Source organism: Equus caballus, chromosome 7 (genome assembly GCF_041296265.1).
Source record: "Equus caballus isolate H_3958 breed thoroughbred chromosome 7, TB-T2T, whole genome shotgun sequence".
NCBI lineage: Eukaryota > Metazoa > Chordata > Mammalia > Perissodactyla > Equidae > Equus > Equus caballus.
In genome coordinates, this window is record NC_091690.1 from 2,818,199 (window position 1) to 2,954,684 (window position 136,486).

Consider the following 136,486-nt stretch of genomic DNA (forward strand, 5'->3'; position numbering starts at 1 on the left):
GCGTCTGAACCCAGGACCGCTGACTCATCTTGCAGGTGGCGTGTGACTTAGTCCAGGCCTAAAATTAGGGCCCAGGCGTAAAGCCGGGAGGGCCTCCGGTGGCCTCCCCACGGCGCCCCCTGAGGACGATGTCCACTAGACGATGCCCTCCTGAGTGAGGGGACCAGGTGCAGGGGCTGCTGATCCGCTGCCGGCCCCATGGAGCATTCTAGAAAGCCAGTGACATCCTCCACCGGGAATCAGGGCCCCTTGCCCGCCGGTCCCTAACACATCTGCCTCCCGCGGCCCTGGCATTCTCTCTGGCCCCGAGTGCACCCCCTGAGGGGTCCCGTGGGGCCTGCGGTGTCCCCCCCTGGGCTGTGAGTCTTTCTCGAGTTTGGCCATCCCCACTACCCCACGCGGGACTCCCGCCCTCTCTAATAGGGTGATCAGGATGCGACAAAACCCCAGTCGCTGACCCCACGGACCCCAGGTCAGCAGCCCAGCCACGGGCAGCATCTCTGTCCCCGTCCAGCCCGGGCGACCGCTCCCAGGCCTGTCTACGTGACCCTGCTCAGGCTGAAGTCCGCCGGGCTTTCTGCTGGGCCACCCAGATACCGGACGCCCCCTCCCTCCTCTGCCTCAGCCCGGGTCCCCGCGCCTCCTGGCCCTCCTCTCTGCTGGCCAAGGGGCTTTCTGCCCACGCGGGGAACTTTCTGGCTGGGTCTCACCCCGAAGGCGGGAACCCGATGGCCAGGTTCCACCGGGGGAGCAAGACAGGGGCTCTGTCGGGGCCTGGGGAGGGGACACTGTCAACCTGGAAACCACAGCAGGGACACTTCCTGGCCTGAGGGAGCCGAGGCTGGAAACAGCCAGGTGCAAGGACTCTAGAAACGGCCAAAAGGGCCAGTCGGGAGACATCAGGCTCAGCACCCGGGCGCGAGCAGCCACGATGGCTTCACTCCCACCTCGGAGCCCCGTATTTGTGCCCTGTGGCTGCCGTGACAAATGACCACAAACTCAGCGGCTTAAAATAACAGAAATCTATTCTTGCATGGTTTGGAGTTCAGCAGTTGAAATCCAGGTATCGCGCTCCCTCTGCAGGCTCCAGGGGAGGGTCCTTCCTGCCTCTCCCAGGTCCTGGGGGCTCCAGCAATCCTTGGGGTTCATCGGCTTATAGACGCGTCACTCCAGGCTCGGCCTCTGTCATCACATGTTCATCTGCTCCCCATGTCTGTGTCTTCACGTGCGTTCTCTCTAAATTTTTTTATTTTTTATTTTTTTTTTTTGGTGAGGAAGATTGGCCCTGAGCTAACATCTGTGCCCGTCTTCCTCTATTGTGTATGTGGGACGCCACTGGAGCATGACTTGATTGATGAGCCGTGTGTAGGTCCGCGCCCAGGATCTGAACCCACGAACCCCAGGCCACCAAAGCAGATTTCGCAAACTTAACCACTATGCCACGGGGCCAGCTCCATTCATGTGCCTTCTTATAAGGACACCTGCCAGTGGATTGGGGCCCACCCTAGTCCGATCTGACCTCATCTTAACTAATGACAGCTGCAATGTGCCCATTTCCCAGTAAGGTCACAGACTTCAACATCTCTTTCTGGGGACACACTTCAACCCACAGTGGCCACCTGGTACGTGACCCCAATTTATCCTTCTGCCAACTGGACCCAGGGTCACACTCTTGCTGACTTGGAATGTAAAGGACAACTTTCTCGTTCTCTCCTCTCATGGCCCGTCCGACCCCGAGGTGTGGGGTTTCCGTCCCATTCAGCAATTGTGACGCTGTCTACGCGCAGTGAGCAGGCAGACCCCACAGGTCCAGGGCCCGGCCCCGCAGGACGGCCCCTGCTTCAGACGCCAGCCCCAAGTCCCGGCCTCTTGTGCTTCTGACCGGCCGGCTATAAACCAGGGTCACCAAGACCCCCTCCTCGGGTCCGAGAATTTGCTAGAACAGCTTGTAGAACTTGGGAAAGCTCTTTCCTATCACCCGTTTGTTGACTATAACTCAGGGACAGCCAGGTGGGAGAGATACTCAGAGTGAGGTATGAGGAAGGGGCGTCCACACCCGACCGGGGCCCCCGCCCCCTGCCCCTCCACATGTCCACCCCCCGGAAGTTCTCTGGACCCCTTCATCCAGGGTCTCCGAGAGGACCCAGTACACAGGCACGACTAAATCACTGGCCGTTGGTGATTAACTCAGTCCCCAGCCCCTCGGGGGAGGCTGAGAGCTCTGTCCCTCTGGTCACGTGGTTGGTCTCTTGGCCACCAGTCCCCGTCACTCCACTGGCATAAAGTTAGATGTGGTTGAAAGGGGCTTGTCACGAATAACAAAGGATGCCGTGTTTCCTAACACCCGCCTTTCGTGTGTGTGGGGAAATAAACATAGCGTAAAATTCACCATCTTCATCAATTTTAAGGGCCCAGCTCAGCTGCAAGAAGCACATTCACACGGTTGTGCCACCGTCCCCTCCATCCGTCTCCAGAACTTTCCATCTCCCCAAACTGAAGCTCTGTCCCCAGGAAACACTGACTCCCACCCCTCCCCCAGCCCCTGGCCCCCCATTCACTTTCTGTCTCTGTGGATGTGGCTCCTCTGGGGACCTCCTGTGAGTGGACCACACAGTGTGTGTCCTTCTGTGTCTGGCTCACGTCACTGAGCATCACGTCCTCCAGGTCCCTCCACGTGGGAGCAGGTGTCAGGATCTCCTTCCTTTTCACGGCTGCGTAATATTCCAGGGTGTGGATGGACACACTGTGTTTCTCCATCATCCGTCCACGGACACTGGTGTTTCTTCCATGTTTTGGCTGCTGTGACCGGCCCTGTTTTAAGCACTTTACGTATCTTAATCCATTTCATCTTCAAAACCAACCCATGAGGATGATTCCGTTGTTCCCACTCTACAGAGGGGACAGCTTGCCCTGAGTCGCAGGACCACTATGTCACAGAGCTGGGATTCCAGAGCTGGGTGGCGTGGCTCCAGAGTCACGATCGTGACCACGTGCCTGCTCCCCAACCCCCACCCCTCCCTGCCCCGGGTGTCTGCTAACGTACGTGTGCAGAATGGGCCCCGCCTGAGCACCCCAGCCTCCCGGTCTCGTCCAGCTCAGAGACTCCGATTGGATGAGCTTTACCACTGATGGGAACGTAGCAGCATACGACTGCAGCAGCCTCTACGGCTCCCGCTTAATCCTCACAGCTTCTCTGATGGGGGAAGGGACCATTGAGGCCGGGAGGGGGTAACCTGCCCGAGGTCACTCTGCCATTTAGGGGCAGGGCCGCCCTCACTCGCCACCTTGCACACGAGCCTTGCTTCGTAGACAAACCTAAGCTTTAAACCCCTTCCTTCCTACGAGCCTCGTGCACATGGCCCTGCAGCCAAACCCTGAGCCAACCCGCGGGCAGGTCTGGCCTGACTCCCGCCAGCTGGAGGAGTGGAATTCATGGCCCCCAGTCCCTGTCTCCAGCCCACCTTCAGAAGCAGAGAAGACGACATTCCCATTTTGCAAAAAGCAAAACTAGATGGCAGGGAGCCCCCACTGTGCAGCCTCGCCGAATGGCCCCGTCTGTATCAGCCAGCTACTGCCACGTAACAACGCCCCACAGACTGAGTAGCTTGAGAAAACATACGCACGTTCTCTCGCAGCGTCTGTGGGTCGGGAGTCTGTGCGTGGCTTACCTGGGGCCTCTGTGCAGGGTCCCTCCGGAGGCTGCGAGCCCACTGCAACCCAAGGCAGGGCTGGGTTTTATCTGAAGGCCCGACTGGGGAAGGACTCGCTTCTGAGGCCACTCCTGTGGCTGGCGGGTGTCATTCCTCGCTGGCTGGTCCCCACATGGACCTCTCCACTGTGGCAGCTTGCTTCAAAGCCAGCCCAGGAGAGAGCGTGCCAGCAAGACAGAAGTCATGACCTTATGGAGTCTAATCACAGACGTGACCTCATCAGCTTTATGCTGTCCAATTGGTTAGAACCCGCCAGCAGGCCAGCCCTCTCTCACGGGAGTGAAGAGCAGGAGGTGGGGAAGCTCGGGGGCCATCTTGGGGTCTGCCTGCCGCAGTCGGGGTGAGCAACAGCGTATCAGTCCGTGGGCTCTGCCAAGGGGCAGTACCATTTGCCACGTGCTTGCGTGGGCTGGACACCCTCGTAAGGTGCTTTACGACCCCAACGGGGTTCCCTGGGACCCGAACTGACAGACTGAGAAAACTGAGGCTGCACTGAGCCAAGCCACCCAGGAGAGCCCAGCTCGCGAGGGTGGGGCAGAGACCGTCCCCAGAGCAAGGACGCCTGCCCAGCACCCTCTGCACAAATGTGGGGAGCTTGGCCCCGCAACGTGGAGGCGCTCTGGACACTGAGAAGGTAGGCGCTAGTCCAAAGCAAGTTTCGGTTTCTACCCAGTTTTAACCAGAAAGGCTGGAAAGGTGAGGGCCCCTGTCTCTCCCCCAGGAGACAGACGCCGTCTCGCCCTCCCACTGCTGTCTCCCAGCGCCCGACACACGGCTCAGTGTGGCAGGACCAGATGAACTCTGGCCGGCCGAAGGCTGTCTCCTGGCCCCCTGGGGACTCCAGGGAGCCTGCAGCCGCCCCCCGCCCCCCGAATCTGGAGACCCTCGGGCCCTGCACGGAAGGCCCTCCTTTTCCACGGGAGACAGAGGGCACCGCAGACTACAGTCTATTGAAGTCACGTGACTTATGCCCCTCGGGGCGCCCCTGTCCCATCCCGGCTGGCTGTGTTTCCCAACGTGAAGGCTGGGAATTCGCTGCCCAGAGTCGCATCTGTAAGCCCCAAGGGACCCAACCATCAGACGCCACCTACAGGCCGGACCGGGTCCCAAAAGGACAGTCACAGACCGACCGGGGAACCCTGAGTAGGTCTGACCGTCTGATGAGCTGAACTTTGTTGAAATTTTAAGAGTGGAAGTTGTTGGCCAGAAAAAGAAGGCAAAAAAGGGATGAATTTGACGATGAGTCTTATCTCGATTTTTTTCAAAATTAAAGTAAAAGAACAAACAAGGGGGAAGGCGCCCCTCGGTGTGAACAAGCTAACAGGAGGATGACGGGGCTGCCGAAGGCTCAGGACGCGGCTCCTGGGAAGGAGGGCAGAAGGGCCTCTGGGGGCCACATTCCAGACCGCGGGGCTGCAAGGTCAGCAAGGTCGCGCCCCGCCCCCCCCAGGCGGCCCGAGGTAGGGCGGGGCCACGTGTGACCCAACGGCTCAAAGGGACGGGAAACCCCTCTGGGACTGTTCTGGCTGCTGGAAGCTTCCATCTCACTGCAACCACAAGAACCAGAGGCCAGCTGAGCCCGTCACGGCAGCCACACCCCGGGTGTCCCCTTCCTGCCAAGGAGCACAGGGACAGGCAGCGGACGGAGAGGGAGACAGAGCCTGGCGAGGCCACAGCGCCGGGTGACCAGCAAGGCTGGACCCTGCCTGGCTGAGTAAGGTACAGCTGCAGGTGACGGCCGTGGGGCCATGTCCTGGGACTTCGGGCAGGCATGTGCTGGCAGAGGCGTGTACATGGGACACAGCACAGCTTGCAGAGGGAAGACCCCTCCGCTGGACCCCAGAGCCAGGTCCCAAGGCCCTGCCTCGGCCCGGCAGCATCCTGGTGGCCCCAGCTAGGGGCCACAGCTGGAACGCCAGCCCACCCGCCCGGCTCCCCCTGCCCTCGGCCTGGCTGGCCTCTGTCCTGAGAGTCGCTCGGGCTCGGGGCTGCACAGGTGGCCCTCGGTTAACATGACCTGCAGCAGAGAAGTCAGCCCAGAGCGGCCACCAGCTGGGCCCCCCGACTCCCGGTTCACTGAAGCCGGGACCTGGGCACCTTCTCTGGGGCCCGAGGCCCTGCTCCAGGGCGGCACCTAGCGGCGCCCAGTGGCACTGCTGCCACCACGGCCCCTTCACTCCCTAGTCCAACGCCAGGTCCCCAAGGCATCCACCTGTTGGAGGTTCCGGCTAGATGTACCCAGGGAAACACCAGCACAGGCCAGGACGGAGCTCAGCTCTCTGCCGAGGGGAGCGCTGGGCCCACGGGCCTTTGCATGGCATCCTGGCTGTGCCTACTCCATGCAGCCCAGCCCAAGGGGTGCTGGCCTGGGACCCTAATGATTCAAAAGGCAGCACTGGGGAAGGGAGCGAAGGAGGGGTGGGACCCCTGCTGGCGGCTGAGGCACGTCAGGGGCTGTGTCCCCAGAGCCTGGACCCGGCACTGTTAGGGAGCCGGAGAGAAGGGCGCTGCTCCACAGCACGCCCGCTGGGAGGGTCACCAGGCAGAAATGGCTCATGACTCCTCACCCCCTCGTCAGCGGGACCCCCCACCCCCACCTCAGGAAGGGAGGAGACAGTTTCCACAGGTGTCACCTTTACTGCATCTGAGCACCGGGCCCGGCCACACACTCCCCTATGCACCTCCAGACCCACACGTCCTCGGGAGCTGGGTCAGCTAGTCAGCTCTGGCCCCGTGCCCACTGCCAGACCTGTGACGGGGGCGCTGGGAGAGCCGGGCGCACAGCCACCTCCACCGCTGACGCCGAGGGAGCCGCCTCCCGTTTCCAGAAGAGGAGGGGCCGGGGGTCCAGCAGGGGCCCCTGCAGTTCTGAGCCTGAGGCGAGCCCGGGGCACTCGCAGCCCCCTCCCCGAGGCTCCGTGTACTTGGACTCTCCCCTGACCCAGGTCCTAGACACAAAGGCGGCCGCCCGGCCAGGCAGAAGGCACCTGTGTCCACCGTGGCTGGTTCCGTCCTGGCGGGACCAACCCCTTGCAGAGATGACCGAGTCCCGAGGCGATGCTGCCCCGGAAGCCCCCCGAGTCCGCGATGCTGCAGGAGAGGGCCGAGCAGGGGGCGGTGGGCCGTGCGGAGAAGGCCGCCTGGGCCGCCCCGTCTTCCGGGGGCCGAGCCCCTCCCCTCGGCCGTGAACCCCAGGGCCCCGTGGGGGCAGCCCAGCCCAGCCCGGCGCACTCATCACCGCGCCCGCCGGGGCCCGCGCCGCGGCCCTAGCGGAGGCTGCACTCCCCGCCCTGCAGCTTCTCCTGCTCCATGGCGCGCACCAGCTCCTGCACGAAGCGCATCTCGGAGGCCACCTGCTTGGCCAGGGCCTCGTAGCGGTTCTCCAGGCGGCTGAAGCGGCGCTTGAGCCCGCTGGCCCCCAGCAGCGCGCCCTTGGCCTCCTCCTGGGCCTGCCGCTGCAGCGCCTCGGTCTTGTGCAGCTCCTGCCGCAGCCGCCGCAGGTCCTGGCCGATGCTCTCGTTCTCCTCCCGGTACCAGGCCTCCTTCTCCTCGTAGATGGCCGTCAGCGCCTCGATGTCCTCGTGGAACAGGCGCCGGCTGTGCTCGAGCCCGCGCAGGCCCTCCTCGGCGGCCGCCACCTCCTCCAGCACCTTGGAGAAGCGCTCGAAGTTGACGTAGGTGTTGTTGGGGGGCATGCTGGAGTGCGACTTGATGGTGTACTCCTTGAGGCGGGACGTCTTCAGGCGCCGCCGCTCCGGCTTCCTGCCGCTGTCCTCTCGCCGCACGTTCCGGCGCCGGATCGCCTGCAGGCGGAGGAGGGGGCACATGGCGCGAGGGCCAGGAAGCAGAGGCCCGCTGAGGGCCATGTCCGGCCCTCCGCTTGCTTTTGTAAATAAAGTTTTATTGGCACACGGCCATGCCCATTCGAATACCTATGGCTCACGGAGCTTTCTGCTACGATGGCCCAGCTGAGCAGTTACACCCGAGGCCGCAGAGCCAAAAACACTGGCCCTCTGGCCCTTTCCAGAAGGCTGTCCATCCTGACCTTGACCTAGAGATGACCCCTTTCTGGGAAGTTTCACAGAGGGGCCCTGGATTCCAGCCCCCCACCGTCCAGGCCCACTCCCCTGTCACACCCGCCCTCCTCCAGTGGGAGCAGCCCCCCTTACCTTGATCCAGGAATGCTCCAGGCTCTGGGCGATGGTCATTCTCCTCCTAGAAGAGGCCCCCGCCCTGGTTACCCACACGTGTGCCATCTTCCCCCAAGGCTGGCAGGAAGAGCCGGGCAGAGAGCCGGGAAGGTGTTCCAGGCTCTGCCCACCACAGCTCTGCCCTCAGGCCCCTCCCAGGGCCGACCCACAGACCCCTGCCCCTGGGGACCCCCAAACCTCTAAGTCACCCTCCAGCCCAGGGGCAAGTCCCTGAAATGACTCTGAATCTACATGCAGAGAGCATCCGCTCTGCCGGGCCCACCACGAGGAGCCCATGAGGGGCCTGTGGGGTCTCCGTGTTTTCTGAGGGTTTTTATAAACAGGGTCGAGACCTAATGTTGGCGTCTCGCAAAGTCAGGCACCCACAGGAGGGGCTGGGCAGGTGAGAGGAATGGGTGGCACTCAACAGGGAGGATTGCGGCCCATGGGAGCGCCTCCCCGTGAATGAGGGCTCTGCCAGGAGTTTTAGGTTTTTTCTAGAAGAAAACAGCCACCTAGACTTTTACGTGAAACTTATTTTAAACATTGGCAACACATGAAAAGCTTCTTAAGACATGGATGGGGTGGCCCAACCGGCGTCATCCATCGCAGTCTCCTGCCCAAGCGGGAGCCGCGTCTGATTCCCAGGTACAGGGAGGGGCCGGCTCGGAAAGACGAGCTCTGGGCCCCCCGCCCGTTCTGGGGCCCCAGTCCGCCTCCCTGCCAGGCGGCCCCCGCCCCCCGGGGCCCAGGGCGCATACTTGGGGTCTTTGACGAGCAGCCGGCGGATGAAGTCCTTGGCCAGCTCGCTGGTGTTGCTGAAGTACTCCTCGTCGAAGTCATAGTTCACGGCCGAGATGTTGGTCAGCGTCTCCTGCTTGGTCTCGCCCAGGAACGGGGACGCGCCGCTCAGGCTGGGAGACGGACGCAGGGCTCAGGTCCCCTGCACGCGCTCGCTCCACGACCAGGCCGCGGCCGGGGGAGCCGCGGCACTCTGCCAGGCCCACCAGGGGCCAGATGCCAAGGATGGCGGCGGGGGCCCCGGACACCCCTCGCACCCGCATTCTCTCCCCCAGCCACGCCCTGGCCACCAACGGGAAGGCAGCAGAGTCACCGCCAGCCACCGACACGTGCTAAAGCGACAGCCACAGTCTCCGTGGAACCTCAAAGCATCTCCCCCAAAACGTTTAGTGACTCCAGGGGGCCAACCAGTAACTTCCCGGAGGGCCTCCTGGCCGATACCATCACGGCACACGGGCGGGGCGCCCACCAACGGTGACAGCGTCGGGTGCCTCCCTATGCTGCACTGAGGTGGCCACAGCATGCCCCTGGGACTCACGGGAACAAGTATGTACTGGTCCCCGTCCCTGTCCTCAGGCTCACAGCTGCCCAAACCCTTCAACTTCCTGAGCGATAAGAGCTAAGACGGTGGGAGCATCTAGAATATTCGGCGTCCTGGATTCTGAAATAGCTCCAGGGTGACAAAGATGCAGGAGCATCTTCTGTTATTCCTAACAAGCCCCCTTCAGCCGCACCCGAGCTTATGCTAATGAGGTGACTTCTGGAAAGCCCTAAGGATGGGGCTGGCGGCCAGGGGACCAGCCACGGGATTAGAGGGATGGCACTCTCATCGTCACCCCGACCTCTGACCTCCGACCTCTGGGGAGGGGAGCGGCTGGGCACTGAGCTAATCACCCACGGCCAAGGGTTAATGAACCCTGCCTAGGTGACGGAGAGCGGGGTTCCGGGTTGAACACGTCCACACCTGGAGGGTGGCGCGCCTCAGCTCCACGGGGACAGAAGCTCCGGTGCGTGGGCCCTGTCAGCTGTCACCTTCCATCTGTGCCTCCTCCTCTGGCTGTTCATCTGAATCCCTTATCTCAGCCTCTGATCAGCTGGTCCTGGGAAGTCAACTGTCTCCCCAGGTTCTGCGAGCTGCTCAAGCAAACTATCCCCCGAGGACGGGTCACGGGGCCCTGATCCACAGTCAGTCAGTCAGAAGCCTGAGACGGGAACCACACCTTTCTCTCCTGCACAGGGTCCTTCACTCGCTCACCCAGCCCCCACCCACAGCTCGCTCAGCCCCGTGGCGACCCGAGCCCCTCCTCCTGAGTCTGCGGGCCCGGCGGGGCGGCAGGCAAGCCACCAGGCACTTACAGGATGTAGGTGATGACGCCGATGCTCCTGCAGAGAACACACGGGAGAGACGAGGGTCAGCTCGGCCATGGGGCGCAGCACCCCGACTCCCAGGGCCTCTAGACGGCGGGGGGTCCAGCGCCCAAGGCTCGGGGGCCAGGCGGGAAGCAGGGGTCTGCGCGACCCAGGCCAAGTCCCTTCCCCTCTCCCGCTCCAGGGGTCTCGGTGGGGACACTTCAGCATGTCTGGCTGCGCCTGCCTGTCAAGGCTCCACCGGCTGGGGTGGGGGAGGTCAGCGCATTGCAGCCACAGACCACGCAGGCGTGGGACCCTCCCCGGGGCCTGCTGTGCTCGAAGGCAGAGTTGGCAAACTTTTTCTACAGAGGAGCGAATATTTCAGGCTTTGTGGGCCACCAACGGTCTGTCACACACTCACCTGTTTCATTTTTAACTAACCCTTTAAAAAGGAGAGAGCCACTCCTGGCTCGTGGGCCTGCTCTGGCCCGTGGGCCGTAACCTGCCGACCCCCGTTTTAAGGCAGCAGGCTGGCCCGCCCACACCCCATGACACCAGGACCACAAGGATGGGCTGTGTCCCCGCCTGCAGCTGTGGCCGGGAGCTCCTGGGACGGGCAGGGGACACGCGGGGGAGCAGAGATGCTGCATCCCGGGGTGTGTGTTGGGCCCCCGCTGCCCCCACTCACCACATGTCCGCCTCCAGGCCCAGGGGCTCGTAGTTGACAATCTCGGGCGCTGCGGGCACAGGGAGAGAGAAGGCGCAGGCTCAGGTGCTGGAGGTGTGAGGCGGCCCTGGGGACGCGGCCTCGGGGAGCAGCACAGCCCCACTGGCAGGTGACCATCTGGTCCCCAAAGAAATGAAGGCACAGGCGGGCAGGGCCAGCTCTCAGGCAGGAAGGCCTGGACGGTGACAGCCACCAAGCTGAGGCCTTGAGCTCCCATGTACCCGACACTGGGGCTGGGAGGGGAAACCCCAGGGCAATGGGCCAGGCACCCAGGAGCCAGCCACAAGTCCTCAGGGACCCCCCCCCCCGAAGCCGCGAGCCGCGACATCCCCGCAGGGCCTCACCCACAAACTCCGGGGTGCCAAAGATGTTCTTGAACTCATTCCCCGCCTCGATCTTGTGGGCGATGCCGAAGTCGATGAGCTTGATCCGCGGGTTGGGCACGTTCTTGTCCAGGAGCATGATGTTTTCTGGCTGGGGGGGAGCATGGCGGTGTGAGGGGGCCTCTGCGGCTTCTGCCAGCCCCGAGTCCCGGGAACAGCGCCCCGATTTCCCTGGCACCCCCTCACTGGCCCAGGCCTGAGCCGGTCCGTCTCCTGGCCCCTGGCGGCAATGGGTCTGGGGTGTGCGTTCTGGGCCCTGACAGCCAGCCCCTGCCGCTCTGTCCCGAGGGCCCCACGGGGCTCACCTTGAGGTCGAAGTGGGCGATGCGCTTGGAGTGCAGGTAGTGGACGCCGTCCAGGATCTGCTTGAGGAACTGGGTGGCCTCGTCCTCCGTCAGCGACTCCTTCTCGGCCAGGAAGTCGAAGAGCTCGCCGCCCGAGACCAGCTCCAGGATGAGCACGACGTCGGTCTTGTTCTCGAAGATGTCGTGGAGCGTGATGATGTTGGGGTGCCGGATCTCCCGCAGGATGTTCACCTCCCGCTCGATCTCCTCCCGGCTCACCCCCCGCCGGCTGGACGACAGGCGGCGCTTCTTGATGAACTTGGCCGCGTACTCCTTGCCCGTGCCCTTCTGCCGGCACTTGCGCACGATCGCAAACTGGCCGCTGCGGGAGGAGGGCCGGGGAGGGGAGAGGAGGGGAGGGGAGGGGAGGGGAGAGGAGAGGAGGAGAGGTGAGCGTGCGCCGAGAGGAACCGGGCTGCCACGGCCTCCTCGGGCAACACTGTCCCAACTCCTGATGCCAGGCACTGTCCCCACAGCCTCTGAGAATTTTCGTGGAAGGTGTTGCTATGTGAGCGCAAAGCGGCGTGTAACACGATGGCCACCTGACACTCCTGCCACAGTGAGAGGGACAGAAACAGCTCGACGCTGATCAGAAGGGCGCTGGAACCCATCACGGTGGGTCCGGCGGAATCTTATGCAGTCATGAAGAAGAACGGGGTGACTCTCCGTGAGCTGACAAGGACAGCGTCCCCGAGGACCTGCTCAGGGGCAAAAGCTGCAGAACGACACACAGAAAGAGCTCTTTCTGTTTCAAAGGCGTACAGGCTGTACCCATTGGCACAGATGGATTTACATGCGTCCACGTGGGAAAAAAGGTCTGGAGGACACAGGCTGACCTGTTACCAACAGACACTCTGGGGAGTGGTACTGAGGGAACGGGGCCAGTGAAGAGGGGTTTTTACTTTTTATTTGATATCATTCTATTCTGATTCAACTTTTCACAGCGTATTTCATCGTTTTGAAAAATCTAACAAAAAAGAAAGAAAAGTCACTGACTTCAAAAGCGCTTCTTGGGGCTGGCGCAGTGGGCAGTGGTTAAGTTCGCACGCTCCAGTTCGGCAGCCTGGGGTTCACAGGTTTGGATCCCCACTGCTCATGAAGCCACGCTGTGGCGGCGTCCCACATACAGAACAGGGGAACACAGGCACAGATGTCAGCTCAGGGACAATTGTTCTCACCACAAAAAAAAATTATAAAAAAAAAAGCTTCTTGTTCACTAGGCAGGCTGAAGGAGGCGCACCCAGTTTCAAAAGAAGAGAGCAGAGCGAGGACGTGGAGAACCCAGCACCCTCAGGGATGGCGGGTGGGAATGCAAAACGGGGCAGCCGCTGTGCGGGACAGAGTGCCGGGTCCTCAGAAGGTTAAACCAGAAGTTTCTGTGTGACCCACAATTCCACCCCTGGGTGTCCACTCAAGAGAAATGAAAACACGTGTCCACACAGAGACTTGTATATAGACGTTCACAGCAGCATTACTCCCAACAGCCCAAAGGGGGAACAAGCCAAGTGCGTGCCCATCAGTGCAAGAATGGATACACAGTGGGTCCATTCACGCCCCGGAATACGACGCAGCTGTGAAGAGGAGTGAGGCCCTGACACAGCCGCACGTGGACGGACCTGAACACACGACGCTCAGGGAGAGAAGCAGACACAGAAGGACACATGGCCTGTGACCCCATTGATGGGAAATGTCCTGAACAGGCAGATCCACAGACAGAGAGCAGGCACGTAGGGGCCAGGGGCTGGGGTGCGGTTGATTGCTGACAGGGACAGAATTTTGGGGGTGATGGAATGTTCTGGAATCACTTAGTGGTGATGGTTGCACAACTCTGTGAATGTACCAAAGATCACTAAACCGTACACTTGGAATGAGTGACCCATATGGTATGTGAATTACATCTCCTGACAGCTGTTATTTAAGAGAGAGACAGAAAGTCTGTTGACCGCATGCCAGGGAGCCGTCCAATGTCCAAACTCCTTTGCTGTCTAGGAACTCGGTCATAGTAACTTGCTTTAACTCGACAGTTGACTGAAAAAGGCCAGACTGTAAATACTTCAAGCTCCACGGGCCGCGTGGTCTCTGCCACAATTCCTGTATGTTTTCACAACCCTTAAAAACAAGTCTGAGCGGGCTGGCCCCACGGCCGAGTCGTTAGGTTCGCATACTCTGCCTTGCTGGCCCAGGGTTTCGCTGGTTCGGATCCTGGACACAGACATGGCGCCGCTCGTCAGGCCATGCTGAGGTGGCGTCCCACATGCCACAACTAGAAGGACCCACAACTAAAAATACACAACTATGTACCAGGGGGCTTTGGGGAGAAAAAAAGGAAAAATAAAATCTTTAAAAAAAAGCCAGAGCCCATTCCAGGCGCGTGGGTGGGCCAGACGACACTGACTAGGGTGGGAGTTAGTGCACAGGCCATGGTTGCTGACCCCAGCATCAAGAGGTCACAGTAACACAACATGTCAGTGGACAGACCGATTCCCAGACCGAGAGCACACAGGCCAGGCCAGAAATTGCAACAAGGCACACCAGGGGGCAAGAGGAAAGAGACCACGCGACATCTTGGGGAAATAGGCAACAGCATGTAGAGGAGGAACGGCAGAGACGGGCCCTGGGGACAGGAGGGATCCCTGAAGTTGGTGGCGGCAGAGGGAGGACAGGCCAGGCAGGAGACACAGACACATGAGTGAGGGGTACCTCTGCCAGGCCAGCGGGGCCCTCAGAAAAGCCAAGGGACCCGACTGGATGTGTCCCAGTCTGCGGGTCCTCCTGTGGTGCCCAGGACACCTGCAACTGGCGGGCACCTAGGCCGCTGCCCTCGCCAGCACTGAGGGGCGACAGCGCCCATGGCGGGCTCACAGGTACGCTCCGCACACGCAGGTGCGTGAAGTTCATGGCGGGCACATGGGAGGTGCGAAACCATCTGTGACCACGGTAGCCGAAATCACAACCACGTCCACAGCCCGGGACCCGTGGACGTGGCACCTCACACGGCAGAGGGGACTTTGCAGACGAATTAAGTTAAGGCCCCTGGGATGGGGACGACCCTGGATTCCCGGGGCCCAGGGTCACCCCAGGGTCCTGATCAGAGGGAGGCAGGAGGGTCACAGGCAGAGATGGAGACGCTGCGCTTTTGGCCGTGCGGACGGAGGAAGGGGCCCCGAGCCCAGGACGCGGCGCCTCTGGAAGCTGGAGGAGGCGGGACGCGCTCCTCCCCTGGGGCCTCCGGGAGGGCCCACCCAGCAGACCCATTTTAGAAGCCTGACTCCCAGACCTTTGTGATAATCAATGCGTGTTCTTCTCAGCCACCAAACTACGGTAACCTGTTCTGGCACCAACAGGAAACGCCACCACTAACATAAAAGCCAGGGGCCCAGGTCAGCCCAGTGTTCCTGCTCAGGTCCTGCCCGCCGAACCCAACAGCCCCTGGCCCGTGATGTTCCGGACCCTCTGAGTCTTGGCTAACACTCCCCCCACCTGACATGCCTTCCCCTCCACCCCTGTCTATATCAAGCAAGCGAATTCTTCCAGCTCCCATCCCACGATGACTCCCTGACGACAAGGGCACCAAATGCCGAGCGGCCACCACGTGCCGGGACCGCCGGGATGAGCGCTGGACGTGTGGCCTGAATTTCCAACACAAGGATTCTTTTCTGCTAGCTTTACTCTAAGCTGAACTAACACACAAAGAGAAGTCAGAGCGGACTCACGAGAACAGGTAAAAAGATGCTGTTACGGGCTGAACCGGGTCCCCCAAAAGTCCCTAAGTTGAAGCCCCAACCCCCAGGACCTCAGAATGTGACTATCTGGAGATGGGGCCTTTAAAGAGGTGATTAAGGGGGCCGGCCCAGAGGCACAGCGGTTAAGTGCGCACATTCCGCTTTGGCGGGCCAAAGTTCGCTGGTTCAGATCCCGGGCGCGGACACGGCACCGCTTGGCAAGCCATGCTGTGGTAGGCATCCCACATAGAAAGTAGAGGAAGATGGGCATGGATGTGAGCTCAGGGCCAGTCTTCCTCAGCAAAAAGAGGAGGATTGGCAGATGTTAGCTCAGGGCTAATCTTCCTTAAAAAAAAAGAAAAAGCAGCGATTAAGTTAAAATGAGGCCACTGGGGTGGGTCCTGATCCAATAGGACTGGTGTCCTTATAAGAAGAGATGGGGACACAGACACGCACAGAGGGACGACCACGTGAGGACCCAGGGAGGAGCCGCCGTCCACAGCCACGGAGAGAGGCCTCTGAGGAACCAGCCCTGTCGACACGGTGATCGCAGCCTCCAGCCCCCAGGCCCGGGATAGGATGAGTGTCCGCTGTGTAAGCCGCCCCGAAAGTGGCACTTTGCTCAGGCAGCCGGAGCTGACCGATACAGACGCACACCCCACGCAGGACGTGGGAGCCCGCAGACGCATCAACCACAGGTTTATTTTCTCCTGAGACGGTCGATGCGAAGTTGAATTGGGAAGAAAGACCGCCCCCCCCCCACACACACACACACACTCCCAGTTCGCTGAGCCCCGTGACCCCCGGGACAAGAAAAGGTGGCCCAGCTTGACCCTCAGGCCTTGTAATCATGGTGACCTCCGGCAGCTAATTCTCCAAAGACGGTCGAGAATTAGACCCGCGAAAGACACGGTTCTGCTGGAAACCGAATTCCAGCTCATTCCTGCCTCTGAAATCCGGAGTTTACCAAGGGGGCCCACTTCAGAGCGGCAAAGTGCACACCCGAAAGAGGATGGTGTTCTGGGCGTGAGCACGCACTCCCTCCCCAACTGGTGGAGCTCATCTTCGTTTGCACATCTATTGGGCCCAAGCCCAGGATCCGGGGGGCACGGAGCTGGCTGAGCCAGGTGCCCAGCTCTGGCTCCACACAGGGGGGGCCTTGTCTCAAGGTCTGGATCCTGCTTTGCCACTTCCGGTCTGCATGCCCTTTGAGCAAGTCACTTCCCTTCTCTCATCCTCAGTTTATCTAGAAAATTCCAATAACTTTCCTATGTGGCTCTTTTTACTGGCTGCATATTATTCCACCCACGGATGTGGTGTTGCTGTGTCGGCCACTGAAGAGGCTTCCCATCTTTTGCTCACAGAACATCCCCATAGCAACTATTCCATCCTAGGTCACTGGGTCCGTGTAGTACATATTTCCCCTGAATTCACTCCTGGGAGTGGAATCGGTGGGCTAAAGAGAACACACATGTGACATTTTGCAGACTGTTGCCAAGCGACCGTCAGGAAGAGGTCCTAACACATTTTCAACAACAAAGCATGAGATTTCTTCAGAGGCAAGGAGGCTGTATTTGCTACCACTCTAACAGAGAAAATTTCTTTTTTTTTTTCTTTTTGAGGAAGATTAGCCCTGAGCTAACATCTGCTGCCAATCCTCCTCTTTTTGCTGAGGAAGGCTGGCCCTGAGCTCACATCTGTGCCCATCCTCCTCTACTTTATATGTGGGACACCTGCCACAGCATGGCTTGCCAAGCGGTGCCGTGTCTGCACCCGGGATCCGAACCGGCGAACCCCGGGCCGCTGAGAAGCGGAACATGTGCACTTAACCACTGCGCCACCAGGCCGGGCCCCTAACACAGTAAATTTCTAAAGGAAGCCCTTCAGGACCCCAAATGAGCCGCAAACACTCTCTCAGCAGAGGCCTGATACAGGGCTCAGTTATTTACATTCCTTTCTGGTGACATCACGGGGCCGGCCAAGGCGGCTGGGCTGGGGAAGGCCGGCCAGCAGCAAACTCACCAAATAAGGTTTGAGACTCTGCCAAAAAAAAAAAAAAAAAAAAAGGATGGTGCCTGGCTGGTCCGAGGTGGGGGGGGGGGGGGGTAGTTCCCAGGGGGCTGCGAGGCCCGGCCAGGCAGGAAGTCAGCTGCCTGGCTGGAACGGGAAACCTTCTCTTTTTCCCACAAGAATGCTCAACAGTTGGCAGGGGTGGGGGAGACTTAAATGCCTCCCACACGAGAGGATTAAAGAGACAGACAGAGCTTCACCAGCAAAAAACTGCTAACCTCCACGGCGCTCACACCGCAGTTAGTGTCTCCCCAGAGGAAACGCACAGAGGACCTCAGAGCAGGAATTCACGGCTGGGGCTGTCTGGCCCCAAAGCCCAAACTGGTTCCCCCAACACAGAAGCCTGACTCATTCTCTCTTGGAGAACAGAACAAAGAACAGGAGGAGAGATGCGTCCAGAAAAGCCCCGCCGCGCCTCTCCCACCCCGCCGAGCCCCGCCAGAGGGGGCTGCTCACCTGCCCAGCTCCTCCCCCATCTCATAGTGGTCTTCCACATCTTCCTGCCTGAACGTGGACATGGTGGCCGGGCTGCCTTCCAGCACCTTCCGCTCCAGCAAAAGCCCAGTCACTGCAGCCTGGGGCCGGGACCTCGGGGAGCCCCCCTAGCCGTGAGCCTGGAGGAGACAGAGAAACAAGAAAGAAGGACTGAGATGCCATTACTCCTAGGTAAACGGGGCCACCTGCTCGCCAGAAATAGCTTTCACATCACTCCACGCTCAAGTCCCACGGTCCTCGGAGGGCGTGTGTGGTTTGGCGAGCCGGCCAGCTTCCAGTGGCATCTCATTTAGACACCACGCCACCCACAAGGTCGGTGAAAGCCCCACCGTGCCACCTTCGCCCCCATAACTCCCAGCAGGCACATACCTCCAGCTTCCCACACACCACCCCGGCCTTTCTCTGCCTTCCTCCAACCCGCTCATCGGAGACCCCAGACATTCCTGCAAGATCCCCCACACGCTTCATGCCTCAAACCCCGGCACGCCCTGACTCCCTGCCCCACGTCCTAACTAGTCCCAGGGCCACACAGTCCCATCTCCCTGCCCATCGGGGCCTCCGCCCCTCCTGGTCCTGATGCTGTCGCCCCACGGGCGCCCCGACCTCGGCAGGCCTCTTAAGACCCTCCTCAGCGCTGTGCTCCACCCCATCCTGAATCCCCAAGGACTAGACAACAGCTTCCAGGCTCCTGCAAGCCCCCTCCCCCCACTCCTGCGTCCCCCGGGCCACCCACTCCCGGAAGGCACCCCTCCAGGTATCAGAGCCCCCCACCCCCCCATTCTCCCGCAAACAAAGGGCCCTCGCAAAGGGCCACATCTGAGTCCCCTCCATGGCCTTTCGCCCGCAACCCTCGCACAAGCTCCAAGGAAGACCCCGATGACCCCTCCAGGGACCCTCCAAGGTCTTCCCCAATCCCTAATATCCCCGCTCAAGCGTCCCCGAGGCCGCCACGCCCCTCAAGGCCCCAGCCCAGCCCCTTCTCCGGCCCGGTCACGCCAAGGGTCCCCAAACGTGCCCCCGCATCCCCCAAGGGCCCCCCGCCCGCCGGCCCCGGGCCGAGTCCGCTCCGCACCCTCCGAGGACCGGTCCCTCCGCCGCGCTGGCCTGCGCCGCCTCCCCTGGTCCCGCCGCCGCGGCCCCTGCGACGGGCTGACCTGCTATGACGTCACCGCGCCCGCCAGTGCCCGCCCCCGGGAGGCGGATCCCACCGCCCATTGGTCAGCGAGCCCGTCGCTCGTGACGCCCCGCCCTCCGCCGCCTTCCCACCCAGGCCCGCAGGCGTCCGGCCCTCCGCACCCGGATGCCGCCTCGCCATTGGCCAACAGACTCCCCTTCCAGCACATGATTGGCTAGATTGGACGCCGGTCAAACTTACGTAGGCCGCAAGACCGACTTCCGGCCCCTGGGCAGCCCCGCCCGCTCTCCTCTGACCGGGGTCCTGAAGCTGGGAGGTGCGATGCTGAAGTCCTGCCTCCCTCTTCCTGCCTCTCTCGGGCGCTAAGGACGTGAATCCAAAGCCCAGCCAGGGACCCCCGGACCGCCTTAGTCCCTCAGTGGCAGTTTCCTCCTCTGTAAAATGTTACCCATATTCCAAATATGTAAATAAAAATGCAAATGAGGTCAGTCAGGTGTTGCCATTCATTGTTGAGCATCCGACTGTGACTCCTGTTGTCTCAAGACACATGATAATAACAGTTAGCATTTACTGAGCCTTAGTATGTATCAATCAAGAACCTTAGAAGCTAAGACATATTAATATTTCCCCCATTCTATAGATGGGGAAGTTGAGACCCAGAGAGGTTAAGCAGCCCACCCAATGTCACACAGCTGGTAAATGGCAGAGCTGAATCGTTCCCAGATACACCTGATCCTAAGCTAATGCTGAACCACCTCACAGGCCATCGGACACTAGACCTCGTCTTTTGGCCTCTGCCGATGGCCCTACCATCATGATGGTCTCCGCCTTGCTCACTGCAGTCCGCACCCATTTGTGATCCTTCTGGCCTCAGACATCTCATTTCTACCCCAGATCTTGGCATGAGCTATTCCTTCTGCCCGGAGACCGCCTTCCTCTGCTCTGGTCTACCTCCTGCGCGCACTGCATGCAGTTCACAGCGAAAGCAGCACCTTCTCCACACCCGGTTCCCCTGTGATTGCCTCTTACACTAGCATGGTGCATTTGTCACAACGAACAAACTGACAGTCACACGGTATTCTTAACCGAGTCTGTCCTTGACTCAGATTCCGGGTTTTTCCTATTGTCATGTTTCTGTCCCAGGATCCCACTCAGGATCCCACATGACATTTAGTCCTTTCTGCCTTTCCTGTTTTTGATGACCTCCACAGTTTTGAAGACTGGCTGTTTTGTAGAATGTCCCTCAATCGGGATGCATCTGATGGTTCTCTCATGGTTAGACTGGGGTGATGGGTTTTAAGGACGAGGACCCCAGAGGTAAAGCGGCCTTTTCACCCTTTCACGAGAGTCCATTCAATCCATGTCACATCACTGTTGACATTGACCTTGGTCACCTGGCTCCAGGCAGTGTTTGTCAGGTTTTCCCACTGGAAAGTTACTTTTTTTCCCCTCCCCTTTCCATACTGTCTTCTTTGGAAGAAAGTTATGTATGCACAGCCCACACTTCATGAGTGAGGGGTTGGGACACCATTTTTACTCGAAAAGACACCTGACAAACTGTAGCAATTCAGACTTGGGTATTTGGCAGACATTTTCTCAGAAATGAACAAATTGAGCCCGTCAATCACTTCGAGGGAAACAATTGACAATACTTGTCGCTGATAGTCACATTGGAGCTTTCAAGCAAAATATTAAAATTTTTGAAACCTGACAGCTTCCTGACACTTCAACACTGTCCTGATGAAATTGCTATTAACAAATGTGATTTCTGTGTTGTTTAATGAAGTGTGGCAACATGTGCAAGGGCTGCAAACTTGGTTTACTGCTAATATTTCCAGATAACAAATGCACGATGTTACAAAATTGAGTAGGGGGGGAAACCCATTCAAAGTGCAAGATAGACAAATGGATTTTAATGTAACAGTCATGAAAAGCTCATTGATATGGTTTCAGATACCACATTGTAATTAATCTTCAGTAAGCTAACACTTGTTGAGTTTTGGTGTTGTTTCAAAGAATGTCCACAATTATCTGAAAAAAAGTATGAAAATGCTTTCTCTTTTCCGAGTATAGGAATGAGTCAGGCTGGCTTCTCTCCAGACAGTTGAACCAAAACGATACAGCCTTTCAGATTTAATACAGAAATGGATATGACAATCCACTGTCTATTAACCCAGAGATTTCAAAGATTTGCAAAAATGCAGAACAATGCCACTCTTCTGTTTTCTGTTTTGTTTTGGAAAAGTTTTTCTTCCATAAAAATGTTACTTATGTTAAATGAGATGGGTTTATCATTTAAAAACAGTTTTTAAAATTTCTCAATTTTAATTTCTAAATATGGTAAATACCAGTCGATGTAACCCATTTAAACAAAAGCTATTTGTTTAAACAAAAGCTCGGTAATGTTTAAGAGTGTCTAGGGGTCCTGACACCAAAAAGATGAGAACTGCTGGCCTAGAACGGTCACAAAAATAATACAATTAAATCAATAAATGAAATGAACCAAATCTAGGTCGAGAGCAAAACACACACACATTTGTAACATGCCAATGCTCGGGTGTAATTACACAAGAAGCCACGGTGAAGTCATCAGATGTCAGCCCCCATAAATGGCATTGCTGGACGTGGCAGCTGTAAATGCACATTGACCCGGGGGGGCCAAATTAACAAGCCAAGGACCGCAAGCGGCACTGAGAAATTCTTGCAGTTCAACCAAACACAGTTCAGTCTTGTCTCGATTTATAGTCTCATCCCCAGCAAAATTACTTAGTATTAAGAACGCGCTGGGGCGGGCCCCGTGGCCGAGTGGTTAAGTTTGCAGACTCCGCTTCGGTGGCCCAGGGTTTTGCCGGTTCGAATCCTGGGTGTGGACATGGCACCACTCATCAGGCCATGCTGAGGCGGCGTCCCACATGCCACATCTAGAAGGACCCACAACTAAAAATACACAACTATGTACCGGGGGACTTTGGGGAGAAAAAGGAGAAATCTTTATTTAAAAAAAAATAAAATCTTTATTAAAAAAGAATGCGCAAAACTGGGTGCAATGTATCTGTCCTGCCTCGAATGCGGAAACGGAGCAAAGACCATGAGTGGAAACAGGTAACGCCAGCATGAACTCTCAGGCAGCTAAGAGCAAGCTACCGACCTACTTCTCTGTTTTGACAGATGCACAGTACCCATGCAGGATGTTAACATCTCTCCACCGTCTTTGCAACTTTCCTGTAAATATAAACTTAAAAAACTTACGTGTTTTATAAAAACTGCAAAAAACACTTGGTATATGTCAAGCAACACTCGGCCGTAAGTTGAGATCATTGCAAAGGCAGCTTTCCATCGCCGCCCACAACATCCTGCTGTCTTCCAGGTACTCGGCAGGACCTGAAGGCGAGTGTGCAGCGAGCCCCGGCTTCAGCAATCCTGTATCCGCGTGCCGTGGGGAATCTCCTCGTGCATGCACTTAGGGACAAGGGACTAGGGCCTGGGCTCCAGTGCGGGCTCCCCCACCATCACCACCTCGGGCAGCTGGGTTCTAAGTCTGCTCACATGGCAAGCGGGTTCATGATGACCCAAGGTCGTCAGTTGGACTAGAGATGGTGCCAACGATGGGCCAACAGCGATGGGCCAGCGGCCATCGGCGGACCCTCAGCATCCACCGGCCGGCTGTGCCCAAGGGAAGAGGTGGGTCTTCAGAGCTTTCCGAGGATGAATGTAGGGGACACGAGGATGGCAACTGTCACCTGGATCTGGGTCAGACTCTGATATTAACATAACAACATTCCTCCTGTTACTTTATATTGGGCGTTTTCTCTCCTCATAAACACCCCTCTTCTAGAACTTTCTACGTGACTGGATATGCAGGCAGTTCAACTTCTGTGATCTTTCTTTACTATGAAAAATTGACTCCATTTCCCCTCGCTTTGGCTGGCAGGACGCAGCGCCAGCTACAGCCTTGATTCAGCAACTACAGTGAAACGCCGTGGATACAACAGAGCAAGGGCACCCCGGACAGTCTGGGTGCGCATGGGCCACCCACCTCGCCAGGAGCCCCACCGCTACGGCCTGTCCCCGTCTTCCTGAGGACAGACAGGAACACGCGGAGTGATGAGCTCAAGCCTCAGGTAAGGTCTGCAGCTGCTCACACGCCCACCACACTTCCCGGGGGCCGCCTTCCAAAGGAGCGCCCGCTGCGCTGGTCTGGACCGCGGTGACGGGAGGGAGGCGCTCGGGGTGAGACAGGTTCAGCCACGTGGGGCCGTCCACACCTGCACGGACCGACGGCAGCCCCACAGACTACGGACACGCACTCGCAAGGCAAAGATGCAAACTCCAGCCCTCCACACGGCAAAGGGGACAGAACTGCCGTCACAAGTCCCACTGGAGGGGCCCGGCCTGGATCGCAAGTCTCCTGGATCTCGCCTCTGGGCGCGGGTCTGACGTCTGGACTGACGCCTCAAGGTCCCAGTGAACCCTCTGTATCGCGGCGTCCCTGGTGGCCACGCATGCGGGAACGGGGATGGAGAAAGAAGTCACGTGGACGTGCACGGTCACCACCATATCAAATTTATTACTCCAATGGCACTAACACAGCTGGAGGGGCTCACGGTGACCCCGCTCAGGGTCTCCCGCCTTCTAGCTTCTGTCCAAATGGAAAGTCTACCCGCTTCTTCCTTCCCCCCGTTTCTGGGGGAAAATCCACTACGGGCCATTTCCCCAATAAACCTCTTAATGCGTTTATTTTAAATTTCTTTTTTTAAGGACATGTGAGTCTTCCTCTGAAATGGGGAAAAAAAAAAAGTGTTGGGTGTCCCAACCCGCCTCCCCCACCCCCACCAGCCGAACCAGTCCCCGCTGGGAGGGCCTCTCTGCTGCGTCTGAAATCCCGAAATAAATTATCGAAGGGCCGACGTCGCGTGGGCACTGACGGTGGCACGGAGCGGCCCGCCGGGACAGTCTCGAGGTCGGTGGAGGACGGGAGGGCCGGGCGCGGGGGCTGAGGGCCGCCCGGCAGCGGGCAGGGCCGCCTACAGCTTGTCCAGGAAGTTGTCCAGGGCTGGGATGCCCTCCTTCAGGCCCTTGCGCCTGCGTGTCTCGGCCACCACCTGGCTGGGGCGGCTGGTGCTGTCGAAGGGGTCCCCGGGCAGGATCTGCCAGTGGTCAAACACGCACTGCGGGAAGGCCTGGCCGCCCGTGTTGGAGCGCAGGTCGGCGGTGAAGCCTGCGGGAGGGGCAGGCTCGGGTCACCGGGCGGCTCCCTGGTCGGGCTCCGGAGGCGGGACGTCCCCCGACTGTGCCCCTCCCAGGCTCGCTCAGAAGCCACCAAGCTCGTGCCCGGCCTCCGTCTGCCCATTCTCAGAAGCTGCAGCCACAGCATGGCGGCCCTGGTCGCTGAGCGACACACCCACCAAGGGCCTTCCGGTCAGTGACTCCAGGGTCTACATGGACCCGGGGCCGCCGCCTCCTCCTCAACTATGGTGCCCGCCGCTTCCAGGCGGGGAAGGGCAGCAGCGGGCACACAATACCCACGGCTCCCGCCCCCATCAGGCCTGCCCCGCACCTCCCACAGGGGCCAAGCGCCGGGTCCGTCCCCCAGACCAGGCAGGAGCAGGAGGCTCTCCCGGACGCCAGCACACCACCCAGGGCCCTGAGGGCCGCAGCCGGCTGGCACCTACCGAAGGACTCGTTCACAGGCAGGTAGGCCTTCACGACAAACATGGGGGTGCCGGCCACCTGGGACTCCTCGAAGACGTGGCCCCGCTTCCTGTTCAGGACGCCGTAGATGCCACCAACCACCTGCTCCGGACACTGCGGGGCAGAGAAAGGCGGTGAGCAGTGGCTGCGGGGCGGGCGGGGGCTGCGGGGCGGGGCGGGGCGGCCTGCCCACCTGGATCTCCACCAGGTAGATGGGCTCCATGAGCCGGGGCTGCGCCGTCAGCACGCTGGCGTACAGGCAGCGCCGCGCCGTGGGGATGATCTGGCCGCCCCCGCGGTGGATGGCGTCCGCGTGCAGTGTCACATCGTGGACGTCGAAGCGCACGCCGCGCATGTTCTCCTCGCACAGCGCCCCCTGCAGAGAACAAGGCAGCGTCAGGCTCAGCCTCAGTGTCACCATCCCTCCCGCAACAGTCACCTGTGCCACCTCCTGCTCTTGGCCCACCGGGCCCTGGGTGTCTCGACCAACTCACCCTCCCTCGGGTCCCCTTCCCAGGAGGCAGGAGTCCCAGCCCCACTTCAGCAGAGCAACGGGGCCAGGAGGGCCATCCCCGCTCACCTCCTTGGTGGCCCACTGGAAGCCGGCCACCACGCTGTCCTTGATCTCGTTGAGGTACTGCACGCCCTTGGTGATGTCGGTGAGTATGTTGGGGCCGGTGCCGTCGGGCCCGAAGCACCAGATCTTGCGGGCCTCGGCCACGTCCCACTCGTACTTCTCGGCCAGGTAGCGGGCGCGCTGCTTGAGCTCCTGGCGGGAGGACACCTCGCCCTTGTCGATGTCCTCGGCCAAGCCGTCGGGGAAAGGTCGCGCCTTCATGTACAGCCGGTTGTGCTTGTTCGGCGACTTGGACAAGCAGAGCACGTTCGACTCCTCGCTCACCGTCTCGCGGTACGAGACCACCGGGTCGGATTTCTGCAACGGGGGGCGCGAGGTCAGGCCTGCCCCGGGGAGAGCAGGTAACGAGGGCCTCTCCCCCTAAGGAGGCTCAGGCGACAGCCAGGCCGGGGGCACAGAAGGCTGTACTGGCTCGGCCGGGCACAGCCATCCCCGGGCAGCGCTCCCGCCTCCCACGGGACCGGTCAAACGGCCACCCGTCCTGCGACAGCCGACACGGTACTGACCAGAGAAAAGCAAGATGCGAAAGCAAGCACAGCCTGACTCCACGTCACCACAAAAAAGCTTTGTTATATAAAAAACACCGAATAGTTGTTAAACAGTTCAGTGAGGGGACAGCCCGGTGGCGGGTGGCACAGCAGTTAAGTGTGCACGTTCCGCTTTAGTGGCCTGGGGTTTGCCGGTTGGGATCCCAGGTGCGGACATAGCACCACTTGGTGAGCCATGCTGTGGTGGGCGTCCCACATATAAAGTAGAGGAAAGATGGGCACGGACATGAGCTGGGGGCCACTCTTCCTCAGCAAAAAGAGAAGGATTGGCAGCAGGTGTTAGACAACGGCTAATCTTCCTCAAAAAAAACAACAGTTGAGGGAAAAAAAATCTGAGGCAGTGCATAACTGCTGGTTTTCCAACAGCACCTGTGCTTATCTGGCAGGACCGGGTCGAGGGGGGTGAAGAGCTGAAGCCACTAACCGAGCGGCTCCTCGGAGCGCCCAGCCCGGCGCCTCCCTTGCCCTCTGTCCCGTGTGAGGCCCTGTGCGCGCCCGCGGCTCACCTTGATGGGAATGCAGGCGTGGTCCTCCTCCAGGTCCTTCAGACAGATCTCCAGGTGCAGCTCGCCGGCGCCCGCGATGATGTGCTCGCCCGACTCCTCAATGATGCACTGCAAGGGAGCCACGTGTCACCGCGGACGCTCCAGGAACCCGGGGGACGCCAGGGCACGGCCGGAGCACCGGCTCCCAGCTTCCCTCCGGCTGGGGAGGGGCCCTGCCCAAACAGGGTTTTCAGGGAAGGCATCAGGAGGCAGGGACAGGCCCCACATGCCGTTACTGCTGGTTCCCAGCACTAACGCCCTACAGAGGCCCAGCACAGTCAACAGAGCTGCAGAGATCCAAGCAGCCTGCGCGCGAGCGCTGGTGGCGGTGCGCCCCCTGGATGGGCGACAGCTGTGCCCGGGCAGGTGCACTGTAAGAAGCCGCCCCATCTCCCCAGCTCAGCCACTCGGGACGTAAGCCACAGACAAAAGCCATCGCCTCCTGCCGGGGCGCCCACCCACCTGCACCATGGGGTCCGACTTGGCCAGCCGCTTCAGCCCCTCCACCAGCTTGGGCAGGTCGGCGGGGTTCTTGGCCTCCACGGCGACCCTGACGACGGGGCTGACGCTGAACTTCATCACACGCATGTTGTGGGCGTGCTCGAAGGTGGTGATGGTGCCCGTCTTCACCAGGAACTGGTCCACGCCCACCAGGCCCACGATGTTCCCGCAAGGCACGTCCTCAATGGGCTCCACGTAGCGACCCATCATGAGAATTGTCCTGGAAGAGACGCAACAGCTGTCAATACGCCAGCCCCAGAGGGCCAGATACTCACATGGCCGCAAGACAGGCCCCCTCCCTCTAAGCCTGTGGCCGTCCCTCCCGCCTGGTGGCGCTGCCAGCCCCGCCGGCCGCTCACCTCTGGATGGGCTTCAAGTACAGGTCCTCCTTCTTGCCGGGTGTGTAGTTGGGCCCCATGATCCTGACCTTCAGGCCAGTGGACACCAGCCCCGAGAAGACCCGGCCGAAGGCGTAGAACCGGCCTTTGTCGGAGGTCGGCACCATTTTGGAAATGTACATCATAAGGGGGCCTTTGGGGTCACAGCTTTTAATACCTGAGGAACAAGAGACAAAGCCCCAAGGGGGAAAGCGTGAGTGCCCGCAGCTCAACCTGCGGGAACGCTGCGCGCCGAGGCTGGGTGATGCATCACCCTCGTACAGCAGCCCAGGCCGCCCTGGGGCTCCCGCCCGGCGCCCCACGCACCCATGGCCGCCTCGTCGTCGGGGGGCCCCTCGTAGAGCAGCTCGCAGCGGTACTTCTGGGCCGTCACGGGCGACGGCAGGTGGATGGTGATCATCTGCAGCAGAGCGTCCCCGGCGGGCAGCCAGCGGCGCATCACAGCCTGCGGGGCAGACGGGGGGCTCAGGGTCACACGTCTGTCTAAGGGACGCCACCACGCAGGACCCCTTCCAGAAGGACAGAGCAAGCAGACACTGAGGTCTCCCACCCCCTGGGGGACGGGCCTGTGGCAGGTGACGCTGCCAAGAGGGCCGGGGCCCGCTAGAAGGGCCGATGGAGCCCGGAGCCCCGAGGGCAGCCGTCCCACCACCCGAGGGCAGCGGGCGGGCGGGCGGCACCCACCTTCAGAAGCGGCTTTCCCTCCTTGTCCTTGTCCTCACTGTCTAACTTGATGTCCAGCTTCTCGATCAGCTTTGCCGTCTCCTCTTTCTTGAAGTTCATGATCGCGTCAAACACCTACCGACCCAAGGAGAGCACAGAGTGGCTTTGTGAGCACCCTGGGACCGCCACGGGCAGCTCTGCTGAAAGGGGGCCCCGCAGGAAGCAGGGCTGCAAAGACCCTCAGCCCCACCCCACCACTGCCACCCAGCTCAGGCCCGGTAGCCTCCCCACAGTGCTCAGGGAGAAAAGCCCATGCGGAGCAGACGACCCCGCTCCGAACCTAGGGACTCGACATCGGGCAAGGCGTGGGTCACCCCTCCCATCGTATCCTGCCCACCCGCCCCAGCCAGGGAGGCCAGCTGCCCCACTGTGTGGCCCAGAGATCTGGACACAAGCTTGTCAGGGTCCAGCGCCCGCGGCTGGCGGCATGCAGCTCTCCCCTCTTGGCAGCCACCTGGCAGGCACGCTCCATGCAGCCCCACTGCAGCGTGCCCGCCAGCAGGTCCTGGGGAGGCGCTGGGCCCAAAGGCAGCCCGGGGCCACCCGCTCCACCCACACGCAGTGGCCCACCTTGAAGATGGGGTCCAGGATGAGCTGGCAGAACGTCCGGGGCAGCTTCTTCCCGTCAGGGCTGTTGGCAGACTTGCTGAACTTGCCGTTGGCTGGATCAAAGTACCTGGCAGAGCAGGCCCGAGACGGGTTAGGGGGATCCGGAGGAACAAGGCTGGCCAGGAGCACCCAGGCACCCGGCGGTTCTGAGCAGGGCCCCCCACCCCGCGGGCACGCTGGAGAGCCCCGGCCGCCCCGCCGCACTCACCGGTCCCCCCAAAGCTTCTTCATCATGTCCTCCACCTTCTTGGCTCGCTCCGCAGGCCCCAGCTGGCCCTCGCCCTTGGCAGCAAACTTGGCCACGTACATCTCCGCGAACTGCTTCAGGGTGAAGGCCCAGCCGTGGAGGCCGGACCCGAAGCCCACAGTGCCGAGGACGGGGTCGATCTGAGGGGACACGAGGGCTGTGAGAGGGGGCAGCAGGACAGCCCACAGCTCCACTGGCCCCAGGCGCCGCAGACCTCAGACAATGGGATTCTTCAACAGACATCAGGTCAAAGTGAAGAAATTTCAGTCATCACATAAACGGCGCCCAACCTGCCTCCCCCCTGGGAGAGAAGGGGGTGCGAAAACTGATGGCCCGGCCACAGCACCATCCAGGCAGGGGACCATCCAGCCCTGCGCTCCCCTAAGAGCTCAAGCGCTGGACCAAATCATCTTCAAACATTTCAGCCCCCTTGTCACACCAGCACTCCTAGCAAAGCCACTTCCAGATCCTAAGTCCGGGGGGCTGGGGCCCCCGCATGGCAGGCGGGCAGCCGACCTACCATGATGTTGCCCATGGGGCCGCTCTCGCCCTCGCCGTAGGTGGAGATGATGACGTTGACGTTCTCCACGATGCGCTGGAAGGTCTGGTAGAGCTCCTCGGGCTCCAGCTGCAGCTCGAGCAGTGCGCGGTCCATCTTGTTCATCATAAGCACGGGCTTGATGCGCTCGGCGATGGCCTGCCGCAGCACCGTCTCCGTCTGCACGCACACGCCTGGGCGCAGGACAGGGCGCCGCCGTCAGCCCCGGGGAGGACGGCCCCAGGCTGCAGGGGCACGAGGGGACCCGCTGCTTACCCGACACGCAGTCTACTACCACCAAGGCCCCGTCGGTGACGCGGAGGGCGGCGGTCACCTCCGAGGAGAAGTCCACGTGGCCGGGGGAGTCGATGAGGTTGATGAGGAAGCCGGAGCCGTCCTTGCTCTGCTTGATGAAGTTCAGGTCGTTCTCAGAGAGCTCGTAGAAGAGGGAGATGGCCCTGGGTGGGGGAGCGACAGGTCGGCTGCTGGAAGCCACCCCCAGCCTGGCCCTACACTGGCCTCCCCATGCCCCCAGGGTTGGCCCGGGCTCTGCCCAAGGGGAGCCAGGACTAAGACCTTCAGCCCCTCAGGAAGGCGGAGACGCAGCAAGAAGCCAGGTGCGCAGCCGGAGCAGCCACTGCCCGCCGTCCCCTCCCCCTGCATTACTCATCCCTGGAGAAACTTCAGACTTCCCACTCGAGCCATCCCACCCAGGGGACTCTGCCTCTGCAGCGCCCTCTGCCAGGGACGCCCCCTCCCTGGGACCAGACAGAAAGCCCACGGGTCCAGCCCCCACCTGTCCCTCCCAGGCTCACACATCTGATTTCTAACAACACCACCATAACCAGGTGAGACCCACCAACCCCAGGGACCACCTTTCACTGTTCCCTCCCCACTTTCCCCTCTCTCCAGCCCTAGCTTGAGTGACTCTGAGCAGAGGACCCAGAAAATCCCACAACTCGCCCATCGAGGGCAACTGACATTCAGTCACTTGGTTTCAGGCTCTGAACCCTCCTAACACCTGGGGCATCCTGAGCAGGGCGGATGTCCAGTACCTTTAAAGGTCAGTGGCCCCTCCCAGACTTCTCCAGACCTCGTCACCAATCCCTTGGCCCCAGGAAGAGGGAACCACCTGGCAGAACCTCCAAGGCCCCGCCCCCAAGACCTGTCACCGTGCCCCCACCAGTCACAGCTTCCCACTCCCCTCGGGCTGAACTCCATCCTCCTGAGAGGCTTCAACACCAACCCCGAGGCGTGTGACTCAGCGCAAGAGGCTGCCTAGGAAAGGATGTCACCTGCCTCTCCCCACACCCAGGGCCGCTCCAGCCTCCCGCAGGCGCCCCCCCCCCACCCCCATCCCCAGGACGCGGGGGCTCGCTCACGTCGACTTGATGGTGATGCAACGCTCCTGCTCGTCCTTCCGGGTGTCCGTGAAGCGGGTCTCGCCGGCCCGAGCGGAGGCGATGATGCCAGCCTTGCACACAAGGGAGTCCGTCAGCGTGGACTTGCCGTGGTCCACGTGGGCGATGACGGACATGTTCCGGATGTTGGCCTTCTTGTCCATGATAGCCCGGATCTGGTCGACCGTGAAGTTCACCTGCGCCGGGAGGGGGAGGGAGGAGGAGGCTCAGGCTGGGCCTGGGCGCCAGGCACCAGGCTTGGCAGGGACACCCCGATCGATGAAGGGTGCCGGGCCCACGGTTGGGAGCGGGCAGGTCCTGGGGCTGCCCCAACTCCCACCTCCAGTCCCCTCGCAGACAGCCCTTTAAAGACACCACCCACCCCATCTCTGAGACCCAGATTCCAGCCGTCACTCAGAAATGACAACCCGCAACAGCAGCTGCGGAATCTCGGTCCCCTTAGGTGGGGCACACGTATGGGGGGTCGCAGCGGCCAGTTAAACAACACGGGATGGATGAAGCCCCCCAAAGCCCCCTCCGTGTGGCCCCCAGGTTTCCCCAGACCCAAGGGCCTCCCTTAAAGTCCAAGGTCACCTCTCTGGCTAGGAGAGGAATCAGATAAGGCCACCCACCCCATGAGATCACTAAAGACACCAGCCGGGTGCGGGGGAGCCTGCGCAGCCCCAACACGCCTGAGCCACCCCCGCTCCGTGGCTCCGGGGTCAGCTGTTCACGATCAGGGGCACAGAGTGACCAAGGAGCCAGTCCAAGGTTACACAGCGCTCGGAGGAGACAGGAGGCTTCGTAAGCCAGGCGCCCCTCGTTTTGCCCCTTCCCCGGCGCCCCCGGCCCTCGACACAACACGGGTCTCGAACTCCCAGCCCGCGGGTTACATAAGGCGGCCCCCAGGCTCCCCGCTCCCTCCGCGGCGCCGCCATTACGGCGTCTGCCACATCATCACCGCCTACCCTCCCCGCCTGCGCCACCGCTCCAGCCGGGCCCGGGGTCCCGCGAGGCGGCGGCGCCCCCAGAAGCGGACAAGAGGCTCGGCAGGCAGCGCGACGCGCAGACATGGCGGCGGCCACCGCTTCCCCAGCCCCGGGCCCGCCGGCCCCCGCCGCCGCCGCCATGTCTCCTCCCAAGCCCGGCGGCCCCCCAGCGTTCCGAGCCTGGCAGCGCCGACGCCCGGGGAGGCCCCGCCGCCGCTCCAGGCCGCCAGCCGGACGGCGTCGCTCACCATGGTGGCGGATGGCGGTGGATTCTCCCAGACAGATCCGAGCGAAAACGAGCCGCGCCGAGGATGGCGGCGACGACGGCGGAAGAGACCGCTGACGTCAACACCCCGCCTTTTATAGGCCGACGCCGGTTGGGCGGATCCTCTGACTGCGCTGCGGGGGGCGGGGCGAAGCGACGCCGCGCGCAGGCGCAGAGACGCGCTCCTCCGGTTAACCCCTTAGGCGCCGGCGCGGCTGCTCTAGGATCGGCTTTCCCCGGCTGGGTTTGCCCCGGGCGGTGGTCCGCCCGCCCCGAGCTGATCACACACCTCGGGGGCACAAAGCGACGAGCGCCGTTTTAACTGAGCATATTCATCATAGCAACTAGATTACCTTTCCATTTGCCCAGCACTTCTATTAGAAGCACATTACTATGTCAATAAGGTTTGTGGGTTATCCCAATTACCTGGTTTTTTGACATTGTCATGGAAGATGATGCTTCACCACTTTACGTGTCTTCACACTAGTTGCTCAGAGTTGTCTGCCTCAGTTTCCTTGTCTGCACAAGGGGGGTAAATCAGGGCCACCTCATTCTTTGGGGGGGGGGGAGAGTGAAATTAACTAAATACACGTAAAGAGATTTGCGCCGCGCCTGACACGGTTCTCAATACACGTCAGCTATTTTAATTAGTTATCACTGCTGTTAATTTATTTCCTTTATTCATTTATTTCATCTATTTATAAATGAATTTATTCATTTATTTCAGGGGCTGCTTTGCCGGGTCTCAGGCACGGGGCTGAGCGCTTCTTTCCGTGCGCAATCTCTTTATTCATTTCCTCTCCAGGGGGAGGCGCAGGAGGCCTATTTTGCATTTGTGTCCTAATCTGACCCTAAGAAACAGTTGTACTTCCGATCTTTGGCTCGAGGGAACGAATTGGCATTCAATTCAATAACCTTTTTCTTTAGAAAGAGCCCAGCTACCATGCCTGGTCCAGAAGTATTTCTTGCATCCATGAGATTCTCATGAGCGCAAATCAACGCCCTTCGGTAAATCTTTCCTCTAAACTCACTCTTGTCAAAAGGAAAGAGTTTGCAGGGCTCTTCCTGCGCCGGGAGCAGCGGAAATGCGCCTCTGCAGAAAGCGATGCAAATTTGCGTCTGGACTCTAAAATCAGCGTGTGCGCTCCTCCCTCCCGCAAATGCTTTCGCATTTTGCTTTCTAAGGCGCTGTCCCAGCCCTGATCTCATTTGATCAGAGATTGCTATCACCATCCCGCGTTTAACCCAGGGGGAAACTGAGGCAGATAGGCGCTGCCCAATAAGCATCTACGAGATGATCGAGGCTCAGAATGGCAGAGGGAGTGGCAGGCATCAGATGTCGATTCCCCGGGGCTCCATCAGGCGTCTTTAAACACCTACACCTGTATTCGTGACAAGTTTTATGTTAATCCAGCTCGTTGGAGGACGCGTTTTCAGCCGATGGGTATCCCGTTTCCCATTTTTAACAATGTTTTCAATCAAAAAAAAAAACTCTCTTGAAATCTTTACATGCGCTGAGCACCCACTGTGTGCTGGGCTGCGTGGGAGGCACTCCGCAGCACTTTGCAAACGGGGCATCTCAGAGAAGAAAAGCAAAGGGAGGTTGAATTCGCTCTCAAGTGAACAGAGTGCTTATTGAAAAAAATTTAGTGTAAGTTGAAGAAGGAGGGGAGAGTTTAAGGGGAATTAGAGAGATCGAAGTCTTTTTTCCCCCATCGTTACCCTGCGTGGGGAGGTGTTTCGGCCCCAGGGCTGTAGAGATGGGGCCATATATTGGCAAGGGACCTCTCCCCACCGCGATCCCCAGCCTCATGTTGAGCAGCAGCTTGGGGAGTGGGGAGCCGGGGCTCAGCAGAGACCTACAGCAGCCACAGCCAGCTCCAAGGTCTGCAGCAATAAATACAGGCGGGGCAGAGCGCGGGGAGGAGCCCGGAGAAAGGAGCCACCTCTGCAGGGAGGCTCCGCTGCGCATGCGCCCCTCGCGGCGCGAGCCGGGCGTGGAACCCGCGGCAGCGGCCCCTGCTGGCCAGCGCCCGCCACTGCACGCCCGTTGCATGTGCCTTTGGATGCTTGTTAGCTACCAGCCACCGCCCTTTAATCAATGAATGCCCTTAATCCTCCCGCCGCCCTGGGCTTTGGGTGAGCTCGTTTAAGCTGGAGGAAATTGAGGCTCAGAGATGTTAAGATTTGCCCAAGGTCACACAGCTCATTAGAGTGCACTCGAAAAGGCATGGTTTAGCGGTAGGACAACGGAATATTATGCAGCCCTGAAAAGGAAGGAGATCCTGATGCCTGCTCCAACGTGGATGGACCTGGAGGACGTGATGCTCAGTGACATGAGCCAGACACAGAAGGACACACACTGTGTGTTCCACTCACAGGAGGTCCCCAGAGGAGCCACATCCACAGAGACAGAAAGTGGATGGGGGGCCAGGGGCTGGGGGAGGGGTGAGGAGTCAGTGTTTCATGGGGACAGAGCTTCAGTTTGGGGAGATGGAAAGTTCTGGAGACGGATGGTGGGGATGGTTGCATAACAGTGTGAATGTGCTTCATGCTGCTGAGCTGTGCACCTAAAAATGGTTAAAATGGTAAGTTTTATGTTATGTCTGTTTTACCGCAATGTTTTAAAAGGCATGGTTTAATCAGGGCGCAACTCTGCCACACTAGTATTTCCTAGATGTTTCTCAGATTTGGTTAACCAAAGCCAGACATCCTGGGTTTAAATTCTGCTTCTGCCCCCACTGGCTGTATGGCCTTGGGCATATTACTTAACCTCTCTGTGCCTGAGATTCTGCTTGTAAAATACTGAATAAGAACAGAATCTATTTTATTTTGGGGCTCTTGTTTTTTGTTTTTTGGGTTTTTTTGAGGAAGATTAACCCTGAGCTAACATCTGCTGCCAATCCTCCTCTTTTTTTTGCTGAGGAAGACTGGCCCTGAGCTCACATCCGTGCCCATCTTCCTGTACTTTATATGTGGGATGCCTATCACAGCATGGCTTGCCAAGCGGTACCATGTCCACAACCGGGATCCGAACCGGCGAACCCCCGGCCGCCGAAGAGGAACGTGCTCACTTAACCGCTGCACCACCGGGCCGGCCCCTACAGGGCTCTTGTGAGACAAAGAAATTAATACCTGGCATACAGTTGACCCTCTTTAAGAGTCTGCTCCTGTTATGGGCTGAACTATGTCCCCCCCAAAATTCATGTATTGAAGTCCCCGGACCCCCAGGACCTCAGAATGTGACTCTCTTTGGACGTAGGGCTTTTAAAGAGACAGTTAGGTTAAAATGAGGTCATTAGGGTGGGTCCTGATCCATCGTGGCCCCAGTTGGTGAGATTAGGACACAGACGCACCCAGAACAAAGATCCCGTGAGGACCCAGGGAGGAGATGACCATCCACTGGCCTAGAGAGAGGCCTCAGAGAACGCGGCCCCGCTGCCACCTCGAGCCCAGTCTTCCGGCCTCCAGAACCACGAGACAATAAACGTCTGTGGTTGAAGCCACCGAGGTCGTGGCATTTCGCGGTGGCGGTCCTGGCCGGCTAAAACAGCCCCCACGGTGGGATGTAAATGTTAGATCGCATTGCCACCCTTCCTTCTACGCTCATTTATTAGCGCCTGCGACATCCTGGGTCGGGGTGAGGTATCCAGAGGCCTCCAAAAAACCCTCAGTCAGCATGATAATAATATTTAAATACCTTTTTTTTTCAATCCAAAAGAAAGCCAGAAAAGTCCACGAGGAACAAAACCCCCAGAGTTGAAATAAATAAAGACACGACCAGGATTGCTGATTTTTCCCTGGCTTCTGGGCCAGCATGACTGCAGAGGGCTCTTTGTGGGCAGCGTGGCGTTGAAATCTCCGCCAAACGCCCCAAGGAAGGGGCGCCACTGTCCCCTCAGGGATGTTGAGCAAAGCAGGGTTCAGGCAGGTCTGGCGAGGCTGCCTCGTAAGAACAGGGGATCCAAGGAAAGCCTGGTGAGGCTCGAGTGCCACTGGTGAGGGCGACAGCCTGTTCGGGACCCGCCTTCCGCGGGGGCTCCCAGCACGCCCTTAGGGACCAGATTAGAGACCGCTGTGAGCTGTTTTGCATTTGTTTGCTGCTTTGCTGGCCCTGTGGGACCTCCAGGCTGGGGGACTTCCCGCCAGGCCCCACCCCTTCCCACCTGCAAACACTCCCGTTGGCTTTGAAACCTGGCTCATCCCTTCCGCCTGGAACGCCTCGCATCCCTCAGGCCCGGCACTCACTGGTCCAGCAAATGTTTCCCAGGAGCCTGCGGAAACACAGACTTCCCGCCCTCGGGAAGCTGATGGGCTGCTGGAGGAAAGAGTCAAGAATATTCGCACAAGTTGAACCTTTTAAATCGTGCCGGGAAGGAGACAGAGAAAGAGCAAGGGAGAGAGTAGAAAAGGGGAGGGCTATGATCCAGCCTGGCGGATGAGGGAGGACTGCCTGGAGGAGGTGATTCTTAAACTATCACCTGAAAGATGAGAACGCGTTCAATGGGCAAAAGAGGAGGAGGCATTCCAGGGAAAGGGGACAGCAAGTGCAAAGGTCCTGAGGTAGGAGGCACAGAGAAAAAACAAAACAGTGGGGCTGTCTGTACCACTACCTGTACACAGGGAGGGAGTGTAAAAAGAGAGGAGAGAGCCTTTAGATGGAGTGGCCAGGACAAAAGTCGGCTAACTTTTTAAAGGGCCAAGTAGAAAACATTTTGGCTTTGCGGGCCACACAGTTTCGATCACAGCTACTGATCTCTGCTGTTATAGCAGCCGCACAGCCACAGACATACACAAATAGGCGTGGTCGTGTTCCAATAAAACTTTATTTATAGATGCTAACATTTGCATTTCGTACAATTTTCACGTGACATGACCCAAGATTCTTCTTTTGATTTTTTTTTCCCCCAACCACTTAAAAATGCAAACACCACCTTTAGCTCCTGGGGCCTCCAAAAACAGGCCGCGGGGCAGACACGGCCAGCGGGCTGTAGTTTGTCACTTCCCCTGCTGGAGGAGAAGAGGGTCCTTATAACTTATCATCCAAATCGGAACACTTTTTGTTTGCAACGTTGTGATTACAATTTAACCAATAAACAAAGAACATAGATACGACGTATAAAATCCAGTGGCTCTCACAAATAAGCACACCCCCATAAGCAACATGAAAATCAAGCTACAGAATAACCAGCCCCCAGAAACCCTGCAAATCTGCCTTGTGTCTCTTCCGGTCACTCCTGCCCCAAAGACGCCCACCGTCCCGTCTTGCAACATCATAGATTCTAGGCGGCCTATTTCCGAATGTCGTCACCGTGGAACCGAGCAGCGTGGCCTCTTCTGAACCTGGTTTCCTGCGCTCGATGTTCACACGAAGATTTGCGGATGTGGTGGCGGCATGAACTTTGCTCTCCCTGCTGTATCCTCCTCTGGAGACCCTGGCGCACCCGATTGATCCATGTCACTGTGGGTGGGCGTCGGGGTTGTTGCCCGCTTGGGTGCGTTATGAGTGCTGCCGCCGTGGAACATTCTAGCACATGTCCCGCGACAGCCTTTCTGTGGGGTGCGTCCCCTGGAGTGGAAGTGCTGAGTCATACTCTGCCTGGTTCCCGCTTGAGTGGATACAGCCATTTACCAAGTGGCACATCAGGATGTCTTTAAACGCAAAAGGGACGTCAGTTTAATTCCAGCAGGATGACTGATGGCAGTAAGTCGGGTTGGTCCCAGGCCCCCAGGGGCCTCCGAGTGGAGACCCCAGTGAGAACCCCCGACACGTCCCGGGCCCACGTGACCCTCATTTGTGAAATGAAACAAACAGGTAATGCTCACCCTACATCACTGGATGGCACCCAGGAGTCATTCTCCCCCCAGGGGACACTGGGCCATGTCTGGGGACATCTGTGGTTGTCACATTGGAGGTGCTTCTACATAGAGTTAGTGGGAGCCAGACAGGCTGCTCAACACCCCACAGGGCCCGCGATGTCCCCCACAGAGGATGAGCTGGCCCTGAATGCCCACAGCGCCGGAGTTGAGAAAAACTCTTTAAGCGATTTTTTTTTTAAATGACACGCTCTAAATTTTTAGAGTGTGGATGGTATTCATTCATCCGACACATATTTAGTGAGCCAGATGTTGAGATTATGGGGACCCAGGACAAGCACCCCTCTCCTGGCGGCGCGTATATTCCTGTGGGGCAGACAATAAAGAGCGGAGCGGAAGATATGGTCTGTGGGATGGTGAGAAGTACTGTGCAGGGGAGTGGAATAGGAAGAGGGGATGGGAGGACTGGGGACAGATAGCTAGTAGTTCCTTTATATGTGTCAGAAGATATCAGAGAACAGACCTGAAGATGGCCAGGGAGGGAGCAATTGTGCACATCTGCAGGAAGGGTGTTTCAGGAGGCAAGAACTGCAGGTGCAAAGGCCCTGGGGCAGGAACGTGCCTGGCGTGTTGGAGGAACAGCAGGGAGGCCGTGTGGCTGGAGCAGAGGGAGGAGGGGGAGAGAGGGAGGAAAGAGGACAGGGAGGGGACCGGGCAGGACGTGGGGGGCCGCGGGAAAGACTCGGCTTCTCCCCCCAGGGAGGGGGAGCCTGGAGGGCTGCGGGTGGAGGAGGGCGGGACCGACTCAGGGCTCCCGGGCGCCCTCTGGTGGGGGCTGCAGGGAGGACAGACCTTGGTGGGGGCGGGGGCGGAGGGGCCGGTACTGGCCCCAGTGCCTCTCACGGAGGGGCTGAGATTTAGGATAGATTTTGACCCCGGAGCCGAGGGTTCGGGCTGACGCGCTGCACGTGAAGAATGAGCGGGAGACGGGAGTCCACGCCGCCTTCAAGATTCGGGGCGGGATGAGGAGGAAGGAGGAGCTGCCGTGCGCTGAGATGGGAGGAGGGCCTGGCGCTCGGGAGGGAGGCCGGGAGACACCGGTGGCGCCACGTGCGGATGCAGAGTGCGGGGAGGCCGGGCTGGAGGCGCCGCTCTCTGGGTCACGTGGGACGGCAGGGGATGCGACCCACGTGGTGGGAGCCCACGGGTGTGAAATGCGCGCAGCAAGCAGATCCACAGACAGAAAGCGGGCTCGTGGGGGCCAGGGGCGGGGGCGGGGGTGACTGCTCAGGGAACGGGTTTTTTTGGGGGGTGATGGAAATGTTTAAAAATTATAAGGTGGTGCTATTAAGATTCTTTAAGTGAACCGTGCGCTGAAACCTCTGGACTCTGTCCATTTCTCTCCATCCCCTCCGCCCCCCGCCTGTCGCTCTGGTCCAGGACCCCATCACTGCTTGCCTGGGTGACGCACCAGCCTCCTCCCTGGCCTCCTGCCTCCCCTCCTGTCTCCCACCATCCATTTTCCACAGCTGCCTGAAGCATCTTTGTAAACGTGAATCCCGTCTTACTCCGGGGTGCTGGTTAATTGTACGCGGCGGCTTGGCCGGGCCGTGCTGCCCGGATATTTGGTCAGACATCATCCCGACTGTTTCTGTGAAGTTGTTTTTGGATGAGACTGACATTTAAATCGGTGGACTGTTGAGTAAAAGAGATGGTCCTTCCTGATGTGGGTGGGCCTTGCGCAATCAGTTGAAGGCCTGGCTAGACAAAAAGATGGACCTCTCCCAGCAAGAAGACTTCTGCCAGCAGATGCCTTTCGGACTTGAACTGCAGCTTCAACTCCTCCCTGGGTCTTAACATTCGGGTGAATCTCTCTCTTTTTTTTTTTTTAACTTTATTAGTTTCACTTTCTTTTTCTCAAGGATTAGCACCGGAGGCAACATCGGTTGCCAATCTTTTTTTTTTTCCTTCTTCTTCTCCCCAAAGTCCCCCAGTGCATAGTTGTATATTGTAGTTGTAGGTCCTTCTGGCTCTGCTATGTGGGACGCCGCCTCAGCATGGCTTGGTGAGCGGTGCCATGTCCACACCCAGGATCCGAACTGGTGAACCCTGGGCCGTGGAAGCAGAGTGCGCAAACTTAACCGCTATGCCACTGGGCCGGCCCCAATTTTTTCTTTTTTCATACTTTAAAAAAATCGTGGCAAAATATTCATAACATAAAATTTACTCTCCACTCCATTCCATTGGTCTATGTGTCTGTACAGATGCCAGCACCACACTATTTTAATTACATCACTTTGCAGTAAATTTTGAAATTGGGAAATGTGAGTTCTTATGTTTGTTCTTCTTTTTCAAGATTGTGTTGGCTATTTGGGGTCCCTTGAGATTCCACATGAATTTTAGGAGGCGTTTTTCTCTCTCTGCAAAAACGTCGGGATTTTAACAGGGACAGCATGGAATCTGTGATTGCTTTGGGTAGTATTTACTTCTTAATAATATTGTTAGACGACCCAGGGATTAGGAGAAAATATTTGCAAATCGTGTATCTCATGAGGGGTTAATTTCCACAAGATATAAACCACTCCTGGGGCCGGCCCGGTGGCGCAGCAGTTAAGTGTGCACATTCCGCTTCTCCGTGGCCCAGGGTTTGCCGGTTCGGATCCTGGGTGCGGACATGGCACCGCTTGGCACGCCATGCTGTGGTAGGCATCCCACACAGAAAGTAGAGGAAGATGGGCACGGATGTTAGCTCAGGGCCAGTCTTCCTCAGCAATAAAAAAAAAAAAAAAGGAGGATTGGCAGCAGATGTTAGCTCAGGGCTAATCTTCCTCAAAAAACAAAACAAAACAAAAAAGCACTCCTACAGCTCAACAAAACGAAACACAAACAACCCGATTTAAAAAAGTGATCAAAAGACTTGACTAGACATTTCCCCAAAGAAGATACACACATGGCGAGTAAGCACACAAAAGGATGAGAATCTTCATCACTAACGCTCAGGGAACGCAAATCAAAACCCCAATGGGATACCACTTCACTCCCATTAGGATGGCAATGATCAAACAACAACAAACAGAAAATAACGTGTTGGTGAGGATGTGGAGGGATTGGAACCCTTGTGCCCTGTTGGTGGGAATGGAAAAGGGTGCAGCTGCCGCGGAAAACAGTATGGAGGTTCCTCAAAACATTAAACATAGAATGACCATATGAGCCAGCTAGCCCACTCCTGGGTATCCATCCAGAAGAGTTGAAAGAGCTGTTTGCACACCCACATCCGTAGCAGCAGGATTCACAGCCGCCAAAAGGTGGAAGCAACCCAGTGTCCACTGATGGACGAGAGACACACACAGTGTGGTCCAGCCACAGCCTGGAATATTACGCAGCCGTGAAAAGGAAGGAGAGCCTGATGCCTGCTCCAACGTGAAGGGACCTGAGGACGTGATGCTCAGTGACGTGAGCCAGAGGGACACACACTGTGTGGTCCACTCACCGGAGGTCCCCAGAGGAGCCACATCCACAGAGACAGAAAGTGGATGGGGGCTAGGGGCTGGGGGAGGGGTGGGAGTCAGTGTTTAATGGGGACAGAGCTGCAGTTTGGGGAGATGGAAAGTTCTGGAGACGGATGGAGGGGATGGTTGCACGACAATGTGAATGTGCTTCATGCCACTTAGCTATGACCTTAAAAATGGCTAAATAGCAAATTTTATGTGTACTTTACCATAATTAAAATTTTTTTAAAAAGAAAGAATGGAAAGCCAGAGGAAAGGGAGGGAGGAGGAAGGAAGGCGGGGCGAAATCTAGCCTGACCACTATTTTTGTGCAGCTCATGAGCTAACAACATATTTTTTTCTCCTTTAAATGTTTGATCAAAACCAAAATAATAATGATATCTCAGAACACGTGAAAATTACATAAAATTCAAATTTCAGTGTTTATAAATAAAGTTTTATGGGCACACAGCCATGCCTGTGGTTAACATCCGGTCTGTGGCTTCTTTCGCCTGCCCCTAGATGGCAGAGCTGAGCACTTGCTGCAGACACGCAGGTGGCCTGGAAAGTGGAAAATATCCACTACCTGGACCTTCACAGAACACGTTTGCAACCCCTGACTCAGAACAGCGTCTGGCCTGTAGCAGCTGCAGGATATATGGAGAGATGTCGCTGAATATCTGATGGAAGAGTCTGAAGCAGTTTACAAGCATGGTCTTCTGGCTCTGCCAGTGTCTGGGCAGGTTGCTTCTCATCTCTGAGCCTGGGTTTCATCATCAGAAAATGGGGGTCCAGCCCGGGGTTTGCTGTTTTGGATCCCGGTGCGGACATGGCACCGCTTGGCACACCATGCTGTGGTAGGCTAGGCATCCCATGTACAAAGTAGAGGAAGATGGGCACAGATGTTAGCTCAGGGCCAGTCTTCCTCAGCAAAAAAAAAAAAAAAAAAAAGGATTGGCAGCAGATATTAGCTCAGGGCTGATCTTCCTCAAAAGAAAAAAAGAGAAAATGGGGGTCAATGAGAATGCTGATCACACGGAAGGAGCTTGATCTGGTGGTCCTGAGAGAGCTGAGGGGGCCTGCAGTCTTGGCTACAGAATGTCATGAATCGCTCCTGAGTCCGTGCCCCAGCCTCACCCATGAGCAATTCACAGGCCACTGTGTTTCAGCTCTTCTGCCTCACGACCTCCCTGTTATTTTAAGACAAATCCTATGCCATTTCTTCCATAAATATTCTTGACCAGATACTTTTAAAAACACAGCCATGATGCCATCCTCACGCGCTAAGCCGTGTTGGTTGTGAGAATCTACACGTGTGATCAAATTTCACAGAAGTATCCCCGCCCCCAAGTGTACGTAAAAACTAGTGAAATGCAAATAAGGGCTGTATTGTATCAACATCCATTGCCTGGTTTTGACAACACACCTCGGTGGTTATGTAAGATGTTATCCTGGGGGAGGCTGGGTGAAGGGTACGTAAAACTCTGCACTATTTTTGCAACTTCTTCCGAATCTTAAAACTATTTTGAAAATAAAAATTTGTCATAGAAATAGACCAGAACCCTGCACCGTCGGGGCTTGGGTGAGGTGAACAGTTAGAAAGACCTGAGCGAGACCACGTGTGCCATTGCAGAGCTGGAGTCTGTCTGGCCTGAAAATTTTGGATATTTTCTTCATCCTGGATTTTTTTTTTTTTTTGCATTTCTTATTTTTAAAAATATCATATTAACATAATTGATGACTGAGTGATATGGGGCGCACCGTTAAATTTCGCCTAATTCCTGCCCTGAGACTGATGATCTCAGGGGACGGGCCCTGGAATATAAAATTTGTCTTCTCGCTTCTTCCTGCTTTTGACACCAGAATGTTAGAGCTCCGCGGCGGCGGGCACTGGGGAGCCACGGAGAGCTCTTGAGCAGGGGAGGTTGCGGCAAAGGTTTACTGTGGGTGGGGAGGCGGACTAGCGGGGAGGGGTCGCCTGCGGGAGTGAGGGATGCACGAGCTCCGGGGAACCGGGGAGGGGGTCCCGCATTGATCAGCCCGGGGCCAGCAAAAGGGGTGCAGCGCCTGCTCCCCATGTGCCGCGCCAGGACCCGGATGTGCAGCGCGCGGGGCGACCTGGCGGCCGCCGCGCTGGAGCAACCGTCTCCTCCCCGACCCGACGCCGCGGGGCGAACGGGCACACACCTGACGGCCGCCTCGCGCCGAAGGCCGCGGCACCTGACCGCCTTGTCGTGCCCGCCCGCCCGCTTCCGCCTTTTCTGCCCAGACCGCAACCGGCGCCCGCCCAGACTTGTATTGGGCTCGTGCCCCTTTAAGAAGCCAGACTCGGCCCGGGGTGGGCGTGGTCGCCGCGAGCGAAGGGGGGAGGGGGCGGTGTCCGGTCACTCTGATTGGCCCGAGGCCCGGGCGGTGGCCGCGCGCGCCTGCGCAGTGGGCGCCGGCGCGCGACGGCGGGAGGAGGGCGCGCGGGCGCTAATTGGCCGCGGCGGCGGCCCCGCCCACGAGTGGCGGGCGGTCACGTGACGCGACGGCTGGGGGCTCCCGGCGCGGGGACGCTGGTGGCCAAGATGGCGGCAGAGCTGGTGGAGGCCAAAGTGAGTGAGCGGCGGCGGCGCCGGCCCGGCGGGCGGGCGGGCGGACGAGGGACGGGCGCGGGCGGCGGCCCGAGGTCTGCGCCTCCCGCCCGGGGCCCTGCGGCGCGGCCCGCCCGCCGCTCGCCGCCTTCCCCTCGCCCGCCCCCGGTCCCGGGCTCCGCGAGCGGGCTGGGGGGCGGGGAAGCCGGGGGCGGGGCCTCGGAGCCTCACCCCAACCTCGGCGCCCGGGGTCGGGCCTCGGGCTCTAGGCGGGGCCCGAGCGGTCCGGGGCCGGCTCTCCGCAGACCCGGGGACAGGGCCGCGCCTCCTGGCTGGAGGCACCGTCCCCCCAGGCGGCTTGACGGGCCGGGCCGCCCGTCCCCTCCTCGCCCCGGGCGGGGGTCCCTGCTCGTCGGCCGGGGGGAGTGTCTTGGCCTGCCCGCCCCCTCTTCGGGGCCCAGAGGACGGCATCGGGGGCTCAGCCTCCCCGCCCAGCGGGCCGGGCTGGGCTTGGCGACTTCCTGCTCGGAAAGGTTCCCTGACTCTTCTGCCACCGCTTCCCCCGTCCCGGGTGGCGAGCCAGCGTCCGGAGCCGCCCCCCGACTCCGGGTGTTCTCTGGGGGTCTGTACCCCACGTTGGGGTCTGGAGCCCCTGTGCGGCTCCCGCGTGGGTCCCGGGGCCCCGCCCCCCTCCCGACACCCTCCGTCTCGGCCCCGGAGTGGGCGCGGTGCTCAGGGAGCTTGCCCACCGCCCTGGACGGAGCCCGGACCCCTCTTCTCGGTCAGCAGCCTTCTCACTGCGTCCTCTGAGTGTTGGGTCCTGGGCTCTGCGTTCCTCCTCCCTCCTTCCCCTCGGACAGCGTCTGAGAGTCTTTGGATTCTGTTCCTGGGGGCTCTGAACCCCACACTGAGTGGGACCAGACCCCGCTCGTCTAGTCCCTTGTCAGTCTGCTTCTCCGATCAGACCCTCTCCCCACACAGCCCCCGGATCCCCTGCTTTCGGTCCCCTTAGGAACCCCAGCTGTGGCTTCTCGGCCCCCCTGCCTTTCTGCCGATGTCTTGTGTTGGTCCTTGGAGGGGCTGGTTGCGGGTTAGGCCTCTTTTTGGGGATAGCTCCTCGTGCTTCTCCCCCATGCTCCAGTTGGGGGTGCAGGTTCCGCATCTAGATGCCATCCCTTCTCCCAGCTTGTGGCCTCTTCAAACTCTCTTGGAGTTGAGCTAGGAGCGTCCTTGTCCCAGAGATGTGCCCTCCTGGAGGTGAGGCTCCAGAACCCTTGCCCCTGGCTGGACTAGGGCTCTCCCTTAGTGCCCTGAGAAGTTTACTCAAGGCCGCTGATCCCGGGGAGGGGAGGGGGCTGGACCTTCACAGGACCGAGGCGTGGCCGTCTCCCCCTTCTGGGCTCTCCTCCCCGAGGTCCTGACCTGTCAATGTTTTCTCTCCCTGGCTCCTCCGTCTTCTTAGATCTGCCATGTCTTCCCACTGGGATCCGAATGCAGCCCTCAAGGTTCTGTGTTTATAGGGCATGACCCCAGAGTGCCCCCCCAATACCACCCCCCCCACACCTCTGCTCCTCTCCAGGGTTGTGAGAAATTGAGGCTTGCCTCAGAGATGTGGAGGTGTGAACTCTGTAAGCCCAAGGTGGCAGCCCAAGGGCCCAAAGTCCCCCAGCCCTGAAATTTAACCCCTCCCACCCCCCAGTGGGGCTGTGGGCCTGGGACTCCCACCCCCGCTCCAGCGGAGGATAGGGTCTATGCTCCTTTTTACATCCGGGGCCTTGAAACACGATCTGGTGAACTCTACTTGGCCCTCTGCTGGCTGGGGCGCCCCACCCCAATTAAATCAGGTTGACCCTTTTTTCAGGCCGCTGTTCAGGGGGTTTGGGACTCCGCATGACTTTTTCCCTCCTCGGGAGCCTTTTTCTTCAGCTTCTCCATCCCTGCGGAGTGCCTTATGCGTAACTGACATATTCCCTCTTTCAGGCGCTTTCTCAGCCTCTCGTGTTAAGAGCTGGAGATTTTGTCTTTTGGGGTGCAGGAAGGGCTGGTGTGAGAGGGGCTTGTTGATAACCTGTCGATAAACTGGAAATCTGAGACTCCTAGGCCCCCGAGAGGGGTTGAGAGGGCAGGGGTGGCCGCTGGACTCTGAGCTGGCGGGGAGCGTTTTGCACGGATCTCCGGTTTCCTGAAGAGGGGGCCTTGGCTTTCCCCCAACGGCCGCTCCATGGAGCCATGGCCTGGAGAGGGGCCGTGAGGCACAGCAGCTCTGTCCAGGCTGCCGTGTCTCCACGCGGCTCCACACCAGCCCGGAGCTGAGCCTCTGGAAGCTGCAGGGGCCTGGCGCTGTTTATAAACAGATCTGAGGCCAGGCGGGTCAGGATGAAGGCATGGCAGGAAGTGATCTGCGGAGCGCTGGGGCTGCTTCCTGAGCAGCCTTGCCCCCCTCGAGACGCCACCCTCCCGGTGTCAAGGGCAGGCTCCTTGCTGGTGGCAGCTGCTGAGAAACCCGAGCGGCGAACATATGGCAGCTTGAGGGGTGTGCCCCGGGATGCTCCTGTGGCCACTCCGGATGTGCGCCCTGGTGGAAGGGGCGGCCTCGGTGGGGCGGGGGCTCCGAGGGGCAGCCTGCTGTCAGAAGATCCTTGTGGTCGGGCTCAGAAAGGCCGAGCACACCCCACTTTGTCTCCATGGCGCCGTCAGCCTCCACACGACGGTGTCTCTCCCCTCCAAGGCCGTGGGCCCCTTCCAGAGGAAACATCTTGTCTGCAAGCCTTTTTCCTCTGCTCCAGGTGGGACGTCAGGCCGAGGGAGGGGAGCCTCTGTTTTCAGAGCCCCGGACTCTGAGGGCCAGCAGATGCCTAGGTCCCCAGGCAGGGGCTGTGCTGGGGAGTGAGCGCCCCCAGGCCGTGGAAGGAAATGCCCTTAGGAGCCCCACGGCCCGGGGTCCGTGTGCCAGCCCTGCCCCTGACTCGCGGGGAGGCCCCCTGGGACCTCAGCCTTCGCTCCTGCAGCGTGGGCGCCAGTCCCTGTGGGGCTGGGCATGTGGTGGACGCTCCATGGCTGTCGTGAGGGAGGAGGAGGAGGACCCTGCGGCCGGAGGCTCCCCCTCCAGGTTTGGCAGGACTGTTATCTTGAGCCTGGATGGCCCCTCCGCCTTCCGCAGGAGCGTATAGCCAGAAGGGAGCTGAGCGCCCCCGTGCACGGACCCACGCAAGTGTGGGAGCCCAGGGCTCCTGAGTCCCCGGCCGCCAGCAGACTCCTCGCCTGCCTCTTAGACAGCCAGGAAACGGGACATGCCAGAACCTTCTGGCACTCAGGCCGCTCCGTAAACACCTGGCAGGGTTCCCGCCCTCCTCCCACTGTCAGAACTTCTCGAGTTGAGTTTCAGCGATTGATGACTTTCTTTAGGTGTCGTCCCGCCCCCAGCACGCCAGCCATCCATCCCCACTCGGGGGACCTGTGCTATCTTCTTCCCATTGCCCCTGGAAGTTTCTTTTTCCCACCACGTTTCATTCATCACAGGCCAGCCTCAGGGCTCAGCTCGGATGGCCCCGAAACCCTGCTGGCCCGTCCCTCGCAGACACACTGCTTAGGGAGCATTTCGGGGAGCCCGCCCTGGCCGGTCTCATGGAGGGCAGGCCACCGCCAGACGGCCCAGGAGAAAACCCTGGCGTGGCTGGGCTCCTGTGTGTGGTTTGGTCTGGTGGGAGGGACCCTGCCAGGTATTAAGTGCCAGACCTCGTTTGTCCCTTTGCCCCAGCTCAGTGAACGGCACCCCCAGCTGCCAGATTCCCAGAGCCTTCCCCTCAGATCTGCGGTTTTCAGTGGGGTTGATCCTACCTCCTGGGGACACATGGTGATGTCTGTGGGATGTGTACGATTGTCACGACTGGGGTTTGGGGTGCTCCTGGCGTCATTGGGGGGGCTGGGGTGCTGCTCCGCCCCCCACAGCGCCCGGGACGGCCCCCTGGAGGCTGCTGGAGTGATCAGGGGACGTTCTGATGGCAGCGCTCAGTTCTGTGTCACGCTGGGGGCAGCGTCTTAGAGAGCGGCTACCCCGGTTTCTGAGCTGGCCTGGCTGAACCTGGGCTGTGACTCGGGGCTCACACCAACCTGGTGGGGGTGTCTTAAGGATCAGGGTGAGTCTGTGATCATGGCTCCCGCTCACTGCCTGGCCCGTGGTCGGTATTAGGCGAGTTGTGGCTCCCGTCCTCTAGAGCAGAGGGAAGTGTGGTACGTCATCTGGTCCTTCCCACATCCCGCTGGGATGGAGCCTGTCCTCCCTGACGAAGAGCCCGAGGGTCAGAGAGGCCATGAGTGCTGGGCCAGGGGCTGGCTGAGGCTGTTGACGGTAGAGCAAGAGTCCCAGTTCCTGCCCTGGGGACGCTTTCAGGCGGAAGATGGGAAAAGAGGACCTAAATTAGAAGGCAGTGGTGTGGGGGGTAGTGGCGGAGCTTTCGCTGCGTTGGCGAGGCTGAGGAAGGTGGGGGGGGGGGGCGGCAGCCCGCGTGGAGGGGTGCCGAGCCTGGGCCCCCACCCCGCCGGCCAGAACGCAGGGGGCCTGGGGCAGGGCCGGGCAGCGGCTGCCGGGGTCCCCCCCGTCGGGCAGATGCTCCGGGAAGCCCGGCGCCCCGTGGCGGCCCCCCTCCGGCCGCGCCGCCCTGACCCGCGCGTCTGTGCTTGCTCGTCCGCAGAACATGGTCATGAGCTTCCGAGTCTCCGACCTGCAGATGCTCCTGGGTTTCGTCGGCCGGAGTAAGAGCGGACTGAAACACGAACTTGTCACCCGGGCCCTGCAGCTGGTCCAGTTTGACTGCAGCCCCGAGCTCTTCAAGAAGATCAAGGAGCTCTACGAGACGCGCTACGCCAAGAAGAGCTCGGAGCCCGTGCCCCAGCCCCACCGGCCGCTGGACCCCCTGGCCATGCACCCGACCTTCGAGCGGGCCGGCGCCGTGCCCAGGACTCCCCTCTCGGGCCCCAACCTCGACTACCCCGTGCTGTACGGGAAGTACTTAAACGGACTCGGACGCTTGCCCGCCAAGACCCTCAAGCCGGAGGTGCGCCTGGTGAAGCTGCCCTTCTTCAACATGCTGGACGAGCTGCTGAAGCCCACCGAGCTGGGTGAGTCCGCCCCCCGGGGCACCCACCTCCTCCTTCCTGAGCCTCGGGAGCAGCAAGGGGTGGCGGGGCCTGTCCTTCTGGGAAGCTCGGGGCCACCTTTGGGTCTTTACATTAGTGAGCTGTTGCTGTGTAACAAGTTACCCCGATGACAGCTGCCCACAGTAGCCGACACCTCTGGGCGCTCGGTTTCCGAGAGTCGGCACCTGGGAGTGGCCAGCTGGGGACTGCCCAGTGCAGGGCTGCCAAGAGCTCACGGTCAGGCTGTCGGGGGCGGCCACCCGGTCTGAAGGCTCGGCTGAGGCTGGAGGCCGCATCTGCGCGTGGCTGCAGGCAGGCTGGGCTCCTTGCCGGCTGTGGGCTGGGGACCCCCGTTCTCGCCATGGTGGCCTCCAAGACGGCTCGAGTGTCCCCCATCGTGGCACGGTGGCTCACTTCCCGTGGAACCAGTGACCCAGGGCAGGGAGGGGAGAGCGAGTGTGTGCGCATGTGCGTGTGCACAGCCCAGCTGGAGCTGCAGCCTTCTCCTCGGCCGAGCTGGCAAGTGCACACCTTGGTTTCTGCCACATCCCGTGGGTCACACAGGCCGCTCTGAGCAGGGTGGCCAGTGGCTGCGCCAGGAGGTGGGGGCCCCAGGGACCCCGGGAGGCAGCTTCTGCACTCTTACTCCCTAAGGCAGAGGGGCCAGGAGGTGGAGATGACCTCTCTGCTTGCCCGCAGGGGCGTTTCGCAGCAGGCGGCCTGTGGGAGGCTCTGGCCAGTACGGCCGACCGCTCTGGGCATGGCCGGGCGAGCTCCCGATGGGGCACCGGCAGGCGCAGGAGAGGCCAGGGCTCTGAGGCGCTCTGTCCCCACATTGATTGAGCGCCTGCTGTGTGCTGGGCCTGTGTAGCAGCCTTGACGTCAGGGCTGGTCCCGGGCCTCCCGTGGACCCACGGGTTCCAGGCCCTGAGTGTCCTGGGGACCCCCAGCGCCTCTTCTCCCTGCATCTTTCCTCTCTCTTTGTGTGTGTTTTCACTCGTCACTTACTCATAGTGCACGTCTGGGTGCCTGTGGCTGGGTGCCCGCCGGGGGCCGTAGCAGTTGAAGCCCCCGGCCTGGTGGGGAGTCCCTTCTAGCTCCTGAGGGGGCCCCAGCCCTCTGGCACTGTGGGTCCTGCCCTGTCCGGCCCGTTGTCCCATCTCCCGTCCGACCCCTACGTCCTTGCTGAGCCCCACCTTGCGCCGGTGCGGGCTCCGGTCCTGGTTGTCCTGTGTGCCAGGGCAGGGGCCACAGTCCCCACGACCCTGCCCGCCGTGCCCACTCCTGTCCTGCTGCTGACCCAGCACTGTCCTGCTCGGCCGGTGCCCTCCGCGCGCTGCTCCCTTTCGTCCTGGTGGGAGGGCTGGGCAGTGGCCAGGGCGCTGCGGTGCCAGGTGAGGCCGCAGAAGGTGGAGGGGGCGTAGCGGGGGCCCCAGCTGGGTCTGCGCCCCCCCGCCCTGTGTCTGGCACGCAGAGGGGCTCCTCGTCCCCCAGCTGAGAGGCAGGCAGCCCAGCAGCACGTGCCAGGGCTGGTGGCAGCTGGGGACCGGGCCCTTGCTGGCTTCCTGCGACGCCTTCCCCACCTCGGCTCCCCCACCTCTCTCTAGAGGCGGGACCCCGCCCCCAGCTCCTCCGCAGCTTTGGGGTCAGACTGGCCGGCTGGCTGGCTGGCGCTGAGGGTCGAGCAGGCGTTTGAGGCTCCTGAGGACGTGAGAGCCGTCTTCATCCCAGGGCCGGGTTTCCACCGGGAGGCAGCAGGGCGGGCTGGGTGCAGGGCGGGCCGGGGCTGGAGGTGACAGCTCAGGCCACCCTCCGCTGCCCTCCCCTGCCCTGCCCTGCCCGGACCAGGCGCTTCCTTGCCGCACGTTCCTGCCCACAATGCATCGCCGCCCTGAGCCCCCGGGGACCCCGGTCACCTGATCTCCGGGAGTCTGTTCCCCATCTACACCAGGAATGACTCTGCTGGCGGCTCAGAACAAAGAGGCCGACCCCACCCTGTCCCTGCTCCCACCCCCACCCTGCGCCATCCCAGGGTGGCCCCGTCCTCGGGGACCCAGGGCTGCCCGGGCTCCTAGGAAGTGGTCGGGGCACGCGTGTCCTGGGCCCGCAGTCCTGTCCACTGCCCCTCGCTCTGGGGGTCACCCTGGTGGGTCCTGTGGGGGGTGGGGCTCCAGTGCCACCAGCTGCCCCTGCAGCCCTAGCCATGACCCACCGACCAAAGCGAGGCCCAGACCCTCTGGTTTGCTTTCCCGGAAGAGCTGCCGGCCGGCTCCGGGCTGGAGCCCGCGCCAGGCGGCCGGGAGACATAAATCACGCGGAGTGGAATGCTCGGCTGGGGGAGGGGAGGGAAGGGAATAATAGAGCCACAGAGCGGAGCCGGGACCTGAGGACACAGGAGCTGCTCCAGCGGGAGGTGGGACTGGTGCCCAGAAAGGTCAGGAGACTGGCCCAAGGTCACACAGCATCCCGAGCAAGGGGCTCCAGGCCGAGTGCTCAGCCACCCCCCCGAGTCTGACCCCCTCCCTGCACCGTTGGTTCTGAACCACATGAAGGTTCTAGAGCCCATCGCCCCGTCCCAGCCGAGAGTTCAGAGGCCGGCGGCACATGCCTGGGGCAGGGGCGCTTGCTTCCCAACTGCCGGCGGATTTAGGGGGCCGGGAGCGCTGTGCGGGTCACAGCCCATGGTTAGGGGCTCCCTGGGCATCTGATGGCCGCTCAGGGTGACGGCAGCCAGGACCCAACTGAGGAGGACCTGAGCTCCTAGTCAGGGCGCGAGTGGGGACAGGAAGGGCCACCAGGAGCCCATCGGGCGGGAGGAAGGACACATGGTGACCTGATGTCCTGCAGTCAGTGCCTTGCAGGTGGACCACTCGGCCTGTCCCCGTCCTGTGCAGAGTGAGCGAGCACGTGCCCCGGGTCCTGACCACAGGCCCCCTGGAGGTGGGGACTGTGGCACAGGGCACACGTCTGTCTGTCAGCCAGCCTCGAGGCCCTCTTGCTCGTATTGCCCAAGGGACAGCAAGGTAGTGGTGTCCCTGGCCTGGCACGTTTTCCAGGAAGCTGCGCTAGAGGCGGGTAAATGGTCCTGGGCGAGGAATGCCCTGATCGGGGAGTGCAGGGTCCCCAGGGGGGCTGTCGGCACCAGGAGCCCCTTACTGCTCGTTGTGGGGAGGTGGCAGGCAGGAGGGCTTCCTGGAGAAGGCGCATTCGTTCTTGCCCCGGGGGTGAAGAGCGACAAGCCGGACAAAGAGGAAAGACCAGGGCAGCGTGTTCCAGGCAGAGGCCCGGTGGTGGGAGAGCGCTCGTGAATGGAGGCCATTGTGACCCGAGCGTGGGGTGGCACGGGAGGAGGGGCGAGAGCGGCCTGGGCAAGGCGGCAGAGGCCACTGGGAAGAGTGGGGACAGACTGACCGTCCTGAGGGTTTTGGAGTCACCCAAGGTCCAGGGAGCCTTCCCAGGTCTTGTTTTCTTGAGTCCCGTCTGAGCTCAGTGTCATCCACAAGGCTCCAAGAGGCCGCGTGGCCTGCCCGCCGCCCCACCGCCGGCGCATTGCCCAGCCAGGCTCCTCAGTGTGTCTGCAGGCCCGCCTCCTGCCAGGGGAGCCTGGGTGGCCCTGGTCATCCTGTGTCCCATCTCCCAGCACCAGGGGCAGGGGGCCTGCCCCCCCTGGGCAGCTTTGGAGGGGGCCCCGGCTGTGGGGAGCACCCAGCACGACCTGCGAGGGGGCCCGCAGATGGACGGGGAGGTCCCAGGCCCAGCCTGCTGGCTCCCTCTGTCTCCCGCGGTTCCCAGCCCCAGTTTTCGCTGTTCAGCTTCCTCCTTGTTTATTCCCCACACAGCAGTTCACTCTCCCCCAGTAGCCAGAGGAAGCTTTCGAAGAGCAGGCTGGTCACGTCCCTGCTCTGCCCCGTCCCCTCCCTTCTCCCTCTCTCCCCCTTGCTCCCTCCCCTCTGCTCCAGCCGCATGGCCTCCTTGGCCTCCTCGCTGTTCCTCCAACACACCAGGCCCAGTCCTGCCCCAGGACCTTTGCACGGTCTGTTCCTTCTCTCATCCTCCTCCCCACACGTCCACCTGGCCCTTCCCTCCCTGATCGCTGTGTCTACAGCTCGTCTCCCTCTCCTGCTTGCCTTCCCTCACCACCCTCTGGTCCTCCACGGCCTTGCTGCCAACCCCAATGTTGTTTGTTCATTTGTATGCCTGCCTCTTGAACACCGGGGTCTGTGGGACTGGCTTGTTCTCCGCTGCATCCATGGGATGGAGGGCCTGGGGGGGCACCTGCGTAAGCAAAGGCTTGGAGCTGAGAGGCAGCCTGGGGGCCTCAGTGAGGCCCCCAAACTAAGATCCTTGAGCTCCTGGCCCACGTTGGTAACCCCACGAGTGGGAAGTCACAGGCCCATCGGACGGGTGCGGGCACCCAGGTTCCTCGCCCCTGTGAGTGGACGAGCTGGGACTCGAACCCAGAGCCCCTGACACGGGGCTCATGGTGCCCGTCTTCTGCCTGCTGGGGGCGAGGCGCCCAGCACCCGGCCCGGGGACTTCCCGCTGCCGCCAGGACACCACCCCAGCAGCACCCACGCCCCGCGCCATGGCTCAGACCTCGACGTCACGCTGGCCTGACTCTAGATTTGGGGAGCTGATGCTGGATCTCTGGGCAGGGAGGGGTCAGAGACCCTGCGGGCGGGGCATCGGCCTGGACGAGGGGCCTTGTCCTCCTCTGTCCCCTGAGGCCCCTGGGGCTTGGGCAGTGGGAGGGAGAACGTCCCATCCCGTCGACCTCTTGAAACCCCCTCTTCTTTCCTCGTCCGAGCTTCTGTGGAAGTCCGTGTTGGAGTTAGGAACCCGGGCCGGCAGTGGGGACCCCACGGGAGCCTTCCTCCCCCACAAGCGCAGCCCGCAAGGAGGCGGGCGGCTGTGTCCTGGCCGCGCCCGGGTACCTGCGCCGTGAGCGTCTGCGCCGTCGTTACTGCTCTTTGCTGGTGGCACTTCGCATGGCGGCCCGCAGCCCAGGGTGGAGCTGGTGTCCGGCCCCCGTCGCTTCTTGGATGGCGCCCCGGGCCTGGCTCCCAGTCTGCCGGGTTCCCTGGCTCCTCCAGGAGTTCCAGCCCCGGGCGCACATCAGCGCCCCCCTTGCCCTGCCCCACAGCCGCACAGGTGACAGCAGGAGTGCTGGGGACTGGTTCAGGGTCTGCGACGACACCAGGATGCTGGGAGGTTGTGTTGGATGCTAGGAGTAAACGTGTTGGAGATGCACTGAGCGGGGAAGGAGGTGGGGAGGGCCAGAAGGGGGGGTGGGCGCAGTGTTTAGATGAAGGCGCTTGTCCTGGTGGCGTTTGCACAGAATTAAAAGACACCAGGGCCATGTAGATGGTTGGAGAAGGAATGTTCTGGAAGAGGGGATGACCAGTGCAAAGGTCCCGAGGCAGATGTTCTTGGCGGGTGGGGAGCATGAGGAGGAGGCCTGGGTGGCTACCATGGACTCAAGGCCACCAGGGGTGGGCACAGAGCATCACCCCAGGCGCTGAGCTGGGGGAGCCGGGAGAGCAGCGAGGGGTCTGCGGGTCGATCAGACTGAGCCGGGTACCGGGCATGGGAGGGGCCGCCCTGGGTGCGGTGTGGAAGCAGAGCTAACAGGACTGGCCAGGCAAGTTGCTGTTGGGGTGGGGGCACGAGAGTCACCGACACCACACACGACCGGGCCCTGAACAGCTGACGGGGTGGAGCTGCCCCTGGCCCAGAGGGCGAGGGTCTGGGTTTGGGGGATCCCCAGCCGCCTCCCGACGGGGTAGGTCGTGCCGTGTGCCAGCCGAGGTGGCGGCTTGCCTCCTGCCTGCCTGCGACGTGGCTTGCCGGAAGAGCCGTTGGCCGCCCGGGCTGAGGACGCAGCAGAAGATTAGAGCGTGGGCGCATCCCCTGTCCCCGCAGCAGCCTCGGCTGGAGATGGGAGCCCTTCCAGGGAGGGACCACGCAGTCTGGTCTTCCGACAACCCGGCTCCCCTGCCTTTCTCACACTGTCTGCGGCAGAGCTCCCTGGCGAGCGAGGCTCCCACACAACCTGCCGGCCCCCCGCCACCCCTGGGGACACTGCAGGATGGGGCTTACTTTTTTTTTTTTTTTTTTTTTTTTTTTTTAAAGATTTTTTATTTTTTCCTTTTTCTCCCCAAAGCCCCCCGGTACATAGTTGTGTATTCTTCGTTGTGGGTTCTTCTAGTTGTGGCATGTGGGACGCTGCCTCAGCGTGGTCTGATGAGCAGTGCCATGTCCGCGCCCAGGATTCGAACTAACGAAACACTGGGCCGCCTGCAGCGGAGCGCGCGAACTTAACCACTCGGCCACGGGGCCAGCCCCAAGATGGGGCTTACTTTTGACCTCCCACCCAGCCGTCACAGCCCAGCTTGGATATTCTGAGCCCCCCACCCCCCAATAATTGTCCCCAGGCTCTTCGCACAGGTCTGGGCGTGTCTGCAGGTGGTCTCTAGGCAGCTCTCCTCCAGGACCCCCCCAGGACCCCGCAGGGACCAGCCGGGCCCACAAACATGCGTGATCGGGGAGCAGAGTGCCGATGACAGCAGCCCCCTCTCACTGAGCGCCAGCTGCAGACGGAGGCTCAGGTGGGGCTGGAGGCGTGGCCCCGGGCAGAGCTGGGGTACCACCCCAGGCGGCCTGGCTTCTGAGCCTGAGCTGGTTTGAAACTCACATCCTGTTTGCCTTTTAAAGACATTACCCGTTGTGTTTTGGAATCCAGAAGGTTCGAAAGCGGGGGCTGGCTGAGGAGGGCCAGGGGCCAACCCCACTGGCTACCTTGCCTCGTAAAGCAGGACTTGCTGACACGCAGGCGCGCCTGTCTGCGTGCTCAGGGGCCCTGGTGGCTTTGGGGTACAAGGCAGAGTGGGGACGCCGAGGCAGAAACCAAGCGGCTTGCCAAGCTGAAAATACTTACACCCGGGCCCTTTATAGGCCCAGCCTGCCCGCACTGTCCTGAAGGGTTTGCGGTGTAGATAAAGCCCGCTCCTGCCCCCCTCGCAGCCCTCCGAGGCCGCACCTGTGGCCACCGCTCGCCGCCTCCCCAGGGACGGCCTTGGCACCGACGAGCAGGGCGGCGTCTGCGCAGGCGTCCCCCGGGGCGCTGCTCCGCACCCGCTGTTTGCGCCTAGAGACTCTCGGAAGGTCCTCCTGGTCGGAACGCAAAGGGCCGCTTGAGCCTTCGTCCCCCGTTTGCCCCGTTGCCTAGTGCTCCTCGGACGGTGTCCGGGAGCGCGTCTTCACCAGGCCACGTTGTGGGCGTTCGGCTCGCTGGCAGTCTGTGGCGGAGGTAACGGGTGGGGTGGCCGTGGCCTCCGCCATCCCGTGTGTGAGCGTGTCTGCAGTTGTGGCTCCACAGCCACCGGGAGGCCGGCTCTGCGGCTGTGTGCGTGATTTTGATGATCTGCGAGGTTGCCCCCTCCTCCCCCTCCAGCCGCAGCCTCGTCAACTTTGTCAGACTTTCAGTCTCCTCCAATCTGTCGCTCAGATGGTTTCTCAGTGTGGCTTTAAATCGAGGTGTAATTTACACGCAACGCAATCCACAGATACCGTAGCGTGCCGTTTGAGTGGTAACAAATGAGCGTACCCGGTACCCCAGATGCCATCGAATACAGAGCATTGCCATCACCGTGATGGCCCGCCTGCCCCTTCCGGGCAGTCCTCACCCCCTCCAGAGGCGACCTCTGTTCAGATTCCTGTCGCCACAGATCAGCGTGGCCTGTTCTAGAACACGACGTGACACGCCTGCCTCCTTTGGCTCAGCGTGACGGTGTTGAGGTTTGTCCACGTTGTTGTGTGGATCTCAGGTTTTGTTCCATTGCGTGAACATACCGCAGCTGGTTTACACGTCTGCCATTGCCGGGACCCAGGTTGTCTCCAGTTCAGGGCCGTTAGGAATAAATCTGCCGTGAATGTTCCCGTACAGGTTTTTGTAGACGTATTTCCATTTATTTGGGGGGCAGATGTCCAGAGGGGGATTGCTGGGTTCTGGGGTAGGTGTGTGTTTAAGTTTTTTAGGAGCTGGCCCACAGTTTTCCCAAGTGGTCGTACCAGTTTATACTCCACAGCAGAGAGAGATGGCTCCACATCCTCGCCAGCACTTGGAGTTGTCTGTCTTTTCATTTTAGCCCTTCTAGTGTGAATGTCGAAGTTGCGGTGTTTTTTGTTTTTTTTTTTTTTTGAGGAAGATTAGCGCTGAGCTAACATCTGCCACCAATCCTCCTCCTTTTTTGCTGAGGAAGACTGACCCGGAGCTACCATCCATGCCCATCTTCCTCTACTTTATATGTGGGATGCCTGCCACAGCATGGCTTACCAGGCTGTGCCATGTCCACACCCAGGATCCGACCTGGTGAACCCTGGGCCGCCGAAGTAGAACATGTGCACTTAGCCGTCACGCCACTGGGCCGGCCCCTTGAATGTCGAAGTTTTAAACCAATCTTACATCCCAGGACCATTCCCAGGGGCCCTGGATATTTGCTAATGTTTTAAGATTTATTTATTCATTTATTAAAATTTTATATTTTTTTCCTTTTTCTCTCCAAAGTCTCCCATTACATAGTTGCATATTTTTTAGTTGTAGGTCCTTCTAGTTGTGGCGTGTGGGACACCGCCTCAGTGTGGCCTGATGAGCGGTGCTGTGTCCACGCCCAGGATCCCAACCAGCAAAACCCTGGGCCGCCGAAGCAGAGTGCATGAACTTAACCACTTGGCCACGGGGCCAGCCCTGCTAATGTTCCGTTGAGGGTTTTTACGTCTGTGTTCAGGAAGGATGTTTGTCTGTACCTTCCTTTCTTGATGCGTTTTTGTTTGGTTTAGGCATCAGGGTTATGCCGACTCGTGAAATGGGTTAAAGAGTGTTCCTCCTTTATTCTCTTCATTTACGTCAAGTTTGACTGGTTTCTTCCTTAAATGTTTGATAGAATTCACTGATCTGGGCCTATATTTTTCTTTGTGGAAAGATTGTTAATTACAAACTCAGTTTCTTTAACCGATAAAGAACTTTTCAAACTTTCTATGTCTTTTGGTGCTAGTTTTGGTAATTTGCACCCTTGGAAGAATTTGTCCCTTTCATCTAAGTTGTCGAGTCTCTTGGCATGGAGCCATTCGTTATGTTGTCCTACTAACCCAAAAGGCTGTAGGATCTGTACTGTTGTCCATTTTTTGTTCTGATAGCTTGTGTTCTCAAGATCTTTTTTTTCCCCCTGAGGAAGATTGGCCATGAGCTAACGTTTGTGCCAGTCTTCCTCTATTTTGTGTATAGGACGCTGCCTCAGTGTGGCTGCCGACAAGTGGTGTAGGAATCAAACCCGGGCCACCCAAGCAGAGTGCGCTGAGCTTCACCACTAGGCCATGGGGCTGGCCCCTCGACATCTTTTTCATTGCTGCCTCGCTCACTAGGTGTCTGTCAAAGAACTGTGGCTTTGTTGGTTTTCTCTGTTGTTGGCTTTCTGTTTCACAGGCTTCCATTTTTGTCTTTAATTTCCTTCTTTCTAATGACTTTGGCTTTAATTTGCTCTTTTTCTAGCCTGTCGTGGAGGAAGTGTGTAAGTCATTGATTTTTAACCTTTGTCTTTTTTGTTTCTTCTTCTTTTTTTTTTTTGCTGAGGAAGACTCGTCCTGAGCTAACATCTGTTGCCAATTTTTCTCTTTTGTGTGTGGGCCACCACAGCATAGCCACTGACAGCTAAGTGGTGTAGGTCCACACTCGGAAACCAAACTGGGGCTGCGAAAGCACAGCACACCGAACTTAACCAGTGGGCCTCTGGGGCTGACCCTTCTTTCTTGTTTGATGGGGGCGTTTAAAGCTATGACTTTCCGTCTCGTGACTGCTCTAGCTGCCTCCCCCAGTTTTGGCGTGCTGTGTTTTCTCGTTCAGTGCAGAGCATCTCCTCCTCCGGCCGGGGGTTCTCAGTGCAGTCACAATGGAGAGTGAAGAGCTGGCTTTTTGCCACCAAGGTCTCCATCCTCTGGCTGACTTTCCTCCGCCTTCTGCACCCAGTGGGTGCTTTGTGGTGGCCAGTAAGGCTCTGTGTGTGGCGTCCCCACCCCTACTGTGCGCCGGGCCCACCCTGTGACTCTTGTCTTGTGCACCTGGAGGTTTGCTGCCGTTTCCCTTCCTCGTCTCCTTGGCTGGCTGTGACCGCCCAAGGCACCCCTTCTGTCCAGTTTGTCCCTGTCCCCTACGGCAGCACCGTGCACGGCCCACTGAGGGCTCTTTAGGTGCAAGGCCTGTGCCGAGCGCTTCTCAGTCTTCCTGAACAGATGCCTGAACCCTGGGGGCCGCATGGCTCTCAGCAGGGCACGGGGTGTCCTGAGAGTTTCCTGAACCACAGGCTGTGGCGAGCGGCCCCAAGGAGGGCCAGGGTCCGCCCCCATCCCCCATGTCTGCCCGCCCGGCAGGGGCTCAGCCTTCCATTTCCTGCTTCCCAGCCTGAAGAGGGCCAGGTCTGTAGAGATGACCATGGTGGGCGCCCTCGCTGGGGGACCAGACATGACCCTGACCCCCCGTTTGTCTTCAGTCCCACAGAACAATGAGAAGCTCCAGGAGAGCCCGTGCATCTTCGCGTTGACGCCCAGACAGGTGGAGCTGATCCGGAACTCCAGGTGCGCTGTGCCCTGCCGTCCACGTGTCCCCAGGGCCGGCCCTCTGTGTGGGGCAGGGTGCCGGGTTGGCGTGTTCCCATGGACCTGCAGCCCCGGAGCTGGCTGGCTGCCCCTTTAACAGGGGCCCTCCCCTGGGCACTGCGACGTTGGGCCTGGTCACCCCCAGGGGGCTGTCCTGGGCGCTGTGGGGGCTAAGCAGCATCCTGGGCCCCACCCTCTCACTGCTAGGAGACCCCCAGTGTGACAACCACAGATGTCCCCAGACGTCGCCTGCTGTCCCTTGGGGGCAGCATCGCCCCAGCTGAGGACACTGGGCTGTGACAGATGGGGGACAGAGGCTGGTCCCAGGGCTTTGACTCTGCTCTCGGTGGCCCCTCCGTCTCCAGCTGTGCACAAGTCACCGCCAGAGCAGCCCCATGTCGGGTGCTCGGCACATGCGTGGCCACACCTGCCACCCACGTCCTGTTCCCACCAGCTGCCCCGTCATCCGGGAGGGGCGGTCATTTGTCTGGGTCACCAGGGAGTCAGTGGTAGGAGAGAACATTCTGGGTGGCACCTGTCGGCCTTCAGTGGCAGGGGAGGCAGCGGGCCGGCCGGGCGGCTGGTGCGGGAGGGGCCCACAGTCACCTGGCTGAAGTGGCGGCTGGTGGCCGGGCGCCCTGCTCCCTGACGCCCCCTCTCTCCCCTCTGATTCCCTCTGCACACAGAGAGCTGCAGCCTGGGATCAAGGCCGTGCAGGTTGTCCTCAGGTGAGCCCGGTCTGCCCCACCTGCGCCACAGCCCCTCTCCCTGCGGCAGCCTCTTGGTGCCCCGGCAGGGGGCATGGGCTGCTCCTCGCTCCCTCCTGCCGTCTGCCCTAGTCCGTGGGTGCCCCACCCCCACCCACTCCCCCGCCCCTCCCGGCCCGCGGCCCCACGGCCCTCATTTTCGTTGCAGAATCTGCTACTCGGACACCAGCGGCCCTCAGGAGGACCAGTACCCACCCAACATCGCCGTGAAGGTCAACCACAGCTACTGCTCGGTCCCGGTGAGCGGGGCCCCGTGCAGCCCGGCTCCGCCATGGCACAGGCTGGAGGGGCGGGGGACGCGGAGGGCGAGTCACGGCCTGGCCCCGGCGGTGGCCTGACCGCGTGTCTCCCCAGGGCTACTACCCCTCCAACAAGCCCGGAGTGGAGCCCAAGAGGCCGTGCCGCCCCATCAACCTCACCCACCTCATGTACCTGTCCTCGGCCACCAACCGCATCACTGTCACCTGGGGCAACTACGGCAAGGTGAGTGGGCCGGGGGCCGCCCCGCCCGCCGCCGCCCACCCGGCCCTGACGCCCCCCTCTGCCCCCAGAGCTACTCCGTGGCCTTGTACTTGGTGCGGCAGCTGACGTCCTCGGAGCTGCTGCAGAGGTTGAAAACCATCGGCGTCAAGCACCCGGAGCTGTGCAAGGCGCTGGGTGAGTGCGGCCGGCCTCGCGGGGCCTGGGCACCGTCCGTCACCGGAGGCCAGGGCGCTGGGGGGCCCTGGAGGGCACGGGGCAGGGAGCCAGGCCGCAGAGCCTGCGGTGCCGAGGCCCCGAGGCCGGGACGAGCAAGGCCTGTGGGGGTCCCGGTGGCAGCAAGAGGCCTTGGAGGGCTCCCCGGAGGGGAGGACCCCCCCTCCCGGGGTGATGGATGTCTAGGCAGGGAACAGGGCGGGCGGGGGACGGGCACAGAGAGCAGAGCCGAGGACGGATTCACAGGCCTCGATGCAGGTCTGACCAGAGAGGGTGAGACGGTTCATTTTTCTCTCTTCTCCCTTTAACACCCAAAAAAGGTGGGGGCGATGTCTAGAGCATTAAGAACCCCCCCACTAAGACTGGCAGGCAGCCTGGCCCTGTTTCTCTTCCTGCGCCCTTGCACCCAGGTGCTCAGGAACGCAAGGATCCCTCTGCGGTGCAGCTGTGTGGCCGCGGGCAGCTCACTGGCCCTCTCTGATCACCCAGAGGCCCTTGTGGGGCGCCTTGTGGCAGTGACCCTGGGCAGTCAGGCTGGGCCATGTCTCCATCTGACGAGTGGGGATGCTGAGGCGCAGAGTGGCAGAGTCAGGGCTGTGACCCCAGGGCCTCAGCCCCCCACCCCACCACCTCCCTTTCCCCTCAAAGCCCTTTCTTCACCCCTCACCTGCCCGTCTCCCTGCGGGGACAGTGCCAGCGTGCCCAGAGGAGGCGGGCTCCCTGCAGGCACCCTGGCCTCGGTGCCTTTGGGCCGGGGCAGGGGGTGGGGCAGGAGCCCTGCTGCCCCGGCCCCTGCCGGCCGAGGGGCAGGGTGTCCCTGTAGCCAGCTAGCCCCAGGCCGGCATCTCGGCCGCTGGCTTCCTCTAGTCGTGACTGGGAGGTCCTGTGCTCGTCTCGAGGGACCCCTCCTGCTGCACGTGCCGTCCCCCCGTCAGCTCGGGCGGTGAGGCCTCGCTCTGCAACCTGGTGCGCTGCGTCCGGTCCCGGCTGCCCGGGGTCTGCTCGCCGGCCAGGCCTCTGGGCCGCCGTTAGCACTGTCAGCAGAGATGGGAGCCGCGGGGCGGAAGTTCACACTGAGTTGTGACTGACTGACTGGACTTTGGGGACAAGCCAGCACGGTCACCCCCAGCCCCGTGCGGGAGGGGAGAGGAGGCTTCCTGGAGGAGGGCATGCAGGGGTGGTGTCGAGGGAGGGGGCAGTTCTGGGCTGCACGAGGGGGGCCTCCACCCAGCAGGGCGGCATCGGGCCACCTGAGCCGTCTGGGGATGGAGTGGCACTGCCTGCTCCGAGTGTTGCCGGTCCCCAGGGCCTCCCGTGGCGTGTGAGCGTTTCTGCAGGGCACATGTGGCTTTGGGGGCCCCCGCCATCTCTTCCTGTTCTGAGGAAGTGACACTCGGCACGTGAGGGAGCTGTGCCCGTGGGTTCATTCCTGCCCCACGGGGTCCGCATCCCTGCCGTGTCCTTTGGAATGGTTCTCATCAGAAGCCACAGCCGCAGCCGTGGCCCTGCTGGCAGCTCTGTGTCGCCTGGATCTTTCCAGAAAAGTTCTGGGGGTCATAAGGAGCCACAGCAGGCGGGCTTGTGGGGGGGTTGGCTGGCCCCTTGGGCACCCAGGGCCTTTGCACAGATGCTCCTCATCCCCTGGGCCCCAGAGCACAGCTTGTACCCCGTCGGCCTGGGGGTGGACATTGGGGCGCTCGCCGGGTGCCCGTTTCCCGGAGCCGGGGCTGTCGAGAGCGCTCGCTACCGGAGAGCACCTCCCCTCAGCCCTGGCCCTGCGGGCGCCCCGGCCCCACTGCTGACGCCGGCTGCCCCCTCTCCGCAGTCAAGGAGAAGCTGCGCCTGGACCCCGACAGCGAGATCGCCACCACCGGCGTGCGCGTCTCCCTCATCTGCCCGGTGAGTCGCGGCGTGCGGCCCCACCCGCCCGTTGCGGCCGGGGCGGCTGTGTGGCCCCGCTCACGTGCCCCTCCCCGCAGCTGGTGAAGATGCGGCTGTCCGTGCCGTGCCGGGCGGAGACCTGCGCCCACCTGCAGTGCTTCGACGCCGTCTTCTACCTCCAGATGAACGAGAAGAAGCCCACCTGGATGTGCCCCGTGTGCGACAAGCCCGCCCCCTATGACCAGCTCATCATCGATGGGTGAGTGGCGGGGTGCACGGGGACCGCCCTGCCTGTGGGGCTGCGCAGGGCTTGGCCCTTTACTTCTGTGGCTCCTGACTACCTGGGGTCACCAAGCTGCCCAGCAGCAAGTGCCCTTGGGCAGCCCCGGGTTACAGAGAGAGGTGTGTCGTCCCTGCAGGACTTCTCGGGGCCTTTGCTGTGCGGGCAGTGGCAGTGTGGCTTAGGGTTCAGAAGGGGTCTCTGGACCCTGGAGGTCCATGGGGCTCCCGTATGACTGTGCGCTCTTGGAGTCGTCTTTTCCCACATAAAATGGGGACTCCAGAGCCCCAGCCTCAAGGTCGCTGCGCGAGCCAGGGAGCCGCTTCCCAGCAGGCGTTGAGCACAGCCTTAGTCACGCTTTCCGTGTAGAAAGGTCAAAAGGACACACGTCTCCCCCAAGTTCTGGTCGCGTCCCGCTTGTCCCCTTCCTAGGGGCCCTGGCCTATGGCCAGGCTGTCCCCACAGCCCGACCAGCAGGCCCTCCCCGTGCCACAGGGAACCGAGGGGAAAAGGCTCTTCTCTCCGGAAGGGAGGCTGTTCGGGTCTTAGGTTTCCAGAAACTGAGCCGAGCACCTGACTGACCAGCTCCCGCCAGGCGCTGGCCACACCCGCCTCCTGTCCCCAGCGCCAGGCGGGGGCAAGGGAGGTAGTGGCCCAGGCAGGAGTGGGCATGCGGGCAGCCACACCCTGGACCCCCAGCCTGTGCAGGCGGACATCCGGCAGGGGCCATGTGCGTCTGGGGACGGGATGGGCCCGACCTGCAGGGCTGGTGTGAATTTGTCCCCACCAGTGAGCACTGGTCTCCGTCCTGTCACCGAACTCAGGGTCCTGCCAAGCCCTCCCTCCCAGCCGTCCCGGCAGGTGGGCCTGGATCATCTCCACCTTACAGATGAGGAAGCTGAGACTCAGAAGGGACAGACGCCAGCCTCCGGCGCCCCTAGCTCATAGGGGGCCGGGATGGGAACCCAGGCCTAGCCAGCTCTGAGCCCAGGCCCCTCCCTTGTGGGCCCAAGCAGGGCGGCCCCGGGTGGAGTGAGGAGGCCCCTGGGGCCGGGCATGAGGGCTGGCCTGAATGGCGTCCCTGTCCCCGGCCTGGCAGCACGGCGCCATCCTCCCCCCAGGCCTCGAGCAGGTCCCTGAGGCGAGGCAAGGCTGGCCACAGCGATGACGGCTCCAGGTGCAGCTGGCACTGGAGAGTGTGGCTGTGCCCCCCACAGACCACCATACCACATGCCCCTGGGGCCTTGGTATAGCCGGGGAGCCTCCCTGGAGGAAGAGTCCTTGATTCATACTTTTATTTCTTGAGGTTTTGCCACCTTGTCATCCCTGGCCCTGAGCTGGTGATCCAGGGGTCCCCAAAAGGACCCAGTCCCAGATCCCACGCCAGGAGCTCCCACTAGGCGTGGGGGTTGGGGGTAACTGAGCCAGACGCACACCTTCCTGTTGCTTGGGCCGCGCATAGAGAGGAAGAGGAGCTGTCAACTGGGGCTTTGGAGAGCGAATAGGAGTTTTCCAGGGGGGGTAAGCATGTTGCAGGCAGAGCTGTGTTCTCACCACGGTGACCCTGGGCTGGGGGTCTGAGTGGTGATGGAGAAGTCTCAGGGTGGGTGGGAGCCAGAGGGTGTCTGGAGCAGGACAGGGTCTCTCTTCTCCGTGACTGACTGAGGTGGTTGAAGGCACCTGGAGACAGGTGTGGCTCTGATGTTGAGCAGATGCTGGGGATGAGGTGGGCCTGGGGCCACTGTGGCCAGTGTGTCCCCTGTGCCAGGCCTGGCCTGGCATGGACACGTGGCCGCTCCTTGGATCCCGTGGGCGTGGCGCTCACCTCGTCCTGCAGGTGGGGAGACTGAGGCCCCGAGGCCAGGCAGTGGCGGGGGGCAGGCCGGGAACCCAGGCGTGCTGCCGCCTGGCCTTGTGGCCTCGGAGAGCTCACGCCTCCTCCTCAGGCCTCAGTTTCTCCATCTGAAATGGGTTGGGCTGGCTGTACATGGCAGAACGGGGCCCAGGCCTATTGCCGTGGGCGCTCTGTTGGGGACGCCGTCGTCTGTGTGGGAGTGAGGGGGCCCCCCTTCTGCTCTGCCCCACTCGGGCCACATGCGCCTGCCCTCCGAGCCTCAGTTTCTTCATGTGTACTGATAGGGGCAGCACAGACTCGAGGTGGGAGCTTGGGCAGCTCAGTTAGGGGCCGGAGAGCTGGACTGTCCTGCGGCGCCCCCAGGCCCCTGCTCTTGAGCAGTTGGAGGGACGCCACACGCTCTCTGTGCTCGCAGCCAGCTGTCACCGCATTAGGAGTGTAGACCTGCAGGCCCCCGAGCGATGTGGCGGACCCTCGGGGCCCAGAACGTGCAGGCCCCAGCAGCCCGGGTCCTCAGGCCGCCAGGCCTGGCCGTGCTTCCTGGAGCCACTTGTGCAGACGGGAGGGCAGCTTAGTGAGCGCCCACAGAACCTCGGGGAGCAGGGTGGGGACAGGGAGCACCCGGCCCAGGAGTCAGCCCTGCTCGCCCCCCAGGCTCCTCTCCAAGATCCTGAGCGAGTGCAAGGACGCTGACGAGATCGAGTACCTGGTGGACGGCTCGTGGTGCCCAATCCGCGCCGAGCGGGAGCACAGCTGCAGCCCCCACTGCCCCATCCTCGTGCTCGGTGAGTCCGCCAGGCCCCCGGTGCCCCAGCCAGCACGGCTCTCCCTGAATCCCTGCTCCATGGGGTTTGCAGTTTCTGAGTGTCTGTGTCCTGCCGTGTGGAGGTGGCACAGTTATCGAGCGCTTGCCATTGCCAGGCCCTGTACAGGGTGCTGGGGACCCAGTGGCGTCAGGCCCAGCTTGGCCTGTCTTCTGGGGCCTGCCACGTGATGAGGAGGACAAGGTGTCCTAGGGCCCCCCTGCCCCGCGCTGGCCTCAGTCTCCCCCTCTGAGTCAGCAGCTGTCCTGAGCGTCTGTCCCTCTCACCCGCAGGCACCTCAGATGCCAACGGGCTCCTGTCCACCCCCAGTGTCAACGGCAGTGCAGTGCTTGGGGGCACCGGCAGTGGTCCCGGTGTGGTGGGCGGTGTGGAGAATGGGAAGCCAGGAGCCGACGTGGTGGACCTCACGCTGGACAGCTCATCCTCCTCGGAGGAAGAGGAGGAGGAGGAGGAGGAGGACGAAGATGAGGACGAGGAGGGCCCCCGGCCCAAGCGCCGCTGCCCCTTCCCGAAGGGCCTGGTGTCGGCCTGCTGACCGCTCGCCGCCGGCCGGACACTCGACTTTCCTGGTGCTCACCACGCGGCGGGGCGCAGGCAGGCCTCGGGTACAGCGGGAGGAGTGAGATATTTTTCTTCTTTTTATTGTTCATTTTGTTTTTCCACCCAAACTTTCCCCGACTCCTGGCACCTGTACCTCTGGACTCTCCTATCGGAGGATTAAAAAAAAAAAAGTAAAATGACAAAAAAAAAAAAGTACAAAAGAAATGCAACAAGCAAACAAAAAAAATCAAACTCTTAACAAACAGGGCAAGCCACCCACACAGCTGCTTCCCCAGCCGGAGTCAGAGCCCCGAAGACTGAGCTGACCCTGGGAAGGGGCGGGCGGGACCCAAGAAGCCGCGCCCCCCGACGCCCCGCCCTGCCTTCCGATGACCATTCCAGCCGGTGCAGAGGGACCCAGGCCGGGCGGGGCGGTGGGGGCAGCTGGGAAGCCAGCCCGCCGTGTGCCCCCTCCCTGGCGGCAACCGCGACTTTGACATTCGTCTGTTCCTTTCCTTTTTTCCTCTCTGCGAACGTGTCCTCTCACCCAGGGACCCTGGAGCGTGCCGCCGAGCAGCAAGCATTTTAGCCAAGAAGCCATGGAGTGGGTTGGGGCGGGGAGGGGGGTGGCGGGGGCACGGGTGGGGCGGCAGGGGGTGGGGGAGGGTGGGGCTGGGAGGGTTCAGCCACAGATGTGTTGTATTTTTTGAAAGTGCAATAACTTGGTATTTTGAAGACCCGGCATGTGGCCAGGACCCCCTGCGGGAGGTGGGGGCCCCAGAGTGTGGCACCGTGTGGCGTTGGGGGGGGGGGGTCTCAGTTTTCTAGCCAGCTACCTCGGTAACTCCAATTCAGGTTAATTTCCCTACGGAACAGCGCAGATCCCACAGATGCCACCGGCCCCTCGCTCAGCGGGGCAGGGAGGGCGTCCACTTCCCAAGGGGCGGCAGGGCCCCCCGCCCCGGCCTCTCTATTTGGGGTGGTTCCTTGCCCCTCTTCTTGCTCTTGGGTTTTCCAACGGGTATGAGGCCTGCCCGGCACCCCCTCCCCGGGAGCCCCTCTCGTCTTCCAACAGGCCCCGGGCAGGGGCTGCCCTTTGGCTCCCAGGCACCCAGCCCGGCTTAGGGGGCCAGGGACCCCTGAGCTCCCACAGCTGCCCCAGATGTCTCCAGGGACCCGTGGCCGCGTGCCCGCCCCCTGCCCAGCATCCTTGGCCCCGCCCCCCCCCACCGACCATGCTTGGTTCTCCAAACCACCTCTGCCCACCGTTCGGTCTTTGCTTTTGATTCCTTACCCCCACCCCACTCTGCCCAGCCCCAGAATAATTTCCCTTTGTATAAACAGAACTCTCCTAGTCAGGAAGCAATATCCTTTCAGGTCTAAAGAAGAAAGGGACAGCAATCTGGTCGAGGGCAAATTCAGTTTTACTGTATAAACTCAGTCGCGCAGTTCGGCCCCCTCCACCTGCACTGGCAGCTGAGGGCCGCTGTTTTCTAATATTTGTATTCTAATTTAATTGTTTTTAAAAAACGCAAATAAAAAAAGATCAAGGTGAAGCCACTGAGGCGTCTGCTTCTCTGTGCGTCGGGGCGTCGCTGGGGTGAGGGGAGCAAAGGACTGCGGCTCTGTCCCGTGCCCACTTCCTCCCTTTGGCTGTGTGACGTCCAGGATTCAAAAGGCACAGCGTTTGGTCCAATGAGGAAGATGTCACTTGAAACTGCTGGGTCTGGTGTCTCTGCTGGGCTGGGCCAGGAATTCAGACAGCCTCGAATTCTAGGATTGTTCCTGTCCCCCCGGGTGGCCCAGAAGACACACAGATGGCCAATAAGCTCCTAGAAAGATGCTTGACATCATTAGTCACCAGGGAAATGCAAGTCATAACCACGAGCTAGCGCCCCACCCCACCAGGACGGTGGAATCAAGACAACGGCAAGCGCTGGCGAGGATGGGAGAAACCGGAACCCTCGCGAACGGCTGGCGGGAACGTGAGCCGCTTGGAGAGAGTCTGGCGGTTCCTCAAAAGGTGAAACGTGGAGTTACCGTCTGACCCAGCAGGTCCACTCGTGGGAGAAATTTCACCCGGAGACATGAAAACATAGGGTCATAGAAAACTTGTGCACATGTCTTCATAGCAGCATCATTCACAATAGCCAAAATATCCTCAAATAGTGGATCCATACAGCTACACACTGGAATATGACGCAGCTGTGAAGAGGGGCGAGGCCCCCACACAGCCGCACGTGGACGGACCTTGAACACATGATGCTCGGGGAGAGAAGCAGACAGAAGGACACATGGTGTGTGATCCCATTGACATGAAATGTCCAGAACAGGCAGATCCACAGACAGAAAGTGGGTTCGTGGTAGTTGGGGGCTGGGGAGGGGACGGGGGTGACTGCTGGTAGGGACGGGGCTTCTTTTTTGGGGCGATGGAATGTTCTGGAACTAGATATTGGTGATGGTTGCACAACTCTTCGAATATGCTAAAACCAGTGGTTTTACCAGGCTGGATTGTGTGTGAATAATACCTCGATTAAAACCCAGAGGGTCTCTCCCTCTTAGCACAGGGGACATGGGGACGTGAGCGAGGAGGTCCCCATGGGCTGAGTGGCTGTCAAACCCGCTTCCTTCGCCGTCCTGATCAGAGGCCTCTGCGCACCCTCGTGGCTAGCCCCGCCACCCCCAACAGCCCAAGGTGGAGACTTGGGTTCGAATCCCGTGTCTGCAGCCACGTGACAGGTAAGGGACCCACCCACACACACCCCCAGAGCCGTCACCCCGTGTCACTCCACAGAGCCCCGCTCGTCCTCTCCCAGGCTGTGCCGTGACCATCTATGCCCTCCCTCACCCACCCCCACCCTGGACCCTGCTGGCCTGAGTCCGACTGGGGGCCCCTGGAAATGGCCACGTTTGGTGACCCTCCAACCCACAGGAGGGGGCCTCAGCCATGACCCCCCGTCCCAGTGAGTGGCCCCCGGCCTGACTTCCTCCCGGGGGGTGTAGCAGCAGCCAGCTCGGAGGCCCGATCCCACGTCACCGGGGCTCGGCATGGGGCGGCCCCATGGGGGCCTCTGGCAGACTTGGGGTTTCCCGGCCAAGGCCACCTGCCCAGGGCCCCTAAAAACCCTGGAGCTGGTGACCGAGGAGCCCACCTGCACCCCTGCCCCCACCTGCGCCGTCCGTCCCCGGGGCCCCTGCTGGCGCTCGGGGCCGTGGGCCACCTCCTCCGTGGGCGACCTGCCGCCGAGTCAGCGCGTCCACCCCCTGCCCCAGGCCTGGCGGAAGGGTCAGGCTGAGCTTCGGGACCTCTCCCCAGAACCCAAGCAGGGGGTCGCGAGCCGTGTGGACGAGGGGCCCCCCCAAACCCACCCTCCCCGCTCCCCAGCGCACCCCCCCAAACAAAACACAAAGAACGTCGAAATCAGGCAAGTGAGGCAGCAGCGGTCCTAACAGGCTGTGTTTAGTGGCTTATGTACAAGAAAAGTCATTTTTTTTGTCTGTTTTTTCATCATGTTTTGTCTTTTTGTTTTTTTTTTTATTACTTTTAAAGCTTCTCCCCCCCACCCCCAAAAAGTGCATTTTTATCCATTTTTTTTTAATCTCCCACACGTTTATAAAGACTCTCAGATACAGTCTATGGAATGTCTGCTCTGTGCTCTGTGCCCCCCGCGGGCGCCGCCCCCACCCCCGCTCGCCAGGCCTGGCCCCCCAAAGTCCAAGGCACCTCGTGTCTGGGCCGGGCAGGGGCAGGCTGGGCCTCGAGACCCCCAGTCGCAGCCTCCAGGCAGCCCCGGCCACGGGATGGGGGGCTCCCCAGCCCCCTCCACCTCCTGGCCCTGCCCCCCGCCCCCCTGTAAATCTATGTATTTAGTGCGAGCTAGTCTGAACTCTGAGGTTATGGCTCCCGGGGTGCCCGAGCCCCAGGCCCCTGACCCGTCCTGTGCCAGCCAGCCCCTCCTCCGGAAGGCTGCTTCCTCAGCTTAAATAACTTTTTAAAATAAAACTGCAAATATAAATATCTTTCTTTCTCAAAAAATAGGATTTTTGCTTTTTTTTGTTGGTTTTTACATTTTTTTCTTTTCCTGCTTTTCCTCTCCCTCTCTCTGTCTCGCCTCCTACAATCCCGGCTGCCCGGGTGGCCTTGGTCCTGGGGGTCCCCCGGCCCCTGCCTCGGCCACCCCCCCCATGTGCCACGCAGCCACTCCCGCCACGGCCGATGGGTCTCAGTAGTGCAAAGACCCCCAGAAGACCCTGGAAGGGGCTGGGGGACCCTCCCCGCCCCCGAGACCCCTCGGAGGGAAGCGAAGGGACAGCCATGTACAAACACGGTGACAAGACAATGGCCACAGGGGGTCTCCTGGGCGAGCCGCCCGAGGGGGGCAGACTTTGGTATGGCCCGCGGGAGCCCGGCTGGGCGCAGGCCCACAACCGTGCCAGGCTGGGCCGGCTCTTTACATTCACTGGTTTTGAAAATTTTTTTTTTTATTATTTTTTTATTTTTTTTTGCCTTTTTTTTTTTTCTCTTAATCTCAAAAGGCAGGGATGGGGCGGGGGGGCTAGGCAGGGAGCAGCAGCGAGGGTGTTCATCTCTGTCCCGGGTCCTGCAGGCTGGCACCCATTCCAGGCGAGGGCTCCGGCCTCCACATCCTGCCGGGGCCCCCGGAGCCCCCGCCCGGAGACCCCGGCCTGGACCTCACTCGTGCACACGCGCGCACACACGCATCCACGCAGCTTTACCAAGATGATGGAAATCACAATTCCGCTTTGTTTTTCTTTTTTCTTTTTTTTTTTTTTGTACCAGGCAGTTAAAAAAAAAAAAAACACCCCAAAAAAAGAAAACACAAAAAAAAAACCCCAAACAACCAAACAAAAAAACGTTTTCCTGTGTCCTTTCTGACAGGTCAGCACGTTCCCCCTCAAAGATTTTTTTGTTTGTTTGTTTCCTGAAACGCGAGAATTCAGCAGTATCTTTGGCAACACGTGATCACAACCTTAATTTAAAGAATAAAAATAAAATCGATCCACGTCTATATACAGTATGTGATTGCGGGGAGCTGGGGGGGCTGGGGGGGTGGGTGGGCGTCCCGGCGCTGGGCCCATGCAGACGCTGCGGCCCCCGGGACAGGCTGGCGGGCAGCGGAGGAGGGTTAAGGCGGAGAAGGAGGGTGGGGCTGGCGGAAGCTGAGCGCAGAGCTAGGCGCAGGGGTTTAGTGCAATTCCCGAGGAGGTTCGTGTTAAAGTGTGCTCGGCGGGGTTGAGCCCTTGCCCCCGCCATAGTCCTCGATCCCCCAAGTCCGGTCGCCCCCACCGGCCAGGACGACAGCTGTGATTTTTCAGTTGGTTTTATTGCGAGGGGGTGTGTGGGGCAGGGGGAGAGGGCCGTCCCTCAGGAAACCTGTCTGGGAGCCGGGGTGGGGCGGGGGGGGGGGTCCCTGGCCTGGGCGCTGAAGCTCTCTGCTCGGTTTCCAGATGGTTGTCCGAAAGAGCTCGCCCCGTGGTGCTGGGGTGTGACGAGGCCACCCGGCCCTGGGCTCCCCTGCCACCCCCTCAGGAGGGGGGGTCCTGAGACATTGGGGGGCTGACGGGCTCGGGGGGGGGTGGGAAGGAAAACAAAACTATCCTGTAGAAACAATGATGAAAGTTGCCTGCTTACAAAGCTTTCCCTTTAAAAAAAAAAAAAGAAAAAGAAAAGACGAGAAGATGGGGTTTGTCACAGAGCAAAGGGGTCCCGGGGGGACGGGCTGGAGCGGGGGACAGGGGCGCCCCCACCTCGGGCTCTGACGAGGAAGGGTCTCAGCTCAGCGGAGCGTCTATTTACAGGGTCCCACGCTAGGCGTTGCATATGCGAGAGGGGTCGGGGAGAGGGTGCCCTGGCCTCTGGCATCGTGGTCCCCCCAGCCCTGGCCCCTGTCCGTGGCCTGTGGCTCGGCCAACGCCGGGCCTTTGGGGAGCCAGTGGCTGGGGGGAGGCAGGTGCCGGCCCCCAGATTACAGTCAGTGCCTTTGAGTAAAAAGAGGGGTACCTGGGGGGGGTGTAAGGCCCTGGAGGTGGCGCCCCCTGTCACCCACCTCAACGGGCATGGCATATCCAAGACGGCAGCTCCGTGGTGGCCACAAGGAAGGGCGACCATGTTGGAGGGCGGGAAGCCCGGAGGTGGGCGAGGGGACAGCGAGGGTGGGGGACCGGCGGGGGACGGGGTGCTCCGGCTGGTTGGAAGGCCAGCCCTCTCTCGGGCCCATCCCTGAGCTGGGGAGTCAGTAAGGAGGGTCCCCACGGACACGGGTGGCCGTGGTATGGCTAGTGGGTGACAAGACATCTCAAATCGGAACCAAAAAAGGGACAGGATGGGAGGGAAGGGAGGGGAGGGGGTCACGGCAGAAACACAAAAGCCCGGAGTCCTGCCTGGAGGCGGCGTCCCCGGGAGGCCCCCGCCTCGCGCGCCCTGCCCGCCTGCCTCGCCTCGGGGAACAGAAGCGGATGCTCCGTCTGTGGTGGGTTTGCTTTTTTATTATTTTGTACAAAAATAAATCAGCTTTCAGGAATTTCTCTTTGCTCTCTCTCTCGCTCTCTCTCTCGCTCGCTCGCTCGCTCTTTTTATTTTTATTTTTTTTTGTCTTTTCGACTTTTTCATAGAAGTTGCTTGCGATTTGTAAACACGTTTTTAAATTAAGATTTAAGAGAAAGTGTAGTACCCGTTCTGTTTTCAAAGTGCCGAGACTTCTATTGGTGGTCGGTGGTCTTTTTTTTTTTTTTTTCCTTTTTCTTTTTTGTGTGTGTTTTCGTTTTTCCTTTCGTTTTGTAAAATCTGGGTTTTATTGCTTTTGTGACACTGGAACTGGTGGACCCTCTCCCCTCACCCCTGCCACCCGGAGACCCTGGGTTCCCTCTGCGGTCGGCTAGTTCACCCCACACCCTCGCCTGCTCCTCTGAAGAAAAGTATATTTTATATATATATATATATCTATATATAAATTTTGTTTTTAAGGAGGAAAAAAAAAATCTAAAAAGTGCTTTAAAAATTGGGCGGGGGCTCGGGGCTGGGGAGGGGGAAGACCGAAAGTTTTGAATCTCCAAACGTTTTGGGGGGGTTCTGGGCGGCCTGGGGCCGGGGCGCAGCCGGGGGTGGCGGGGGCGCCCCGCGCGGGCCCCAGGGGGTCCCGCGGGGGTGTAAGTGCCATGAAGGGGGCGCCCCCACTCCCCCCTGGGCTCGTCCCCTTCTTCTCTGCGCCTGGCAATAAATAGATCCGTGTCCCAGCGGCCGGGAGATCGGGGGCCACAGGCGGGGGGATGGGGGGGAGGCGGGGGGCCGTGGGGAGCCCCCCACTTAGTAAGTGCCCTGAGGAAGGAGGGTGGGCGCGGGGCGGGGTGCGTTTTAACGTCCGCTCACAGCAGACAACCATCGTTTAAGGTCTTGTCCCAAAGACTCGGAGAGCCCAGCGAGGGGGCGCGGGGCAGCCCCCCAGTGCCCGGCCCCCTGCGCCCCGACGGGGCCTGGGGCGCGCGGGGGGGTGGGGCCTCGGAGGGGCCCCCAGCCCCGAACCCTCGTGTCCCTCCAGACCCCCCCAGCGACCCCGAAACCCATGGCGGGGTGGGGGGGAGGGGAGCCGGGGCTGGGGGTCCCGGTGGAGGGCAGACACGGTGGAGGGGAAACGGAGGAAAGCGCTACCTAGAGTCGGTGCGGCGGCATATATATATATCTGCATATATATATATCTCGAGATATAGGATCTGGGTATAGATAGATCTGGGGGGCGCGGGGGGCCCGCTCTCTCCCTCCCGCCTGCGCTTTTTTGGTTTCAGGCGAGTCCGGCCGCGAAGCCCCCGTCGGCGGGCGCCCCGGGGGCCCTGTCTGCGCCCCCGCCGCCCGCGCCCGCTACATTCAGGCCGCCCGGGCCCTCGGGGCTGGCCGCGTCCTCGTCCTCGTCCTCGTCCTTAAAGTGCTTCTCCTGCCCGTTGCGCCGGCCGTCGGGGGAGCCGGGCGCGGCGGGGGCGCCGGGGGGCGCGGGGGCGCCCGTGGGTGCGTCGGGGCCCCCGGGGCGCGCGCGGGGCTTGCGGCCGCGGCGCGAGGGCACCCCGTTGCAGCCGTCCTTCTTGAGGTGTCTGTGCAGGTGGTCGGAGCGCACGAACGTCTTGCAGCAGCTGTCGCACTGGTAGGGCCGCAGGCCCGTGTGCACGCGCATGTGGTTCTTCAGGTCGTAGTTGTGCGCGAAGGCCGCCCCGCATTGCTGGCACAGGTACGGCTTCTCGCCCGTGTGCTTCCGCATGTGCACCTTCAGCTTGTCCTGCCTGCGGACGGGGCGGGGTCAGCGCGCGCCCGGGGACGCCCCCCACCGGCCCCCCACCCCGGCCTGGCGCCCCCAGGCACCCGGCGACGGCTTTGGAGCCCCGCGTGCTGTGCGGCCTCCGGCGAATGGCACAACCTCTCTGAGCCCTTTTCCTCAGCCGTAAGTGGAGGACAGGCTGCCCCGCCTGGGGTCCCGCCAAGTGGCAGGAGCGTTCATTCAGGAGCCCCTGCTGAGTACCAGACCCCGTTGCAGGTGCTGAAAATATTCCAGGGGACAAGGGAGGACGCCAGGGGCTTGGGAACTATGCGACCAGCCGCCCTGCTTTGAGCACACAAGGTCCTGCGTCCCGGGAAAGCCCTGGAGGGAGAGTGGGGTCCCCGCAGTTGGCCATGATCATAACCACTCGCCAGGAGCCAAACGCGCCCGAACCTCTGCCTCTCTCTGCTCTGCACCCAGGCTAGGCCCTGGCTGTCACCCCAACGTGCTAACCGCGAGCCCACCTCAGGGCCTTTGCACGTGCTGCTCTGCTGCCTGGAGCCCATTTTTGCTCCCACATCTTCACAATTCCACTCCGGCCCTTCCACGCACTCCCACGCCACCACCATCGGACTCTCTCCTCTGTGTCCCAGCTTCCTTCTTTCTCGTCTGTCTCCCCGACCGGGCTGTGAGTCCCGAGGCAGGAGGGACCGGAGCGATGCCAGGGCCCCGCCGGCCATCTTGCCCCACAGGAAGCAGAGTGGACTCAGCGCAGCCTGGGGCCGTCGGCCCACAGAGCTGGTCACCGCATCAGCCACAGGGCGACTGCTCTGTCCCACGCGGCAGCCACCCCCACATGTGGCTCCTGAGCCTCGAAATGTGGCTGGAAGAGCAAAAGGCGCCCGGATTCTGAAGATGCGTGTGCTTGACAGGACGTGAAACAGCTCATTTGTAACCATGCACACGGCTTGCGGGGCGACATGTGGCTACGGGGTCGAGGAAAATGCGCTGGAAGTTACTCTCCCCTGATCCTTTTACGTCTTTAACAAGCAGCGGCCAGAAAACATGCGACACGGAACTTGGTCACGTGATATTTCTACGGCTGTGCTGGTCCATACTCGTGGGAGCAGATTCCTGCTTGGAATCCACAGGGCCGGGGCGGGGACCTGGGTCTCCTGGCGTCTGCCCTGCTCCTTGCTGCAGCCACCTGGGCCCCACGTCTGAGCCACTAGGTCTCTTCCTTCTCACACCCACCGGAAGGAGAGCTTCTTCAAGGTAAGGAGTGACAAACTCCTATTCATCCTTCAGAGCCCCACCTTGATTGCCCTGCCTTTCCCAACTGCCAAAGACTGGGCTCTCCCCAGGCTCTGGGTCCCTCCCTCTGGCACCTCCCACAGAGCTAGGGTTCCTACTTGCTGGAACCTTCTGTGGCTCCCTATTGCCCTGAGGGCCAAAGCTTGGCCCTGTGCAACCAGACCCCTCCCTACACTCTGGCCTTGTTACCCCTCCCTGAACCAAAAGAGCTCGGGCCACAGTGGGCTTGCTGCTCCCTGAACCAACCGGGTCTGTCACCAGGGAGGCGACAACACTGCTAGGAGCTGCCTCCCAGGGCCCTGCCCAGAGGCTGGCCTGGGGCCGGGTCACGGTGGGGACAGCAGGGCCTCCGATGGTTTCAGCGCTGTGCAGAGATCCCCCCAGCTGAGGTTCGGAGGCTCAGAGAGGGGAAGTGACTTGCCCTGAGCGGCACAGCGGGTCAGGGGCTGCGCCCAGGTGGGGTGGGGGTGGAGGCGGCCCCAGTTTCGTCACCCCGAGCCCCGTCCGGGGTAATTATAGCCCGGGCCACCACAGGCCCGGCTTACTCAACTCTCTAGTGTGACTCAGAGGGGCCCCTGGCTCCCCGGCTGGGAGGGCGGGGTGGGGGGCCCGCAGGGGGAAGAGGCCTGGCCCAGGGCCGCTTTCTATGCCTCAGTTTCCCCGCCTGGCCAACGGGATCGGCCCCAGGTCGAGAGTGGGGTGACCGAGAGAACTAAGGTCAGAGTGAAACGGGGCTCCAGGCCACCATCAGGGGTGGGAGGCCCCAGGCCTCTGTCCGGCCGGGTCACCTCTCCAGAGCCTGGCTCGCTGGGCCGCCACCAAGCTGGTCCCCCCGGGGCCCAGAGACCCCAGCCATCTGGGGACCCCAGTCTGGAGGAAGGGGGTCCCCCAAGACTCCCAGTGCCCCCGAAGTGGGGGGCAGGCTGCCAGCTAGCCCGCCCGCCTCCAGCCAGTGCCCTTTGCCCCCGCCTGGCCCGGGTAGCTGGGGCCACACCCTCCTCTCCTGGCCCGCTGGGGAAGGGGCCGGGGGTCAGCCCCCAGATCCTGTCCCCGTGGGGCGGGGCCGGGAAACTGGGACAATGGCCTCTTTCTTCAGCCTGGGTGGGCGTGGCTGGGGAACCCCAGGGCAGGCGGGGGTACGGGGTGATGCTGAGTCACCCGGCTTGGCCGGGCCCCTGCACGCCAGCCCCCCGCCCCCAACCAGGCTGGCCCACAAGGCCCCGCCAGCCACCTCTGGACTCCTAAGATGGAATCCCAGATTCCCCCCAGCCTGGCCTCCAACTCTTCCTGTCCAGGGACCAAGCCCTGCGACTTGGTGTTTTTCCTCCACCGGCCGCGCCATCCCCCAGGCTGAACTGGCCTCAGGGCCTTTGCACAGCCCTGCCCTCTGCCCTTGCCCGCGCCTTCCTCCCTCATCTCCTTCAGGTCTCGCGGTGTCTAACGCAGCAGCCTCGGCCGCTCCCCAACCCTCCTTCTCTGCTCTCGCTCTCTCTCTAGCACTTTCCACCAACGACTGTTATCAGTCCTGAGGTTTTCCCTCGCACATGCTCGGTCGCCCCCACGGGGATTTGGGCCCGGCTCCACTTCTGCATCCCTGGCACCTAGAACGGGGCCTGGCACCCAACAGGCGCTCCATCCATGTCGGGCGAATAAATCAAGCTGCCCAGGCTCACGGGGGACTTCGAGGGACCCGGCTGCGGGGGCTCCCGGCGCCTTGCGGGGCTGTCACCCGCTCCCAGAGCAAAACCCCTCGGATCCCAACGGGAAGAACCACTTCCCGGAGCAGAAGAGCGACTCCTGCGCCCTCCTTCCCGCCTCCCGCGGCCCGTATTCTGGGGGTCATCGCGGTCAGCGCCTGCGCCCCTACCCGCAGCCTGCTCCCGAGGGGCGCGCGGGGTGGGGGTACCCCAAATGGAGAAAGCGCCACTGCAGAGCAGGGCTGCGCTGCTTCTGCACGTGGCGGCGGTGTGCGTGCGTGTGTGCGTGTGTGCGTGGAGGGGACACGGTCCGCGTGTAGCTGGGATGCACAAGGCCGACCCCCGTGGCCCTGCTCCTACAGCCCCACCCCCGTATCCCCCGTGGCCCCGCCCCCTGCATCCCCTGGACCCTTCTGCATCCCCGCCCCCCAGTATCCGCCGCAGGCTCCCCCCCTGCGTCCCTCCCATCCCCTGCGTCCCCTGCGTGCCCGCCCCTCGCATCCCCTGCGTGTCCCGCATCTCCGGCTCCCCCTGCATCCTCTATGGCCCCGCCCCCCGCGTGTGGGCCCCCTGCAGCCCCCGCGTCCCCATGCCCTGCACCCCCTGCATCCCCGGCGCCCCCTGCATCTCCTGCACCCCCTGCATCCTCTGTGGCCCCGACCCCGCGTGCGGGCCCCCGCATCCCCAGCGCCCCCTGCATCCGCTCGGTTCTCCTGCATCCTCTGTGGCCCCGCCCCCCGCGTCTCCTGCATCCCCGCCTCCCCGGCCCCTGCATCCCCGGCGCCCCCGCATCCCCGCGCGCCCCCTGCACCCCCCGCGCGCGCGCCCCGGCCTCACCTGGTGAAGCGGACCTTGCAGATGTTGCACTCGTACGGCTTCTCGCCCGTGTGCGTGCGGATGTGCCGCGGCAGCTTGCCCGCGCCCTGGATCACCTTCTCGCAGATGGGGCACTTCTGGAAGGCCTTGGCCCGGATCTTCTTCTCCACCTTCTGCGACCAGGCCGGGTAGACGTCGCCGTCGTGCGCGCCGCTGAAGTACTTCAGGTAGTAGTCCACCACCCCCTTGTCGTCCGCCCGCGACTCGTCGTCGCTGTCGCCCGCCGCCGCCGCCGCCCCCGCCCGGCCCACCGACGACATCATCTGCTGCAGGAGCGTGCTGGCCGCCAGCCCGTCCGCGTCCGCCCCGTCGCCGTCCTCGCCCTCGGCCGCGCCCGACAGGAAGCCCGGGGAGTCGCCGGGCTCGGGGGCCGCCTCGGACAGCGACGCCGCCTCCTCCTCCGCGCCGCGCCCGTAGTGGCCGTTCTGCGTGGCGGCGGCCGGCGGGGCCGCGGGCGGCGGGAAGAGGCCCCCCGCGGGAGCATCCTCGTCCCGCTCGGGCCACAGCCCCGGGTTGCTGTCGGCCTCGTCCCCGTCCCCGGCCGAGGGCCGGTCGGCGGGGGGGCCCGGCCCGTAGAAGTCCAAGCCGTTGCAGTCGCCAGCGGCCACGGCGGCCACGGCGGCCGCCACCGCCTCCTTGGTGGCCTCCAGGTCGTCGTCGGCCGCGCCGAAGGCGGACCAGGGGAAGGTGGCGGCGGCGGCGGCGGCGGCGGCGGCGGGGGGCAGGCTGTTCATGGGGTTGCTCTGGAAGAACTCGAGGTACTCCTTGGCGCGCAGCAGGTTGCGCTGGTCGATCTCCTCCACCAGGTCCAGCTGCCCGGCGTCGGCGCCCGCGTCGGCCGCCAGGATCTGCCGGTCCAGCAGGTCGGCGCACACGTGGCTCACGGCCGGGATCTCCAGCAGCCGCGCGGCGCTCAGGATGTCGCCCACGTTGGCCGTGCTGACCGTGAGCGTGGCCGTGTAGGCGAAGTCCATGAGCGCCGTGAGGGCCTCGGCGCTCACGAAGTCGATCTCGTACACGTTCTGCTGGTCCACCACCGCCCCCGACGTGAACAGCTTCTTGAAGTACTGGCTGCAGGCGGCCAGCACCGAGCGGTGCGTCGGGAACTCGCGGCCCTCCACCAGGATCACCACGTCGCACAGCAGGCCCTGCGTCCGCTGCTCGTTCAGCCCGCTCAGGATGTCGCTGCTGTGGTCGGGGAACGGGATCCCGATGGGGCCGTCCACGCCGCCGGCCATCTTCCGCGCCGAGACCTGCAGCGCCGGGGAGGGACGGGCGGCGGTGAGCGGCGGGAGGCTGGAGAGCGGAGCCCCAGCCTGCCCTCCACCCCCCCCCCACCCCGGCCATCCGCCGCCGGCCTCAGTTTCCCCAGCTGAGCTGCGGGGTGGGGGAGGGCCCGTTCTGCATGATGGACACAAGAGGATGCCGCAAGACCCACACTGGGCGCTCGGGAGCTGAAGTCGGGCCCCCTCCCTCCAAGAGCCCCGGGGAGCGCACAGTAGGTGCTGCACCCATGCGGTGGCCCTCTCGAGGCACCCACTATGCGCCATCACGCTGGAGCGCCCGCAGTCCCACCGCAGAGCCAGCAGGCAGGACGCAGGGTTGGCGGGGAGGCCACGTGCTGAGGCCCCACGGCGCCCAGACTCAAACCTGGGGCGGCGGGTCCCGCAGAGCCAACGTCCCCGCCTGGTCATCCAGCCCCTCGGCCTCGCGACCCTTACTCCTGCCTCCCAGGGACGCCCGGCCTCCGCGGGGACTCTGAGTCAGCAGGAAGGGGCGAGGCTGGGCCGGGCCGGGGGCATCGGACTGTGGGCATGCCCTGGGGGTTGGGGGAGGTGATGACACTGCAGGATAAACCCCTTCCTGCCCCGCGGAGCCCCCAGGATGTGGCTCGGCCGTGACACGAGTAACGGGGAAACTGGGCCAGCGCCTGGGCCAAGCCCCCAAGCAGGAGCCAGGCGGCCGGGGGCCTCTGCCCATCTCCTGCCTGCCCAGCGCCCCCAACTCTTGGCCACCCTCTGTGCTGTGCAGCCAGGGACGAGGCCCTGCCACTCTCTGGGCCTCAGTCTCCCCATCTGTCAAATGGGCAGAGGCCTTTGGAAGAGCCAGGCGGTGGGGGACGCTGGCTGTCTGTCTGTCTGTCCCGCCCCTCTCCCCCCTCCCTTTTTCCGCCTGCCCCGGGCCGTGACTCATCCACCCACTCCGGCTTGTGCAACCCTCTGACTCTGTCCCGCCCCTCCACCCTCCCCAGGGAGCCCCCGGCTGCCCCCAGCCGCCCAACGCAGCCCTCCGTCCTCCAGGCCCGGTCAGTCGGCCAGCTCTCGGGCCAGGGCATCTGGACATCCCCAGGGACAGGCGCCCAAAGGCCCCCGGGACCCCCAGCCCCCAGCGGAGCGGTTGGCCCGGCTCTACCCCGGATCGCTCCCTGGGCCAGCGGGACGCGGGGCCAGGGCAGGACTATCCCCACCCCGGCGCGGGGTCCAGGCCGCGGGGCTGACTCTGCGCCCCGCCCACGGGACTACAGTTCCCAGGACACCGCTGCGCCCGCCCCCCTGCCCGCGGCCGCACCAGCTGCCGCCTCCCCGCTCCGATGGGGCTGCCGGGAGCAGAGGGTGGGGGCGCGACCCCACTGGCCCGGCCCCGGCGGCTCCCACCCCCTGGCACCATCTGCCGTCTGGCCCGGGCCCCGGGGAGCGAGTGGGCAGATGGGCTCCGGATCAGACCAGCCTCGGCCCCTCCTCGCGCCCCCTCGGATCCGGGCCACCGAGGCCTCAAGATGGCCCCCGGGCCTGCTTGCTGCTGAGCCCCCAGGGGCTCCACGGGGGGACAGTGGTCCCAGGTGGCCCCCTCCCCGTGGCCACGCCGCTCCTCTTCCCGCTGGGCCTGGGGACTGGCACAGCCCTACTAGCCGGGAGCCACCAGGCTGGCAAGGAGCAAGCCCGGGCCTTGAGCCTGGCCCAGGGCACCCGACCAAGCCCTGGGTCTGAGGCAGCTCAGGAGTCCGGGATCCATGTCCCTGTCCTCCCCAGCTGGGGCCTGTATTTCCCCAGATAATCATCGGAGACTCTACCCCCAAAAGGGCCGGGCCTGGGAGGTGCCGGCCGAGGAAGTCCCCGCGAGAGTGGCATAACCCCACATTTCACAGATAAGAAAACTGAGGCCCAGAGACGGCTAGCATCCTCGCCGAGGGCACCCAGCACGGCCGGTCCACAGGCCTGGGGTCCAGGGGCTGATGGAGGCCGGAGGCTGGCCCCCGGCTCCCCACCTCCCCCCACCGCCTGGCAAGCCGTCGCCTCTGCCCTCGCCCTGCCACCCAGACTGGCTCTGCAGCCACCTGACCCACACCCTCTCTCCAGGAACACATGCCACCTGCCCGCCACGCCCCGGGCCACGGCCACCCCTCCCCCAGGCCTCTCCCTCTGCGGGTCGGGGGCCCGGCTCGCTGCAGCCCCACTGTGCGCCGCGGCAGCTTCCCCCAGAGGAGCCGGGGGCCCCCTCCATCGGAGCCCCGGCGGCCCCGGGCGCCCAGTCGGTGCCCGGCACGTGGCGGCTCACTGGCAGCGAGGACCCAACAAGGCCGCGCTCCTCCAGGAAGCCCCGCCCCCGCGCCGCCGGGTCCCCACCCTCAACGGCCAGGGTCCCCGGGCGCAGGCCCACACCCACCGGCGTCTTTCATCACAGCTCCGCCCCCGCGCTCACCCCGTGGGATTTCCGGGGCGCCCGGCGGTGCTGACTCGGCAGCCGGTGGGGACAGGCCCCGGCAGGCGCCTCCAGGGCTGAAGGGGGGCGCCCGGCCTGCCCCCGGCAGCGCACAGTAGGGACGCAGGGCCCCCCGGATGAACCAAAGACCAGAGGGCTCCGAACTGGGAGAGCCCACGCCCGGCCCTGCCCACCCGGCTGGCGGCACACCCGGTCCCACCTCCGATCTAACCTCGGGTCACTTATGGCTGGTCCTTTCCAAGGCAGCCGGGCCCACGCCTGCTTTCGGCGCCCCCCCAACGGCCTCCTCTGTGCCCCGGAACTTTCAGGAACTAACTGGGCAGCTTTATTTTCCATCTTCCCCACTGTAAAGGCCTGGGCTCGACAGCTGGGTAGAGGCTCAGAGAGGGCATGAGATGTGGGCAAGGTCACACAGCAGACCAGCGGCCAGGTCAGGACTCGGACTCTCTGACCTGAGCTGGCCTGAACTGCCGCCACTCACCTGCTGGGGCCCTGAGGGGAGGTCAGGAGCACCCCGGCCTCGCCCTGGGCACAGCTGGTGGTTCCCAGGAAGGCCTCAGGATTGTGGGAAGGATGTCCCCGGCCTGGGGAACAGCCGAGGCGAAGGCCTGGTGGTGGGCACGCGGGAGAGGGGCCCAGGGAAGGAGAAGGCCACTGTACCAGGAGGCTCCCCAAGATCAGGGGCGAGGTGGGGGCTGGGGCCGGCCCCCTCGTCCCACCCACAGGCTTCAGGAAGGAGAGGGGGCTGGGCAGTCGCTGCCACCCCGCCTTCCTGGAGGAGTGTCTGGGGTCCACTGGCAGCTCAGTGAGGGGTTCAGGCTCCTCCGCCCTCACCCACAGAGCAACGACAGGAAACCAGAGAAGGGGCTCTAACCCCTACTGAGCGCCATGCACAGCAGCCCGGGTCCCGGTCCTGGCCCCTCCGCCTCCAAGCTGTGTGACCTTGGGCAAGGTGCAGCACCTCTCTGTGCCTCAGTTTCCTCGGGAGTCGTGAGGGTGGCAAGGGTGGCAGCTGGGGCTGCTCTAGGCCATGGTCTCACTCTCGTCCCTTGAGCAAACTTAGCCTGAGGACCTACTGTGTGCCAGCGCCTGTGCCCAAAGGCCCGACAAGGCTGGTCACCACCCCCCTTGTGAATGGCGGCCATTGAACTTGACCTCTGAAGGCCGTCTCCAGGAATCCAGCCCCCTCCCCACCTACTATGTGCCAAGGAAGCAGGCGGTGGGGCCCCAGGGGACAGCCGGGGGAGCGCAGCCACTGTCTGCAGGGGAAAACCAGGCCCAGAGAGGGTGGGCGGCTGGCCCAAGGTCACACAGCAAGTCTAGCGCCCAGGTGCAGCTGCCAGGCCCTCGCCCAGCTGCCCCTGCCCCCTCCCAGCCTGGCGGCCTGTGTCGCAAGGTTGGTCCTGCCTGGTTACCCCGCCCTGACCTGGTGCCAATCCCTGCCTGGCCCGGTCCCCGGCCCGGGGTTTAATGGGACAGGAATGCAGCGTCCCGATCGGGGTGCGGGGGGCACCGAGGGCCCAGGGTGGCTGCCGGCCGCCAGCTGCCGGCCCGGCCCCTGCCCGCCTGTCCCCACAGGCCTCCTCCGGGCCAGACACCAGCACACAGGCCCTCGGCCATTTTCTGTGTCCATTTATTGCCCTAAATGGGGAGGGGCTTCCTGCCCGGGCCTTAAAGGGCCAGAGGCAGGAAGGCCGCAGGCTCGGTGGGAAGTGTGCGTGTGCGGGTGGGGGGGGATGAGAAGGTCATGGGGATCCCATCTGACCCCCAGCTCACGGGTGGGGCCGAGGCCCACCCTGTTCCCACGCCCTGAGTGCTGTCAGGGGCCAGGAAGTCCAGCCCCGACACCACTGGCGGGTTCCAAGCGGAAGCTCCGGGAAGACACAGCCATTCCCGGCGACGTGGGAGGAATGAGCTGCCCGTCGCCGGGGGTAAGCAAAGCCAGGCTTCGCAGAATCCCATCCCCGTGCTCCCGCCCTGGCTGCGGCAGCACCTGCTGCTCCGAGATGCCCCGGGGAGGCCCTGGTGACCTCCACGAGGCTGCTCGTCACCTGGAGCCTCCTATGCCACTCACACTCCCGGCCGAGCAGGCAGAGGGCTCAGCCTCCTGGGGCCCGTGTCCCGGGCTCACGAACCCAGCCAGTCCCCTCCCATCGCACACATCCTGAGAGGACGTGGGACCCGGCCTTGTTTTCCAGTCAGACCAGAAAGGCGTGGGTGGGGACGCCTCCACCGAGTGGCCGTCCACGGCCTGCTGGGGGGGAACAGATGGAGGGCCCGGTCACCTGGCCACACTCCTCCCGAGCGCCAGGTTCTCCGCGGGGCACCTTCTGCGCTCTGGCGTGCCAGATTCGGGACTCGGGGCCCCGCGGCCAGGCAAGGGCTGCCTCTCCACAGGGCGCGGGGGACCTGGTCCCCGTCATCTCAACATCCATCCCCCCAGCTCTGAGAGGCAGCTCTGTGACCAATGCCCCACTTCGCAGACAGGACACCGAGGCTCAGAGAGGAGAAGCGACTTGCCCTGGGTCACACAGCAGAGGTACATGTGAACACAGGCCATCTGGCTCTGTTCTGCCAGGGTTCCCTCCTCCCACCACCGCGCACGGCCCCAGGCCCAGCAGGGACCACGTCCCCCACCCCAGGGGCCTTGGGGGCTGGGGACAAGCTGAACCTCCAGCCCCCACAGAGCCCCCTTAGGAGGAAGTTGGCCTGAGGTCACACAGGGAACCCATGGCAGGGTCCGATCCCTCGGTCATCAGGACAGAAATGCAGGAGGGGCCTCCCCCAAGCCTCAACACAGCACAGCAGTCACTCAACAAACATTCCTGGGGAACCTGAGCAAATCCTTGGGTGACGCTTCTGGCTGAAGGCGACCTCCCCGTGGCACCGAGGGCCAAGGCGAGGCGGGCAGCGGGGACGTGACCTCCCCGGGCGCACCTCAGGTGGAGGGGAGGGCTGGGCTGGGATGGGGCCACACCGGCCCCCACCCAAGCCTGTTCCTCTGGTCCCCGCTGCCCAGGGCTGTGGCGGGGCGGTTTATGGTCCCTCCAGGGCCTGGAGCGCAAGGTGACAGGTGGGGGGGCAGAGTGGCTCAGGCCGTGGGACCTCTGCTGTGCCCCGAGAACAGCAGGCGGGAGGGAAGCACACAGGACACAGGGAGGCCTGCAGGCAGCGCCCGGGGGGACCCCACAGCACCCCAGCTACAGAGGGGGACGCTCAACTCCCAGAGGCCAAGGGGCTTGTCCAAGGCCACGGAGCTGGGCGGGCATTCCCAACCCCAGGGGACGCCCTCCTCGGGCCGGCCCTGAGTCTCGGCTCTCCAGAGGTGACCCGGGCCTCCCCGGGTATAGTGGGTCATAAAACCCAGGGCCCAGCCCATCAACAGGGGCCAAGATGCCAAGGTGCGCAACCGTGGCTCCGAGGGGGGCGGGAAAGGGCCTTGCACGCTATAAAAGCGCCTGCCACGGAATGCTGGGAGGCAGGAGGACTGGGGCTCGTGCTGTGTGACCTTGGGCACCTTGCTGGCCCTCTCTGAGCCTCGCTGTCCTCTTTGAGCCAAGCGTTTCCTCGGTCCCGGGGAGGCTGCGTTTGGCCGACAGGTCCTGCTGTCAACCTCTGGGCCTTCTGAAGGCAGGTGGGCAGGCGCCCCTCGGCTGTGACACACGGAGGACTTTGAACGAGGCCTGAGCGCGCAGGCAGGGACCACGAGGGTCAGACTCAGCTCCGGCCGGGTGACCTTGGGCTGCTCTCCGCTTCCCCCTGGGCCTCGGTGTCCCCTGCCCAGCCCGACATCCACTCCCAGGCTTCCTCTGAGCCCCCGAGTTCCCACACTGCCTTGGGCCTCCCCTCCCGGCCTCTGTTTCCTCATGTGGCAGTGGGGACGGCCACCAGCCTGACCCAGCTGTGGGTCACAGGGCCCCAAGGAAGAGAAAAGAAGGACACAAGTGAACACAAGGCCTTGCTCCTGCCGGGGGACCTTCCCCACCCGGCGAGGGCCGAGCTCCGTGGGCCTCAGTGTGCCACACGGAGCAGAGGGCGCACGGGCTCCCCACCGCCACCCGAGCCACCGCTCCTCGGGGCCTCTGCTGGGAGGTGCGTGGCTCCCGGCTGGGCCCAGGGTGCTGACTGGCCGCCACGCAGCCAATCAGGACCGGATAATAAATACCCCCCCAAAGTGACCCACGAATTAAAATTTCAGTGTCCCCGTTGGCTCCTCTTTCCTTCATCAGACAGACGGATCCCAGGGCCTCGCTCGCGCCTCCAGCCGCGGCTCCCGCCCCCCCTTCTCCCCCAGGCTCCCGTCTCCACAGCGATGGCTGGCGGTAAACAGAGCCCCGAGCCCGGCCGAGGAGTGCAGGCCCGGCGAGCTCCAGGGGCCCCACCGGGGCTGGCCCCCGGGGAGCGTGCCCCCGGCCTGGCGCCCTGCGCCGGGGACCAGCAGCAGGCCCAGCCCTGCGCCCCGACCTCTCCCCAGCCCAGCCCTGCCAATAGGAAGTGCTAGTCCTGGGGAGGGCCCCCCAGGGTGGGAGCGGCCACCAGGGTGACGCCCTGGCCCCGCTGGGGGGGGCTGACATGGAATCCCGGACACCCTGTCCGCCGGCCCCGCTCCCCCAGGCAGCTGGCAGGGGCGGCGGGTGCCAACCAAGCCCGCCACCCTTGGGTGAGCCAGGTGGGCACGCCCGGGGAAGGGGCACCGGGCACCTCTCTCACTTCCGCCGGCTGCCTGGGGGGAGAGGAGGTGCCCGCCTCCCCCGGCCACTCCGCCAACTGCTGGCTGCAGTCCCCAAACATTCAGTGGGTGCCCGGCCCTGGCTGGACAGCAGTCCCTGCTGCCGGCCACCGCACTCCCCCCCCAGGCCCGCCGGCCAGCGCCTCCGGAGCCCGCAGAGGCCTGGGCCCGGGGGTGCACGGCCCCGGCGGCGGGCCGGCCCCCGCCTGGCGCCCAGGCCCGGGGCTGGGGGAGGGGGCCGGTGCCAGGCCGGGGAGGGCGGGCGCGCGCGGGAGGGGCACGGATCCCCAGCGCACCCCCTCCCCTGCCCGGGCTCCGCGATCGCACGTGGTGGTGGCGTCAAGGGAAGGAGGGGGTCCGGGCCAGAGGAGACGGGGTCACGCGCTCCGGGGGCGCGGGCGGCGGCGAGGGCTGCTCTGCGCCCCCTCCCCGGGGCCGGGCGGCCGCGCGCGCAGGGCGAGGGGCCAGGCCGGTCCCCCCCGCCCCGGGCTGAGTCAGGCCCGGGCGGGGGCAGGAAGCGGCCCCCTCCCCCGCCCCGGCCGCAGCGCGCGCCCCCCCCGGCCCGCGGGCCCCGCCGCGCCGGCCGCGCGGGGGCTCCTACCTCCTTCCCGGGGCAGCGGCGAGGGGGCCCGGCCCCGGCGGCGGCGGTGGCGGCGGCTGCGGCTGGGCTGGCTCCCTCCGAGGGGCCGGGAGGCGGCAGTGAGCCTGGCCCCGCGCCACCCCCCGCCGCCGGCGGCCAATCCCCACCCGGGCTGGGGGGAGGGCGATGCAAATTACCCCGGATCTGGGTCCGCCCGCCCGCCTCCCCCACGCCCGGGCCCGGCCTGCGCTAGGCCGCGCATCCCCGGGCTCGCCTGCGCCGCGCGGCCGCCCCGGCCGCCGCCCTCCCCGGGGAGCGCCGGGTGGGGGACCCCCCCCGCCCGGGGCGGGGGGCCGAGGGGAGGGGGGCTGGGGACGGTTACACAACCAGGCGGGGAGGGGCCCCGGGGCGGGGAGGGGGCCGGCCCGCGGGCCGCGCAGCCGGAAGCCGGGGACCGCCACCGGCCCCCGGCGAGGGGAGCCCGGCTCCAGGCCCCGCCCCCGGGCCGGCTGGGCCCGCCCCCGCGCCGCGCCGCGCGATCGGCCCGCGCCCATTGGCTCGCCGGCCCGCCGCTCACCGCCCCTCCTCCGCACCGCCCCTACCCGCGGGCCGCGGCGGGCCGCCGGCGCGGGGCACCCTGGGACTTGTGGTCCGAGCCTCCCGCCACCTGCCAGCCGCGAGCGGCGGAGGGACTACGACGCCCAGAGGCCCCCGCGGCCGCGCCCGCCCACCCGGACACCCCACCCCTTCCCCCTCCTTTGCAAAGCCCCCCTCCCTGTTTTTTCAGCCCCCTCCCCCCCATCCCCCATGGAGCGCAATCCTGGCCAACTCCAACGTATGCACGCAGCACCGAATAGGCCCCCGGGGGGCGAGAGCGCCCCCCGTACCCAGCTGCAAACTTAGCACGCGACGCGCCCCCCTATCTCCCCACGCCAGCTCCCCCCACCTCAATGCAGCCCCGCTGCCCCTCCCCCGCTGCCCGCGCGCCCGGGAGCCCCGAAAAGCCATGCACCGGGTGGGGGGGGCTGGCGCACAAGCCCATGCACTTCGCCCCCGATCCCCCTCCCGGGCGGCGCCCCCTCCCCGCGCTCGGGATCCAGGGCGCCTCCAGCCTCCGGGCAGCTGCCAACCGCCCCCTCCTCGGAAACTTGCGGAACGTCCCCAGATCGCCCCTTCCCGGGAGGGCAGGGGTGGACGCAGCGCCCCCGGCCCGTCCCCGCCCTGCACCCCGTGCCGGGGGCCGCGCCGGGCGCTGACTTACCTCGCGGGGCCGGGCCGGGGCCGGGCCGGGCCGGGGCGCGCGGGGCCGGGGCCCGGAGTTGGAACTGGGCTCCTCGGCCGCTCGCCTCCGGGGTCCGCGGCTCGCTCTCCCCCTCGCTGGCGCTCCCCTCGTCGCTCCCTCGCTCCGCGGCGGCGGCGTCACTGCCCCTACAGTAACTGTACAGTACAGCCAAAGCCCCGTATGATGCTCGCGACTCCCTTCCTGGTTTCTCCGAGGGCAAGAGGGGTCCTCCCTTGTCTTAAAGGTGCCGCAGCCGCCGGCCCCCCCCACGCCCGGCCCGCCCCCCCACCCCGGCCTCCGAGGCCAGAACAGGCCCGGCAGGTCCCCTCTTGCCACGTCCCTGCCCTCCCGTGGGGCTTCGCCCGCTGCGCCGGGGAGACCGGGCTGTTATTAGGTTTTGTCAAGTTGGGGGGGGGGTCCAGCCCGCCCCCGGCGCGCCCCCCCTGCTCTGACCTCTCCGCCCCGCCGCGCGGCGCGGTGCCAGCTTGCCAGCTTATCGGGCCCCAGAGCTCCCCGGGGCGCGGGGGGAGAGGGCCCCCCGGGGCGGAGGGGGGGTGGGGGCCTCCAGATAAACAGGCCCCCAGCCTCTGCGCAGGGGCGGGCGCGGGAGGGGCGCGGGCTGTGCCCCCGACGCCCGGGGCGTGGCAGGATGGCAGCGGGGGCGGGGAGGGCTGTGCGCACCGCGGGGACCGACGCGGGCGTGGGTCGCGGCTGCCGGCGATGGGCAGGGGGTGCGGGGGGGCGGCCGGCGGGTGGGGACCCCGGGCCGAGCGCCGGGCCTCCCCGGGCCTCAGTGGGCCCCAGGCGCGCTGGGGCCCTGGGGGGCGGGCTTTGGGACGCCGGCTGGGCGCGCTGGGCTCCGGGTCCCTAAATGAAACAGCCAACCTGCTCGCCCGCGATTATATAAAGGTGTCGCCTCCGCCCGCCGCGCCAGGGGCGTCGCGAGGGAAGGGGTTGGCGAGGGGCGGGCCGGGCGGTTGTTTTCCTGGCTCTCCAAGTTCCCCCACCCAACCGCGGGCCGCTGGGCGGGACGGGGACCCGGGCCCGGACGCCTGGGTCCTGCGGGCCGCTCCCGCGAGGGTCCGCGTGGCTCCGGAGAGGCCCGGAGCTGGGGACGGGGGGCGCGGTGGCTCAGCCCCACTTTTTTGTGCCCTGTCCATTTCTCCCACTTCCTCCCCGGTCGTGGGAGAGGGCCGGCGGGGGACGGGGGCGGGGGAGGAGGGGACGGGGCTGGGAGCACAGCCTGACCCGGCCGGGCCGGCCACGCGCTGCACACAGTAGGCGCCCGGAGTTGGGGGGGGCGGTGGGGGGCTGGCTGGCGCGATCGGCCGCCTGGGGGGTGGCGATGGGGGCTCCGGGCCTCAGTTTCCCCTTTCTCATTGCCTTGGCCGGGGAGGGCCGGCACCTGCTTTCGCGCAGCGCTTCCCGGAGCGCCTCTGGAGTGGCTGGCTCTGTCCGGGGTCCTGTTTACTCCATCCGAACGAGCTCCTCGCCTTGTCATTATTATTATTTACTGCGCTTGTCGTTGTTGCCACCATCCCCTGACAGGCGGGAAACTGCCACTGCAAGGGGCCACATGGACCCAGTCTGTCCTCCTCTGACTTCCAAGGTCTCCCGGCCCCCACCCCCTGCCCTTTATGGCCCCTTCGCACAGCACGTTGAGAGCGCCTTTCACCTCCCAAACGGTGGCATTGACTTTGCTGATCATAATTTGGCTCCAAGGGGAACCCCGGGAGGCCCCCAGAGGGGAAGTGGCAGTCCCAGGACTTGCAGCCCGAAACCAGCCCCGGGGAGGTGGGAAGGGACGGGGGGAGGGGCCAGTGGGTCCAGGCCGAGGGTGGAACCCGGGGACTTTGTTCTAACCACCCCGCCTGGGATATCAGGCGGCTTCCTTCCTTCAACCACCCTGCCATCGCTGCGCCACCCCAGGGCCGACCAGAGCCACCGGGCGGTCGCGGGTCCCAGGATCTGCGCGGCCTCCTGCAGACGACTGGAGCTCAGGCCTCCCTCCCAAAGCATCTTCCTCCCTCCGCCCCAAGGGCCGCTCATTCCGCCAGAGCAGGGGTGACTCAGTTTCCCCGCTTGTACCGCCCAGCCTCGGATATCCTGCCTGGGTTTCTCCACAGTTGGTCACCTGACTCAGAGGGCGCAGGGAACTCCTGCGTGACATCGGCCTTGAGCCCCATCCTCAACGCGCCTGACGTGATTGCTGCCTGACATTTGAGGAAACTGAGGCCCAGAGAGGACAACGAGCGAGGATGTCGAATCCAGCCTTCCCCCGGCTCTGGATCCTACCCGAGGGGCTGCGGGTGGGTCCTGCAGGAAATGCCAGGCTGCCGTGCCCCTACCCTCTGCCCGCTCCTGCCCCTGCAGTGAAGACAGAATGAGGGAGGGAAGCAAAGATTTGTGCGGAGCCCCCCTCCTCAGTGTCTCTCCCACAAAAGATACCCGAGTCAATATTATCTTAAAATCTAATAAAGTAGATACTGTTTTAAAACCTAATAAAGTATAGACGATTGAGTTACTGTGCAACCTTGGGCAGATTACTTGACGTCTCTGATCCTGAGAGTCCTTTGGAGAGAATATTGGTACAGATTTCCCAGGGTGGTGACCAATTTGAAACAAGACCGTACATGTAACATACTTAAACGGCCTGCATGAGGGAAGTCCCCAAGTCACCACAGATGTCATTATGTTGTTATTATTATTTGGGCTGAGATGAAACCCACATGTCCAAACGTGAGAACTTCGCACACACTCGAGGCTTTTCTGACCTCGCCGGCAGAGCCCCATAGGACGCTTGGCAAAGGGGGTCTTGGCGTGTACCAGGACTAACTCCATCTCAGCCATAACACAATATAAAAATTGATAAATACTGGACACTTGTCCCAAAACAGATTTGTTGCGGGGCGAGTGGTAACACCAAGTCTCCTTTCTGAGTTCCACCTTTGTGTGTTGAGTCCACATGCGTAGTGGGGGTTATCATCCCCCATGTACACGATGAAGACACAGAGGCCCAGAGAGGGTGAGTGACTCGCCAAAAACACACAGCAAGTGAGGGAGGGGAGTTGAATTCGAGTGGTGTTGGCTAGGCTGCAAAGTAATAATATTTTAAGCAGATAATTTGTGTCACCGTAAATGGGGTCTGCTTTGGGGGAGGGGAAATAGGGGCAATGGGGAGCAAGGTGACAAATCTTCACTTCAATCTACGCTTTGATCTTTTGAATCTTGTCTGGTGCTTATACATACTTATAATAAAATAAAAAAATATTTCAAAAGTAACTTTCCTCAACGTTTGTGCCCCAAAGGACACCAGCAAGAAAGTGAAAGAAAAACCCACAGAATGGGAGAAAATATTTGCAAATCATAGATCTGATAAGGGTTACCCAGAAGACAGAAAGAAATCTTAAAACTCAGCAATAAAAACACAAATGACCAACTTTTTTTTCACGAGCAAAGGAGTTGAACAGACGTTGCTCCGAAAGAAATATACCATGGGCCATAAAGCTCGAGAAAAGTTGCCTAACGTCATTAGTCATCAGGGAAATGCAAATCAAAACCACGGCGACATGCCACTTCACCTCTGCTGGGATGGCTGGAGGCCAGAAGACAGACAAGAAGGAGTTGGAGCAGAGGGGGACACCGTGGGGCCTCTGGCGCGGCTGGTGCGGACAGAAACGGTGCGGCCCCCGTGGAGAACAGCCTGGCAGTTTCTCAAAAGATGAAACACAGAATTCCCGTGCGACCCGCAGCTCCGCCCCGAGGTGTCAGCGCGGGAGAAATGGAAACACGGCAGCATCATTCACAAACCCCAAAAAGGGGGAAGAACCCACATGCCTGTCAACAGGTGATGGACGTGCACACGGGTCCATCCACATGCTGGAATATTACGCTGCTGTGAAAAGGAGCGAGGCCCTGACACAGCCGCACGTGGACGGACCTGCACACGCGACGCTCAGGGAGAGAAGCAGACATAGAAGGACACACGGCGTGTGAACCCATGGACAGGAAACGTCCAGAACAGGCCGATGCACAGACAGAGAGCGGGCTCGTGGGGGCCAGGGGCTGGGGAGGGGGTGGGGGGGATGCTGATGGGGATGAGGTTTCATTTTGGGGAGTGATGGAATGTTCTGGAATTACATAGCAGTGGTGGTTGCGCAACTCTGTGAATACACTAGAAACCACTGACTTTAAAAGGATGAACTGTATCGTCTGTGGCTTATATCTCAATACAAAATTATCTAGAGACAAACCCCCACAGCCTATGGGGGGGCTGTCCGAACCCCGAATGCCCCCACACATGAAGCTGGCCTGTCTTAAAACCTACCCTTTTGTGCAATCCTGCAGCCCAGGTTACTGTCTCCTTCGGAGCCTCAGTTTACCCACGGTGGCGAGTGCCATATCTCTTCCACATGAAGCCACATAACAAAGGTGCGGTGTCCTTGGGCACTGGCATCAGCGTCTTTGGGATTTTCAAGGGGTAGCGACCATTGTGTCGCCCGTGACCCCAGAGGGGAGGGGTCAGGGGCCTTCCCGCCTGCTGGGGGTGCATCTGGGGCTGCAGGCCCGGGGGGCCCGCAGCTCAACGTGTGCAAAGCGTCTGCACCGCGCGGGCCTTGAGAACCCAGGCAACATTCCTGGAGGAAGTTCCGGGAGAGAGAGCTGGGGGTACGCGTTCCACTTTTGAAAAAGCAAAGGACTCAGGAAGGTTCTAGAACCCAGGGGTCCCTGAGCTTGCTGTGGACCTCACGACGATTCTAGAACATTCTGGTCAGCAGTTGTCTGCCCGGAAGGCCGCACAGCCAGCCCCGGGTGCCTCCCGTGGGCCGGGTCCTTGATCTCTGGCTCACAATCTAGCGGCCGCTAAAGATAATAAGCGAATAAGCAAATAAATAAAAGAATTTCAGACGATTATCAGTTCCATGTAGTCGGGTCACCAGAGGAGCTGAAGAGACAGTGCTCCGGGCCTGGGGAGATATTTTTTTTTTTTTAAATGAACGTGTGTCAAAAGAGTTTATTTCCCTCATTCATTACTGAGGGAACCAGTGAGATGTTACAGCAGGTTTCCAGGAAAATTCACAGAACATCCACGCGCGAGCCGATGAGAGACGCTGCAGGGAAGTCACACACGGAAGCAGCACGTGACTGTGCACCATTAATCCGCATTTCTATGGCCACGATTCCCGGCCACTATGAGCAGCTTTCTGCCACGCGCACAGTCGCAAAATAGCTCACAGACGGCGAGAGCCACAGAGAGCCACGGAGCCAGACGACGCCTAGCCTTGTCTTGTCCAGGGGCGACGTTTTTTTTTTTTTTAAATGGTCCTCAGGGCCACTTCTTTCCAGGAGGTGGCATTGGAGCAGAAACCTGCATGAGGATCTGGGGACGGATCCCCGGGCGGGGGGACCGCAGGGCAAAGGCCCAGAAGTGGGACCGAGCTTGGCTGAGGGGTGCTCGGCCCGAAGGCCGATGCGGCTGGAGCAGGGGACCCAGGGGGCAGCGAGGGGACCGCTGTGGGCCAGGCCAGGGGTCCAGACTCCATGCGAAGTGTCACCGATTCAGCTGTGACGAGGAGCGAGGCCCTGACACAGGTGCACGTGGACGGACCTGAGCACACGACGCTCAGGGAGAGAAGCAGACACAGAAGGACGCACGGACCCGGAGGGCGTGACGCTCAGTGACATGAGCCAGACACAGAGGGACACACACTGTGTGGTCCACTCACAGGAGGTCCCCAGAGGAGCCACATCCACAGAGACAGAAAGTGGATGGGGGGCCAGGGGCTGGGGGAGGGGTGAGGAGTCAGTGTTTCATGGGGACAGAGCTTCAGTTTGGGGAGATGGAAAGTTCTGGAGACGGATGGAGGGGATGGATATGCAACAGTGGGAATGTTTTTTAACTTCTGAACTGTACGCTTAAAAATGGTTGAAATGTTACGGTGTTCATATTTTACTCCAATTATTTTTTTAAAGGGGGGGAAAGTCAGTGGACGAACTGGTGTCCTGGATGGGACCCCGAATCGGACAAAGGGCATCAGCGAAGAAACTGGCGTCATCCAAACACAGTGTGGCGTTGTGTTAATGGCGGTTTGCGGGCGCTGGTCCTCAGCCGGGACAGACACACCGACCGTGCTGGCCCCGGATGCCGGCAGTGGGGGAAGCTGGTGAGGGGCGCACGCAAACCTCTTTGGAACCTTTGCAACTTTTCTGCAAGTTAAAAGTTTTTCCAAAACAAGAAATTTATTTGACAACAAAAAGAAGCAAAAATTGAGGCTACAAGATTATGTACATTTTGCAAACCCATCAAACTGTATATTTAATATCTGTATTTTTACTGTATGTAGCCTACAGCTTAATTTTTAAAAAAAAAACAAATAAAAACACCCAAAAAAGGCCACTGGACTTATTTAAAAATATGCACAACCTTGGGCCCAGAGATTCTGTATCTAGAAATTTATCCAAAGGAAAGAATTTGGTTTGACCCTGGCTCGCGTCCTCGCGACAGAATACTATGCAGCTGCTAAAAATGGTCTTGGAGACGAATGTATCTTGAAACGGGAGATGGTCCAGCTATGAGAATTGAAAAAGTGAGTTACAAGCCAGGACACTAAAAAAGTCCCTGTTAGGGGGCGGCCCAGGGTTCGCTGGTTTGGATCCCGGGTGCGGACATGGCACAGCTTGGCACGCCATGCTGTGGTAGGCGTCCCACATATAATGTAGTGGCAGATGGGCACAGATGTGAGCTCAGGGCCAGTCTTCCTCAGCAAAAAAAAAAAAAAAAAAAAAGTCGTCCCCGTTATTTTTAAGAATACACACACAGTAGACTCCCAGTATATACTCCGAGGTATCAACAGTGTTTATCCGTAGGTGGTATGATCATGGTGATTTTTCGCTTCTCTGAGTATTTGAATTTTTCCTCACTGAATATATATTGCATTCCTAAATTTAAAAAAAAGTACTTGCACCAGATAGAAAGCAAATAGCCGCTGAGGGTTTCCGCTGAGTTTCCAGGGCCGCTGGAACAAGTGATCACAAACTTAGTGACGGAGGACAACACAATTTTTTTCCTTTTTTTTATTTCTAGAGATCAGAAGTCCAAAAGGGGTCTCCCCGGCTGAAATGAAGGTGTCCGTAGGGGTGGGGTCCCCCCGGAGGCCCCAGGGGAGGAGCGTGTCCCGCCTCCTCCAGCTTCCAGAAGCGCCGTGTCCTGGGCTCGGGGCCCCTTCCTCTGTCCGCACGGCCAGCAGCGCAGCGTCTCCATCTCGGCCTCTGACCCTGGGATGAGCCTGGGGCCTGGGAATCCTGGGTCATCTCCCATCACAGGGGCCTTAACCCATCTGCCACTTGAGGTGACAGGTCCATGGATCTCAGGATTGGGATGGGGACATCTTTGGGACCATTATTCTGCCGACCCCAAGGGTTAGGACGTGGATATGTCTGGGAGACCATTGTTCTGCCCACTACAGGTTTGAATGGGACAAAGCAGGCAATTAGCAGTGCAACTGGGCTTCTGAAAAAGCTAATGTGATTTCTGGCCACGTTATTAGAGGTCTAGTGCTCAGCTCATGGGAGGTGGTGGTCTTGCCAAACCATTCCACGGATGAGACCAGGATGGTGAAGGGAAACAGGGAGCCATGTCCCACAAGGAAAAACAGACAGACCGATAGCTGGGCCTGGCTTGAAGGAGCCCTATGTATGCTTGTTGTGTGGAAGATGGACTTGAGTCTGGGGCTTTCCAAGGGAGGGATGTCAACCTGGTTTTGGTCCTGGCTGACTCTCCACCCACTACCTGGCATACTGCACTGGGTTCAGTCAATGCGTGGTGTACTCTACTGCTGGTGGGGGTAGGGGGGTGGGGAGTGGATCAGCACTTTATCAGGAGAAGCTTCTGGAAGCCTTGTTGGGAGCCCTTCCACCAAACTCATTTAGTCTGGCTCCAAAGGGCCGACAGGGCTACAGAGGCCTAAGTCAGAGTCCACTTCCTAAAACTATATTGGTGTTTGCACACCCGTGTTCACAGCAGCCAAAAGGCAGAAGCACCCCCAGTATCTGAGGATGGATGATGGACGCACACAGTGTGGGCCCTCCACACCCTGGAATATTACGCAGCCGTGAAAAGGAAGGAGAGCCTGACACCTGCTCCCACGTGGAGGGACCTGGAGAACGTGATGCTCAGGGACGTGAGCCAGACACAGAGGGACACACACTGTGTGGTCCACTCACAGGAGGTCCCCAGAGGAGCCACATCCACAGAGACAGAAAGTGGATGGGGGGCCAGGGGCTGAGGGAGGGGTGGGAGTTGGTGTTTCATGGGGACAGAGCTTCCGTTTGGGGAGATGGAAAGTTCTGGAGACGGATGGAGGGGATGGTGGCACAACCACGTGGCTGGGCTTCATGCCACTGGGCTGTGCGCTTACAAATGGTTAAAAGGGTGACTTTTACGTATATTTTACCATAATAAAAAAAAAATGAAGGTTCTGATTGCTTAAGAAAGAAGGACAGAGGCCCCGGGGTCCGGCGTCCCCGCTGCCAGCCTTGCTCACCGCTCTGGCGCCGACGTCACCGGCGCGGACCCCCAGCCCCGGGCGCGCCGTCCCGGCCTCGGCGGCTGCAGAAGCGGCTTCCAGAAGCCTCGCGGGGCCGCAGGCCCGGCTCCTCCCCCGGCCGGGCCCCTCCCCGGGCGCGCTGGGGGCAGAGCTGACATTTCGCCGGCACACCCGGGGCGGCCCAACCAGGTGCGCGCTGTGGAAACAGCCTGGCGCCACCGGGCGCATCGCAGCCCCCGAGCCCGGGGTCCCCGCGCCCTCTCCCGGGACCCCCCACCCCCACCCCGAGCATCACGGAGCAGCGACGCTCCCGCAGCCCCGATGCTCGCGGCTGGGTGGATGCTGGGTCCCTGGCAGCTGGGGGGCCGGGGCAGCTCAGGGTGGAAGAAGCTGGGGGGCTCCTCCGGGGGCGCTGCCGTCCCCACCCCGCCCGCGGCTCAGCCTTCCCATCCGCGCAATGGGCCCCTCTCCGCCGCCACCTGGCGCTGGCCCCTCCCCGCGCCTGCGCGCTGCGCGCCCGGCGCCCCCTCACTTCCGGGCTGGACACGCGACCCCCCAAGCACCCCTGGGGACCCCGATGAGGGTTCCCAAGCCGGGGGCCTGCCTGCCTGCCTGGCGGGGTCTGGCTCAGAGCTCACCACGGGAATTCGCGTAGGGCAGTGGGTCACACCAGGGGGGTGACTCCTCATCTCCCAGGAGACACTGGGCTACGTCTGGGGACATCTGTGGTGGTCACACTGGGGGTGCTCCTAGCATCGAGTGAGTGGGGGGCCGGGGATGCTGCTCGACACCCCTCAGTGCCCAGGACGGCCCCCCACAGGGAGTGATGTGGCCTCCAATGTCCCCAGTGCCGAGGGGGAGACACTGTGCCGGGGTCTCAGTTCCATCCTGCCTGCTGCGGAACGTGCTCGCTGGCTCCACCCTCTCTGTGCTCTGCGGAGACGGGAAACCGCCGCGCGGTGGCCTGGGGACAACCCCGCACGCGAGCCACCCCGCTGCGCTCCGCTCCCAGCTCCCCGGCAGACCCTCCTGCCCGCCCCCCACCCCCCCCCCCACCGCCCCAGGCAGCCCGTCTCCACCCTCGGGGGACCCCGGCTTTGCATCTGTGCCTCGGGCCGCGGAGATGGTCCCCGGGGCTCAGCGTCACCCCGAGGGAACGAGGCCAGTCCTGCCCCGGCCCCTCCTCCGCCACCCGCAAGATGGCATCCCCCGGAGACTGCGGCGCGAGGGGACCCGCGGTGGGGCCGGCGGCGGGGCGGGCGGGGGGTGGCGGGGGGTGGCGGGGGAAGGGAGAACGTGGCAGCATTTCTGGCCGGCCGGACCTGCCCCTCGGTTTTCTTTTTTTAAAATCACCGCAATTTACAGCGCGGCTCTTCCCTCCATCCTGCCTCCTGCCACGTGGGCCGCCCGAGGACTCCCCCTTGCCCTCTCCCCTCCAACGGGCTGCGCTGCCAGGCGGTGGCTTCGGTTTCACTTCGGTGTCACTTGGTTTCACTTTCAGGGCCCGGGAGAGAAGGGACAGGCAGAGCGAGGGAGGGAGCGAGAGACAGACAGACAGACAGACAGAGACGGAGAGACAGAGAGACAGAGACAGAGACAGAGGAGAAGCTAGGTCAGGTGCAGGGTCAGCCTCGGCCCCCATCCGGAGGGACCACCCCCCGCAGCTCCATTCCTGGGGATTCTGGGAATCAAGGTCAAGGGGTCAAGGTCAAGTCCTCTCTGCGTGACCCTGGGCAGGACAAGCCACCTCCTGGCTCCAGGCTCTTTTCTCCCCGGGGCCTCCCGCCTCCCGTGACAGCGGGGCTGGGCATCGCGTCCACCCCACGGGGTGCTGGGCAGATCAAAGCCCCGCTGACCGCTGACCCGGGCCAAGGACAGTCCCACAATGTCCCCAGTGGGAGGGGGCGGGGCAAGGTCCAGCGCAGGACAGGATGTCAGCTGCCTTCACCCCGCGAGGCACCCTTGGCCCAGAAACCACGGGGAAGGAGGATCCGTGTGGCCTGAGACTGGGGCCCGGGGCGGAGAGGGGAGACGTCGCCCCCGAGGTCACCTGCCGTGGCCTGGGGCTCTGTGGTCTGGCGGCCTCGGGCTGGAAGCCCGCTGTGCTGCTCTCCCGCCCTCCCGCAGGCCTGCCTGTCTCTGGGCGGTCAGCGGTGAAGTGGGCGTGGCCTGCTCGCTGCCCCGCCCCCCGGCCTCCGTCCTGCCCGCAGGCTGGGGGTCCTGGCGCCTTCAGCTTTCTCCCCAGCAGCAGCTTAGGCTCAGGGCTGGTAAGGGACTCAGCCAGACCGGACAGGGGAGCCGCCCTGGGGGGTCAACAGGTCCCACCCCACACGGTCACCCACTGGAAGTGCACGTTTCACCGGGTTTAGTGCATTCACAGAATCGTGCAGCCATCACCATTCTCTAAGCTTAGAACATCCCATCTCCACAAAAGGAAGCCCCATCCCCATCAGCATCAACCCCAGCCCACCCCCAGCCCCTGGCGCCCACGAGCCCGCTCTCTGTCTGTGGATCGGCCTGTTCTGGACGTTTCATGTCCATGGGGTCACACGCCGTGTGTCCTTCTGTGTCTGCTTCTTTCCCTGAGCGTCGTGTGTGCAGGTCCGTCCACGTGCAGCCGTGTCAGGGCCTCGCTCCTCTTCACGGCCGCGTCGTATTCCCCCTCCCGGATGGACCCCGGTGTGTGTCCATTCTTCAGCTGGGGACCGTGCGATGGTGTCCACTGTGAGTCGCGCTGCTGTGAAGGCGGGCAGGTGTCAGGGTAACCGGTGTCCACGGTGCCTGTCCGCCCGCGGTAACGGGGGGAAGGGGGCCCCTGCGCTTTCCGGGGCGAGAAGCAGACCCTAAAACGCACAGAGTGAAGCAGCGCCCGGCAGAGGCGGCGGCGCCTTCCCCGCGCCCACCCGGGCTGGACGGAGTGTGAACCCGGGACTTTCAAACACAAAACTCTTGAGAGGCTTCCAGAACCTCAGGGGCGGCGGACCTCGGCGCAGGCCCGGAGAGCGGCAGGGCCGGGCGGGTGGGGAGCACAGGCCTGCGGAGCGCGGCCCCTCCCCTTCGATGAGGGGGAGAGCGGCTGGGGCCGGGCAGGCCGAAGGGAGGGGAGGGGAGGGGAGAGGAGGGGAGGGGTTGGTGGAGAGGAGGGGCTGGGGGAGGGAAGAGGGGAGGGGAGGGGGAGAAGGAGGAGGGGCTGGGGAGGGGAGGGGGAAGAGAAGGAGGGGAGGGGCTGGGGGAGGGAAGAGAGGAGGGGAGGGGGAGAAGGAGGAGGGGCTGGGGGAGGGGAGGGGAGAGGAGGGGAGGGGCTGGGGGAGGGAAGAGAGGAGGGGAGGGGGAGAAGGAGGAGGGGCTGGGGGAGGGGAGGGAAAGGAGGGCTTGGGAGGGCTTCCTCCTTTCGCAGGTGGCCCCCCCCGCCCCCGCACCTGTGCCGGCGGCCCGCCCACCTTGGGCGGGGAGCCCCCGGGCCTGGGCGGAGGAGGAGTCACACAGGATCCGACTCCTGTCACCTCGGAGCCACTTCCTGCTCTTTAATGTGGGGTGAAGACAGGAGACAGCGCCCCTCGGGCTTGACGCATCCCTCCCCGCCTGGCCCGCGGGAGGAGGGGCTTCCCCCCCCCCCAGCTCCCTCCAGCCCCCCAGCCTGGGACCCCGGGCCTCGTCCTTGCTCACGCACCTCCCTGCTGGAGGGGGGTAGGGCTGAGCAGCCCGGCGAGACCCCCACCCCTCTGCGGACCCCGGACCCCAGGAATCCGGATCCCAGTCGCCCCGCCCCCTCCTCCAGCCCAACCCCGTGTGGTCCTCGGGGAGACCAGGGGCTCGTCTCTCCGTGCGCGCCCTGCCCGCTTGCACATCGTCTTGGGCAGATGTCCACTGGGACCCTCGGCCCGCTTTCTAATGGGGCGCTGGTCCTTGGGCTGCTGAGTGCTAAGGGCTCTGTTTATCTCTGCATATTCCGGGCGCTAGACGCGTCCCCAGACAGAACCTCAACTGCGCTCTCCCACCCCGTGGGCTGTCTTCACTCTCTCCATGGTGCCCTTTGACGCCCCCGTTTTTAATTGAGATCAAGCTTTCTCCGTCCCCACAACATCCAAGGTCACCAAGAGGAAGGAGATGGGTGCCAGGGCCGGGGGGGACGGCCGTGACCTGTGGGGGAGCTCGCTGCTGAGCGTGGGGGATGTCGGGCCACAAGGAAGAGTTATGGGGGCTCAGAGAAAGAGGGGAGCCCCTCCCCAAGGAGAGGTGACTTCTGCGCAGGGCGGAGGGAACAGAGGAGGAACGGTGTGGGGATGGACGGCGGTGTCTGGGGCCCCGGGGACAGGTGGGCCTGGTCTTCTGGGAGGATGGGGGGACACGGGGATAGTTTCTCAGGGGCTTCCACACCAGGCACAGCTCTCAGCTGGTGCGCAGTGACCCGGGACTCCTGGATAAGGGTATTCGTGGAATGATGGTTCTAGATAGTTCTAGAAAGTTCTGGATGGTTCTAGTTTGGCGTTGAAGCTGCTCAGGATACTGGGGGCGACGGCTTCGGCCTTGGTTCTCAGGTGGCATGGCAGAAACACCAGGCCTCAAGCGCCATGGGCCACGCTGAGGGGCCCCGCACCCCTTCAGTGTCCCCGTCCAGCGATCCCACAGCTCAGGGGCCCCCTCTTCCTGCTTGGAGGGAGAAGGGGCCTCTCAGCTGGGTGGGCCCGGTGGTGGTGAACCCACCACCAGCTGGCATCGTCCTCTGAGAGCGGGTGACAGCCAGGCGCCTGATGCTGGAGAGAAAGGGGCAGACGGGCCTGCCAGCAGCTGACTTTTTTATTAAGGTCAAATCCACCCCTTAAAACATTTCAAGGGTACAATTTAGGGCTTTTCAGTGCATTCACATAGTTGTGCAACCATCACCTTGATCTTGTTCCAGAACATTCCATCACCCTAAAAAGAAGCCCTGTCCCCATGAGCAGTCCCTCCCCAGCCCCTGGCCCCCACGAGCCCGCTCTCTGTCTGTGGATCGGCCTGTTCTGGATGTTTCATGTCAATGGGGTCACACGCCGTGTGTCCTTCTGTGTCTGCTTCTCTCTCTGAGCGTCGCGTGTTCAGGTCCGTCCACGTGTGGCCATGTCAGGGCCTCGCTCCTCTTCACGGCTGCGTCGTGTCCCAGTGTGTGGAGGGACACGTGTGTGTGTCCATCATCTGGTGATGGACGTTTGGGTTGTGTCCACTTTTTAGCTCTCGTGACTCGTGCTGCCGTGGACATTCAGGAGTAAGCGTCCGTGTGGACACGTGTCTTCATTTCTCCCGCGTGGACACAGGGCTGAAGTGCCAGGTCCGAAGGTCGCTCCCTGTTTAACTCCTCTGAGGGTGACCAGCTGACTTGCAGGGGGTTTACCAGGGGCGGGAACCGTGCTGAGTGTGACGGGGCTCAGGGCACCCCAGAAGCAGCGTCCTGAGGGCCACCCGGTCCTGCGCCCACGGCCGACGGGCGTGGCAATGCTGATGCGCTCCTGTCCGGCTGGGAGGCCCCTCGCTCACCCCCCTCCCAAGCCCCAGAAATCGAAGGGTCCCCCGGATACAGCGGGGCCTCCTGACCCCTCCTGCGCCGAGGCCCCCTCCCCGCCCGCCCCGAGTGGTCACCGCTCTGCTGGACGCTTGCTAAGGCCTTTGACCCCCGACCCCTAGTGCATACCCCCAACCAGGCCAGTCTCTCCAGGGGTCCCCGTGATGCAGTTTCACCGCCAGCCTTTGCTCAGGCCGGTTCCCCGGCTCCGGGATGCCCTCCGCGCCCCCAGGGCTCTGGGTCACTGTCCTTCGTCCTTCGCAGGTGGTCCTCGGCCGGACGTCGTCTCCCGGGGTCTGCCCCGCGCTGGCTCTGGGGCGCGGTGAGCTCTCTCGGGCACCGTGGCCGGCTCTGGGGCCACTGAAGCCATGGGGGGGCTGCTCCTCCATCCTCCAGGACCCCCACGGGGCCTGCATGGGAGCCCAGCGCCCTGTGGACCGCAGACACTGACCGAGGTGGAGGCCGGGCTGCAGTGTCCACCCCGGGGGAGGTCGGCGTCTCTCGACTGGCCTCCTGTCGCCTTGGGCACCCTCCCCGGGGCTCTGCGCCCGATGCGCACACGGGAGGTCCCGCTGCCCCGGGTGGCTGTGGGTGATGCTCACCGGAGGCCGGGTTCCCCAGTGCGGCTCTGGGCCCGCGCCCTCTGTCCCCTGGGAAGCCGGGGCAGAAACCCGAACCTCGGCCTCATTGGGGCTGGTGGGGCCCAGGCCTCGCCCTCCCCCCTCCCTGAGCCACCCGCCCTGCTGTTGCCACGGAGACGGCAGGACAGGCCGGTCCTCCACCCACCTGGCCCGGGGACCTGGCCCCGTGCGCACCTGGTCATCAGAGCCCGGGGCGGGGTGGGGCCGGCCCCCCGCAGGTTTCGTTTTGAGCGCCGCCCCTTCCCTTTCTCCCCCCTCCCCTCCCCCAGACCCCCGAGTTCTGGGAAACTCGCCCTCTGCTTCCTCTGAACTCGCTTAACCCGGCCGTAGAGGCCGCCGAGAGGGGGGCCAAGTTCCGCCTCCCAGGCCTGAGGCTTCCTGCCTGGCACACACCTCCGCCCCCCGCGGCCTCGGTGGAGCAGTACGCTTCTCCCTACCTTCCAGAAGGTTCTGGGCCCACATCCCCCTGCCACACCGTCCTAGGCTCTGGAAACAGGAAATCCGGTGGCTTCAGGGTCTCACCTCTGCTATGGGGAGACGGTGGCCTCCTACCCCGTCAATTCAGGGAGGAGTTTGGGCCAAATCAGGCACTGATGACATCACCTCGGGGAGGGTCACTCCCTGGGGGGCCGTCCTGGGCGCTGTGGGGGGGCCGAGCAGCATCCCTGGCCCCACCCACTCGATGCCAGGAGCACCCCCAGTGTGACAGCCACAGACGTCCCCAGACGTGGCCCAGTGTCCCTGAGTTGAGGGGCAGAATGGCCCCCATAGAGACCAAAGTGATCGCAGGGAGGGGACAGAGCACAGGGGTCAGACCCGCACTGACCGCCCGGCAGCCACCGGCCACTCAGGGCACCGAGCGCTCGAGACGCGGTCGGTCCGAACTGAGAAGGGCTGTGAGGGCAAAACATACGGTGTCACGGAGACTTTTTACCAAAACAAAAGGATGTCGAGGGCCACCCTGCCCTTTCTCATGCTGATAGCGAGGGGAAATGGTGCTGTTTTGGCTCTCGGGCCACTTTTCCTTCCATCTCTCCCCGCCTCCACACCCCACTCCTGAGGAGGGGACGGGCCGGCTGATGTGCCAGGAGAACCCCTCAGGGGGAAGGGGCAGGGGTCGCCGAGCCCCAGCCGCAGACAGCGGACACTTGGACGGACCCCCAGCAGAGGACCGCGGCCGCGGCAGGAGCCAGGCGACTCCGAGGGCCTCCCGCCGGGCTGTCGGCTGAGCTGCTCCGGGCTCCGGGCACCAGCGGCAGCGAGAGGACCAGGCGGGACCCGGGGACAGCGCACGCGGTCACCTAAAGTGCTGTTTGTTACGATGAAAGATTGAGCTGAAAAAAAAACTCGCGCTGACGAGTCGCTGGATGTTTTCTTCTAATCCGAGCACAAAACAGAGTGAGGGGCCGGCCCGGGGGCGAGCGGTTAAGTTCACACGTTCTGCTTCAGAGGCCCAGGGTTTGCGGGTTCCGATCCTGGGTGCGGACATGGCACCACTTGGCAAGCCATGCTGTGGTAGGCGTCCCACATACAAAGTAGAGGAAGATGGGCACGGATGTGAGCTCAGGGCCAGTCTTCCTCAGCAAAAAGAGGAGGATTGGCAGCAGATGTTAGCTCAGGGCTAATCTTCCTCAAAAAAAAAAAAAAAAAAGAAAAGAAAAAGTAAAAAGAGTGAAAAGAACACTGACAAGGGGCACCCAGCGCGCCAGATTCTGCAGCTCCCATCCGCTTCCTGCTTGACTTCTTTGTTTGGGACAAAGAGGTCAGATGGGGGGGCGCCGGGGGGGGGTCACGGGGGTGACACGTGTCCACAGGTGGCCCCGAACAGCCACGAGAAACCTGGACCCCGCTGTCCAGGCCCCTCGGTCTCAGAACCAAGGAGCCCCTGGCTGGCCCCCACGTGTCATGAGACCCCAAACCCACGGCTGTGCGGGTTTCACAGAGGAGGCTGCCCCGTACAACGGGGACCCTATGAGCACGTCGCTGGTCTCGGAGCAGTGCCCCCAGGCCTGTGTGTGGTCAGCTTTGGCCCGATGGTCGGGAGCAGCCAGGCCTGGACCGCCGTGAACCGTGGAGGGTCGGGGGCTGGATTACAGGCTCCAGGTGTGGGGTGTCCACAGGAACGGGGGCAGGAGGAAGGGGACACCTGGCAACGGGCTGTGAGAACAGTCCAGAATGCAGACAGCGGCCTGTGCTGGGCTGACCTCCCCACCGGCTGCTCCTGGGGGCGCCCCGTTTCCGAGCCGCCTCCCCACCCCCACCCTGGCGGCCGCACCCCGCCCATCCAGAATTCTCCCGCTCCCCTAGGACCCGGTCGTCGTGGTCTTTTAGCCCTCGCAACGGCAGCCAGCGCTGCTAAGAGGGGTCAGCCTGGCCCTGAGCGGTGACGCGCTCAGGACGGGCCCGAAGACGCGGCCCCCCTGACCACCAGCACCAGGCCCCGTGGACCAGGGCGAGGAGCACGGTTCACACCTGAGACCTGCCTCCCCCTGAGGATGCTCCCGAGGGAGCCGGGGACCCACAGAGCGACACCTGCGCCACTTTTAGTTATCCTTTTTATTCTTTGCTGAATCAGGTGAGGCTTTGGGGGCAAACTCTGAAGTGGCAGAAACCCGGACAGCCGGTTGAAGGAGCCGCCACCTTGTCTCCTCTGTGTCCACAAAAAAAAAACACAGGAGACGAGAAGGGTCTCCCTAAGAAGAGAAGGATCCCGCAGTTCCTACAGGGCCACAAGCCTCCTCTGAAACCCAGGGCCGGCTCGGCCCGACCAGGTTCCGGCCGTGCCTCCCGCGCGGGGGGATCCCGTCGCCGGCAACTCGTCACAAACCGGCATCAGCGGGTTTCTAGCCTTCAGAAGCACCGGGAGTGGCTCCCAGCTCCGACATCTTCAGGGCCTGGCGGAGGAGTGGCCCTGCCCTCTGCCACTTCCTACTGCCGGTGGCCCAGGGGCGGCCCTCGCCGTCTGCGGCGGCACAGCCCAGAAGGCAGGGAGGCCGGGCCTGGCTGGCCACCCCAGTGGACGCGGCCACCAGGACAGTGTCTCTCCTGCCGGCTCATTTCTGAGGGGCTGTGGCTGAACGGTCCAGCCCGAAAGAGACGCAGCCGGGGGTCCCGTGTGCCTTGCCAGGCGCGCGCAGAAGTGACAGAGCCGCCTGCCCCCGCCCGTGGGCCTGCAGGCGGGGGACCCGGCCTTATCTGGGGATCTGCTGGGTGACAACCGCACCGGCAGCCTGGAAACCATCACTTCCTTCCCGCCGGGCGAGCGTCAGCGTGGCGGCCGCTGTGGAGTCAGGCTCTGCCCAGGGGCTCTGGGCAGGACCAGAAGGTTCCTCGGGGGCACAGGGCCCGCTCCGCCTGGACAGGCCGGCTCGCCGCATGACAAGAGGCCGGTGTGGCCGGGCAGGGAGAGGACCCCATGACAGCTCTGCTGGGGAGCCCCCGAGGGGCAGATGGCGGGCGAGGGGGTGACACAGACGCGGGGCAGTAGCAGTTTCCTCCCCTGGGGAAAGGCGCCAGCGTCTGGGGGTCCCTCTCGTGGCCCTACCTGGCGCGGGTAGCGCCCCCCGGCGGGACCGGAGCTGACGCCCAAGAGTGAATGGGACAAGGAGTACGATGCTCCGTTTGCTTTTCTTTCCCCGATTTGTTGGTTTTCTTAAACCTAAGTGAGCAGGTTCTGAGAAGACAAGGCGAGCGGCATCCCGCGTCCCGGGGACCAGAGGCCACCCTGGCCGGTGGCTGTGGCACGTGGGGAGGAAGTTGGAGGCCGGCGGCTGGAGCGTCGCCCCGGAGGGTGGGCGGGCGGGAGCGGGAGGCGGCCGGTCCTGGCGAGAAGGGCGGGCGCGGACGGGGCAGGGGACGTGTCCCCGGCGGACGGAGCCCAGCGGTCACACGGCCGTGCGCGTGGGCGTGCTGGGCTGGTTCAGCCGCAGCGTCTTACACAGCCAGCCGGCAAAATCCACTTCTTCCACCTCCGACCGCTTGATGAAGGCGTGGTTCTGGAAGGGAGGAGGCCGTGAGCTGCCACCGCGGGGCCCGCCGGACCCAGAGGTGACCCCCCGAGAGAAGAGGCCACGGCCCCGGAGGACGCCCTCAGGACGGGCAGGGACCAGACCCAAAGGCACCATGACATGGGGGCCGGGTCACTCCCTGGGGGCCGTCCTGGGCGGTGTGGGGGGTCGAGCAGCATCCCTGGCCCCACCCACTCGATGCCAGGAGACCCCCAGTGTGACAGCCACAGACGTCCCCAGCCATGGCCAGTGCCCCCTGGGGCAGAGCTGCCTTGGGTGGGGACGTCGGATCTGAAGGACAGGACTCTCTGTGATGACCACTCCCCTAGGTGTCCCGTCTGGTGGCGGCCACGGGCCACACGAGCTCCTGGGCCCCGAAACTCGGCTCTGGTGGCTGAAGGACAGAACTGTGCATTCCAGGTCATTTTAAGGAACTCGGCCGCATGTGGCCGGCTGTCCCCATAGGACGGTGACAGCAGAGCGCTAGGTGGTCCTGGGAAGGGCCGGGAGGCGGCTCTCGTCTTCCTGGAGGAGGAGCAGTGACAAAGCCAGCCAAGCAGCCGGTGGCTCTCCTCAGGACGAGACCCGGCGGGTCCCCTGCACCGTGTGGCCGTGGGAGCTGGGGCCGTGCAGCGGTTTCTCCACCCCGTATATGTGCACATTTTACAAGAAACACGTATTTTCTACGTCACCCATTCTCTTAACCCGCGTTTCTGGAAAACCTCTATGTCAGACACAACGAGGAGTTTCCAGAAAGTCAGGCAGAGCCCTGCGCACACGGCGCTCCAGGCTTGGCTTTCTATCCCGAGCACGGCAAGTGGTGGCACAACTGGGACAATCGCCACAAGCAACAGAGGGAGGTGGGGTGGGACAGGGTGCTGGGGCCTTCTGGGAGGAGGCGCCAGAGTGGAGACCTGCAGACGGGGAGCAGGAGCATCCTGTGCAAAGGCCCTGAGGTGGAGCGTGGCAGGGAGGCGGGCTGGAGGACGGGGAGGATGGGGGGCGGGCGGAGGCGGCCAGGCAGCGGGGTCTGGTCCTCGGGCGGGCTACCAGGACCCACTGAGGGGCACCGCTCGATTGTTTACAATGCCGCCATCCACCAGGGATCAGAGTCCCCTTTGCTCACGTTCGGACACCTGAGACGGTGACATCCTCCGATTGAAGCTGGCCCTGCTTTCTTCCAGGGTCACATAAACAACGGGCTTCCTAGGAGGGCGCTGGAATGTCGCCGATGGTGGACATAACACGGGGGCGCCGTGACGGCCTGCTAGAGGCCAGGGGTCAGCCCCACTTCGTGGCCGGTCCCCATCCATGCCAGGGAAGGCGAGTTTGTGTGACCGCCCTGGTTTGAGGATGCTGAATGCTGTGGGTTTAGAGAAAGGCCAGCAGCCCGCGGCCCCCCGACAAGCCCGAGGCGGGAGTGGCTGGAAGCTCACAGCTTGGTGGCCCAAGAGACACAGCCCGACCCCCCGCACGGAGCTCGGGGACGTCGCGGCTCTGGATCCTTCCCCGAGCGGGCCAGGGAGAGCCAGTTCTCCACGCCCCACGCTCTGGACAGCAGGGTCGGCTCGGGCCTGGCGGGGTCCCCTCTCCCGAGGAGGAGGGGGCGGCTGGGTGGCACCTGCGCCCCGTGACCCCCGAACCCGCGACGTCACTCACCATGAGCATCTTCAGATCCGCTCGCTCGGCTGGGTTCTTAATGAGGCTGCGGTTCCACGGGGCGGCGCCGGGGGAGACAAGACCGGGCGGTTAGTCGTAGCTGGGGGACTGGCGTCCGAGCTGTGACCCGGCAGCCTGTGCCAGCCTGTGCCCGGGGATGCAGCGAGGCGCAGGACCCATCCCACTGTCCCCCGCCACCTGGCACCCGTGGTGTCAGGGCAGGACGCCCCCGGGTGGGGGAAGGGCAAGGCTCTGTGACCCGGACACCAGGGAAAGGGAAAGAAGGTGGGAAAACCCCTGGCTGCCGCTCGGTCAGAGGCCCGGCAGCCACTGCAGCTACATTTCTAATAAAAACCCCAAGTTCGGGAGTCCAAATGTCAAAGTGGAACTTTTTCCTTCAAAAAAGCAGAACTGCCTAAAGGCAGCTGCCTGAAGCAGCCTGGGGCCGAGCGCCAGCTCTCCACACGTCACGAAACCTCCTGCATGAGTATAAAAACGTTCACACGACCAGCAACTGGATTCGCAACATATTGTGCTGGCCAGAGGTCGTGCAAAGGGCCGGTGGCGCCTTCACCACAAAGAGCACATTTGCTGCTGTGAGTCAGGCAGCCCCTGGGGCGGCAGCATCTGCTTGTCCTGACATGCAGGGTGGCCCCAAAGGCAAGTAGGGCAGCCTGGTCCCTCCTTCTCGGTCCACAGCCCGCCCACCCTTGTCCCTGTCCGCAGGCCACTTCCCAGAGCATGCTCGAAGGCTTGGAGCCTGGGGGGCTGAAGGCCAAGAGATTAGGACGTGGGGGTGCCTGCCAGCTGAAGGCAAGGCGGGAGCAATGTGGTTTCCAGAGCCCAAGACCCTGGTTCACCAGGGCTGGGGCGAGCTGGGGGCGGCAGCCAGGCCTGTAGCTCAGCAGCCTGGGAGAGGGAACCTGGGTGTCCGGTGAGCCCCGGGATCCGCCAGCCACTGCCCGCTGCCTGGCCTGGGAGGACGGTGGGGTGTGGGCGGCCATCCCTGAGGCGGGCGGGGCCTGTGCCGGTTGGCACCTGCCGTGGCCCGCCCGAGCCCGTTGAAGGCCTGGCACCTTACCATTTATTTACAAACTCCTGGAAGTCCTGCGTGAAGGCGCCGTGGGGCAGCTTGGGAGGAGGCTGTGGGAGAGAACAGATGGGGGGGTCAGGCGCTCAGAGTGGCTCCAGAACCACGGAGGGGATGGCACCTTCCAGGGACCCTCAGGATGCGCCTCCCCGCTCCGCACAGCAGCCTCCCGCAGGCCCCGCCGCCCCTCCCGGCTGGCTCGGACTCTTCCGGGCCTTGCTTTCGAAAGCTCTCGTTTGGGAAGGAGGGAAGGAGGGCAGGGCCACCCTCACCTTACAGACAAGGGTGGTCACCCTGTCATGCTACCCACCTCGGTGGGCCCCGGGGAAGGAGCAGTGGGCCTGGACCACACAGAGGGCAGCCAGCTCCAGGTCTTGGCCCGAATGCTGAGGACCCCAAGGGGCTGGCCCGGCACATGTCCCGGGGTGGGGACAGGCCCATCAGGGATGGCGGGGGGAAGAGACTGTCCCAGTGACACCCACAGTGCCTACCCCTCCTCCACTCTCTGTGTCCCCAAGTCCTGGGCCCACCTTCCAGCTCAGGGCTGGGAGGGCCGGTGGCCTCTGGAGGACTGCTGGGCCAGGCGCTGCTGGAGGTGCAGGGAGAGCTGTCACCAGAGCCACGGCGCCCTGCTCTGACCCACTCACCTCAACACCCAGCCCTGGGCCGCACTTCTCCTGGACTCTGAAGGGCCGCGGAAAACATCCGGCAGCCCCCAGAAGGCCCAGGGAGCGGGCAGGTGTGCCGAGGGCAGGCGGGCTGTGGGGTCAGGCCGCGAAGGGGCAGCTTCCCTCTTTATGCCTCAGTTTACTAGTCTGTTCACGGGGAACATTTGCACCACCCGCTCACGGCCGGCCCGCAGGCCTCCGCGCCTCCTCTCCAGGGGCGCCCGGGCCTGCACCTTCCCAGGGGGGCGGGATCATTTACGGCTCCCTGTGCCAGGGCTCCAAGATGCTCTGGGTGTCCGAGCTCCAGGGAGGGCCAGGCTCCCAGCCCAGCACCCGGCCACAGGCCTCGGAGCGGCCACCGTGGGAATTCTGGGCTCAGTTTTGCACAAACAACAAGACGTCCCTTGGGGAGCACGGATCTGGGTTGTGGAGGGAGGACAGTCACCTATGGGTATGGCTGACACCCTCCTAGTGACACGGACACCCCTCTCCCTCCCCATCGAGACCCACGTCTACGTGTGGCATTCTCTCCTTCTCAGCGCCGTATCCTGGCAGGAACGGCCTAGTTCCGTCGCTGTGAAGACGTGCCGAGGGGGCTGCGCATACACACCTCATTCACAATATAGTCCAGCAATTCGAAGATGGCCATGGCCGGCCGGCTGTCCATCCCGTGACCTGCCCGGGGGGAGAGAGACAGCGGTGAGGCAGGCAGGTGGCCCCGCGCCCACCGGCTTCTGGGTCGTGTGGACGTGGCCGGCGCCCTCCTCCCCACACCGCCTGAGCTGGGGGCCCCCGCTAGCCGGGCGGCCATGCTCCCGCACCGCCTTCCTGGGATGGTCACTGCTTTCTGAGCCTCTGGCGAATTAAAACAAAACAACACGCCACAATGCACAGGGGCGCTTTTGGAGAAGTCACACATTCAGCCCCGTGCTGCGGCCAGGCCGGGCCCAGGCCACCACCCCTGCTTTCTGGCACGCAGGTGGGCGTGGGGGAGCTGACCGAGAGCAAGGACGGCAGTGTGACCTTGCACGGACACGGCAGCAGGCCCCACATGCCGCTGAGCGCGGGCGGGCGGCCGGGGGCGGCTGACCCCTGTCCTAGACCCAGCTGGCCAGGTCCGGGTTTGGCAGCTGGACTTTCGCCTTCTGTCCTCTGTCCTCAAATGGGCACGTGGGCCGGGGCAGGTGCTGGCGGGCCGAGGCGGGCGGGCACAGCCCAGCGGTCCTCCCCACAAGGAAGGGGTCACGGTGGGACGCCCACTGTGCCATCTGGGAGCTTGGAGGGGCGGAGTGGGGACCTCAGGACACAGATTGGGGGTAGGGGGCTCCCTCCTGGAGAAAAGCAAGACCCCCTAGCACTCTGAGTGTGGCAGCAGAAAAGGGGAGGGTCTGGGCTTGAAAAAACTGGTAAAATCACCAGCTGGCAACCCAAGCGTCCGTCAGCGGTGAACGGACACATAGCGTGTCCACCCACACACTGGACTATTACGTGGCCGTGAAGAGGAGCGAGGCCCTGACACAGCTGCACGTGGACGGACCTGCACACACAACGCTGAGAGAGAGAAGCAGACACAGAAGGACACACAGCGTGTGATCCCACGGACGTGAAACGTCCAGAACAGGGAGATCCACAGACAGAGAGAGGGCTCGTGGGGGCCAGGCGTTGGGGGGGTGACTGCTGATGGGGAGTGGACTTCTTTTTGGGGTGATGGAATGTTCTGGAACTATATTGTGGTGATGGTTGCAGAACCTTGTGAAGATACCCAAATCCACTGAATCGTACGCCTTAAATAAGTGAATCCTACGGTGTCAGTTCCATCTCAATAAAGCTGTCACCAAACAGAGACCAACTACAGTACACGGAATGTTCCTTTGGACTCCCGTTTAACTCAACTCTTTTCCCGTCCTTTAAAGACACACACACACAGAGCCCTACGTGCTGCTTCCTAGTTAGGCCACCTCAGCTGTGACCTGCCCCCTTGCCACCCCCGGAACTGGCTGACATGGTGGCCTGACGCCCACTGGCACTCGGGACCCAACCTCCCCGGCGGCCGCCCTAGGAACCGAGAGCCGTCTCCGGCGCCCCGAGCCTCCTGTCCCCCACGCCAAGCCATGGGTCGGGGCTGGATCCGACCAGCCACCCAGGGGATGTCCAAGTCAAGTCCCGTCTGGGGCTCCCCGAAAGGCAGCATGTGGGCGGGGGGAGGAGGGTGCTCGTGGGGCCACCCTTCCCGCTCTTCTGTCTGTCTGAACAGCTTTGCAGAAAATGTTGGAAAAACCCAGCAGCCGTGGGCTTGGCTGGGGAGCCGCCTTGTGGAGCCGCCAGCTGGCGCCGACAGGTGCAGCTGCCCGGCCGCAACAGCTTTGGGGCGCTGCTTCCAGCATTGTCCCCAGAAGCCTCAGGACCGGCCGAGGACGGCTAACCACAGTGGGCACGGCCCCGGGGTACGGGTGGGGCCGAGGGCCCGCATGCCCGTGGCCACCACCGCTCTCACCAGAGTCTGGATGTGTGCATACCACTGATGGCGCGTCCGGGGGGCCTGGGCCGCGGCGAGGTGCTGGGGGGCTCGTCTTCCGCCCCGTCAACCACGGGCCGGCCGAAGATGGCCTCGAGCTCCTTGGCGTCGGGCGGCGGGATGGGGTACCTGCCGACGGACAGCTCCACCAGGGACAGGCCCATGCTCCAGATGTCCGACTGCACGGAGTAGTGCGTGCCCTGCAGGCGCTCGGGCTGTCGGGCGACACAGAGAACGGCGACGCCTGGAGGGCACGGCTGGTGGCTGGGACCCCGAGCGCACCAGGACCAGGGGGCGTCGGACTCCCTGATGCTCCCCCTGCAGCCCCGCCACCCCCGAGAGACCCCCAACGGAAAGGAAGCAGTGCCGCCTCCCTGGCCCGCCTTGGGATGGAGAAGCCACTAGCTGGCGCCCACAGCGGCCCCATAAAGACGCGCCATCTGCTGTCCTCCACAACAGCCCCCAGACTGGCTTCTCAGTCTGCTGTGAGGACCCTCGCACGTCTCCTGAGATACTCGAGGGCTCAGGGTTAACTGACGGCTGCCCCCATCCCCCGACTTGTGCTGCCAGTGGAGGGAACCGGCAGACCTTTCCAGAACAAGAACCCGAGTGAGGGGGGACAGTGACCAGGATCGCGATGGGAGGGAGAAATGCAGCGGGGACAGAGCACGTGCGCCGGGACACGCAGGCTCTTGGAAAATGGGGAAGAGCTGACGGGCTGAAGGCCCGGAGCGTGACGTCCAAACGGCCCTGGAAGGACTTACGGACATGTACGAGCGAGTCCCCACGAAGGAGTTGGCCATGGAGTCGATGAGCTGCCCGCTCACCCCGAAATCGCACAGCTTGATCTCCCCTCTGGAGTTGACCAGGATGTTGGACGGCTTCACGTCTGGAGCAGAGTTGGCGGGTGAGGGGTCGCTCGCAGCCCGCCCGCCGCCCTGCCCCGCCCCACCCGGGAAGGTGTCCGTCCGTCCGTCCGTCCGTCCATCCGTCCGTCCGTCTCACCTCGGTGCATGATCTGGTGCTTCTCCCGGAGATACGCCAGGCCCCGGAGCACCTGCGGGGAGCCACGGGGGCGGGTCAGCAGGGCAGCACGGGGGGGGGGCCTCCTCTCCGGACAGGCCCACGGGCACGACCTGAGTGGCCCCCGCATCTGGGACAAGCTCAGGGACCTGCTTCCGGGGCGAGTGTGCAGAGCAGTGAAGCCACGGCCATGAGGTCCCGTGCTGGGGGCTCAGGCACCTGCCCCCCGCAGGCTCCTGTGAGCGCCCAGGGCTGCGGAGGCCGGGGGGCGGGCCGCACACTTACCGCGATGCTGACCTTCCCCAGAATCTCCTCGGGGATTCTCTTGGCTTCTTTCAACACCTGGTCCAGAGAGCCGCCGTCCTGGGGGTGGCACAGGAGAGAGCAGGCCGCTCTGAGCCATCGGCCAGCCGGGCCGCCACGGTGGCAGGACATGGGCACCCCCATCCCCGGGCGCTGCAGCTCCACCCCCTCCCCCCCAGGAGACGGCCGAGCGCAGGCCTCCTTTGGCGCCTCCGCCTCTGGGCCTCAGGGTGCGCCCCACAAGGGGGAGGAGAGGGGTGCCGGGCGCTCTGCAGGCGGCCCGGCCTTCCTGGGACCAGGGCCCGTGGTTGGTGGTGACTCAGCTTCGAGGTGGCCACGGCAGCAGCCGGCGGGGAGAGCCACGGAGGCAAGGGCCGCGTGGCTGCCAGGCCTGCAACCGGAGTGGTTGTGAGGACACCCAAGCCAGACCTGCCAGCATCTGCGGCCAGGGTCCCCTCCCAGCGGGCGCTGCAGCCCGAGTCGGGGTGGAGGGGAGTGACACCTGGAAGTGGTGCAGGAGAGGCCGAGCCCACTGCCCCTCCTCTCCACGACCTGGCCCCGCCAGGAAGGGGCTCCAGGATGAAGTGACAGCTCCGCCCTCTCCCTCAGCTTGTCACTGGCTCCACACTGCTGTGCACTGAGCGTCCGACAAAGGACCTGACATGGGTCACCCCAGTCGATCCCTCCACCCCGGGTGGGGCCCCAAATCCACTGATAATGAGGAGACGACAGAAATCAAGCATCTCGTGCAAGGTCGCCCGACAGCAAACCTGGAGACCAAAGCCCAGCGTGTCACCGGTTCCAGCCCAAGGTGCCTCTGAGGGGCGGGGCTCTGAGGACACGGCTGGGTCCTGACCACTGGCCAGAGCCTGCCGTGCTCGCCCTGCACGCCCCCGAGGGGACAATGGCCAGGCACGCAGGGGATGAAGTTGGGGCCAGAACCTGAAGTCACGGATGGGCAGCCCAGAGCCGGGTTCCCTCCGCTGTGCGACTCTAGGCCTGGTCTCCTGTCCTGGCACCCGCCCTACCCGTGCTCGGGAGAAAGGCCGAGTGGAGTTCTAGAAAACTCAACTCAGTCTGAACTTTCGCATGACTCTCGACCAGCTCCACGCTGCGGGCGCAGAGGGTGGGTGTGGCCGAGGCACCCATGGCCGGCGCTCTGGTGAGCCTGGTCTGGCCAGGGTGCCCGCCCGGGCCCGCTCTGCCCACAGGGCCAGACAGGAATGCCTTTTCGTTTTCTGTTTTATCAATCAACCTTAAAAGAATTTAAGTTAAAAAAAAAAACCTGCTTTTTAATTGTGATCCCTGCTCCCCAACGCAGCCCCTTTCATTCTTGACTTCTCACGGGGCTGGGTACATGTGTGCCGAGTGAGAATGTTCTGGAGAACACCTGAGAGAGGCCACGGCGGCCCGCAGCACGGGGACAGGACCACGCTCTCACGGCAGGGTGCCCCCACCTGGCATGGCGACGGGGGCCCAGTCATCTCTGAGGGGCTGTCTGGGGTTGGGCAGCATCCCTGGCCCCACCCACCTCATGTCAGGAGCCCCCCCAGTGTGACACCCACCAATGTCCCCAGACATGGCCAGTGTCCCCCGGGGGCAGGACCACCCGCAGGTGAGACCCTGGTCCACAGCCAGGAGAGTGAAGTGAGCCACTCGCTCGGGTCACGTGGACAGGATGTGGCGCAGGAGACAGCGCACGTAGGTCTCTCTGACCCCGAACCTCACTCTTCAAGCGTGACTAGACACTTTCATTTCGTGTGCGCTTCTGTGTTCCTGAAGCCATACTTTGTAAAGCAGGTGGTGGGTGAGCACGTTTTTCTTATCGAACTTCAAATGCAGGTAAACAGCACTCTGACGCCCCGGGAGTCCACTCGCCTCCCTGAAGTGTGACTTATATTCTTCCAGACGCTTCTGTGCATTGGCTCACCCATGCGCAGAGGGAACACAGCGCTTGAGTCACACACACAGGCGGGCTCGCGCCCGCCTCTCCCTCCCGGGTCCCCTCGTCCGCCCACACGCTGACTTCGCTTCTCCTCCGCAAGGTGGCCTGGTGTCACCCCCACTGCACATGTCGTGTTGTTCGCTGTCACAGGACAACGGGGTGCACAGGTCAGCAGCTGGGTCCCAGCCACCCGGCCCGAAGACGCCCACCGTCCGCTGCGGCCATGCCCGGGGCGCTCCCGGGAGCGGGTTTGGGCCTCCGGGGCCGCGCCAGCCCTGCAGTTTCTGGGTCCCGGGCGCCAGTCCTGCTGCGGGCGGGGGAACCTCCCGTGCTGACTGGGGCTGCCCGTCACCAACGACGTCTTGTCTCCGACGCTGGAGCTGGAATCTCCCAACTGGAAACAGGAGCCGACTTGCACGGGAACCCACGGACGAGGCCTGGTCCTCACCAGGGAGGCCGACCAGGCGTGTCATGATGGCGACGGGAAGGGAAGCGAAGCTCACGCGACACACGGGGAAACGGCGGAGCGACGGCGGGTCCTCACCCGGTGTTCGGCATGCCCGGGCCCGGGAGGCAGGCCTCTGATCCCAAGCTGAGGCCCGACTCCAGGGCGCCATTGCCACCGCCCTGGGCCCCCAGGGCATACGAAGCAGCGCGTGAAGGAGGCAGAGACACCCTCAAACACAGGAGCCCCCCATGCCCGAGGGCCGCCTCCCGCTCCGTCGATTTACTGTCACTTTGTTCTCCGCGTGCCTTCCTCACCCAGGGTGCCCCCTCCTGGAGGCGCACCCCAAACCTGCACATCGTGCCTCCAAGGCTGTGCACGGGAACCCGGCCCCTCCCGACGGCGTCTCCTCGCCCGCGTGTCGCAGCCGCGCTGACCCTCCTCGCACGCGCCTCACCAAACCGACCCAACCAGGAAGCCCCGAAGGGCCAGCACAAGAAACAGGAGGGATCACCAGCGCCTCCCCGGCTCCCGGTGGTCCCTCTGGGGGCTGCGGGGGCGGACGCCTCCTGTCGAAACCGAGGCTCCACCATCACCGAGAATGGAAGGGGAGGTGTGGGGATGGCCCCCATTTTTGGCAAGAGAACTACTACGATGTTCAATGTTCGGGGGGGAACAGGTGGGGGGGCCTGAGAATGCTGGAGGGGAGGGAGAGAAAAGGAGGCAGGGTGAAGAGGGAAGAGGATGGGAGGAAGGATGAAGGGGTGGGGGGAGGAAGAGGTGGGAAAGGAGGAGGGGGAGAGGAAAGAGGAGGGGAGGGGAGAGGGAGGAGGGGGGGAGAGGGAGGAGGGGGGAGGAGGGGGAGGGGGGAGGGGCAGCTACAGCACAGAGGTGGCTCCCTCAGACTACCAAGTGACTTCGTGCCCTTTTGTGCCCCTTGATGCCCCGTCTGCACGGTGCCTCTGCCAAGTGGGTGGGCAGACATGGTCTCCCTCCCCCAGGTGAGGAGGGGGCTCCAGGCGGGGAGCACCCCCTTGGCACTCCCTCTGAAGCTGTTTCGCCACCTGCCCGCCCGCTCACAATGCCTCCTCGAGGCCGCCCGGCGCTTGCTCAAATGCGCTTCCTGCCTTCGTTACAAAACCGTCGGAGGGGACGGCGCGTTGGGAAGGCGTAACCGAAGGCGCGCGGCCTCCAGCCCCGCCGCATCCTGGTTTTGCAAGGGCCCCGGTGGGCCTGAGCCGGACACTGGGCGGCAGGCAGCGTCATCCGTGACCGGCGCACTTGGCAGAGGGTCGGCAGCGTTTCCTCCCCCGGCCCTCAGCTCTGACCACTTCTGCTTTCAGACACCCCATCCCACCCATTTCTGAGCTTCAAGACCAGCATTTCCTAACAAGGAGACACATCAGAAGCAACCGTGGCGGTTTAAAAAAAGACGGGTGCCACCCTCCACCCCGGGGCCTGATTCCACAGCTCTGAGCCGCTGCGTGCCGGGCCCGGCTTGCAAGAGGCTCCCCGGACCGCCACTTTCTCCTGGGCAAACGCTTAACCACGTGGACCTGGCCCAGCCATCACACTGGAGGACTCGTCCATGACCATCCGCGTCTGGGCAGAAGGTAGGGCAAAAGCCAGAGCCGGCTCTCTACACGCCGACAGGGAAGGAGTTCCGGCACGCGTCAGGTGGAAAGGCAAGGTGGGAAGACGGTGTTGGTGTTTAAGAAACAGAGGCGCCACGTGCACACATGCTGATGTGGGCACCGACCGCCCCCAAAAGACCCCCTTGGAGGTGGCTGTGCTGGGGCCTCCGAGGATGGCCTGGAGGGACACAGGCAGGGCGGGCTCCTCTCGCCGGGCACCCTCGGCCCTGTCCCGCCCGCCTGTGCTCACCATGTGCTCCATGCAGATGCTGATCTCGCCGTCGCTGTAGAAGGCCCCGTAGAAGCCGACGATGTAGGGCGAGTTGCACTCGTGAAGTACCTGCAGCTCGCGGATGATCTGGTTCCGGATGGCCGGCTTGATCTCCAGGTGGATCAGCTGCAAAGGAAGGCGAAGCGGGTCAAGACCAGCCGGCAGAGGGGCGCTGGCGGAGGGGGGCCCGGGGCGTCTGCCCGGAGGTGCTGTGACAGCGAAGGCCAGCCTACAGTGCGCTCCAGGTGCGCATCCACCTAAGAACCGAAAACACACGGCCACGCACCAGCTTGCACACGTGTGTTCACGGCAACACGACTCACACCAGCCAAAAGGTGGAGGCAACCAAGTGTCCTCAGTGGCAAATGGACACACACAGCGGGGTCCAGCCACACGCTGGAATATTACATGGCCATGAAGAGGAGCAAGGCCCTGACATGGCTGCACGTGGACGGACCTGCACACACGACGCTCACGGAGAGAAGCAGACACAGAAGGACACACGGCGTGTGACCCCATGGACGGGAAACGTCCAGAACAGGCCGATCCACAGACAGAGCACAGGCTCGTGGGGGCCAGGGGCTGGGGAGGGGCTGAGGGTGATGCTGATGGGGACGGGGCTTCTATTTGGGGCGACAGAATGTTCTAAAATTGATGGTGGCAACGGCCGCACAGCGCTGTGACCACACTACAACCAGTGAACGCTATACTCTCAAAGGATAAATTGTACGGTACGTGAATTACATCTCAATAAACCTGTTAAAAAAAAATCGCTGGAGCAAACATGTCTCACCCAGCTCCAGGCGGCTCTGTGAAGAGCAGCTTTCTTCCCACCCAATCACAGAAAGATCCAGCCTCTCCCAGGAGCCGGTGCGATGCCCCCCAAGGGGCGAGTGCTTCCCCTGCGCCCTCTCGGGCAGGGTGGGTTTCCCCGCAGCCCCTCCCGCCCCCAGGCCAGAGACAAGGCAGAGCGGCTCTGGTCGCCATCGCCATCGTGGGGGCCCAGCTCCCCTTCCGTGAGTTCAAGTCGGCAGAGGGGACGTCACCAAACTCCCCACGGCGTTTCGAAAGCTGAGAAAGCAAAGGATGGTCTGGAGAGAGGCAGAAAAGACAGCCGACGAGATGCCAGGAGCGACGCCCGACTGCAGACCCCCAGCGAGCCAAGAAAGAGCTGGGGCCATCGGGCCACAGCCCGGCCACTTGGAATCCTGGACACCCCGGCCATCGCGATACGACAAGAACAGGGTGACTTCCGCCCCTTGTCAGAGACACAGAGCCAGACCACAGGCATCTAAAAACGATGCCATCAATTCAACAGACTTTTGCATAGACTTGACCGCACATGGGGCCGGTGACAGGAGAAAGAGACGACAAAGACGCCCCGCTCGGAGGAGACGCCACCCGGGCAAGAGAGGCCGGTGGAGCTGTCTCGGTACAGTGGAGGTGCCCCCGGCAGAGGAACCCCAGGAAGCTGATGGGGGCTCAGGTGACACGGGGGCCGGCCTCGGAGGACGGGCAGGAGCCAGCCAAATGGACCAAGGGCCGCCTGTTCGAAGGCACCAAGGCATGAAGGGGGGAGTGCCGGGGTCGAGGGGCACAGGGCACGTGTGGGGCGTGCCAGCTGCTCACAGCCCCAGCCGATGACCCTCACGACCTTGAGAACTGCGGAAGGTTCCAGCAGCAAGTTCTCCAGGCAAAGCTCCAGGCCTCTAGCTGAAGGTTCTCCACCCAGGTCAGCTGCAGACGCCAGGACACGGCACTCCTTTAGGACAGCGGGGTCACCCCAGACGCCAGGATGCTCTTCCCACCCGCGGGACTGCATCCATGGGGTGACACCCAAAATGCACACACAGATCCGCTTTGAAGGGGCGAGAAGCTGGGCGTGAAGGTGAAGCCGTGCGGAGGGCGGGAGGTCCGCTCAGAAAGCCGAGAAAGGACGGGTGTGGCGAGGCTGACGAAGGGCAGAGAGGGGGACAGAGGCCAACGCTGGCCAACGGAAACGCAACACGGGCCGTGCACTGAATTTTAAATCCTCTAGCCGCCGAGTTAATAGAGTCAAAAGAAATAGGTGAAACGGATTTTTCACATATTTTATCAAAAAATTGCCATTCCGACGTGATCCACGTAAAAATGTTAATGAGGTTTTTTCCACGTGGAGCCCTTGAAACCTGGAGCTTTCCCACGTGGACGGTGGCCTCGGTTGGGAGCCACCGCGTTTCAGAGGCTCCTGTCGTGGACGGCGCAGCGCCCGAGCAAGAACCTCAAGGGAGCCACAGAGGAACGAGGAGCGGAGGAGCGAGACCCCGCTTGGCTCTAGAGAAGCAGAGGAGGGTGGGCAGAGCTGGGGGGAAAGATGGCAGCTGGTGCTATTATGTGGCTTTGGGCAGGTCACAGAACCTCCTTTCTTTTTTTTTTTGGAGGAAGACTAGCTCTGAGCTAACTGCTGCCAATCCTCCTCTTTTTGCTGAGGAAGACTGGCCCTGAGCTCACATCCGTGTCCACCTTCCTCTGCTTTGTATGCGGGACGCCTATGACCGCATGGCATGCCAAGCGGTGCCAGGTCTGCACCCGGGATCCGAACCGGCGAACCCCGGGCCGCCGAAGCGGAACACGCGCGCTTAACCGCTGTGCCGCCGGGCGGCCCCAGAATGTCCTTTCTGGAAGCAAGCAGGCGCAGCTGAACGCAAGGCGGAGAAACGTTCCCTTGCCATGGGGACAGGGAAGGCGAGGGAGGGGAGCCCCGTCAGTGTAACCAACAGGCTGAACTCTTCGCGGATTTCCCCCGGCCCTGGCAAGGCCAAGTTCGGTTCCTGGGCCCCTCAGAGGGATGCAGGAGGAGCCAGAGCACTAGGCCTGAGTCGAGAAAGCGTCTCTGAACAAGCACGAGTGTCTAAGTCAAGACCGGTTTCCTCAGCTCCTAGGTAGCTGGGCTCGTCACCTTCCTGGTGTGTCACTCTGGCTAGGACAATCCTCTGCCAATCCAAGGGGCCGGAGGGATGCTGGCACCAAAGGACGCTGGCCGCACCGCGGGATCCCCATGGCCTTCCAGAAGCGCCCAGCCCAGTCCAGCCCGGATGGTGGGGGAAGGACTGAGGCCACTGACTCCTGGACCAGTTTGTTACTTCAAAACTGAGTCTGCCCTCAGCTTTATCCGGCAGACCAGGCTCCCGGGTGAACCGGCATTCCAGAGGGACCGCAAGGAGCCCGTGACCCCCCAGGCTGGCCGAGGGCCCCGGGCCCCCGGGGAGTGACAGTCCCGAGCCACACGACGGCCAGGGAGCCGGCCTTGTCCTTCAGTGCGTTCACCAAATGGACATGGGCGCCTGGTTTCAACACTGTGGCAACCACAGGAGGTGACGATCAACAGGGAACAAAATCTGAGGTCCTCCGCCCTGCGTTCTTTTGCACCTGTTATTTTTAACTCCTCATTTTGAAAGAATTATTGAAGCACGGGAAGTTGTAAAAACAACAGAGAGGGTCCCCGTGTACCCTTCACCCAGCGTCCCCCGATGGTGACATCTATGACAGAAGGACAGTACCAAACCAGGAAACTGACTGGGGACGGCGTGGCCCACTGGATGGCGGGACTCATCTGGCCTCTCTGGTTTTTTCTTTTGAGGAAGATTAGCCCTGAGCTAACATCTGCTACCAATCCTCCTCTTTTTTGCTGAGGAAGACTGGCCCTGAGCTCACATCCGTGCCCATCTTCCTCTACTTTATATGTGGGACGCCTGCCACAGCATGGCTTGCCAAGCGGTGCCATGTCCGCACCCAGGATCTGAACCGGCGAACCCCGGGCCGCCGAAGCAAACGCATGCACTTAGTCGCTGCGCCACCGGGCCGGCCCCTGGCCTCTGCAGTTTTAAACTCCTCACTGCGGCTTCCCAGGGTGTCACAAAGCCGTGGGTGAACTCCAGGCGGCTCTGGTTGGGCAGAGGCTGCCTGGGGGGAGATTTTGGGGGTGGGCGGCGCTCCAGCAGCAGGAGACACAGCAGCAGGCAGTGCTGGATCCCGACAGAAACCAAGCCTGTGCTCAGGAGCCAAAGGCGGGCCCCGCCCGGGCACGGGGTGGGCAGGTGTCCAAGAACACAATTTGGGAACTAGAGGGGGGATGGGCTTCTAGAAAGAGGCGGCTTTTGATGTCTCAAAGAACACGCCTGCATGTGCAAAACAACCTGTCCACACGAAGGCCCCCGTCAGCGTGTTTAGGAGCCACTGTCCCCAAATGGTCGCATCCTTCCCTTCTAACCCCCTGTGTCTCCCAGGGACGGTTCCCGCACGCTGAGCGCGAGGCTGCCTTGTGGCGGGGGAGCCCAGAAGAGAGAGGCTCAGCGCCAGGGGCTGCTCCAAGGGTGGGGTGATGGTGATTTCCTGCGCCCACTTGGCTAGGCCACGGCGCCCAAGGGCTGGGTCCCATACCCGTCTAGAGGTCACTATGAAGGTATTTTTCAGATGTGATTTAATATGGGAATCATCAGACTTTGAGAAAAGGAGGTGACCCTCCGTGAGTGGGTGGGCCTCGACTAATCAGGTGACGGCCTCAAGAGAAAAGACGGCAGCGCCCTGAACGAAGAGGGAATTCTGCCTCCTGACTGGCTTGGACTCAACCTGCAACCTCAGCTCTTCCCTGGCCTCCGGCCCCCAGCCCGCCCTGCAGACTTTCACCCTCGCGATTGTGTGAGCTGATTCCTTAAAATCTCCCTCTCTCTTCACACGCACACACGCCCCAGTGGTTCTGTCTTCCTGGAGAACTCTGACTAGTACACGTAGTTTGGTTGCCCCATCGCCAAGGGACCGCCCCCCCCCGACGTGACCATGGCGGCAGAGCCCGTCTCGGGCCCGCGGAGCTTACCCCGGTTGTGGAGTCAGTGTGATGCCCGTGCTATGGGGACCCGATCTGCCTCCTTTCTTCCAGAAAACTCCACCCGCCGCCTTTCTTGAGCCAGTCCACGAGCAGGACGTTTCTGGGAATGTGGCCCTCCCCCACCACCACGGACCCCTCGCAGGGGACAGATGCCCGCCCGCCCACCCGCCGCCGCTCACCTTCCTGGCCATGATGAGGCCCGAAGGCCTGTGCTGGACTTTGGTGACCACCCCGCCGTTGCCGGCTCCCAGCTCGGAGAGCCTCTCAAAGTCATCGTCCTTGAGCTCCCCGACCTTGGCCTTCTGGGTGAGGAAGGCTTCCAGCCGCTTCTTCTGCTGCTCGTCGAGCTCGAGCTCCTCGAGCTTCTTCTGCAGGTCCACCAGGTTCGCTCTGCAGAGACCCAAGGGCAAAGGGTGAGCGGCGGGGCCGCGAGCCGCGGAGACGACCCAATGGCAGCCCGGGGCGCCGGGTGGCTGCTGTGTGCCAGCCCCGGGCTGGCGGCGGGCAGGACGCAGGGAGCGATCGGACCTGACTCCGCGCTCCAGGGGCCCGCGACCCAGCAGGAGAGCGAGACCACCCACAGACGCATGGCTGACCCAAAGCCAAGGCCGCCCCCTCCCTGCACACAAAGGTCAGGAGGGACCTTGCACCCAGAGGACCAGCTCTGCTCTCAGACCCAGGATCCTTCCCGAGACAAGGGCTCCAGACCCCGTCGGGAGGAGACGAGGGAACTGGGGAGACAAGACGGGGGGTCGGGCGAGGGAAGGCCCAGGCCAGGAAGCAGGAGCAGACTTGTTCTGAGTGGCTTCAGGGCACAGAACGAGAACCGATGGGCAGACGACGGAGGTGGCAGCATCAGTGACTTCAATTTACAGGGACAGCACACAGGCACCGGAGGGGGAGAAGGAGAGGCGCGGAATTTCAACACTGCAGACAATTCCAGAGCATTCCCGGCCAGGTGCACGCTCCCATATCCGGGGCATCACGGCACGTTCGACATTCATCCGCACGCACATTCCTGCACGCGGCATTTAAAGACCAACCACGTATATAGCACTTTATTGGGTGATTCCAGGAATCTTCAAAGGAAATTTTGACAATAAGCCATTTTCACTAATGCCTTGACTTTGAACCACATCCTGGAGCAGGGAGCAGCTCCCTGGGGTAGGCAGGCCGACCCCAGCTCAGTGCACACGAGAACTAACCCAGCGTAAGCCACGTGTGCAATTCAGAATCTCTCAGCCGCGTCAAAAACACACATATCAGGTGAAACTAATTTTAATGTATTTGATCTAACCCATCGAAAATATAATTTGCAACAGGTAATCGATATAAACAAATTAATGAATACCCATTTTTACCTGTTTTCATTTTAGGTCTTTGAAACCCGGGCCGCATCTTATACGACCAGCAGCTCCCCAGAATTTGGACAAGACACACTTCAAGTGCTGGCTGCGGACGGGGGGGGGGCTGGTGGAGCAGACAGCGTGTGCAGCTAAGGAGAGTGTCTGAGGGAGAATGGGCGCCCTCGGGTGGTCCTCAGCCACCAACTCCTGAGGGGGTTTAGGGTGAGGGACTCAAGCAGGGGATGAAGCCGGGAGCTGGGGGTTCTCTCGGGGACCTTCGAATGCCCAAGTTCAGCCACAACTCACCTCCAACTTAAAGAGGTGACAGCAAAGGGCGCACAGGCGGGGGGGGGGGGGGGGGGCCGGCGAGATGACGGTCACCGGGCGATGCCAGTGAGCTAGTATTGCAAAGAGGTGGCTGGAAGGCAGGGAGCTGGTGCCACTCCCAGAGCTTTGCAAACACCACCATCTCGTTGAAGTCTCTCGACCGTCCCGGGGGGTGGGCGCTTGTACCCCAGCCCACGCAGGAGGGAACAGCTCAGAGTGGCTGAGTAACTTGCCGGAGGGTCACAATGCACGCCTGGACTCCAACCTGGGTCCTTGTCGACTGCAAAGCCTGTGCTCAGTGAATGCCTGGTAAACAAAGACCCAACAAAGAAGAAAGGAGGAGGACCCTGACGGACGCCAGAGGGAAAGCAGAAGAATGAACGGATGGGCCCAGGGTCCTGCCCCGTGGGCCTGACGAGGTGGCCTTTGAGGCCAGACTCTGCAAGGTCTGCAGCCCTGCCCTGATGACATCTAAGATGCAACCTGGGGTCAGCTGATTAATCCATTTCAAATTTAATGGCAACTCAACTGTGGTTATAAAAAAAAAACCCTGGAATTCCAACGGCTGGCTTCCTCTGCTGGGGGAATTCTGGAAGGGATGGAAATCAGAAACCACATCAAAGACAGAGCAGAGCAGATGAGGAAAGAACTCTCCCGTAGGAGGGTGAGCAGTGGATTTGTGGAAAGGAGAAAACGTCCCTGCGTGGAGCTGTGCGCGCGGAGACGGAGAAAGATGCCAGCTCGCGCACACACCGCCAAGATCCTCATCCTTCATCCGGGCTAAGGCCACACTGCCAGACAGGACCATTCGCCGGTCACACCTGGTTCTCGCGAGGTCACAGCACAAGCACAGCCAGCGACCCCGGCCAGGGGCCTCTGGGACCGGCTCGCTCTGGTCAACATGGAGAACAGAGCGGGGCGGTCACAGGGACTTCTGGGGCCGCGGCGTCACCCTGGAGAGACCTCACACAGTGCGATGCCACCATCCCACAGCCCACCACCCCGTGGTCCTTTCTCCGACCCCTCCCCCAAGTCCGGAACCGCCTGCACCTCCCCAGCCGCCCCAGAGGCTCTGCTAATCCGTTCGAGTCAGAGTCCGTGCTTATCTGCTCTCAGGGGTCCCAGCAGGTCCCCCACTCCCACATCTCCCCACCCCCCCCCCTCCAAACCCGCCTCACTCCCGGCTTCCCCAGCCTCCTCATCTCTCTCTCCTCTTCCGGGGGGGGGGCCCTCCCCCACTAGCAGGATCTTCTCCTTGTCCTTTCACTCCCTCAGGTTCCCCCCATTAACCCCTTCAGGGATCCCTCTGATCCCACCCCTTCCCCTTTTCCTCGTCTTCTACAGACCTCCTCGTCCCATCCTCACTCCCGGGGCCCCTCCTCGTCCCATCCTCACGCCCAGGCACCCTCCTCGCCCCATCCTCACGCCCAGGCACCCTCCTCGCCCCATCCTCACTCTCAGGGACCCCCCTCACCCTGTCCTCTCCCCACAGGGGTTCCCCTGCTCCAAGACCTCTCAACCTGTCCGCACCACTCAGATACACTCCTCCCCATCAGGATCCTGCACTCTGACCTCACTACTCAGGGACGCCCCCCCTTACTCCGATTCCACTGCCTGGGACCCCCCACCCATCCTCTCCCATCAGGAATTCCCCCCATCACCCTGGATTCACGACTCAGGGACCCTCCTAGCTCTGATCTCTCTACTTAGGGGTCCCACACCCCATCTTTTCCCCGCAGGGAACCCCCCTTGCCCTGATTCACTACTCAGAGGCCCCTTAGCCGGTCCTCTCCCCACAAGAACCCGCCCTCAACCTGATTCCACCACTCGGGGACCCCCTCCCCTCATCCTCGCCACTCAGGGACCCCTCTGTCCATCTTCTGCCGAGGACCCCCCTCCCTTCCTCTTTGGGCCCCCTCCCCCTGACCTCACTAGTCAGGGACCACCCACTGCATCCTTTCCACTCGGCGATCCTCTCCCCCTCCACTGCTATGGGCTCCCTCTTCCTGTCTTCTACTCGAAGGACCTCCTACCTGTCCTTTCCTCTCAGGGACCCTCCCACCACCTCCTCACTCCGGGACCTCCCCTCCCCTTGTCCTTTCCTCTCGGGGGACCCCCTCCCCTTCCCTCTCCACTCAGGGCCCCCTCTCCCAGTACCCTCCCTTGGGGGGCCGGCCCCTCCCTCTGAGATCCCCCGTCTCCGGGTTCCCAATCCCCTGCCCAGGACCCCCTCCCCGTTCCCATCGCCTTCCCGTCTCCTCCCTGGGCCCCTCGTCCTCATCCCCATCCCATTCCCTCCTCGGGACCCTCGTCCTCATTCCTTCCCCGGGACCCCGTCCCCATCCCCTCCCCGTCCTATGTCCGGGACCCCCGTCCCCATCCCCTTCCAAGCCCCTCCCCGGGGACCCCCCGTCCCGTGCCCGCCCCGGCCGCGCGACCCGCCGGCACTCACTCGGAGGCGCCCTCGCTGGTGGGGGACGGGCCCTCGGCGATGGCGGGGTTGATGGTGAGCGCCGGCAGCACCGGCTTCCTCCGGGCCAGCATCGGGGCTCCGCGGCCGGCGGGGCGCCTCAGCCGGGGCCCATAGGGGGCGGGCCGGGAGCGGGCGGCGCCGACGCGAGCCCGGGGCTGCGGCCGCGGCCTAGGCGGCGCCGGGCGGGGAGCGCGGGCGGGCGGGGTCGGGCGGCCGGGGCGCCGGGCTGAGGCCGAGGAGACGCCGCCGCCGGGGCCGAGCGAGGCTGACGCTGCAGCCGGAGCCAGGGAGGCCGAGGGAGGGGCGGGGCGCGGCGAGATCGCGGGCCGGCCTCTCGCGAGAGCCAGTGCCGGCCGCCGCGCCGGGCCCCGCCCCCTCCGCCGCAGCGCATGCGTAGCAGCCGGAGGCCGCCTCCTGCAGGCGGTGCCCGGAGCGTGCGCGCTCGCTCGCCTCCTTCCGCACGCGTGCGCATGCGCCCGGGGCTCCGGGCGAGGGAGCGGAGGAGGCAGGGCCGGAGGGAGGCGGCGGCCGGGATGCTGAGCGTGGGCGGGTGGGCAGGGCAGAGGTCAGACCCTCAGAGCCTTGTGGGTTCCAGACCGAGAGGACGCGAGCCAGTAAAATGCCCCGAAGCTGTGACAGATCGACCCAGGGTCAACTTAAAATCTTTTTGCCAATTATGGGCACAACACCCTCACCGGCCCCCCAGCTCATAATATCAATTTCCTCCCTTCTTTCATGAAAAATGAAAACGTTTTTTGGTGTGGTAAATATACGTAAGATGATATTTACTATTTTAGCCATTTTTAAGCGCACAGCTCAGCGGCATGAGGCCCGGTCACGTGGTTGTGCCACTATCCCCACCATCCGTCTCCAGAACTTTCCTTCTCCCCAAACTGCAGCTCTGTCCCCATGAAACACTGACTCCCACCCCTCCCCCAGCCCCTGGCCCCCCATCCTTTCTGTCTCTGTGGATGTGGCTCCTCTGGGGACCTCCTGTGAGTGGATCACACAGTGTGTGTCCTTCTGTGTCTGGCTCACGTCCCTGAGCATCACGTCCTCCAGGTCCGTCCACGTGGGAGCAGGAGTCAGGATCTCCTTCCTTTCTGAGGTTGAATAATATCCCATTATGTGGATGGACCATATTTTGTTTATCCATTCATTCACTGATGGACATTTGGGTTGTTTCCGCCTTTTGACTGTTGTGAATTATGCTGCTGAGAACCTGGGTGTACAAATATCTGTTGCAAGTCCTGCTTTCAATTCTTTGGGATAGCTACCCCGAAGAGGAATTGTTGGATCCTATGGTAACTCTATGTTTAATTTTTTGAGGAACCGCCAAACCGTTTCGACAGCGGCTACACCGCTTTATGAGAAAGGTCATTTTAACACCAATAAAAAGAAAAAAACAAAAAGGAGGAAGTAGGTGGCATAGGGTAAAGGACAGTCATTTCAACGGGAGAAAGTTGACTTCATGAAAAACTCCCCCGTCGCTTTTCTTTTTGTTGCATCTCTGAGCACGTGTGTACATTTCACGGTGGGGCGCCCCTTTGGAAACCACGTGGGAATAAACACAGAGGGGAGGTCAGCACTCTCTTCCAGGGGCCAGCCGGGTCCCCTCGTCTCCCTGGCTCAGTCCTGCCCACATCCTGTCCAGCTGCCCCTCAATCGTTCTTGTAACAATTAATTTGCAATGCTATTTCTGTGAATGACACTGCGCTGGGGTCCAGAGATACAATGTTTAAAAATAAATACATAATATACGTATACATAATTGCAAAATGTGAGTGCTCTAAAAATGCAAAGGTGTAACCACCGCTCTCCTCTGATTGAAACTGCTCCCAGACGGGCCGCCCCTCCGCTTCCACGGCTGAGCCTTTTCAGTTTTGCCTCTCATTGCTCCCACCCACTCACCCCAAATTCGGGGGAATGCATTATCTGGCTTCAGATCATGCCATGACCTTTCCCAGCTCTGGGTGTTTCCTCTTTCTTTCCGTTCTGCAAAGTGATCTCTTCATCATTTAATTTTATTTTAGGCTATATCTATACACACAGTCTTTTTTATTGAGCTGTACGTTACGTGTCATAAATACACAGGTCTCCTGTGTTAAGGCCTTGAGCTTTTACGGTTGTATATACACACGCAGCCCTTCCCAGGAACAAGGTGTAGACCATTTCTGTCACTCCAGAGAGTTTCCTTAGTGCCCTATTCGGTTAAGCCCTGTCACCCCAATCAGCCAGCAGTGGCATCCTGGTAAATATTTAACAGCGGGCTTTTGAAATAAGGAAGGGAGGGGGCACGGGGAAGCTGACTTATAATGTGCAGCATTTGCCCATTTCTGTGGTGTCAATATTCTCACCATGGCTGATTTTCAGTTCCCACGAAGCTGGAAATGCGAACAGTAGGCACCCATGGACCGAGGCAAGCTGGCTGCAGCCCACCACTAGCCAGAGACACCCTAGATTCTGATTTCCATCCCCACAGATTCATTTTGCATGTTCGAGCGCTTCACAGAAATGGAATTGTACGCTACGTACTCTGTTTGTGTCTGACTTCTCTCGCTCAGCACACGTTTCTGCAATTCACACGTGGGTGGCGTCGCATGTAACAGGCATTTATCCTTTTTCCGTGCTGTATGATATTCCGTGGTGCATATTTTGTAGATTACCTCCTCAAGGAGGGTAAAGAGATCAAGTCTTTTCTGATGATCGGCATGTTCAGTTCTCCTCGGTTCTTATGTGGGGGCGCCGCTCACATGCCACATTTTCTGCAAAGTCTGATTCTCCCATCTTCTGCCAGCTTCCTACTTGTTGCGATTCCCAACGCACCCCGTTGATTTCTGGTTGGCCGCTCTTGCTGCCTTCTGATTCATGTCACGGCTGTTTCACGATGCCTCCCCCACTAGTTCTAAATATTTGCAAGGCGAGGAAGATGTTGAATTTGTCTCCTTCTCTCCCAGATCAGCTCCTGGGGTCTAGCTGATATTTCTTCCTTATAGGCTCCTTGAATGAATGAAAGGAGGGTTCCTGTCCTCAGAGATGTAAATTTCCTGCTAGTCACCTGATTCTTCACGCTTGTCATGGAACATGAGCTTTTATTATCGAGGTCACAGTACAGGCTCCGTCCTCCACTCCTTCTCTGTCTTGACTGGTGAGCACCTTTGGCCCTGCGGCCTCTCCCTGCTACATAGCTCCCTGCTGATTGTTGGTTCCAATCCCCGCTTTCTTCGCACGTCTGTTCTCTGATCCAGATACTTTGGTGTCTCCTTAACCACTTCCCTTCCACCGAGAAATAAATCTCTAATAGCTTTGTTGAGAGATTCAATCTGAGGTGACGTTTGTCTTGCATTGGCACAACCCACTATGAATGTCACATGTGCGCTCTGCTCCTATCTCCCATTGCACCCTGAAATTTCTCTCTCCCACCTGTGCAATGGGTTAACTGAAGGAGCCGCGGACCTTTCCCCCTGGGAAAGCAATTGGGCACTGTCTTGAGTATCCTACTACCTAGGAATTCAACACCTGGGCGTACAACCTGGGAAACTCTTGCTGTTGTATAACTAGGAGGCACAGACACTGATATTCCCAATGGCGAAAATCTGGAAACTACACAAATACCCACGGATGATAGAATGGAAAACCATATTCTAGTATCCACAAGGACGTACCAGGCAGCAGAAAACACACAAATGACAACAATGTAAAAAAGCCTTAGAAACATAAAATTACAGAAGGCTTTCTATGACACCATTTTTATAAAATGAAAATGGTGCAGCATCATTAGTCGTTGGGGAAATGCAAATTAAAACCACAGTGAGATACTCCCATATGCCTGTTACAGTGGCTAAAATTTAAAAGGCTGACAATACCAAGTGTTGACGAAGATGCAGGGCAACTGGGACTATCATATGTTGCTGGTGGGAATGCCAGGTGGAAAATAGTTGGCACTTTCTTACAAAGTTAAATGTACACTTACCGTACGACCCAGCTGTCCACTCCTGGGTGTTTACCCAAGAGAAATGAACTCTTATGTTCACCCCAAAACCTGAACACAAATGTTCATAAAACCTTTATCTGTCGTAGACCCAAAGCTGGATACAACCCAAATGTCTTTCACTGGGGGAATTGATAAATGAGTTTTGGGTTGAATGAATAAGAACAATTATGGGGCCAGCCCTGTGGCTTAGTGGTTAAGTTCAGCACAGTCCACTTTGGCGGCCCAGGTTTGGTTCCCAGGCACAGACCCAAACCACTCATTGGCGGCCATGCTGTGGTGGCAACCCACATACAACACAGAGGAAGATTGGCACAGAGGTCAGCTTGGGCAAATCTTCCTCAGCGGAAAAAAAAAAAAAAAAAAGGTGGACTAATTCCACACAGTGGAATACTACTCAGTAATAAAAAAGGACAAATTGGATACACACATCATCTTGGGTAAACCTCAAATGCATTGTGTTGGCTGAAACAAGAAGTCTCAAAAAGTTACATAGTTCATGGTTCCTTCATACGACATCTTTTTAATGACAAAATTGTAGTAAAGGAGAACAGATCAGAGATTGCCAGGGGTCAGGATTTGGGGAAGATTGTGACTATGAGGGATTTTCCTTGTGGTGATGGCAATGGTCTGTATTCTGATTATGGTGATGATTACACAAATCTAAACATGTGACAAGTTTTGACAGAGCTATCCATGTACCAAAAGAATGAGCACATATAAGAGCTGGTGAAACCAGAATAATGTCTATGGTGCCAGTGTGAATTCCCTGTTTTGGTGGTGTTCTATGGTTATATAGGGTGTTATTCTTGGGGGAAGCTGGGTGAAGGGTACAGAGAAATTCTCTGTACTATTTTTCACAACTTTTGTGTGAACCTAAAATTATTTCAAAGTAAAGAGGTAAACAAACAAACAAACAAGCAAGCAAAAAAAACCCCAAGAAGGACAATATGGCGGTTCCTCAAAAAAATTAAAAACGGATCATATGACCCAGGAATTCCACTTCTGGGCATATACCCAAGAGAATTGAAAGCAGGGGCTCAAACAGACACTCGTACACTCATGTTCACAGCAGCTTTATTCACAGCAGCCAAAAGGGGGGAGCAACTCAAGTGCCCATTGATGGTTGATGGATAAGCACAATATGTCCATCCGGATTGTGGAATATTATTCAGCCCTGAAAAGGAAGGAAATCTTGACACCTGCTATGACATGGATGAACCTTGAGAACATTATGTTCAGTGAAATAAGCCTGACAAAAAAGGACAATTACTGTGTGATTCCACCCACAGGAGGTCGCTATAGGGGTCACATCTATAGAGACAGAAAGTAGATGGTGGGGCCGGGGACTGGGGAAGTGGCGTGGGGAACAATTACTTAATGGAGACTAGGTTTCCTTTTGGGGTGATGACAATGTTTTGAAACCAGATAGAGCCGGTGGTCACAAAACATTGTGAATTTACTAAATGCAGCTTTCTTGTTCACTTTGAAATGGTTAATTTTGTGTCAGTGAATTTCACCTCCATTTTTTAAAAAAGGTTGGCACCTGAGCTAACGTCTGTTACTAATGTATATTTTTTTCTCCCTCTTCTCCCCAAAACCCCCCGTACAGAGTTGTATATTCTAGTTGTGGGTCCTTCTGGTTGTGGCATGTGGGACGCCGCCTCAGCGTGGTTTGATGAGCGGTGCCATGTCCGTGCCCAGGATTCGAACCAACGAAACCCAGGGCTTCTGAAGTGGAGTGTGCGAACTCAACCACTCAGCCACGTGGCCGGCCCCCAAACCTCAATTTTTTAACAAGGTAATAAATACTCAAAACATTCCTTCCTGATTATATCATATTTTGCTATTATGTATCCTTTTAATTTTATTTTCATCTATTTTTGTTATTGTATCTGTTTGGCAGAAATAGGATATGATGCGGAACCACTGTGTATCTTTTCAACTTTGCACCATTGGCGTCACATGGGCAGCTTCAAATGGGCCGTGGTGAGAGTATGTACACTCCGGAGATTGGCAAACGCCCCAAGTGAGGGCTTGATTTGTTGTGTTTTGATAGTTTAGATCAAGGGTCAGAAAACTTATTTGGTGAAGGATCAAATGGTAAATATTTTCTACCGTGTGGGCCCTCCAGACTCTGTTGCAACAACTCACCTCCGTGGTTGTAGTGAGAAAGCGGCCATGGACAAAACCAACTAAATGGTCACGGCTGTGTGCCAATAAAACTTTATCGACACAAACAAGCAGAGGGCCGTAGGGTCCCGACCCCCGGTTTAGGCTTTAAAAAAGTGATGGAGAAAAGTGAATAGTGCAGATTAAACTTTAAAATGTGTCCCGTCTATAGTCTATAGAATAGCACACACACCGAGAAGAGGAAATATTTTTCCAGTATTCACAAGCTGTTATCTGATTTATCGAAGATGGCATTCTCCTTCTTGGTGAACAAGTGAAATTCGCTCATACGTCTCTTCACTTTCATGTTACTTATTAACGTAAGTGAAAATATTGCCGGCATTCAAGTCAGAACTACCCTCGTGCCGTTATTTGCAACCGTAAGTTGGCTACGGACACAAGGGTTCGGCAAAAATCAACAAAAGTATCCTTTGAGAATCAAGTGGCTGTATGGAACTTAGAATGGAGTATTGCATATTTTATTATTATTTGTGAATTGCATGCTACACATCCTTTACGTCGGTAACAGTTACAATAAATATAGATACGCATTGTATAATGATGTATATTACATATGTGCAATATACCTGATATATGAGCGATATGGACATATAGAAATTCCCCTCCCAGAGAACCGGTTGTTAAACCTTGACCAGCACACCACTACCTTTATACATTGGAGAGTCGAGATATTCCGTGGTCCAGGGGGCATGCATTCATTCAGCTGACATTTATTGAGTATCTGCTCTCTGCCAGGCAGAAAGATGGGTCCTAGAGGATGTGGATATTTACTAATTATTGCATTCAACAAAAATGTCTTGTGATGCTCTCTGTGTCAACATTGGTCCCAGTCCTTTGCTAGTCAGAGAGAGGAAGGGCTCCGAGAGGAGATGCGCAAACGCACAGAGCTCCATCGGGGGCGCCATGCCCAGGCTTTCTTTTTTTTCTTAATTGCTTTTATTTTTTTATTAAGATATAATTGACATACAACATTATATTAGTTTCAAGGGTACAACATAATGATCCAACTTATGCATAGATTGCAAAATGACCACAGTAAGTCTAGATAAGATCCATCGCTGCAGAGTTACAAACATTTAGTTTTTAAAAATAATTTTGTGCTGCATCCTGACCCATGGATGGTTATAGCTGCGCAAAAAGGGATCCATCCGGATGAACAAGAACTGGGAAGGGATGCGGGAAAACAAAGGGAATTTGACTAGTGGAGGGGAGGGTCATAGGCGAGATTTATTTTTTCGCTTTCCCATTATTAGTTTATTTCACAGCACTGTTATTTAATAACAAACAGAAGGGCGTCGTCTTTTTAAATTTTTTTTTTTTTATCGAGACGTACTGTACGGAATGTAGAATGTATCCTTTTAAAGCGCACAGTTCAGTGGGTTCTAGCGTATTCACGGTGCTGTGCAACCATCACCACCATCTCATTCCAGAACATTTTCCATCATTCCCAAAAGCAACCCCACGCCCATTAGCACTCGGTCCCAATTCCCCTCCTTCCTCGGCCCCTGGAAACCAGGGCTCTGCTTTCTGTCTCTGAGGATGCGGGGTGCGTTTTGCCACCCCCCTCCGACTGTGCCGGGAAAACGCCTCCAGAAGAGAGGAAGTCAAAATGGGGTTTCGCTGCCATGTCGTAATGCTCCGATCAAAGTCCCAAACTCAAGGTTTCTAGAAAAAGCAATGCCTTTTTTTTTTTTTTTTTTTTACAGCGGCAATTAAAAATCTCCTGGGCTTGGCCAGATCAGATGGGTGTGCACAGACTTCTCTCCAAGCTCTGCACACCCAGGTGGCCTTCAACTTATGGAGACGTTGGTCAGTGTGATTGCTGTTTCCTCTGAAGCTCGTGAGATGCTGTTTAGACAATTTGACAAATGAGGAGCCCCTCAGAAACACGGGGCCTTGGAAAACTCATTTTGACCCTCTGGGCCTCAGTTTCCCCTCTGGTGACATGATTTCCTCCTTTGGCACTAGAGCAGGGCTCTGCGAACTTTTTCTGTAAAGGACCAGATTGTAAATATTTTCTGCTTT

At 61.6% G+C, this 136,486-nt stretch overlaps 5 protein-coding genes, 2 long non-coding RNA genes and 1 other non-coding gene across 10 annotated transcripts; 2 read left to right on the forward strand and 6 right to left on the reverse strand.

Annotated features, from left to right (window-relative positions):
- Positions 1–6,327: 6,327 nt before the first annotated feature.
- On the reverse strand, positions 6,328–18,971 carry DAPK3 (death associated protein kinase 3). The gene is made up of 9 exons (XM_023644422.2): positions 18,865–18,971; positions 17,754–17,911; positions 11,467–11,827; positions 11,123–11,252; positions 10,740–10,788; positions 10,058–10,084; positions 8,662–8,814; positions 7,880–7,925; positions 6,328–7,513 (listed from the first exon to the last, which is right to left on the reverse strand). The coding sequence occupies exons 2-9, from the start codon at positions 17,813–17,815 to the stop codon at positions 6,977–6,979; spliced, it is 1,365 nt and encodes a 454-aa protein (XP_023500190.1). The 5' UTR covers positions 17,816–17,911; positions 18,865–18,971; the 3' UTR covers positions 6,328–6,976.
- Positions 18,972–23,469: 4,498 nt separating this feature from the next.
- On the reverse strand, positions 23,470–32,154 carry EEF2 (eukaryotic translation elongation factor 2). The gene is made up of 15 exons (XM_001915097.5): positions 32,002–32,154; positions 30,747–30,961; positions 29,641–29,822; positions 29,347–29,558; positions 28,788–28,966; positions 28,541–28,646; positions 27,932–28,045; positions 27,554–27,692; positions 27,209–27,404; positions 26,811–27,069; positions 26,310–26,417; positions 25,199–25,552; positions 24,812–24,994; positions 24,600–24,732; positions 23,470–24,145 (listed from the first exon to the last, which is right to left on the reverse strand). The coding sequence occupies exons 1-15, from the start codon at positions 32,002–32,004 to the stop codon at positions 23,952–23,954; spliced, it is 2,577 nt and encodes an 858-aa protein (XP_001915132.2). The 5' UTR covers positions 32,005–32,154; the 3' UTR covers positions 23,470–23,951.
- On the reverse strand, positions 29,040–29,104 carry LOC111774521 (small nucleolar RNA SNORD37). The gene has a single exon (XR_002809518.1). It is a non-coding gene; the product is annotated as a small nucleolar RNA SNORD37 (small nucleolar RNA).
- Positions 32,155–43,753: 11,599 nt separating the features above from the next.
- Positions 43,754–68,081, forward strand: PIAS4 (protein inhibitor of activated STAT 4). Its single transcript, XM_023644425.2, has 11 exons — positions 43,754–43,920; positions 48,591–49,017; positions 59,577–59,661; positions 60,369–60,410; positions 60,598–60,688; positions 60,804–60,932; positions 61,001–61,106; positions 62,971–63,044; positions 63,125–63,285; positions 65,816–65,946; positions 66,258–68,081. Exons 1-11 carry the CDS (start codon positions 43,894–43,896, stop codon positions 66,518–66,520), a joined length of 1,536 nt encoding a protein of 511 aa, XP_023500193.1. The 5' UTR covers positions 43,754–43,893; the 3' UTR covers positions 66,521–68,081.
- Positions 68,082–69,969: 1,888 nt separating this feature from the next.
- ZBTB7A (zinc finger and BTB domain containing 7A) lies at positions 69,970–89,530 on the reverse strand. 3 transcript variants are annotated; one of them, XM_070273525.1, is made up of 3 exons: positions 88,964–89,530; positions 78,635–79,926; positions 69,970–74,811 (listed from the first exon to the last, which is right to left on the reverse strand). In XM_070273525.1, the coding sequence occupies exons 2-3, from the start codon at positions 79,909–79,911 to the stop codon at positions 74,322–74,324; spliced, it is 1,767 nt and encodes a 588-aa protein (XP_070129626.1). In that variant the 5' UTR covers positions 79,912–79,926; positions 88,964–89,530; the 3' UTR covers positions 69,970–74,321. The 3 variants fall into 3 exon arrangements, with proteins under 3 accessions (XP_070129626.1, XP_023500192.2, XP_070129625.1); XM_023644424.2 differs by lacking the exon at positions 88,964–89,530 and adding an exon at positions 87,724–88,173; XM_070273524.1 differs by lacking the exon at positions 88,964–89,530 and adding an exon at positions 80,324–80,832.
- A 188-nt stretch (positions 89,531–89,718) lies between these two features.
- Positions 89,719–91,490, forward strand: LOC138925075 (uncharacterized). The gene is made up of 2 exons (XR_011440764.1): positions 89,719–89,893; positions 91,111–91,490. It is a non-coding gene; the product is annotated as an uncharacterized lncRNA (long non-coding RNA).
- A 10,819-nt stretch (positions 91,491–102,309) lies between these two features.
- On the reverse strand, positions 102,310–104,292 carry LOC111774179 (uncharacterized). The gene is made up of 2 exons (XR_002808986.2): positions 104,145–104,292; positions 102,310–103,496 (listed from the first exon to the last, which is right to left on the reverse strand). It is a non-coding gene; the product is annotated as an uncharacterized lncRNA (long non-coding RNA).
- Positions 104,293–106,248: 1,956 nt separating this feature from the next.
- MAP2K2 (mitogen-activated protein kinase kinase 2) lies at positions 106,249–128,573 on the reverse strand. Its single transcript, XM_023644426.2, has 11 exons — positions 128,257–128,573; positions 124,311–124,521; positions 119,247–119,393; positions 114,955–115,032; positions 114,652–114,703; positions 114,411–114,535; positions 113,648–113,861; positions 111,742–111,806; positions 110,455–110,516; positions 109,374–109,419; positions 106,249–107,702 (listed from the first exon to the last, which is right to left on the reverse strand). The coding sequence occupies exons 1-11, from the start codon at positions 128,346–128,348 to the stop codon at positions 107,592–107,594; spliced, it is 1,203 nt and encodes a 400-aa protein (XP_023500194.1). The 5' UTR covers positions 128,349–128,573; the 3' UTR covers positions 106,249–107,591.
- Between the last annotated feature and the right edge of the window lie 7,913 nt (positions 128,574–136,486).

Coding starts and splice junctions, on each gene's coding strand:
- DAPK3 (XM_023644422.2), bottom strand. CDS start 17,815: ATGTCCACGTTCAGGCAGGAAGATGTGGAAGACCACTATGAGATGGGG. Junction 11,828..17,753: donor ATGGGGGAGGAGCTGGGCAG/GTGAGCAGCCCC, acceptor CTCCTCCCGCAG/CGGCCAGTTTGCGATCGTGC. Junction 10,789..11,122: donor TGGCACCCCGGAGTTTGTGG/GTGAGGCCCTGC, acceptor CTGTGCCCGCAG/CGCCCGAGATTGTCAACTAC.
- EEF2 (XM_001915097.5), bottom strand. Junction 24,995..25,198: donor TCCAGTGGGCCACCAAGGAG/GTGAGCGGGGAT, acceptor TGTTCTCTGCAG/GGGGCGCTGTGCGAGGAGAA. Junction 24,733..24,811: donor TCTACCTGGTGGAGATCCAG/GTGGGCAGGCCG, acceptor TCTGCCCCGCAG/TGTCCGGAGCAGGTGGTTGG.
- PIAS4 (XM_023644425.2), top strand. CDS start 43,894: ATGGCGGCAGAGCTGGTGGAGGCCAAA. Junction 59,662..60,368: donor GAGCTGATCCGGAACTCCAG/GTGCGCTGTGCC, acceptor CTCTGCACACAG/AGAGCTGCAGCCTGGGATCA. Junction 60,933..61,000: donor CCTGGGGCAACTACGGCAAG/GTGAGTGGGCCG, acceptor CTCTGCCCCCAG/AGCTACTCCGTGGCCTTGTA.
- ZBTB7A (XM_070273524.1), bottom strand. CDS start 80,653: ATGGGCAGAGGCCCCCGGCCGCCTGGCTCCTGCTTGGGGGCTTGGCCC. Junction 79,927..80,323: donor TGCGGGACCCGCCGCCCCAG/GTTTGAGTCTGG, acceptor CCGGCGCTGCAG/GTCTCGGCGCGGAAGATGGC. Junction 74,812..78,634: donor TGCAAGGTCCGCTTCACCAG/GTGAGGCCGGGG, acceptor CCCCGTCCGCAG/GCAGGACAAGCTGAAGGTGC.
- MAP2K2 (XM_023644426.2), bottom strand. CDS start 128,348: ATGCTGGCCCGGAGGAAGCCGGTGCTGCCGGCGCTCACCATCAACCCC. Junction 119,394..124,310: donor GCCTCATCATGGCCAGGAAG/GTGAGCGGCGGC, acceptor CTTCCTTTGCAG/CTGATCCACCTGGAGATCAA. Junction 110,517..111,741: donor TGGACTATATTGTGAATGAG/GTGTGTATGCGC, acceptor TCTCTCCCACAG/CCTCCTCCCAAGCTGCCCCA.